The sequence below is a fragment of the Ricinus communis genome, chromosome 7 (assembly GCF_019578655.1).
Source record: "Ricinus communis isolate WT05 ecotype wild-type chromosome 7, ASM1957865v1, whole genome shotgun sequence".
NCBI classification, from domain to species: domain Eukaryota; kingdom Viridiplantae; phylum Streptophyta; class Magnoliopsida; order Malpighiales; family Euphorbiaceae; genus Ricinus; species Ricinus communis.
In genome coordinates, this window is record NC_063262.1 from 3,708,106 (window position 1) to 3,811,580 (window position 103,475).

General features: G+C 33.7%; 9 protein-coding genes and 2 pseudogenes across 12 annotated transcripts; 4 read left to right on the forward strand and 7 right to left on the reverse strand.

The window, feature by feature from the left end:
• Positions 1-10,437: 10,437 nt before the first annotated feature.
• On the reverse strand, positions 10,438-24,420 carry LOC8285603 (annotated as a pseudogene).
• Positions 24,421-24,780: 360 nt separating this feature from the next.
• On the reverse strand, positions 24,781-27,446 carry LOC125370664 (putative transcription factor bHLH041). The gene is made up of 5 exons (XM_048377030.1): positions 27,291-27,446; positions 26,286-26,584; positions 25,941-26,072; positions 25,654-25,827; positions 24,781-25,315 (listed from the first exon to the last, which is right to left on the reverse strand). Exons 1-5 carry the CDS (start codon positions 27,319-27,321, stop codon positions 24,995-24,997), a joined length of 957 nt encoding a protein of 318 aa, XP_048232987.1. The 5' UTR covers positions 27,322-27,446; the 3' UTR covers positions 24,781-24,994.
• Positions 27,447-28,916: 1,470 nt separating this feature from the next.
• On the reverse strand, positions 28,917-31,768 carry LOC8285607 (cytochrome P450 81Q32). The gene is made up of 2 exons (XM_002524895.4): positions 30,731-31,768; positions 28,917-29,658 (listed from the first exon to the last, which is right to left on the reverse strand). Exons 1-2 carry the CDS (start codon positions 31,619-31,621, stop codon positions 29,038-29,040), a joined length of 1,512 nt encoding a protein of 503 aa, XP_002524941.1. The 5' UTR covers positions 31,622-31,768; the 3' UTR covers positions 28,917-29,037.
• Positions 31,769-34,552: 2,784 nt separating this feature from the next.
• Positions 34,553-37,948, reverse strand: LOC8285608 (cytochrome P450 81Q32). Its single transcript, XM_015722826.3, has 2 exons — positions 36,998-37,948; positions 34,553-35,254 (listed from the first exon to the last, which is right to left on the reverse strand). The coding sequence occupies exons 1-2, from the start codon at positions 37,880-37,882 to the stop codon at positions 34,637-34,639; spliced, it is 1,503 nt and encodes a 500-aa protein (XP_015578312.2). The 5' UTR covers positions 37,883-37,948; the 3' UTR covers positions 34,553-34,636.
• A 9,763-nt stretch (positions 37,949-47,711) lies between these two features.
• Positions 47,712-54,938, forward strand: LOC8285610 (WD40 repeat-containing protein HOS15). Of its 4 annotated transcripts, none has more exons than XM_025158396.2 (14): positions 47,712-48,020; positions 48,456-48,596; positions 48,722-49,135; positions 50,499-50,593; positions 50,723-50,769; positions 51,606-51,756; positions 52,089-52,152; positions 52,384-52,542; positions 52,664-52,785; positions 53,267-53,341; positions 53,627-53,680; positions 53,770-53,843; positions 54,103-54,177; positions 54,406-54,938. In XM_025158396.2, the coding sequence occupies exons 1-14, from the start codon at positions 47,960-47,962 to the stop codon at positions 54,623-54,625; spliced, it is 1,752 nt and encodes a 583-aa protein (XP_025014164.1). In that variant the 5' UTR covers positions 47,712-47,959; the 3' UTR covers positions 54,626-54,938. The 4 variants fall into 4 exon arrangements, with proteins under 4 accessions (XP_025014164.1, XP_002524944.1, XP_048232389.1 ...); XM_002524898.4 differs by having other exon boundaries at positions 47,722-48,020; positions 48,456-48,601; positions 48,730-49,135; XM_048376432.1 differs by lacking the exon at positions 47,712-48,020 and having other exon boundaries at positions 48,460-48,601.
• A 343-nt stretch (positions 54,939-55,281) lies between these two features.
• Positions 55,282-57,430, reverse strand: LOC8285611 (pentatricopeptide repeat-containing protein ELI1, chloroplastic). The gene has a single exon (XM_015722802.3). The coding sequence runs from the start codon at positions 57,261-57,263 to the stop codon at positions 55,365-55,367; it is 1,899 nt and encodes a 632-aa protein (XP_015578288.1). The 5' UTR covers positions 57,264-57,430; the 3' UTR covers positions 55,282-55,364.
• Positions 57,431-65,596: 8,166 nt separating this feature from the next.
• Positions 65,597-66,697, forward strand: LOC8285612 (zinc finger protein 7). The gene has a single exon (XM_002524900.4). It carries the CDS (start codon positions 65,935-65,937, stop codon positions 66,556-66,558), a length of 624 nt encoding a protein of 207 aa, XP_002524946.1. The 5' UTR covers positions 65,597-65,934; the 3' UTR covers positions 66,559-66,697.
• Positions 66,698-76,735: 10,038 nt separating this feature from the next.
• LOC107261709 lies at positions 76,736-80,202 on the reverse strand (annotated as a pseudogene).
• Positions 80,203-84,913: 4,711 nt separating this feature from the next.
• On the forward strand, positions 84,914-87,288 carry LOC8285613 (probable indole-3-acetic acid-amido synthetase GH3.1). Its single transcript, XM_002524901.4, has 3 exons — positions 84,914-85,314; positions 85,443-85,544; positions 85,636-87,288. Exons 1-3 carry the CDS (start codon positions 84,995-84,997, stop codon positions 87,008-87,010), a joined length of 1,797 nt encoding a protein of 598 aa, XP_002524947.1. The 5' UTR covers positions 84,914-84,994; the 3' UTR covers positions 87,011-87,288.
• A 2,314-nt stretch (positions 87,289-89,602) lies between these two features.
• LOC8285614 (agamous-like MADS-box protein AGL104) lies at positions 89,603-92,915 on the reverse strand. The gene is made up of 11 exons (XM_015722813.2): positions 92,642-92,915; positions 92,303-92,356; positions 91,779-91,794; positions 91,613-91,680; positions 91,438-91,462; positions 91,287-91,348; positions 91,118-91,217; positions 90,987-91,031; positions 90,478-90,620; positions 90,047-90,269; positions 89,603-89,915 (listed from the first exon to the last, which is right to left on the reverse strand). The coding sequence occupies exons 1-11, from the start codon at positions 92,824-92,826 to the stop codon at positions 89,811-89,813; spliced, it is 1,026 nt and encodes a 341-aa protein (XP_015578299.1). The 5' UTR covers positions 92,827-92,915; the 3' UTR covers positions 89,603-89,810.
• A 3,548-nt stretch (positions 92,916-96,463) lies between these two features.
• LOC8285615 (E3 ubiquitin-protein ligase APD2) lies at positions 96,464-98,829 on the forward strand. The gene is made up of 5 exons (XM_002524903.4): positions 96,464-96,630; positions 97,166-97,302; positions 97,582-97,642; positions 97,737-98,064; positions 98,371-98,829. Exons 2-5 carry the CDS (start codon positions 97,213-97,215, stop codon positions 98,447-98,449), a joined length of 558 nt encoding a protein of 185 aa, XP_002524949.2. The 5' UTR covers positions 96,464-96,630; positions 97,166-97,212; the 3' UTR covers positions 98,450-98,829.
• Positions 98,830-103,475: the final 4,646 nt, after the last annotated feature.

A 103,475-nucleotide genomic window follows, 5' to 3' on the forward strand; every position in this document is an offset into this window, starting at 1 on the left:
AAGGGCTAGGTCTGTGGGAGACATTCCCATGTGTGTGGCTTTAGTAGGGTTAATGTCTTCATTAAGTTTGAAGAGGAGGCTGATATAGAATTGTGGATTTTTCCATAGAGGAAGAGGATGTTGAAAATGTGAATGAGATTCTGGACAGAACTGAAGGAATTTTTCTGTGTATGGTAAGAAAGGTGGAATAGTATCTGTCAGAGAAAACAGATTTGAAGTTTCAGTGTATGGCCGAAACTGTCTCTTGAACTTTATGCTAGTTGGAAGAATTTGGAGCTTTTGAACTTGATGATAAACATCAAAACCTATCAGGATATCCTTATTTGGAAGATCTGAACCAATGATGTGCGTCCATACAACGCAATCAGGAAAGAACTGTATTCCGATCTTCTGTCTTGTGATCAGAGTGGTTTTGAAGGTTTGATCATTGGCTGCCCTGAAGAACTGATCATGGGGCTTCCAATACTTTGATGGGAGAACCATTGGGTTCATCATGCTTCTTTGTGCTCCAGTGTCAAAGAAAGCTATTACTGGTACAGGCTTGGAGTATTTTGAAGATAGGATCTGTATGGGAATATATGGAACTGGAGGGGGTTTTGTAGTAATTTGAAAAGTTTCAGGAGGTGGGAAAGAAACAAAGAAAGAAGACAGTAGGGTTGGAGAGAGAGGATATTGTATTACATCTTCCAGAATATTCTCCCGATTTTCTTCATGTAGATCAATCATCAAGATAGGTATTTCACTATCGTCTGAGTCTGAAGAAGATTCTTGTGAGGACTCTGTGGAGTCTGAGAACTCCATTTCTAACCCAAATAAGCTTTCTGGGGTAAGATCCTCTTGTTCCGAAAGTGGAGATTCTATCTCCGCTTCAAAAGAGTCTGGAAGAGATAAAGACATGCTGACTTGTTGAATCATCTTTGCTGACTTTTCTGGATTCTTAGGACAATTTTTTGTATAGTGTCCCTTTCTTTTGCAGATGAAACATCTGTCAAACTTGTACCCTTGATTTTGTTTCTTACGGAAGTATTTGAATCTCTTTGGGTTCTTTTCCCTGAACTTCTTGTTGCTTCGCGTGTATTTCTGGAAATGATGTCCAGATTTCTTCTTATGATTTGAACATACGCAGTTGGCTGCTTTGCACTTAATCTTGAGGTGGTTTTTGTTGCAAGCCTTTTGGACTATCAAGTCCCTTTGAGATAACCTTTTGAATAACTCTTGTTGATCACACAGTCTCTTAATGGAAGAGAGTGTGAATTGCCAAATTTCGCCAAGTGTAATAGAGGTGACTGGTCTCTTTGTTGCTGCAATCATATTGTTGACCTCAGGTTGTATTTCATCTGGCAGAGAGGTGATGAAGGTATACTTTAGTGTATCGTCACCATCATGTCCTCTAATGACATAGTAGAGTTTGGACATAGCCGAATATTGCTTTTCCAGATCCTTCATTTTTAATGAACAGCATTTTCGATCAAAGAACTCTTGTTTCTGCTGTCTTATGACAAGGTCATAACTTCCAAGGAACTGGTTGTGGAGGATTGTTACTGCTGCTGATGGAGTCGGCAGAGTGACAAATTGAAGCCTAGTGTATTCAGGCTGAAACTGAAACCAATCTCTTAAGCTTCCGGTAAACCTTGTGACAAATTCGGCAAGGACTTTTTTGAGTATGGCCCCTTCAAGGGTCATCTGAAGATCAATCCATGCCAAGAATTCGGAAAGCTTGTCCTTCCATTTCGATGGTGGTAGGTCATCAAAAGTGAACTAAGGTCCTGTACTAGCTGGTTTTGACCTTGGGTTTGAAGCTCCAGTTGGAGCAAAGAATGACTGAGCATCCTCATCCTCAGGTTCCACTATTTCTGGACTGGGATCAGTAGCAGAAGTGTTCATGAGAATCTCAGTGATGTCTGCCATCTCTGAAGTATCTGAAGAGGATTCTGAATCATACGGACTGATGAGAGATTGCTCTAGAAGTTTGTCTTTAGAGGCTAGAGGAGGAGAGGTTTTCTTTTGCTGGGTTTCCGAGTTTTTTGGGTAAAGGTGAGAGAATGTGCCAAAGAGCTGATAAAGGGTTTCTTGTGGTTGTTTTGGTTGTGAAAGAAAAGGGAAAAAAGAAAAGTACGAAGGAGCAATAGCCGATGATGTGGAGGCTGCTGAAGTAAAGGATGGAATCATAGCAGACTGGTCTCTTCGAAGATCATGCTCAATTTGATCTATTTGTTTCTTCAGCCGTGTGATCTCCTTTTCTTTTTGTATGAAGGCGGGTGTAATGGGCTGAGGTACCCAAAGCTCTCTATCCAGAGCCTGATACTTTGTAGTAAGCGATGAATAAAGCTGGAGTACTTCTTGTGAGAAAGTATCCATCTTATGATCCAGCTTTTGAGCTAGGTGTAAAGCTTGGTCCAGTTTCCCATCTATCTTTTTTAGATAGGTATTTTGGACGATTGAGTTGGAGCTTTGCCAGTTTAGCACCTCTTCTGGTGGTGTCAGCGGCTCTAGTGATCCAGAGGGGGAAATCCTTGAAGGAAGGATTTCTGATCTCTTGTTCTCCGTTTTCCCCAAAGGAGGGAAATCCTCTGGTTGGAACATGTAGCACTCTTGAATTGCTGGTTGTACCGCTGATATGGAAGACAAAGATGAAGAACATCTAGAAATTCGTGGCGTTGTAACCAAAACCGTGGTTTCAAACCCTGTGGGAGCTGAGCTACTGCAGGTTTTGTTTTCCAGCCTATAAACTCTTAGATCATTCTGGATCTCTTTTCTGCAGGTTGCAGAAGGGGGTTTTCCATATTCGACCTTAAGTTGAGCCAATAGTACCTTGAATTCATCGTAAAAGATATCAATGACTGTTTTTCCTTCTTTTGCGAGGAACTGGATAGCCTCATCAAACATTGGGAATGGTGTTTTACTTGTCCGTTGCTTTTGGGAACCATTTGGATCCCGGTCATCCGGCTTTGATTTCCTTTCTGAACAAGGAGTGTCCGGTGACATGTTTCGAGGATTCTTTTCTGGATGCCGAAAGCAAGGTTCAGCAAAGTCTAAGTCCTCATCACAAGTGCATCCTAGGCGGCACATCTCTGGGGCAACATCCCAGACGAAGTGTCCTTTAACATGGGTGGCATAAATCTGGTTTCCAGAGGACTGGAATGAATGAATAGGGATATTTTCCCTTGGCCTTGATACTGGTTGTATCATGGATGCTTGAAAGATGGATGGAGCTGAAGAAGATTCCCCAGTCTTTGTGAAGATCGTTTTGACAATTCCATCTCTTTGATTGATAAAGAGAGGATTTGTAGCTTGAACAGGCTTAGATTGAGATGCCTGAAGCTTTTCATAGTTGGTGACCCACTCAGTCGGGATTAGCTTTTGAAGGTCTTCCTTTCCGGTATGCGGGGCACGGACAATAGTGGGGATCTGGCCAGAATCGGCCATGATGAACAACGCATCAGAAGAGGCTTGAAAGCCTGGGATCTGCAGGTTAAACGCATGATCCTGTAGTCTGTAGACTATCTGATGGTGTAGAGTTGCAGAGAGAGCGTTATCAATCTGATTCGCTCCTGTTATCTGGACTTGAACTTTTAATGCAGTGGAGAGATAAGGATCATTGAGGGATAAATTAAAGTTGGGGAAGAAGGTCAGGACCATACTTCCTGTGTTGAGTGCTGTGACGATCGTTCCGATCACTGCATGCTCATACTTGAGATATCTTGTGTCCAGTAACGACATACGGGCTGTGACTGGTAAACCCATCCTTCCATGATAGGATAGGACTAGTCTAACTGCTCCAAGATGGAGGTTTGTGTAACCCTGTTTTCTCCACTGTTCTATGAAGGAGGTTGGAATTTCGAGAGTCACATACTACTCCTGTGTTGTAGCAGTAAGAGAACACTGAGAAAGAGAAGAAGATTGGACATATTCTTTTACTGTAAGGGGTTGTTTATGGATAAGCTGGTTAAAGGTTTTTCTGACAAAGTTTTGTTTCTTGAAAATATTGTAAGGGTTCATAATAGGTACTAGGGTGTTTTCTATTTGAACATTTTCTGGTATATGGGAGATCTCTACAAGATGGTCTATCTTGTTAGATATGGTTTTCTTACATGAAGGAGAAAGTTGTAGAGCAGAAGTATGGGTAGTAATTTCTGTAGTCATGGTGTTTAGATTTCTCTTCTCTGTCACCAAGGCTCTGATACCAAGAGGAGCCGAGAGCTGTTCAATCTATAATCCTCATGCTGTAAACTCAAGGCAGATTGGCCAACTAGCACTGACAACAGCGTGAGCAGTAGCAGCCACTTAATCTCCACCTACTCTTTTACTTTTTTAATTAACCAACTTCTTATTGGGGTCAATATCGATATAGATGGAAAAACTCTTCGATGTAAAGGAAAAATCTTAGGATCAAATTTTGATCAATTTACTATAAAAAAAAAATTCTGAATACAATTACCAATCAAAAATATCTAAATCAACTCTTTAACTAAAACCATGTAATTCTCTATGATTATAGAAAAAAACTGGAAAATTAACTTTTCAAAGTATAATTGAATCTATACCCAATACTCCTTGATAATAATCTAACACAATAATTGATTCATAGAAAATTCTAGTCTAATTTCCTCACAATTTTGTGTTCCTCTCTCTCTATTTTTCACTCTCTCTCACGCGACTAACTTCTCTTCTATTTGTCGCGCAATCCCTAGGAGAAATGAGAGCATGAATTGGTTAAAAACAAATTGATAACTCTTCACGTGACTTCCTTATTATCCACGTGCTTGGTTTAATGAATTTGGACAAAGTGATGAATTGAACTTTTCCAATTCATTAACCAACTTGGACTGGACTTATATCATAAGCCCAACAATCTCCCCCTTCAGTCCATGGGAAGAATGTCTGCTTCTCATCAAATCAAGTAAAAGACAACCTTGCAATAGCACTGCAGAAATTATGCTTATCTCGAGTCACCGCCTTAGTCAACATGTCAACTGAATTCTTCTCGGTCTGAATTTTCTTCAACAAAAATTCATTCTCATTCATAGCATTATGAATCCAATGATACCTCACATCAATGTGTTTAGTACGACAATGAAATGTGGCATTCTTACTCAAATCAAGTGCACTCTAACTGTCACAATGAACCACATAACAATCCTGTTTCAAACCCAACTCAAGAAGAAATCTCTTCAACCATAGTAGTTCCTTGCCAGCTTCTGTAGCTGTAATATTCTTTGCCTCTGTTGTAGACAAGGCAACACACTTCTGTAGTTTTGGCTGCCATGAGATAGCTCTCCTTGCAAAAGTAAACACATATCCAGAAGTAGATTTCCTACTATCTAGATCACCTGCCATATCTGCATCTGTATATCTCTCTAGAATTAGTTCTAAACCACCAAAACATAAACACAATTTCAAGCTACCTCTCAAATATTGGAAGATCCACTTCACTACCTCCCAATGCTGTTTTCCTAGATTCACAAGAAACCTGCTAACAACACCAACTGCATGTGCTATATCTGGTCTGGTGCAAACCATTGCATACATCAAACTCCCCACTGCAGATGAGTAAGGAATAGCTGCCATCTTCTTCTTCTCTTCTTTACTAGAAGAACACTACTTCTTGCTAAGCTTAAAATGATTAGCCAAAGGAGTACTGACCAACTTTGTATCTCTCATATTAAATCTATCTAGAACCCACTCAACATAGCTCTGTTGTGACAGCCATATCTTCTTGGCTTTCCATTCACGAATAATCTGTATACCCAGAATTTGTTTTGCTTGGCCTAGATCCTTCATATCAAAAGCACTAAACAACTACTTCTTCAAGCTATTAATCACCTTAGCATCATGTCCAACTATCAACATATCATCTACATATAGCAAAAGGATAACAAACTTACCACCTGGTAGTTTTCTAAAATACACACAATGATCTGCCTCTGTCCTGGTGTACTCATGACTCATCATGAAAGAGTCAAGTTTCTTGTACCACTGTCTAGGAGCTTGCTTCAAGCCATACAAACTCTTCTTCAATCTGCAAACCATGTGTTCCTTTCCCTTCACTTCAAACCCCTCTGGTTGATCCATGTAGATTTCCTCCAAATCACCATGAAGGAATGCAGTCTTCACATCTAACTGCTCAATTTCAAGATCCATACTAGCTGTTAATCCGAGAATTAAATTGATAGAATTCATCTTCATAACAGGAGAAAAAATCTCACCAAAGTCAATTCCCTCAATCTGGTTGAAGCCCTTCACCACTAGTCTAGCTTTGTACTTCACTAACTTCTCACCATCTCTCTTGATTTTGAAAATCCACTTGTTATTCAAGGGTTTCTTACCCTGTGGAAGCTCCACTAACTCATAAGTGTTGTTCTTCTTCAAAGAACTCATCTCATCCTGCATTGCTCTCATCCAATGCCCTTTATCTGCATGAGTTACTGTTTTTTCAAAATTCTCCGGCTCCCCCTCTTCAGCAAGAGTAGCCCACTCTGAACTGGGCTAGTAGATGGAATCTGACCTCTAGGAGATCTCCTGGTCTCTACAACTAGAGGTGGAGGGGTTCGCTCCCCCTGCTCAACACCCTCTGCATTTCCACCAACATCATCAATCTGAACTGACTCGTTCTCCATCCCATGTTCATCAATCATCTCTCCTCCTATGGTATCATTAGTTAAAGGAGAAACTGGTGAAGGATTCCTTACAGTAATAGTGCTCGACTCCTTAGTTGAATCTAACTTTAGCATCTCATGCTCATGAAACACCACATCTCTTGATCTAACAATCTTCTTCTTTGTTGGATCCCATAGTCTATATCCAAACTCTCAATCTCCATATTCGATAAAAATACACGGAGTGGCCTTATCATCAAGTTTTTGTCTTTGCTCCTTAGGTACATGAACAAAGGCCTTACGACCAAACACCTTTAAGTGAGAGTAACTAACATCTTTCCCACTTCAAACTCTCTCAGGAATATCATACTCTAAAGGAGCTGACGGATATCGATTCAGCAAATAATAGGCAGTAAGAACAGCTTCACCCCAGAATGACTCAGGCAGATTAGCCATTCTAAGCAAACAAATAACCTTCTCCATAATGGTTCTGTTCATCCTCTCAGCTACACCATTGTGTTATGGGGTGCCAGGAACCGTCTTCTCATGTCTAATGCCATGATCTGCACAGTAGGATTCAAACTCCTTTGATGTGTATTCTCCACCATTATCACTACGAAGACACTTCAAAGAGCCACCTTTCTCTCTTTCCACCATGACATGGAACTTCTTGAAGCACTCAAACACCTGGTCTTTTGTTTTCAAAACAAACACCCACACCTTACGTGAAGTATCATCAATAAAAGTAACAAAATATCTATTACCACCATTACTCTGAACCTCTAAGGGACCACATACATCAGTATGCAGTAAATCAAGCACATTCTCTTTTCTCTTAGAAGTACTACTAAAAGAAACTCTATGTTTCTTCCCTAACAAACAAATATCACAAGGGTTTAAGCCGATACCTTTGGCAAAGGGAATGAGAGACTTCTTTGCCAATATCTATAACCCTTTATCACCAATATGAGCCAGTCTTCTACGCCACATGTCAGGCGAAGCATCATCTTCAGCTGCATTCAGCTCACCATCCAGCAATCTCATCTGAGTTCTCATAAGCCTGTTAGAAGGCTTACCTCTAGCAACAACCATAGAACCCTTAGACAGCCTCCATCTCAGACCACCAAAGTGACTGTGATAGCCATCATCCTCATCCAATGAATAAGTTGATAGCAAATTCAACCGCAAACCAGGAACATGTCAGACATTTCTCAATGTCAATGTAGACCCCAAATCAGTCTACACAACTACATTGCTGACTCCTACTATGTTGTTATAACTGGTATTCCCCATCTTCACTCTTCCAATTTTTCCTGACCTGTATGTAGAAAAAAAATCTCTCCTGGGAGTTGCATGAAAACATGCTCCTGAATCAACAACCCACTCAATATGAGGTTCTGAAACAACATTACACTCCTCTTCAAAAGTAAGACCAACCAGTTCGTTTTCTTTAAAAACAATAGCAGTTGTGCTCTCATCATCCGACTTCTTCTCATTCTTTTGTTCCTGCTTGAAGGCTTTGCAGTTTCTCTTGATATACCCCTCCTTACCATAGTGATAATAGGTGAATTTCCCACCTTTCAACTTGCCTCTGGATTTACCATGCTTCTTAAGTCCCCTACTTTTACTTTTGCCCCTGTTCTCTGTGACAAGAGCCTGTGAGTTGTCTAAACCCGAATCTTTCCGCCTAACTTCTTCGTTATGCATACTGTCCTTAACCATTTATAAAGTGACAAGGCCATTCAGAGCAGAATTACTAAGAGACACCACCAATGTTTTCAAACTATCTGGCAAAGAGCTCAAGAGAATAGAGCCTGCAATTCATCATCCAGTACTATCTTCATGCTGCCTAGCTGATTAAGCAAATCCTGGTACTCACTCAAATGAGCTGCTACAGATTGCCCATCTTTCAACTTCAAATTTACCAACCTCCTAATTGTAGAGGCTTTATTCTGAGCATTCTTCCTCTTATACATTATTTCCAATTTCTTCCACAGCACCTGTGCATCAACTTCACTGCTAATGTGAGGGTAGATACTGAATTCCACCCATTGCTGAATATTACCGACTGCTTTCCTGTGTAGTTTCTCCCATTCATCTTCAGTTTTACCTAAAGGAGCCTTAGCACCTAATTTAATAGGATCAAATAAATCTTTACAATACAAATAATCCGTCATCATCGACTTCCATATCGAATAATTTGTAGCTGAAAGTTTTATCATCGAACTAGCGGAAGAATCCATCTCAATTTACCCAACTATAGCAAAACCAAAAAAAGCCAATGTCAATATAGATGGAAAAGCCCTTCAGTGTAAAGGGAAAAACCACGGGCCAAACTCCGATCAATTTACTATCAAGAAAAACTCCGAGTACAATCACCAATCAAAAATACCCAAATTAACTCTCTAGCCAAAACCTTATAATTCTCTATAATTATAGATAAAAACTAGAGAATTAACTCTTCAAAGTATAATTGAATTTATACCCAATACTTCTTGATAATAGTCTAACACAATAATTGATTCATAGAAAATTTTAGTTTTCCCACAATTTTGTTTTCCTCTCTCTCACGCGGCTAACTTCTCTTATGTTTGTCGCGCAATCCCCAGGAGAAACGAGAGCATGAATTGGTTAAAAACAAATTAACAACTCTTCATATGACTTCCTTATTGTCCACGTGCTTGGTTTAATGAATTTGGACAAAGTGGTGAATTGAACTTTTCCAATTCATTAACCAACTTGGACTGAATTTATATCATAAGCCCTACACTTCTGGCAATAAGCTTTTCCAACATTTATATTGAAAAAATTAAAATTTAATGGAAAAGTTTAGTTGATATAAAAATTCATAGAATTCTGTTAAAAGAAGTGATTACTGAATGTGTCACATAAAGGTTTAGCTAGAATTTCTAATCAATCAGCTCCTAATTCATACGGACAACCATAATAATGATCCAAATTTAACTTCTGCAAATCCAGAATTTTCAGTACACAACATGATGCAATAAAGCTTCCAATATCGATCACTAGATTGTCCCCCTCTAAGAATCTTAAATTAGTCATAATACGTCAACTTTGGATAAATCAATTACACGATTATATTTTATGGTCCAATGATAAAAAAAAAAAAAAAAAATCTATGATTCTGGTAATCACGAGAAATCCATTTCAGAACTTTATAATCCCCGTATCACAAAAACTCAGGTCAGCCAAGCCAAGAAATGTGGTTCATCGACTGGCTATCAAGGTTCTCCCCTGAGAATTGATTGGAGGACTAGTATGTTAGGACAATTTGAGGATTGGTTTATCAAAATAATAGATTCTGCTGCTGATATAGATGTTCTGTCCTTTGTTATTGGTGTGGCCAGGGCTATTTGGTATACTAGAATAAAGCCATAACTAAAAACAGTGTTGCGGTGCACAAATGGAATTCAAGTTTATCAGTGATTTTAAATTTTGAAACTTAGCAAATAAGGACGGTCTACAACTGGCTAAAGATGCTGGGTTGCAACAGGTGATTATTGAAAGTGATTGCAAGTTAACTATAGAAGCTATTCTTTGATCAAAATCCCCAGGATTCTTATCATGCTTAAGATGCCATTATTAGTTTAGCAAAAGGCTCGCTTAGCTGTAAGTTCAGTTTTCTTCCCAGATCATGTAACCAGGCTGCTAATGCCCTTCTCAAGGATGTATAATCCATGAACTCCATACTGGGTTCAGGAAGTGCCTCAGGAAATCCTGGAAATCATATCTGCTGATATTTTGGACACTAATTTGGTCCGGTAACATTAATACTGAGCGAAGTGAACAATCTGTGCGCCATAACTATTATGAAACAAAATAAGTTCGATATTAGTTACGACTTCGTGTAAAATAAGAAATAAAATTTCGTTTCATCTGTAGTTGTAGAGGATTTGTATACTTTAAACATTCTGATTGCTTCCTATTTATTTCGAACTACTAGAAGTTCAAGTCTGCTTCATATTAGAAGCTTTGATGATGATATCACGAGCTTTGGACATGGCCACTAACGGCTCAGCCTTAGGCATGGCGAGTCCAGTCCCTTCTATCATATCAATCTCTATATCACTAACCCTCTTCCATTCAAAGCACTGAATCATAGACCCCAAAGCAAAGCCTACAACTCGATTGGCAAGGCCCATTCCAGGACAAGCCCTCCTGCCGAGACCGAATAGCATGAACCTGTAGTTGTAAGCCTGATCATCTTGACCTCCACATTCAAATCTTTCAGGCTTGAATTCCTCTGCATCATCCCATAGTTTAGGGTCTCTTTGTATAGCCCATGAATTAACAAATAATATTGTATTTTTTGGCACATTGTATCCTTCAAGCGTGCAGTCATTGTTTGAGAAATGTGGAAGAAGCAGTGGACCTACTGGATACAGTCGGACTGTCTCTGATATGATATTCTGAAGATAAGGTAATTTAGAAAGATCTAATTCATCCATCAAGGTTGCATTGCCAATTTGAATGTCCAGCTCATTTTTAGCCTTTTGTAGCACTTGGGGATTGTTTAGCAAATTAGCCATTGCCCATTCTATGGTCAGAGCTGATGATTCTGTGCCTCCAAATACGATATCCTGTAAATTGATAAACCAAAAAGAAAAAACTGCAATCTCAAACTATAATGCAACAAGTGCTTACATGGATGTTATAAAAAAATCTATATACTATCCACAGTTTTTTGTTTTGAAATTTAGTAGAGACTGAATAACTATCAGCATCACCTGCACTTCAATAGTTTTGTGAAATACCACTTAACGGATTAATTTTATACATTAATGATTAAATCCATTATTGTTTATATAACAAAAATAAAATAATTAATAAGTTTGAAATAAAAATATAAGCATTTTTAATAGTGTAAATTAATATAAAACAGATTAACATATTTATAAATATTTACCCTATTGATAGTATTTTTTTAGAATTTTTAATAATTATTTTAAATGATTACTGTATATTAGAAAACTGAAATGCTAATCAATTTAAATTAAATAATAACTGAATAAGTATGTCTTCAATTATTTATATTTTATTTAATTTTTTAAATTTTTTAATATTATGCTTAATTATTAAATAAAAAAATTATATTTAATACTATTTAATCTTTGAAGAAAATGGTTTAAGGGCTTGTAGTCTATGACAAGCCTCTTCTTTCCTCGAATCCTTTCAGACCTTTTTTCCACATAAAAGGCTTGGCAAGCCCATTGTGAAGTAGTGGGTTCAATTAGGCCTTGCTGTAACAATGTCAGGCATTCTGATCGGGCAAGGGCTAGGTCTGTGGGAGACATTCCCATGTGTGTGGCTTTAGTAGGGTTGATGTCTTCATTAAGTTTGAAGGGGGGGCTGATATAGAATTGTGGATTTTTCCACAGAGGAAGAGGATGTTGAAAATGTGAATGAGATTCGATGTAATCGGAAGGAATTTTTCCGTATGGTAGGAATGGAGGAATAGTATCCTCACGGAAAATAGATTTGAAGTTTCAGACAAACTGACTGTCTCTTGAACTTTATGCCAGTTGGAAGAATTTGGAGCTTTTGAGCTTGGTGATAAACATCAAACCCTATCAGGATATCCTTATTTGGAAGATCCGAACCAATGATGTGCGTCCATACAACGCAATCAGGAAAGAACTAAATTCCGATCTTCTGTCTTGTGATCAGAGTGGTTTTGAAGGTTTGACCATTGGCTGCTCTGAAGAACTGATCATGGGGCTTCCAATACTCTGATGGGAGAACCATTGGGTTCATCATGCTTCTTTGTGCCCCAGTGTCAAAGAAAGCTATGACTGGTACAAGCTTGGAGTATTTTGAGGATAGTATCTGTATGGGAATATATGGAACTGGAGGAGGTTTTTTAATAAATTGAAAAGTTTCAGGAGGTGGAGAAGAAACAAAGAAAGAAGACAGTAGGGTTGGAGAGAGAGGATATTGTATTACATCTTCAAGAATATTTTCCCGACTTTCTTCATGTAGATCAATCATTAAGATAGGTATTTCACTATCGTCTGAGTCTGAAGAAGATTCTTGTGAGGACTCTATGGAGTCTGAGAACTCCATTTCTAATCCAAATAACCTTTCTGGGGTAAGATCCTCTTGTTCCGAAAGTAGAGATTCTATCTCCGCTTCAAAAGAGTCTGGAAGAGATAAAGACATGTTGACTTGTTGAATCATCTTTGCTGACTTTTCTGGATTCCTAGGACAATTTTTGCATAGTGTCCTTTCTTTCGCGGATGAAACATCCGCCGGACTTGTACCATGATTCCGTTTCTTACGGAAGTATTTGAATCTCTTTGGGTTCTTTTCCCCGAACTTCTTGTTCTTCTAGCGTGTATTTCCGGAAATGATGTCCGGATTTCTTCTTATGGTTTGAGCGATACGGTCGCTTTGCACTTAATCTTGAGGTGGTTTTTGTTGCAAGCCTTTTGGACTATCAAGTCCCTTTGAGATAACCTTTTGAATAACTCCTGTTGGTCACACAGTCTCTTAATGGAAGAGAGTGTGAATTGCCAAATTTCGCCAAGTGTAATAGAGGTAACTGGTCTCTTTGTTGCCGCAATCATATTGTTGACCTCAGGTTGTATTTCATCCGGCAGAGAGGTGATGAAGGTGTACTTTAGTGTATCGTCACCATCATGTCCTCCAATGACATAGTAGAGTTTGGACATAGCCGAATAGTGCTTTTCCAGATCCTTCATTTTTAATGAACAGCATTTTCGATCAAAGAACTCTTATTTCTGCTGTCTTATGACAAGGTCATAACTCCCAAGGCCCGATTATGAAGGATTATTCTGCTGGCGATGGAGTTGGCGAGTGACAAATTGAAGCCTAGTGTATTCGTGCTAAGATCAAACCAATCTCTTAAGCTTCCTAGAACCTTGTGACAAATTCGGCAAGGACTTTTTTGAGTGTGGCCCCTTCAAGGGTCATCTGAAGATCAATCCATGCCAAGAATTCGGAAAGCTTGTCCTTCCATTTTGATGGTGGTAGGTCATCAAAAGTGAACCAAGGTCCTGTGCTAGCTGGTTTTGACCTTGGGTTTGGAGCTCCAGTGGGAGCAAAGAATAACGGAGCATCCTCATCTTCAGGTTCCACTATTTCTGGACTGGGATCAGTAGCAGAAGTGTTCATGAGAATCTCAGTGATGTCCGCCATCTCTGAATTATCTGAAGAGGATTCTGAATCATACGGACTGATGAGAGATTGCTCTAGAAGTTTGTCTTTAGAGGCTAGAGGAGGAGGGTTTTTCTTTGGCTGGGTTTCTGAGTTTTTTGGGTAAAGGTGAGAGAATGTGCCAAATGGCTGATAAAGGGTTTCTTGTGGTTGTTCTGGTTGTGAAAGAAAAGGGAAAGAAGAATAGTACGAAGGAGCAATAGCCGATGATGTGGAGGCTGCTGAAGTAAAGGATGGAATCATAGTAGACTGGTCTCTTCGTAGATCATGCTCAATTTGATCTATTTATTTCTTCAGCCGTGTGATCTCCTTTTCCTTTTGTATGAAAGCGGGTGTAATGGGCTGAGGTATCCGAAGCTCTCTATCCAGAGCCTGATACTTTGCTGTAAGCGATGAATAAAGTTGGAGTACTTCTTGTGAGAAAGTATCCAACGTATGATCCAGCTTTTGAGCCAGGTGTAAAGCTTGGTCCAGTTTCCCATCTATCTTTTTTAGATAGGTATTCTGGACGATCGAGTTGGAGGTTTGCCAGTTCAGCACCTCTTCTGGTGGTGTCAGCGGCTCTAGTGATCCAGAGGGAGAAATCCTTGAAGGAAGGATTTCTGATCTCTTGTTCTTTGTTTTCCCTAAAGGAGGAAAATCCTCTGGCTGGAACATGTAGCACTCTTAAATTGCTGGTTGTTCTGCTGATATGGAAGACAGAGATGAAGAACATCTAGAAGTTCGTGGTGTTGTAACCGAAACCGTGGTTTCAAACCCTGTGGGAGCTGAGCTCTTGCAGGTTTCATTTTCCAGCCTATAAACTCTTAGATCTTTCTGGATCTCTTTTCTGCAGGTTGCAGAAGGGGGTTTTCCGTATTCGACCTTAAGTTGAGCTAGAAATACCTTGAATTCATCGTAAGAGACATCAATGATTGTTTTTCCTTCTTTGGCAAAGAACTCAATTGCCTCATCGAACATTGGCAGAGGCTTTTTACTTTTCTTCTAGGAACCATCTGGATCCCGATCATCTGGCTTAGGATGAATTTCTGAACAAGAAGTATCCAGAGATATCTTCTTTGGGTTCTTCTTTGGATGCTGAAAACAGGGTTCAGCATAATCCATATCATCATTACACATGCATCCTGGCTTGCACATTTCTGGGGCTATATCCCAGACACAGTGTCCTCTGACTTGTGCAGCATAGATCTGATTGCTAGATGATTGAAAGGAGTGAATAGGGATCTTCTCCCTAGGCCGTGATACAGGTTGTATCATTGATGCTTGGAAAATTGATGGTGCTGAGGAAGATTCCTCAGTTCTTGTAAAGACTGTCTTAACAGTCCCATTCTTTTGCTGAATAAAGAGGGGATCTGTGGCTTGTACTGGTTTTGATTGAGATGCTTGAAGCTTCTCATAATTTGTTACCCACTCAATAGGAATTAGTTTCTGTAGATCTTCCTTTTCAAGCTGTCGAGGAGCTTGAACTATTGTAGGGGTTTGACCAGAATCAGCCATGATGTACAAAGCATCATATGAGGCTTGAAAGCCTGGGATCTGCAAGTTAAGTGCATGATCCTGCAATCGATAAACGATCTGATGGTGAAGAGTCGCTGAGAGAGCATTTTCAACTTGACTAGCTCCCGTGATCTGAACTTGTACTTTCAAGGCAGTGGATAGATAAGGATCACTCAGAGAGAGGTTAAAGTTTGGGAAGAAAGTCAAAACAACACTACCAGTGTTGAGTGTTGTGACTATTGTCCTAATCACTGCATGCTCGTACTTGAGATAACGAGTGTCCAGGAGCGACATACGTGCTGTAACAGGCAATCCCATCCTTCCATGATAGGAAAGGACAAGTCTCACGGCTCCAAGAAGGAGATGAGAGTAGCCTTGTTTCCGCTATTGTTCTATGAAAGAGGTGGGGATTTCTAGAGTAACATACTGCTCTTGAGAAGTAGCAGTAAGTGAACACTGAGAAAGTGAGGAAGATTGAACATATTCTTTTATGGTGAGGGGTTGTTTATGGATAAGCTAGTTAAAGGTTTTTCTGAAAAAGTTTTGTTTCTTGAAAATATTGTAAGGGTTCATAATGGGTACTAGGGTGTTTTCTATTTGAACATTTTCTGGTATATGGGAGATTTCTACAAGATGGTCTATCTTGTTAGATATGGTTTTCTTACATGAAGGAGAAAATTATAGAGCAGAGGTGTGGGTAGTAATCTCTGTAGTTATGGTGTTTAGATTTCTCTTCTCTGTTACCAAGGCCCAATACTATTCCAAATTTGACCTAAAGGCAGGCTTTTGGCAACTCGGTATACAGCCCACAGAAAGATACAAGACTGCATTTTGTATCCCTAATGCCCAATACCAATGGACTGTTATGCCCTTTGGGCTCAAGACGACCCCATCTCAATTCCAGAAGACCATGATTGAGATTTTTGGCCTATCCTTTACTCTTCTTTGATCTACATCGACGACATCCTACTATTCTCAGAAACAGCAGAGGACCACCACCAACTGTTACAACAGTTCCTTGCCATCATCCAGAAATATGGCATTATGCTGTCAGAAAAAAAGAGCACTATTGGCCAATGAGAAATTGAATTTCTCGGAATGCATTTCAAGAATGGCCAGTACACATATGGTCCCCACCTGACAAAGGAACTTGATGATTTTCCAGAAGAGAATCTATCGGTAAAACAAATTCAACAGTTCCTTGAAATCCTAAATTATGTTCGAGAGGCCATTCCACACCTGTCTAGTTACACGTGCCACCTCTCAAAGATGCTCAAGAAGAATCCTCCTCCATGGGGAGCGGAACAAACAACAGTTGTCAAAAAACTAAAAGAGCTGGCCCACAATCCGCCACCTGTTACAATCCCGTCAGTAGGAGAACTTATTCTCCAAACAGATGCATCTGACTATGCATAGGGGCCGTCCTTCTAGAAAAGCTCCACGACAAGGAACAATTATGTGGATATGTATCGGGTCAGTTTTCCTCTTCAGAAAAATATTATCACACGACCTACAAGGAAATTTTGGCGGTCAAGTACGGGATAAAAAAGTTTGAATTCTTCCTGATTGGACAGCACTTCCTGGTTCGGATGGATAACTCTTCCTTCCCAAAGATTCTTGAATCTAACCAGAAGACCTGGCCTGAGCCCCAACTATTGAGATTAAAGTCCTGGTTCAGCATGTATGATTTTAAGGTTGAGCATATAAAAGGGATAAGAAACCTAATCCCAGATTTCTTATCCAGATTTTCCAAACCTCAGAATCAGCCTATAGTACTTTTCACCTCTACGATAAATCTTCCCATAATCTTTATGGCTTCTTCATCTTCCAGAACCAACCTGCAACCTCCTTCACCTCCAGATCTTCCCAACAATCTCACAACCAAATAAGTCACTGACTTTGCCCGGAATATGATGTTTCATTATTTGGCAACTTTTCAACAGACCTTCTCACTTCCAATACAACCCAACTTCTTCTTTCCAGACTACCCTTGGTGTCTGATTTATCACTTATCTCCTGAACATGCAAAGCATGAAAGTGAGTTATGGTTCCTATGGTGCCTATCTACAGTCTGTTATCATGCTATAGAGGTGCCCGTTATGAATCTTTTACACTTCTTCAACAATGAAGCAAACTCGGGGTCATATCCATGGAAATTCCTTACCTGGTTTAAAACTCCATATCAATAGACAGGAGATCTCCTTAAGCTTATCCATGAGCATCGGTTATTCTCAGACAACATTTTCAAAGCCTCGGAATATCATGCTATTTTCATATTACACAGGCCCTATCTCCGACTAACAGAAGACACATATGCAACCCAGAATATCTGTTACCATTGGAGAACACTTAATAGTCCTCTACATCTTGCTTTGCCAGCAATCACAGAAGACCTAAAACGGGCCCTGCAATACAGAAATGAATCAAGGACGACTAATGTCTCAGCACCATTAGTATGCACATTCAATGGACATCAATCAACTGGACAATCCATTGAACGTTTCTGTAACCTTCTGACCCCACTGGATGATCCTACCTTAACCAGGGCACAGCAAGAAGCTCTCATGCAAGACTCCCAGCCAATGGATGATGACCAATATGACAATTTTTGAATTATTGTATTTTCTCCTACTAGAGTGAAAGATGAATCGTCCTTATTGTCTTATTAGCAGATTGTATTATTAGGTTCTTGTCCTATTATGCATGTGAATTACTTTTGTGTATTATTGTTGTAAGTGGAGTGCAAGTGGGATGTCCACTTGGTTATGAGTCGTAAGTGGAATGCATTATTAGGACCTTGTCCTATTATGCATGTGACTTACTTTTGTGAAGAAGAGTGAATTATAAATCATAAGTGGAATGCATTATTAGGACCTTGTCCTATTATGCATGTGAATTACTTTTGTGTATTATTGTTGTAAGTGGAGTGCAAGTGGGATGTCCACTTGGTCTCTTTTGTCTTCTTGTATCATTACTTCTCTCTATATAAGGAGAAGTCATTTTGAATAAAGAGGGCAAGTTCCCATTAAGCAATTTCTTACTCTTTGATATTTCTTACTCTCTCATGGCCTTCTAAACTCTTTCCCTCTCTTCTCCTCGATCCAATGGCAATGAACTAATAATTGCTACGATCTGTTTCTGGTATGATCCAAAAGGGCTAACTCGGCTCTAGAAATCCAAAAGAGCAGAAAGACCCCCATGGCGAGGTGCCTCTTTGTGGTCTTAGCTTGAGGATATTCACATGCCTTGAGTTTACAGCATGAGGATTATACCATGAACAGCTCTCGGCTTTATTTGGTATCAGAGCCTTGGTAACAGAGAAGAGAAATCTAAATACCATGACTACAGAGATTACTACCCACACCTCTGCTCTACAACTTTCTCCTTCATGTAAGAAAACCATATCTAACAAGATAGACCATCTTGTAGAAATCTCCCATATACCAGAAAATGTTCAAATAGAAAACACCCTAGTACCCATTATGAACCCTTACAATATTTTCAAGAAACAAAACTTTTTCAGAAAAACCTTTAACCAGCTTATCCATAAACAACCCCTCACCATAAAAGAATATGTTCAATCTTCCTCACTTTCTCGTTGTTCACTTCACCGCTACTTCTCAAGAGCGGTGATGTTACTCTAGAAATCCCCACCTCTTTCATAGAACAATGGCGGAAACAAGGCTACTCTCATCTCCATCTCGGAGCCGCGAGACTTGTCCTTTCCTATCATGGAAGGATGGGATTGCATTACATGACGTGTATGTCGCCTCGGACACTCGTTATCTCAAGTACGAGCATGCGTTGATTGGGACAATAGTCACAACACTCAATACTGGTAGTGTTGTTTTGACTTTCTTCCCAAACTTTAACCTCTCTCTGAGTGATCATTATCTATCCACTGCCTTGAAAGTACAAGTCCAGATCACGGGAGCTAGTCAAGTTGAAAATGCTCTCTCAGCGACTCTTCACCATCAGATCGTTTATCGATTGCAGGATCATGCACTTAACTTGCAAATCCCAGTCTTTCAAGCCTCATCTGATGCTTTGTACATCATGGCTGATTCTGGTCAAACCCCTACAATAGTTCAAGCTCTTCGACAGCTTGAAAAGGAAGATCTACATAAACTAATTCCTATTGAGTGGGTAACAAATTATGAGAAGCTTCAAGCATCTCAATCAAAACCAGAACAAGCCACAGATCCCCTCTTTATTCAGCAAAAGGATGGGACTGTTAAGACGGTCTTTACAAGAACTGAGGAATCTTCCTCAGCACCATCAATTTTCCAAGCATCAATGATACAACCTGTATCACGGCCTAGGGAGAAGATCCCTATTCATTCCTTTCAAGCATCTGGCAATCAGATCTATGCTGCACAAGTCAGAGGACACTTTGTCTGGGATGTAGCCCAAGAAATGTGCAAGCCAGGATGCATGTGTAATGATGATATGGATTATGCTGAACCCTGTTTTCAGCATCCAAAGAAGAACCCAAAGAAGATATCTCTGGATACTTCTTGTTCAGAAATTCATCCTAAGCCAGATGATCGGGATCCAGATGGTTCCCAGAAGAAAAGTAAAAAGCCTCTGCCAATGTTCGATGAGGCAATTGAGTTCCTTGCCAAAGAAGGAAAAACAGTCATTGATGTCTCTTACGATGAATTCAAGGTACTTCTGGCTCAACTTAAGGTCGAATACGGAAAACCCCCTTCTGCAACCTGCAGAAAAGAGAACCAGAAAGATCTAAGAGTTTATAAGCTGGAAAACGAAACCTGCAAGAGCTCAGCTCCCACAGGGTTTGAAACCACAGTTTCGGTTACAACGCCACGAACTTCTAGATGTTCTTCATCTCTGTCTTCCATATCAGCAGAACAACCAGCAATTCAAGAGTGCTACATGTTCCAGCCAAAGGATTTCCCTCCTTTAGGGAAAACAGAGAACAAGAGATCAGAAATCCTTCCTTCAAGGATTTCTCCCTCTGGATCACTAGAGCCGCTGACACCACCAGAAGAGATGCTGAACTGGCAAACCTCCAACTCGATCGTCGAGAATACCTATCTAAAAAAGATAGATGGGAAACTGGACCAAGCTTTACACCTGGCTCAAAAGCTGGATCATAAGTTGGATACTTTCTCACAAGAAGTACTCCAACTTTATTCATCGCTTACAGCAAAGTATCAGGCTCTGGATAGAGAGCTTCGGATACCTCAGCCCATTACACCCGCCTTCATACAAAAGGAAAAGGAGATCACACGGTTGAAGAAACAAATAGATCAAATTGAGCATGATCTACGAAGAGACCAGTCTACTATGATTCCATCCTTTACTTCAGCAGCCTCCACATCATCGGCTATTGCTCCTTTGTACTATTCTTCTTTCCCTTTTCTTTCACAACCAGAACAACCACAAGAAACCCTTTATCAGCCCTTTGGCACATTCTCTCACCTTTACCCAAAAAACTCAGAAACCCAGCCAAAGAAAACCCCTCCTCCTCTAGCCTCTAAAGACAAACTTCCAGAGCAATCTCTCATCAGTCTGTATGATTCAGAATCCTCTTCAGATAATTCAGAGATGGTGGACATCACTGAGATTCTCATGAACACTTCTGCTACTGATCCCAGTCCAGAAATAGTGGAACCTGAAGATGAGGATGCTCAGTCATTCTTTGCTCCCACTGGAGCTCCAAACCCAAGGTCAAAACCAGCTAGCACAGGACCTTGGTTCACTTTTGATGACCTACCACCATCAAAATGGAAGGACAAGCTTTCCGAATTCTTGGCATGGATTGATCTTCAGATGACCCTTGAAGGGGCCACACTCAAAAAAGTTCTTGCCGAATTTGTCACAAGGTTTATCGGAAGCTTAAGAGATTGGTTTCAGTCTCAGCCTGAATACACTAGGCTTCAATTTGTCACTCTGCCAACTCCATCAGCAGTAGTAACAATCCTCCATAACCAGTTCCTTGGGAGTTATGACCTTGTCATAAGACAGCAGAAATAAGAGTTCTTTGATCGAAAATGCTGTTCATTAAAAATGAAGGATCTGGAAAAGCACTATTCGGCTATGTCCAAACTCTACTATGTCATTGGAGGACATGATGGTGACGATACACTAAAGTACACCTTCATCACCTCTCTGCCGGATGAAATACAACCTGAGGTCAACAATATGATTGCGGCAACAAAAAAACCAGTTACCTCTATTACATTTGGCGAAATTTGGCAATTCACACTCTCTTTCATTAAGAGACTGTGTGACCAACAAGAGTTATTCAAAAGGTTATCTCAAAGGGACTTGATAGTCCAAAAGGCTTGCAACAAAAACCACCTCAAGATTAAGTGCAAAGCAGCCAACTGTGTCTGTTCAAACCATAAGAAGAAACCTGGACATCATTTCCAGAAATACACGCGCAGCAACAAGAAGTTCAAGGAAAAGAACCCAAAGAGATTCAAATACTTCCATAAGAAACGGAATCAAGGGTACAAGTCTGACAGATGTTTCATCTGCAAAAGAAAGGGACACTATGCAAAAAATTGTCCTAGGAATCTAGAAAAGTCAACACAGATGATTCAACAAGTCAGCATGTCTTTATCTCTTCTAGACTCTTTTGAAGCGGAGATAGAATCTCTACTTTCGGAACAAGAGGATCTTACCCCAGAAAGCTTATTTGGATTAGAAATTGAGTTCTCAGACTCCACAGAGTCCTCACAAGAATCTTCTTCAGATTCAGACGATAGTGAAATACTTATCTTAATTATTGATCTACATGAAGAAAGTCGGGAAAATATTCTTGAAGATGTAATACAATATCCTCTCTCTCCAATCATACTGTCTTCTTTCTTTGTTTCTTCTCCACCTCCTGAAACTTTTCAATTTATTACAAAACCTCCTCCAGTTCCATATATTTCCATACAGATACTATCCTCAAAATACTACAAGTCTGTACCAGTCATAGCTTTCTTTGACACTGGGGCACAAAGAAGCATGATGAACCCAATGGTTCTCCCATCAGAGTATTGGAAGCCCCATGATCAGTTCTTCAGAGCAGCCAATGGTCAAACCTTCAAAACCACTCTGATCACAAGACAGAAGATCGGAATTCAGTTCTTTCCTGATTGCGTTGTATGGACGCACATCATTGGTTCGGATCTTCCAAATAAGGATATCCTGATAGGGTTTGATGTTTATCACCAAGCTCAAAAGCTCCAAATTCTTCCAACTGGCATAAAGTTCAAGAGTTTACATAATCAAACTTCAAATCATTTCATGACAGATACTATTCCTCCATTCCTACCATACGGGGAAAAATTCCTTCGATTCGCGAATCTCATTCACATTTTCAACATCCTCTTCCTCTGTGGAAAAATCCACAATTCTATATCAGTCTCCCCTTCAAACTTAATGAAGATATCAACCCTACTAAAGCCACACACATGGGAATGTCTCCTGAGGCTAATTGAACCCACTTGATGGGTTTGCCAAGCCTTTTATGTGGAAAAAAGGTCTAAAAGAATTCGAGGAAAAAAGAGGCTTGTCATAGACTACAAGCCCTTAAACTTCTATTATTAGATTTATACATAATAAATTATTAATATTATTAATTATTATATTAAATTAATAAACAATCAAGTTAATTTAATTAATTAAAAAATTAATAATGTCGGCAGAACAGCCCATAAGTCCAAACCAAAGAAAAACATAAGATAAATAAAAGCCATCGGTACATGTCACCATGTGGTGTTAGCCTACAAAGATTGTACAACAGACATTAATGGTGGTCTATTCTTGTTATATCAAAAAGTCAGGCATCTTTTCACCCAAAAAAGGAGTTGGGCATCTTCTGTCTTTTTCTTGGAAGAAAAAAAGAAGCTTTGCAACCATCTCACTGGATTTAGTGATTTACATTATAGATACACATATAGTTACTTTCTATTAAAAAGAAATAACTTCATAGAAATGTTTTGAAAATACTCACATTTTATAACCATTAATTTGATCAAATGCTGGGAACTCTTATTGTTTAAAAGAAGAAAAAAAAAAGAACTTTTTATCATTTAATTTTGGCCCACAAATTTAGAAGTTCTAGTTTGGTCCCTTGACTTTATATGCTAAATGGTGGGAGAAAAGAAAGGGAAAGGGAAAAGGAAAAAGGATGAAGAAGGAAAATGCAAAAGCTAGGAAAGAGATGACGCTTACCAGTATAAGGCCCTTGATGATTTCATCTGAATAATATTCTGGCTCTGATTCTTGCAAAGAAAGAAGATGACTGATCATTGTTTTACTACCCTTATCACTATTTCTATGCCCGTCAATAAGAACTTGCAAAAAATCATCACATCTTTTACCAAGTTCCTTCACCTTCTTCAAATAACCCTGATAATCAATCCACTGTAAAATTGGCAAGAAATCTCCTGGATATGACGCTTCTGCATACTTAAAAATCTCCCTTATCATCTCCCTGAACTGCCTCGCCGTCCCTTCACCCTCGTTGCCGCCATACCTTTTTCCTGTCACCATACGCATAATTATATTAAATGTTAGCTCCGAGAGCATGGGTCTCAGCTCTACCTTAGCATAATCACTGAAAGAAACACGACAAAGTTTTGTTAAGAAGCTCTTGACTTCGTCTCTTCTTATGCCCAAAAACGAATGGAGGCGATTGGTTGAGAAGATTTCGAGAGCGCTTATACGGCGAATATTGCGCCAGTGATCACCATATGGGGCGGTTACGAGGGTGGTATGGTTTAGCTGAGGTATTTTCCCATGATTAAGGGAGGGCGATTGGCGAGAACAATATCATTTTTGGTGAAACATTCTTGAACTATTGATGGTGATGACACTACGATTGCTAGGTAGGATCCTAACTGTAGAGAAAAGATAGAACCGTACTTTTGAGAAAGAGAGTGGAGAGAACGATGAATAGGTTGCTTGAGAAGATGGAGATGGCCTAGAACAGGAACAGCAGGTGGGCTTGGTGGGAGCTTTCTGTGTCTTCTTTTATGCAAGCAAAGCTTGAAAGCAAGAAGGAGAAAGAAAACACAAGTTATGATGAGCAAGGTACCCTCTTCCATTGTTGAAATTCAAATGTAGTTTTGTGTTTTAAGTTTCTATAGTTTGATTATATGCGAAGGGAAAGTTGACCTTCATTAGAAAACCGCAACTTGCTCTGAGACTTTTGGGACATTATGGGGTTAATTTCATTCATAGTCCCTGAGCTTTGTTGTTCTTTTCATCAATATTCTTTAAACTTTAATTTGTCAAGTCACTCAACTTCAATTAGAAGTTCTTAATCACCTAATTTCAATTATAATTTTATAATAAAATCTTGAGAAACTTATGGTATTCATGCCATTCCTTTATTTTTTGAATTAATTATTACCGTTTAAAATTAAGGTAATAAAGCAGAAATCCTCGTCAGGAAAGTACGATTGTCATATGAATATAATATACAATTAAAAAAATTTCATAATACAATGAATAAAAAAAAAAATAAATAAACACAGAGATTAATAAATTTTGGCTATCAAATGACATTGTCTTCTATCAAAAAAAAAGAAATCCTACAATTTAAAAACCAAAGTTTAATGAGCAGATAAAGGTCCGAAGTGAACTGGTCTAAAGCTCACTTCACAGAAAACATCAATAAGAACTAGTCTGTGGTGAATTGAAAATTTGTGTATATTGTCAAAGGAAGGGTTGCCATCCTAAAAAAAGGAGGAATGTTGACGTTTGCGCTTGGTAGAGAAATGGCTCGAGCAAGATGCAACGCTGGCAACAGGAGAATCACCTGCAGCTCCTTTGGATGATTCTGAACTAGTGTGTTCTTCCTCGTAGCTTTGAGAGGAGATGGTAGTGGTTCGGCTGCCATTTAAGAACATACTTTTGTGAAAATTAGACAGACCATGTTCACCACCACTCTGCTCAGGCATGTAGGGAAAAAAGAACACATCGTTATCTGAAATTCCCTTATAAGACGTTAATCCATATGCAGCAACCCCTTCTGGCTGGTAACAACTTTGATGTTTCTGAGATGTTAGCCTAGAATTTAGTCCGATGATTGATTGCAGAGCCAATAGATTATAAATGATGAGACAATACAGCAACTTTTTTTGAATTAGAATTCCCAATCAACCTCATGATTACTCCTTTGTTAGAGTTAAGATTGAGGCTGTCCTCCTATAAAAAAACAAAATACAATAGCACTCTGTTGTTTCAAACTTGGGAGCACAATGCCAGTACCCCTGGACCACTGGATTAATCGCACTCAATTACCTATACATACATAAACGTGAAGTGCACATTTATACATATATTTGAATTGAAATTTTTTAATGCATTGCCTCATAACAGCAACTGGACATACCTTTGTTTGAGGAAGAAGCTTTGTCGACGAGGACTCACAGACATTTTCTGCAGCTTCATTGGCAGGCACAAGCTGTGACTCTAGTTGTTGGTTTTTCTGGCTAAGCTTGGCAACTAGATCTTGCAGAGAGGCCAAGTACTCCCTTGTTTGAGTTAGAATTGATACCTTATCTTTCTAATAAACAAAATCAAAATTTGACGAGTTTTAGATCAATGCATACATAAACTTCAATTGAGAAGCTCTATGTATCAGGCTCTGAATATTGCACAGTAGAAATTCTGTCATACATTGACTTTTGAAGGGAGAAGCTTTCTCAATTCTTGAAACCTTTCATTAATCATTTCGCGCCTTCGACGCTCTGATAAAATATGGTGGAATTGAGCCCTCGTGGCACTTTTTGCCAGCACATCTGTCCGCCTCTGTTGGATTTTAGAGCAGAGAGAAGTGGAGAAAGTGAGAATTCACACAGGTGCTGATAGAGTAAATCTTCACAAAGACTTCCAAGCCTTATATATACTGCTACATAAGGCTGAATCAGTACATTAAATTAAACCATACCCTCAACCACCCAGATGACAAAATGAGTTTTCTTACTTGAAAACAAAAGTTTCAACAGAGTCTCCATAGCTTACAGGTTGGAAGTTTTTATAATAAGCAATTGCTCGATTAAGCATGTTTTGCCTTTGTATCCCATTTTTCCTTGATGTTGTGGGGGTCAAACTCGGGGCAAAACACTTGAAAGCACTCTGCCTTTCTGAAATTACTTCTCTCTCCTGGCTTGTGAAATGGATGTTCTCTGTATGAGAAGACAGTAGCTTGGATTGCTGGTTTGAATTAGCAGTACTGGGTTTTGGTTGCAAAGGTTTGGTTGTGCATAGTACTGGTCGCAACGATGGACCCTCTTGAACTTTAGGTAACTGGGATGTGGAAACTGATGAACACATAGAAACGTGTATTTTAACAATTCTGCAAATAATAAAGAAAAAAAGATTTACTAATACTATTATTTTCATTAATTCCACTCTCTAGTCACATTTGCAATTTGATTCTTAATTTTGATAAAATAAATAAATAAACTTTTCCTATAATTCCAACATTTGAAGAAGAAATTGGAGCTAAAAAAACCATAATTTGGCCCATAATTATCAGCGAATGCTGGATATGATCTCATTTTCTGTAATTTCTTTATGGTAGTATATAAAAGACAAGAGTTATGTGTTCTTGCTGCCCTTTTTAATGTTTTGGATTAAGTCTTATTTATGAACTTTGCAGCTCTCTAAATTCACATCCGACGGAATTTAAAAGCTTGACAAAGAAGAGATGAAGAAAAGAAAGAAACAAACGAACTTCAAACATAATCTCTTTAAGTAATAAATTTCAAAGGGAGTAAAACTGACAAGACAACAGAATTGAATATCTATAAATGTTTATGTGAAATCTCCTGAATCCATTAACAAATTAATGTAAGTACAATTTTTCACATGGAGCTACAATCCAATCGCATAGATCAAACTAAATTTTAAAAATAGAAGAAAGAGATTTGATATTTTCTATAAACAATACTGATTATAATTATGATAATAAAAGGGTGAAATTTAGAGATATATTACAGTGGAAATAAGAGTATGAAGTCTAACCAGATTTTAGTTGAAGTTGTGAAGAAGTCATGATTTGTAATACAAATCCCCGGTGATCAGCTGTAATTCTGAAGAGAGGAAACTTGAAAAGTGTTCCCAAAGTTCTAAAACCAGGAGGGTGGTGCTTGGTAATAGCAACAAAGTCATAGTTGGTCCACTTTTTATTATTCTTAAGTTATTAAATAATATTTTTTTTCTTAAAAAGATAGAACTGGCATGCCCTACTGCATAGACTTCTGGGATTGACTTGAAACATTTTCATGGCTAAATGCTGTTCAGATTACTTTTCACTTGGGTCCCATCATGTCGGCGGAACAGTATTGGAATATTTAATTTCCACTAAATAATATAAATATAATATATTTTGTTCATAAGAGATTTAATATAAAAATATTTAATAAATTAATATATAATATAATAGCTATTAAAGACATTTAGCTATTTCATAAATATTTCTTTTACTATAAAGTAAAAGTTTATATATTTACATGCACAATTTGACCTTTAAAAAATCTAGAAGCTATGGTTTATAAATCATTAAATATTTAACTTTTTATTTTAATTAATAACCTATTGCCAATACTTAGTTTAATATGACTATTATCTTAGTTTAATATGACTATTATCTAATTATGTTTTTACTAAAATCTTATATTATTTATGAAAAAATATATTATTTTAATTGAATAAGTATTTATATATATATATATATTATATTAAATTATTTAATTGCACTATTTTAATGATTATTAAATAAAAATATTAAAATTAAATTTCTATATTGATAAATAAGAACTATGAAAAGTTAATATTTTAATTTTAATAATTTTCTTAAGATTTTATTACTTTTAATAGTAATTAAATTAAATTAAATAAAAATAAAAATTCTATATTTTTATGGAAAAACAATGAAGCAAAAAAATGTAAGAAAAGATGAATTTTTAAATTTCTATGATAAAATAAATAAAAATTAACATAAAATAATTAATAATAAATAAATATTAAAATATTTAAGTCATGTTGCCTTGAATTCCCTGGAAATAAAATAAGCGATAGGATCTTTTGACTTTAAAACATCTCAAAACATTTATTTACATAATGTGTAACTCTACTTTACAACAAGATATAACAATGTAACGCAATTCTATTCTGGAGACTTTGATATAATAAACAGTGTAGTATATATTAAAAATACCATTAACCACTTTGACCACCATATTAAATGAAACAATTATATTTTGCATTAAACAACTAATAAGATTATATTAAATAATTAATTTTTTATAATTAAAAGTTACATGTTAGCAAATAATTATGAAAAACTATCTTAATTTATAAAAAATAAAAAAATAGTGAATGTTTTTATAATTTAGCAATAAATTTCATAATTATAAGAAATTTAATATTTTTTATAAATTTATCATTTTTTTATATAAATCATAAAATTTCGTAATACCATATATATTTTTTTGTAAGTAATAAAACCTAACATGTGGACAATAACTTTTAGATATAAATTTGAATGGATAAAATTTAATAAATTTATAAATCAATGGTCTTTAAACTAAAATGAAATTATTTTGTTTTAAATAAAATAATAGTAGAACGAACTTGAAAGAGACTAACTTATTAGTTAATAGATTAGCTATATTTATATAAATTAGAATTAAAAACATTACATGTAACATCTAAAAATATCGTTTAAATACAATACAATACAACCAAATGCTCATAGCTGGTTCAGTGATTAAACAGGTTGAGATAGGATCTTGTTCATAATAGGGTGTGATCTGCACAAGGCCTCTAATGGCTCAGCCTTAGGCAGAGTAAGTCCTCTACCTTCTTTCACATCAACTTCGTCCTCACTAACCCTTTTCCACTCAAAGCATTGGATCAATGACCCCAAAGTCAAACTAATCACACGATGGGCTAAACCAGCCCCTGGACAAGACCTTCTTCCCAATCCGAATGGCAGCAGCTTAAAGCTTTCACTTTCTTCTCCATTATCAAATCTTTCAGGTTTGAAACTTAATGGCTCATCCCAAAGGGTAGGATCTCTATGTATAGCCCACGCATTTACCAATACCATTGTATCGCGCGGCACCTTGTATCCTCCAATGGTGCAATCTTCAGATGACACATGGGGAATTAGGAGCGGAGCCACTGGGTATAATCGAAGGGTTTCAAGGACTATATTTCGAAGGTATGGTAACCTGGAAAGATCAGGTTCATCTAGTAAGGAATCCCGGCCAACTTGGCTGTCTATTTCATCTTTTGCCTTCATTAATGTGCTTGGATGGTTTAGTAGGTTGGTCATTGCCCACTCTAGTGTTACTGCTGATGTGTCTGTTCCCGCAAATAGCAAGTTCTGTAAATTGTACTCATAAATTAGGGACACAAATACTTTTTGAACAAAAGACACTCTGTATGTTATAATAATTTTACTTTATTTTTACCAAACAAATTTACTTGGATAGTACTAAGATGAATGGAAAATCTATTAAGGAGTAATTTGATTTATATTCTTTATCTATAAGAATTGAAAAGAGATTTTGAATATAATATTTTGAGAGTTTTATTATCTTAATATAGGTAAAATAACAAATTGTATTATCTAATTTATTAATTTATTGAGTCTTGATGAATAATAAAATAAAAATTATATCTTTATATTTTTATATTTTAAAATAAACTCATAAAACTTAAAGATTTATGCTGTGTTTAGTCGAAATTTATAAAAAAATTTATTCTCTCTAATAAAAAATATGAAAAAAAAATAAAATTAAAATAATAAAACTAAAATAAATAATTTGATGTTATGAAATGCATCAACTTACTAACGTGAAATATATTTAAAAATTCTAACTATTTTATTATAATATAATTTAATTATAATTATTTCATATAAATTTAATTATATAAAATTTTAAATTAATTTTTACTTTGTTTAAAACACATAAATTTTAAATTTATAAACAAATTTTATAAATGAATTCAAACCAAATACTGCGTTATAGTTCAAAGTTATTTATCAAAACGTGCTTTAATGGTTTAACAGTGTGATTAGGTGGTGTAAAATCAAATTGAAACAAACCAAATCAAACGGATAAAAAATTAAGCTATTAAAATCATCTTAATTTCTTTTTAGAAAAAAAAAAAAAGCATGAGAGAGGATATCAATCCAAATTGGACGGTAGAGATATGATTGATTTATTAGGAAAACCAAAAATGATTCTAAGAGAAAATTAATTTTCGGATAAAAGTCAACCCATTATTTTTGTGATGTTGGGTTTACCCAGAGCAGAAGAAAGAGACGAGAAAAAGGAAGATTAAATTGCAGATGGGAATTGAATTTGTGTGGGCGACGACGTTTTAAACTGAAGAAGAAAGAGTCATTTACTTGCTTGAGTAAAAAAACAGAGTAGAGAAAGAAGACTTACAATCATAATCGATTTGATAATCTCATTCGTGTAGTACTCAGGTTCTGATTCTTGCGAAGAAAGAAGATGATCAATCAAAGTATTCATACTCTCTAAATTTTCTTTCTTGCTTCTATGTTCATCAATCAATTTTTGCAAGAATCCATCAGTCCTTTCGGCAAGCTTTTTCATCTTCTTCTCAAACATACCACCATCAATCCAATTCAGGATTGGCAAGAAATCCCTTGGATTTGAAGCTCCTGCATACTTCGTTATCTCGCCAATTAAATCCTTAAACTGTCTTGCCTCTTCGTCGTCACTCACATCTTCCCCGTGAAACCTCTTCCCTGCAATCATTCTCACTATAATATTAAACGTTAGATCTTTAAACATTGATTTCAACTCTACCTTTACAAAATCTTGAACCGAGTCCCGGGATAGTTTCAAGAGTAGTCTCTTGATTTCGTCTCTTCGGATGCCTAGAAACGTGTTTAGACGATTTGTTGAGAATATCTCAATGGACCCAATTCGACGGAGGTTCCGCCAGTGATCACCATAGGAGGACTGAGTCATGGTGGTGTTGTTATAGGCTACGTATTTGGCCACTAGTAATTTCGGACGGTTAGCTAAGATAATATCATTCTTGGTGAAGCATTCTTCGACGGCTGTTGGTGATGAGACAACAACTACCAGGCGGTAGCCAAATCGGAGGGAGAAGATTGGGCCGTATTTTTGAGCTAGAGTGAGGAAAGTGCGGTGCATGGGTGGTTTTAGTAGGTGGAGGTGACCGATGATTGGAAGTGCAGGTGGGCTTGGAGGGAGGTTACCTGGACATGTTCTTGATTGGTAAAATTTGAAAGCAAATAGGAGGATGAGAAGGGAAAGAAAAAAGTAAAGAATTGGGTCTTCCATGATGCTTGCCTTCTTGCTTATGGTGATTGAATTCTGAAGTGGATTTATGGAAAATCTTTTACCTGCACTGTTTTTTCTTTTTTAAAAAGAAAAGTTATCCAAACACAAGTTAATCTACTCTCTAGGTGCCCGGAAATTCTTGCATCGATCATAATTTGATAATCAAAAAACACATGTTATTATAGTATTCCACTTATTAATGATTAAAAACACATTAAATATTCAAAGTACTAGATTTATTAAATTTACAAACATGATAAATATAAATAGTGTATTCAAATTTTATAAATTAAATTTAATAAATTATTTTATAAATAATATTTTATAAGAATACAAATTAAATACTTAACTTTCAATCTAATAACTGATTGTCATGAAAAAGCTATATTCTAAAATAATTTCATCTTAAATATAATTTTTCTAATATAAGATATGATTTCTTTTAATAACTTCTAAAAAGAATTTTATATTTAGTAACTTCGAAATTCTCAAATTTATTGCTAATAATAAATACTAAAATCTCAAATGTTAATACTATTTTTAATTGAATTTATTTTATTTATAAATAAAATAAATCATATTTTTTGTATGTTAAATAATAACTGTAGAATCTACTTTAATAAAACTAATATAGTATTGAAATAATTTATAATTAAGAAAAAAATTAAGAAAGATAGAAGATATATGAGAGAAATAAAATAATACTAATGTAAAATTTATTTGATAATTCTAGTTATTTTATTAAAATTTAATTTATTTTTAATAAAATATATATTGTAATGAGTTAGAATTCTACCTGGACTTTTCATCTTAATTAAATATATAAATTTAAAATTTAAAAATAAATTCTACAAAATTATTTATTTCAATCACATACAATATAAGAAAAAGATAATTTATAAATAATCAGCATTTTTCTTCTACATATTTTTCCTAATAATTAATAATTATAAAATTTTATCAATAATAAAATTATTAATCATCCAATGAGAAACGAATGACCTAAATCTCTAGCCATCAAGCCAAAGTGCAGGGATACAAATACAAAACTGAAGGCTTCATTATTTGATAAAATTTAGAGGTGATTGACATTCATTTAAGAACAATGTTAAAAATAATAACTCATTATATAAATAATCCTTTGTGGGTAATGATATCACTTTGGTCGCTTCTATTTTTTATTTTATAAATATTACAATACTGCTATAAATATAATCAGCTACTATTATATTAATTATTCTTATTGATAAATACTAATAAATAATACATTACTCATTTATTGATACTTATATAGTGTTTAGTTAAAATTCATAAAATTTATGAAATTTATTTATAAATTTAAGAATTTTATATTTTAAATAAAGTAAAAATTAATTTAGTATTCTATATAATTAAATTTTTATAAAATTATTTATAGCTAAATTAAATTCTAATAAAATAGGTATAAATTCTATTTTAATAATTTAATATATTTTATAACACTAAATATCTTTTTATATTTTATTTTATTTTTTTTCATGCTATTTTTTAAATAAAATGAATTTCTTATTAATTTCAACTAAAGTGTAAGCCAATAATTAATTATCATAAGAGTTGGGATATAAGGTAAAAACAAAAAGCCTAAACTAATAAGAGTTTTTCTTAAATTAATGCAATTCTTTCTTATATTTTTATTAAAATTATTTTCGTAAGCAATTTGTTCCCTTAAAAATACCAATTCAAAATCTTGATTGCGAAAGGTTAACTAATGACTCGGTTGCTCTCTATACTTATCAAGTGTGACTTATTGATTTATGAAAAGATTTAATACAAGACCACTCCACCTAATATTTTTTAAGGATGGTGATCAAGATTTTGAGGGTAATCTATTTTTTAATTGATAAAAATAAAGATAATATATGTTATTTTAAACTAATAAAGATAATATATGTTATGGCACATCACATGAATTTGTGTTTGATAAAAAAAAAAAAAAAAGGAAATAAGAAAGAGACATGAATTAAGAAAACAGGCAAAGCAAAGGTATGGTTTTTCAATGTGGACTAAACACTTTTCATAAGACCAACTTTTTAATTGTAGATTTTGTGGCTTTAATTATATGGAAAAATGTTTTTCTAATTCACATCTATAAGGAAGTATTTAATTTTTTTTTCAGATAATAATGGGAAAAATCCTAAAAGAATAAAGAGAAGGATAAGAGAGGGAAAAAGTATTTAAATCATGAAAAATTTTGTGAAATTAAATAGAAAGAATCTCACAAGTTCAGATTTTATATTAAAATTCTATCAAATTGGATAGAGTATGGTTGAAGTTACCAATTACAAGAATTTAAGGAAATAAAAATCTCAGAAATTATTATTTATACTAAATGCATAAGATATAATTTATAAAATTTATTTATATCAAACATAATCTAAATGGTTTTTATGTGATAAATTATTTATAGATTAAAATCTCTAAATTGGTGAAATCAATAAGATTAATTAAATAAAGTCGAGTTATAGATTAGGCTGGCATCACGCTGTCAATTGATGTTTTGAAAATGAAAGCAAGACTACTCCATTCCTTTAAGCTATAAATATGGGTAACGTTCAACCCTCAAAATACTTATTACCTTTGCCTCCATTGATTACTAATTTGACCGTCAGAGTGATTGTTCAGGTATTACACCTAGGGAATCATAGTCTAGTCTGTTGTTTTGCAAGTATAAGCAGCAAGAGCAGCTCGTCCTGAGATCGGTGTGCGGATCTGTAATTTCTGATTTGTATCAATTATAAATCAGATCCAAGTAAAATTTTCCCTGGACTAAGACCCGGCTCCTTAAAAATAGGCACGCAAAAATGGACATATAAGGTACCACCAGAGTTCGTGCACGTGATCGAAAGGTTAGCATCATTTAGCATAGATAAAGCATACAAAACATCATGGAAGTACTGTAAATAAATAGGTTGATATATAAGAGTTCTTACAGTACCAAGGCTGAAACACAAAGTACATAAATTACAACAGGAAGTACTAAGCATGTTTAGGGAGAATGTTTTTCATGATTGGGCGTGCTTTGCACATTGCCTCTAGTGGTTCAGCCTTAGGCAAGGTAACCCCTTTACCTTCTGCCATGTCAACTTCTTCCCCACTCACCCTTTCCCATTCAAAGCATTGTATAAGCGAACCCAAAGCCAACCCCACCACTCTTTGAGCTAGGCCAGCTCCAGGACATGATCTTCTACCCAACCCAAATGGCATTAGCATGTGAGCCTCTGTTTCCCTGCTATTATATCTCTCAGGTTTAAAGCTTGTAGCGTCGTCCCATAGCGTAGGATCTCTATGTATGGCCCATGCATTTACTAGTAATATTGTGCCACGTGGGACATTGTATCCTCCGACAGTACAATCATCAGATGACATGTGGGGAACTAAGAGTGGAGCTGCTGGGTATAGCCGAAGTGTCTCAGAAATAATGTTTTGAAGATGAGGTAATCTGGAAAGATCAGGTTCATCTAATAAGCATTCTTGGCCAACTTGATTGTCTATTTCATCTTTAGCCTTTCTCAGTGTGCTTGGATGGTTGAGGAGATTAGACATTGCCCACTCTAGTGTAATTGCTGACGTGTCCGTTCCAGCAAAGAGCATGTTCTGTATAAGACAATGAATCAATAGTGATTGATTAGATATGTATCAGTATAACATAATAATAAAGGTTATACAAATTATTCATCTAATGAACTATTAGAACGAAGATAATAACTATCAGACAATTATCAAAATAAATTGTAAAAATCAGTCCTTGTCAGTGCACATGCGACCCAACATGAACATTGAGACAGTAATTTTGTATGTAATGGCTTTAATAATAGTCAGTAGCGATCGTAACGCCGCTCGTGATTAAAAAGTGCCAAATCCATATTGACAGGCACAACTATCATAATGTTGATTGATGCCTCGGCCATGTCTGTGCATAAGTCCATCCACACGAGCAGTGATTATATGTTCTTATCCCTCATTAAAATTAATATAAATAAAATAAAATATCATTTCATTAAATGAGTTTTTTTAATATCATGATGAAAGATGTCCATATAATAATATCTATATGGAGACAGACCCACTAACATTATCCAGCTTCTGTTCCTTTTTCGTGGTTTAAGTTGTGCGTGTCCAAATTGTGGCATGCAATAGCCCACATGTCAATGTGCATAGCATGATCAGGAGGAAGCTAATTTGCTTGGAGGTTACTCCAAGATGTAAACCCTTTTTTTTTTTTTTTTTTTAATAATAGTAACGTGGGGTCCACCATGTGGAGGGACCGCCAACAGGTTTTTCATCAATAATGTCTATCCACATATTCCTTTAGATTGCGATCTTAATGCTTCCTATACTGTCGTGATAATGAATCTAATTTCCCGTGTCTTATATGAATTAATAATTTCATATAAACATTAATAAAGGAAAGAATAATATAAAGAAACATATAAATCTACCCACTAACAAAAGAAGAATTACTCCTATATTTTTCAGTCAAAACTATTCGCTTCTTTTACATATTAATTTTACATTGACGTAAATAAAAGAAAAAGGAAAAAATAAAAAGCTATATTGATAAGAACAATTGGTAAATTAATTATAAAAAAATAAAAGAACAATTGGTATAGGTATGTTTTCTTTTCTACATCAGGACAACATAAATAGCATCACGAACTCTTTAGAATTAACTTGAACTATTCGCTTTTCTTTTTTTCTTTAAATTAAAAATATCTATAGGACAGAACAACATTAGTTATATTATTAAATCTCTTTCAGTGTATAGGCAGTAACCTCTCAGTAATATTGGTTGATGTGAAAGATAGACTGGAACATGAAACTTGAAAACATAAAATTACTTAACGTGAAAGTCCTATTTTTTACTTATGGAGTCTTCTGTTCCTACATATATATAGTTGCTGGGAAACAATATGTTTCTTTCTTTACATTATTCATTCAAATTAAAAGTTTGGAGTAAATTTAAGAAATTTTTTTAGAAATATTTTATAATCAATAAAAAAAATATTATTTTTATTGTATAAAATTATTTTAAGAAATATTTATTTTTAATTTTTAAAAAATATGGCGCGGTTATTCTTCAGTTATTTTTGGTTATTTTTTTATTTTCTTAGTTATTTATCGAGAAATATTCAAAAACTAAAGAACAACATCAAATACTGAATTTAAAAAAAAAATAAAGAAACTGTATCTTTGATATTTAAAAATAAAGAAAATTTACACAGTATTTTTTTATAGAAAAAATATATAGTTACTTCTATTATTTCTTCTAAATGTACAAAATAACTATATATAAAGAGAAAATGACAGAGATAAAAGAAGAAGTGACAGCACACTAACCTGTGTAAGCCCTTTTATAATCTCATCAGTGTAATACTCAGGTTCTGATTCTTGCAAAGAAAGAAGATGATCAATCATAGTATTCGTACTCTCTAGATTTTCCTTCTTGCTTCTATGTTCATCGATCAAAGCTTGGAAGAATTTATCAGTCCTTTTTGAGAGTCCAATAATTCTCTTCTTAAACCCACCACCATCAATCCAATTCAAGATTGGCAGGAAATCCCCTGGATTTGTTGCTCCTCCATACGTTACAGCTTCCTTCATTAACTGCGTAAACTGTCTTGCCTCTTCTTTATCACTTACATCATCTCCATAATATCTCTTCCCTGCAACCATTCTTATCATTATACTGAACGTTAGTTCTTGGAATTTTGATTTTAGCTCTACCTTTGAAAAATCTTGGAGCGAGTTATTAGCAAGGTTAACAAGTAGTTTCTTGATTTCGTCCTTCCGAATGCTTAGTAACTTGCTGAGACGATGAGTTGAGAAGATCTCAATAGTGCCAATACGGCGAAGGTTGCGCCAGTGGTCGCCATAGGGTGACTGAGCCAAGGTGGTGTAGTTATAAGATATGAATTTGCCAACGAGCAATCTTGGACGGTTGGCAAAAACTTTGTCATTTTTTGTGAAGCATTCTTCGGCGGCGGAGGATGAAGAGACGATAACTACAGGGCGAGAACCGAATTGAAGGAACATGATTGGGCCATATTTTTGAGATAGATGATAGAAAGCACGGTGCATTGGGGGTTTTAGAAGATGGAGATGGCCGACAATTGGAAGGGCCGGTGGGCTAGGAGGGAGATTTTTGTGGCGTATTCTTGATAGGTAAAATCTTAGGGCAAAAAGCAGGATAAGAAAAGAGAGGAAAAAACATAACACTTCCATGATTGCTTTACTTGGTGGAGCTTTGAGTAGTTATCCTCCCAGCATGAGAAAGGACATGGGTTTATATAAGATGAAACGAGGGAAAATGACAATATTCTTATTAATGATGGACCAATTTTGTGCATAAAATATACAATCATGTACAATATTTTGTATATTTTTACAATTATTGTTATTATTAAATAGAAAAATGATTAATAACTCATTCCTGAAAAAATAGGAATACATCTTCGCCCATGATTAAAATAAATAAATAAAAATCTTTATTTATAAAAAAGCCATTAAACATCTATTATATTTTTCTACTCAATTATACTCTAAAATCTTCATTTATACTCTAAAACTTTTTTAGAACAATTCAATTAAACTCCTAATTATTTACATTATTAATAATAAGATCTACTTAACTAAAAATTAAGTCCAATAACTCTAATTCTTATTTATTTCTATTTTAATAAATAAAAAATAAAAAATATGTAAACTATAATATATAAGCTAAGAATAATTTTATTTTCTCTTTTTCTTTTTACTTCTTCAACAAACTCAAATATAAAATAGAAATAAAATAAATAAAAAAATATATGAAAAATACTATGGCAACGCTTTTACACTTAAAATACTGTAGTATTTTATAATAAAAAATATATTATATTTAAAATTTTATATTTTTAATATTTTATAAATTAATATTTTATAATTTTTATAATTTAATATTAGTACAATATTTAATTTTTAGTAATAAAATTATTTTTTATATTTTATATTAAATAAAATTAATATATTATTTTAATTTTATTATAAATAAAATAAAATAATTTTCTAAAATAAAATAATAATACTTTTAAAAGTGTCTTAATAATTAATATGTTAGTAACCTATTCAAAAGATCTTATTATTAAAATTGAGTATTATATTAAATATTATATTATAAAAATTTAAAAATATTTATAAATTTATAATAAAATTAAATCATATATGATTTAAATAAATAAATAAATAAGGTCAAACAATTCTTCACTACCATCATCAACTTCTAGTCACCCTAACCATCGTTATTAACAACAACAAAATGGCAAGAAAAAACTGTAGCATCGGCAGCAATATCAGCCACGTTTTTACCTGCAAACTCCTCTTTGTTCACCGCTCGTTCAACTTCTCCCACTCCCACTGCCAGCAACAACGATAAGAAGTATGTTTATGTTCATCTCCTCAAAAGACCACACTTTATTTACTCTCTGCTGCCTCTTTTCTTTTTCAACAGAGATATTTGGGTAGCAATGGCGATGGTGAGAACAACTACATTTTTATTTGTTCGTCAGTTTGGGTGGTTATGGAGTGACGAAAGCGTTTTGGTTTATTTGGAGTTGATTTCGGGGCTTATTTGTGGTGGTGGTTTAACAGTGGTCTCACGAATCAATTGAGGTGTTTTTCTTTTTAAAAAGAGGAATATTATGTTGTTGATTTCTATTTATTTATTTATTTTAAAATTCCTTAAGTGATTTTAATTGATTTAATTTAAAATTCTTACTGTTAACTGAAGATCATTATAATATTATTGGTTTATATTTTAAGTAATTCGACTATTAATAAAAATTATAATTTTATCTGTAATTTAGATTTAATTATATTTTAAAATCTAATTAAAATTAGAAAAATATTAAATATTTTACTGATTTTCTTAAATAGTTAAAGAATTTTTCTTTAGTTTTTTCACTAAAATAAGAATAAATACAATAAAAGAATAGTATAAAAATGAAAAATTCACTAGGATAGCAAAAAATTCAACCACCATAACTAACCTCTTCTGTTTATAACTCATTAAGCAGTGGATTTTAGATGTATTATATTTAATTAACTACAGTAAATAACTAATAACACAAACATTTTAAATTAAAGATAAAAGAATTAAATATATATGTAATCATTCTTGTATTATTTAAATATTACTTATTGAATAATATTCAACAATTAAATGAAATAATAAAATGGGAGTGAGCATGTCCCTCCCTTAAAAAGTAAGTCACGTGGGATTGATGAAAATTGCCATATTTTCTAGAAGCTAACAGGGATGGCCCATACATAGTTATTATCTCCCCACATTCTGAGTGTTCTTAGAATATGGAATACGTCACTGAATACGCATATATACAATCAAACAAGGTTCTCTTGGATAATGCGGCAAGAGATGCCTGTGTTTCCATCTGTATATATATATGGGCTGCTGTTGCTGTTATTGAAAAGACAGCATTTAAAGTACTAACACTCAACTGAAGAGCATGTGTTGAAGAAGTTGTCTGCTACCCTATAGCCATAGGTATCTACAAAAAAGACATGAATCATTCAGAAAACACCTCAACATCCGGTGCATTCTGTTCAACCTCCACACTTGCTTCTTACGGATATACCATTTAGGGCTGAACGAGATACTAAATCGTATCCTAAAATTTAACAAAAATAATTGGACTTTTCTTAAACCGAATCATATTAATATAGAGAGTTGTACCGAACTAATAAACTGAGCTGCACTCGATTTTAATATATATATATATATAGTAAGTCGAACAAATTAAATCTAAACATATAATATATTGTTTTACTGTATAATTATTGACGACAAATATATAATATATCATTTTACTAATTTTAATGTTTTTATTTTTTAGAAGAAATATGGATAATGCATTAATGGAGATTAATGAGTATATTTTAATATAAAAAATGACGGAACAGTAGATTGCAATTCTACGAACGAAACAATCCACTTAATAGCATTAAAACGCATATCGACTTTACATGTATCTTTTGATGATTCTAGTTGTTTGAATATCTGATAGAGGAAGCAGTAACGCTTCTATAATGGAGGATCATAAAACTTTTATCAAATGGGAACTCAATACTCTAATAATGGATGATCATAAATTTTATAAAAAATATACTAATATTTATTTATTACAACTAATTATTATAAAATAGAAAAAACACCATTACTAATATAACAATAATTGACAGTAAACCAAGTTACCTTATATTATTTCTTATCTATTACAGAAGTGAGCTTCTTTCCAATCTTGAAAATGACAATAGAAATTTGAAGATTTTTCATTTTTATTTAACAAGATAATAATATTACTTAACTTAAATCATTTGCATCAATTTAAAAATATATAGAAAAATTTTAATTAAATATGAATCAACCATTAAAAAAATCTCTAACCATCTCTTCTTTCTCTTATTTTTTTGTTTCACCTAATTTCAACATCCAAAATTCCATGATAGCTAAAGGTCCTCATTACTCATATCTTCTTTGCCTTTGACTCTCTACTTTTTATTTAAAGAATAAAGAGTGCATTGGAATATCATTTTATGATATTACTTTTGAAAATAAAGAGTTTGATATACATAAAAAGAATTAAAGACAAAAAGGATATTGAAAATGCTCTAAGATTTCCTATACACTATCCAAATTTGATGAGCTTGATTATTTATTAAATTTGACGAGCTTGATTAAAAATAGGGCAAAGAGGATTAATATTCTATTGACAATAAGTCTCAAAGTATAGAGGAGGAATCTGTTGCGGAAACCATTTTCAAATATTTTTGATAAGCTTATTACCTTCTCCTTTTGTTAATTTTTCTTTTTATGGACTTATCAATTCTATATTGGAATTGCCCAGGGGCACCATCTCTAGGCTTTTTTTTTTATCATTTTGTGATATTGTCCAGAACTATAAATCGAATATTGTGGCTTTATTTAAGCCTCGAATAAGTGGCTTGAAAGGTGATTGCTTTATTGAGAAATATGGTTTTGCTAATTCTTTTCATGTGGAGGTTGTAGGATAAACTAGTGGGATTTGGATTTTATGTAAAGATGGCTTGTTGGTAGAGATGCTTAAGTTCCACAAAGAGTATGTGCATTTGAAAGTTGGAGATAATCAAGGTTTTTGTTCTCACTTTACAGCTATTTATGCAAGTCTTGTCCATTCTTTAAGAGATATCTTATGGCATGAGCTTTACCAGTTGGCAAGAGATTGTAATGAGCCATGGATGTTAGCAAGGGACTTTGATGTTTTCTTATATACTTCGAAAAAGAAAGGAGGTTTTTGAGTCGGAGTGGGTTAATTAGAGCTTCCTGAACTAGTTCAATACATGCAGTCTACTAGATTTAGGTTATTAGGGTGTGAAGTATACTTGGGCAAGAGGTAGAATCAGAGAAAAAATGGATAGAACTATTTGTAATAATGAGTAGGGTTTGAAATTCTCTGAAGCATTAGTCCTTAACCTCCCTCGGTTGAATTCTAATCACTCTCCTACCTTAATCAGGTATGGCACTCCTTCTGGCAATAATAATGGTACTCGCCCTTTTTGATTCATGGATTCTTGGTTATTGCATGACAGGTTTCAGAAATTTGTTATGGATAATTGGAAAAATTATGTGGATTAGAATACTGCTATGAAAATCTTCATAGATAGGAATTTTAATGTTTTTGGTAATATTTTTCATATAAAATGTAAACTACTAACAAGACTAAGAGGAATCCAAAGGGCGTTGGAGAGTTTTAATTCTAGAAATCTTCTTGAATTGGAATTGCAATTAAAGGAGTTAGAGGAGGTCTTATCTTTTGAAGAATTGTTATGGCATCAAAAGTCTCACATAGATTGGATCTCTTGGGATGATAGAAATACTAGCTATTACCACCAAAAGACTATTCATAAGCATCAGTGAAATAGAATTATTTTCTTAAAAGGAGATGGAGGAGAGTGGGTGGAGGACTCTATCATTTTAAAATGGATGGCTATTTAATTTTAATAAAGAGCTTTACTCTAATAAGGATAAGGTGTTTGTTCCTTACCCTCTCAAAGAATGTTTTTCGGTGCTCAATCATTCGGATTTGGGAGGTTTACAAATTAGTATTGTCAACTATCCCATTTTTTTAATGCAAACATCCATGTTACCAAAGGTAATTTGTCACAAGGTAGAGCAAGTTTGTAGATCCTTTCTTTGGGGGACCATAGATGAGAAGAGGAGGTTTATTCTTATTGATTGGTAGAGTGTCTATAGCCCTCGTAAAATTGATGGCTATGAATAACACATTTATTATGAAGCTGAATTGAAATTTAATTTGAAATCAAGATCAGTCGTGGGTTTGAGGTTTGTAAAATAAGTACGGATTCAATGTTACCGAGAATTATTGTTCATTCATTTCAAAATATGGTTCTCCTTTATGGAATGCTATGGGTAAAGTCTGGAACATCAGGCTACAAGGCCTACAATGGTGTGTCAATGATGGTAGGATGGTATGGTTTTGGACTGACATGTGGCTGGATAAGGGTCTTTCTTTAATGAACTATGCTTGTGCAGAAATCCCAGCTACTCAAATTTCAAATGTTGTTCGGGATTATGTCATTAATGTTGGCTTTTGGGATTGGAATAATTTTTCCCATCTTTTACCACACCATGTCCTTCTAACCATTGCTGTTTTCTTTCCTCCAAATTATAATTTGGGTGGTGATGTAGTGTTTTGGAGTAAGGCTCCTTCAAGTAGTTTCATTACCAGTTCAACTTACTAGATGTGCATGCAGCCTTAATGGAAAAGTAGAAAGTGGGATGTCACCTGGAAGTGGAATGGACCACAGAAAATTAGAATGTTTTTACGGTTATGTTTAAAGCGGTGTCTGCTTACTAATTCTAAAAGGAGTAGGAGACACCTTCATAATGATTACTGATGTGTTAGATGTGGTCATTAATTGGAGGATGTGGTTCATTTTTCAAGAGACTGATCGGCTTTAAATAGGATATGGTTTAGCCTTGTTCAATTAGTTTTTTTCTCAGTTCCCTTTGAAGGTTGGTTTCTCGGTAATCTGATAAATGAATGGGACATTGATAGTCCAGTAAATTGTTCTTATTGCTTTGGAGTGACTTGCTGAGGTTTATGGAGACCAAGGAACTCTTTTATTTTTGGTAACACACACCAAAGAAAGGAGGTTACAGTACAACAGATTCTTGCTTCTTCTCAGAAAATTGAGAGAGCTGATATTATGAATAGGGATCTTAATCATAACACCATAGGTAGGACTCCAGTTTCGTTGTGTTGGAATCCTCCTCCACCGGATTTTTTCAAGCTAAATACTGATGGTGCGGTTCATCAATCGTGTTGGCATGAATATGTTGGGGGCCTGATCAAAGATACTAACGACAAGTGGGTGGCATGTTTATCCATGAATATTGGCTTATGTTCCATAACTTTTGCAGAGCTATGGGGAGGATATCAAGGTCTCATGCTTGCGGATAGTTTAGGTATCACCAATCTGATGGTTGAGGTGGATAGTATGACTGTTGTTTGTCTACTCTCTCATTCACATGGTTGGATCAAATTTACATGCTCCAGTCATCTTGGCTATTAGACAACTTTTGTAGGAGAAGACGTCAACTACCGTCAAGCATGTATATAGAGAAACTAATCACATTGTTGATAGACTAGCGGCCTTTGCCGTTAGTCTGTCTTTTGGGGTTCATGCTTTTTAGCAAGCTCCATCAGAGTTGGTCCTATAACTTCAGCATGATATTATTGGAGTTAGCGATAATAGAAGAGTTCGTGTCTTTGTGTTCTAAGGATTAGCCTTTGCTTTGGTATAAAAAAAGACATGAAAAAGAAAGTAACATAATTACAATAAATATTTTGATATAATAAAAAATATTGACTTACTAATGTGGAATTTATTTGAAAATTCAATCTATTTTGTTAGAATTTAATTTAGTTATAACTAATTTTATACAAATTTGATTATATAGAATTTTAAATTAACGTTTCACTTCATTTAAATCATATAAACTTTAGATTTCGAAGTGAATTTCAACTAAATACAATATTAAAATTTGAATTAATTTCTTTTATACTATTCAAATCTCTAACTTGTATCTTAAAGATCTTTTTGTATTACTATAGGAGGATGTTAATTAGGGCTAAGCACGGATCGATCCAATTCGGTTATCTATAAATTACCAGTACCATACCAAATCTCGGTTCTTTTAAAGTTGAAGGTACCAATACCATACCAAATATAAAAGGATCCGCACCGTATTGTACCAATTTTTATGGTTAAATACAGTTCGATTAGGTGCTATTTTCGGTTCTAAAAAATTTTAAAACTACAACTTTAATCTCATCTTTAATAAAATATATTTAGAGAAAATATGATTATCAACCTAAAAAAAGTAGCATGAAAATCTGAATTAGAATTGCAATCACATTCTTGAACAATATGTTTTGTAATTCAGTCACTTATAAATATAATAATTCATTCAATGTTCAAATATAAACCATTAAAATATATGTTACTGCTAGCATAAAAATATTTTACACATGACAATTATTAAAATAAAATATTTTTCGTAGTTGCAGCCAACAATCTACTCAGCAAAAATAAAAGTAAAAAAGTAAAAAAAAAAAGGAAAAATACCCGAGACTGAGCAATGGCGGCACAATTATGGGAAGAGAGAGCGCTATAGAGGAATACGTCTACGCAAGCCAATTCTTGCTTCTGCATTTCTGCGAGCCAATTTTTTCCTTTTTCCTTTTGATTTTCTGTTTAAAAATTTGCCTTAGGGATTTTGTCTTTCTGAATTGATAATTGAGAGGTGCGGCGGTGTGTTCTAAATAGGAAGACGTCTACACAAGCCAATTTCTTCATTCTTCCTTTTCATTTTCTGCCCAGAAATTTGCCTTAAGAATTTTGTCTTTCTGAATTGTGAAATGGGAGGTGTGGCGGTGTGTTCAAATTGTTAGGTGCAGGCTTGTAGTATGTGGTAAGAAAAAGTATTAGGGTTAAGTTAGTGGATAGTAACTTATAAATTTAGTATTAGAGTAATGTATATTAGTATCAGTATGTTATATAATATATTAATATATAACTTATATTTTTTTTTATAGAGTATAAAGTATATTATAATATTATAGTTACTTTTAATATATAATATTTTTTCTTATTTCGATAATAATTTTTGAATTATATAAAATGATAAATATAAAATAATTTTTTTATAGAGTATAAAGTATTTTATAATTTTATAGTTATTTTTAATAAGTATTATTTATATAATATAAATAATTATTAATAAATATATGTAAAAAATTTGGTTCTACAGTTTAGTCCGGATTAGTACAAGATGAATCGGTTCTGGTACGGTTATGATACGGTTTTTACTAAAGAATCAGTACCATACTGTAATAGTAAAAAAACTCGGATTATTTCAATTCGGTTATAAAAAATTTCGGTTATTTCAGTTATGGTATCTTTCGGTACAGTTATTCAGTTCGGGCGGAAATCACCGAGATTCATGCTCAACCCTAATATTAATGAAACAACCTTAATAGTTAAAACAGAAGAATAAATTTTATGTTACACTATTTTCTTTATAAACTTTTATCTACTTATGCATTTTTTTTTATAAAATTTTTGTTTGTAATGTTTTATTGTTTACAAAATTTTCTATTTTTTTTTTAAATTAATGCGTTATTATCAAACTAGCCAAGTGAGATAAAATTATCATTTTATTTTGTAGTTGTGCTTAGTATCAGTTAATTAAATGAATTTACATATATTTATTGCATTTAGTGTAATTTGAAGACAATTAAGAAGTGCGTTTTAAAAAATATCAAACTTATACTAATAATATATCAAAATACAGCTAAATATACATGAAGATGAAATTAAAAAAAAAACTAAATAAGTCATCTAAGGGTGCCAACAAAGATAATAGTTTTATATTTTTAGCAACTATTTGGATTTTATAACAATAAATAGGTGAATATAGATAAAGATGATACTGTCGTGACTTTGTTAAAAAAAATGATACTAAAAGAATATAAAAAGGATACCAAAAAAATGCCATAATATAGTTAAAAAATAACCTGTATAAATAAATTTTTTAATAGTATAGACCATACAAATTTTTTTGGAAAAATAATAAAAATACTCAAAATTTTTGAAAAAATAATAAAAGTAATAAAAAATACAGTGTAAATTTTCTCATTTTTACTGTGTGAAAATATCAAAAATACAGTTTTTTTAAACTTTTTTTTTTCCAAAAATACTATATTGGTTGTTTTTTAATTTGTTTGGTAAAACAACCCAAGAAAAATAAAAAAAATTAAGAAAACTGAAAAATCGTATTTTTAAAATAAAAGGCAGTATTTTTGAAAGAAAAAAGTTTGCACGATAAAAATAATATTTTTTGTTAATTTTAGAATATTTCTGAAAGGTTTCCAATAGTTTTAAGAAAAATAATAAAATTATCTATATTTTTTAATAAAAATATGGTGTAATTTCTTTTATATGGAAATATCAAAATAACTTTTTTTTTTAAAAAATACGATTTTCATTTTTCTTTTGTTTAGTTGTCTTTTGATAAAACAACCGAAGAGAAATACAAAATAATTATACCATATCTTTGAAAAGAATTAAAAAAATAATATTTTTATAAAATTTATATAATAAAAATAATATTTCAGAATATTTGTGAAATTTTTTTAAAAGTTTATACCGTACAAATAAAATGTTATAGCACATTTCCGACGTATGTAAAAACCCAAAAAACAAAAAGAATTGATAACAAATTCAAAGTAAAAGATTTTCTGCAATTAAAGCCTTTATTCTTATAGATTTATAGGGTTCACATACAATGAGATCTTCTTGAGGTATTGCACATGGACGTCCTCATTGCAGGCCCAGTATCAAGCCCAAGGGCTACTCCATCTCCGACACTACGGTAAAATTAACGTAAGACCATTTCAACTTAAATTAGAAAACGTTTCATACAAATTTGAAAAAACGTTTGAAAATAAATAAAATAAATAATAGAAAACCTTTCCTTTTTCTAACTTAAAAAAAAAAAACAAACAATACGGTTTTCAGTTGGAGAGGCTGAGCCTTTGCCTCTGCACACCTAAGTTTCTCTACCATAAAACCCCCACTTTATCCGGCAACGCTTCGAATTATTACTTTCTTTCTCTATTTTCCTGTCTCTACACAGTAAAATTGTCCAAAAGATTCAAATTTCCGGCCGGTGAATTTTCAGTAATGACTACAATAACCTCCTCCGAATTGAATTATCTCGTTTTCCGTTACCTTCAAGAGTCAGGTCAGTTAAATCTCCGCTGCTTTGTTAAAGTTTATGCTTTCTCTTTCTGTTTGTCATTTTTTTTTTCTTTTGTAAAAAAGAATCTTTACATGGATAAAGGCTAGGGTTTTGTTGTATGTTATGGCTTTACATGTTGTTAATTGTAACTTATAGAGTTGTTTTGTTAGTATTGCTGCAGAAAAGAGCTACCCTTTGTAGATCTGTAAGCTTTGATTTGTTAGTTAGGTCCTCCCTTTTAAGTGAGTATTTTAGTTTGAATTGTATTGAATTAGTTTCTCTGGAGCGTCTTAGTTTAATATAGACGCTTTTCAGTGGCCAAATACTTCATTCTAATTTTTTAATTTTATGGTGATCGATGCAAATGTTATAATTTATATATATGAGAGAAAGTTTTAGCTTTTAACGTTTTACGTTATGTTTTATATTCCTTTTCAGGTTTTACACATTCAGCTTTTGCTTTAGGATATGAGGCAGGTATTAACAAATGTACTATAGATGGGAATATGGTTCCACCTGGTGCGCTTATTACATTTGTACAAAAGGGGATTCAGTACTTGGAGATGGAAGCTAATTTGAGTAATGTTAGCATGCATAAACCTTTTTTTTTTTTTTTCGATTGCTCAAATTCATATATTGCCTGTTATATATGTTTTGCTATTTTGTGGCCCTTGGGTGTTGTGCTGATCGATGTTTGCTTTAAGCTTGCCAGAGTGATGCAGATGTGGATGAAGATTTTTCATTCTTGCAACCTTTGGATCTTATAACTAAAGATGTATATGAATTACGGCAAATGATAAAAGATAAGAAAAAAAATCTGCATAAGGACAGAGAAAAAGAAAAAGAAAAAGATAAAAATAAAGATAAAGAATTTGAAAGGGAGCATGAAAGAGAACGCACGCGAATAAGAGAAAAGGAAAGGCAAGAAAGGGAGAAGGAAAGCGAAAAGGACAGAGAGAGGGTAGAAAAGGATAAGGAACGAGAAAAGCAGCACGAGGATAATACTGATAGAGAAACAGTTGCTGATCAAGCAGATAAGAATAATGTCAAACATGAAAATATCAAACATGAAAACGTTAAGCATGAAAATGTCAAACATGAAGAAAATGGAACTGGAGGTAAGTTTAGTTCCATGTTTAAATTTTTTAATTTGTTTTCCATGCTAGTGAGATTTGAAATTTCTGTGAGACTGTAGTAACTGCATCAACTTATAACATTGTAGTGTTAGTTTTCACAGTTGCTCCAGTATAAGGAACTTCTCTTAAATTACTTCTATACATGACTTGGTAGATGGGTCGACCTGATTATAGGTGTAATAATCTGAAGTTATGTGTTTTCATGATCTTTGAGCGATGAGGCTCAGCGTCATAGGCAGGACCGAGTTATGAAAATCAAGTAATGGTACTGTATTGCTGAAGCCAGAAGTTATAAAACAGATAACAGAGGCAAAAGTATTGGTGAACAACATTGATGAAAATTTATGATTTGTTCATCATAGTTTTAGAAGAGGACACTTTTATGAACTTGGGAGTAAAGTTGGAGAAATCAGCACGCAAGCAATTTTATAAACTAAATGGCACTGCCACTGTTGAATAATTTTATTCATATTTCAGTGTTCAATCTTGATTGGAAATGCTAAGGATGATTCTTTTTCTAATTTATTTTTTCAACTATTTGCTTTCTTTACAAATTTTTATATTGATATATGTATAGATTTGGGTGTATAAAAGTACAGTCAAAGGCTCAAATAATTTATGCTAAAGGGGTTAACTGCCAACAGGATGAGGGTAGTTTAATCTCCAACAGCATGCTCCACTCTAGGAGGACTTCTGTATTGTTCACTTTGCTCGTATAAAGACACATCAATGGACATTTTTGTTAGCAGATGCATTAACATTGTCTATGCCAAAATGTTTGATGCAAGATTTGATTTAAGAGACTAACAGGAATCTAAATGCTACTTAGCAACTGATTGTAAAACTTTTTTAAGTTTCTAAAAAAAGAGCACTTGTCATTTGCGTTTAACTTTTTGGAGTTTCTCATTTATCAGCTTTTTGGATCTAGGCTGCATAAAACCATGTTATTTAGAGGCAGTATTCGTGCGGAGCTTTTATGTGATGAATGCCTTAGTGGAATTCTATTTCATAGCTTTCCTCTGCATTCGGATATTTCTGGTTTTCCCTTATCGTCTACTGCTTTAGCCCTTGAGACTGGAGGCTTATGCAATAGATATGTAGTAGTACTGGAAGAGTCGTCCAAAGTGTTGGTTGCTAATTATTTGTGCATTAAACACATGCTTTTAACAAAATCGTGCACCTCTTCCGACTTGCATGCCAACCTATTGTGATTTGTCATTGCAAAGCTGTAGAGAACGGAGAAGTTCAAGTTGTCTATTGAAATGTTCCTGAGCATTTTGTAAAATGGGACAGCATTCTCCCTCTCTTTCTGTCTGAATGCTAAAGAAAATGGTTTCTTGTATAGGACCGGAACCAATGGATGTCTCCGTGACATCAACATCTCAGGCATGCGAAATTCCTAGTTCTGATGTGATGATTTTGGAGGGACATACATCAGAGGTTTGAGCATTGTCCTGTTCTCATGCCTAGTTTTCAAATATTTTGATGTTTGAATGTTCTTACTTCTTACTAATTTTCAGCTAGTTGTATTTACTAACATTTGTTAGTTTTCCTTGCTTTGCCCTTCAGGTTTGTGCTTGTGCCTGGAGTCCTACAGGATCACTTCTTGCATCTGGGTAAGTATTTTCTTTTCTTTATCAGGATTGTCCCCTTGAGGATGGACATCTACCTGCATCTAATGACTATAGGGCAGTGCTTTTTGCGTTTTGATCTTTACTTCCCTTGTATGGTCTGCTTTATAAGATTATCCATTATGTCATTTTACTAGCACTGATTACACTGAGATTTTGATCTTTATATATGTAATAACAAATGTTTTTGAATTTTTTTATTTGAAATAAAACTGTCATAGACTGAGCATTAGACTAGAAATTGATTTGATTACAGTGTCCTAAACAATGTATATAAATTCTGCCAAAATAATGGAACTGAAGTTAATTAATTTTGTCAAACTTGAAACAATTTGGCAAACCATTCATATTAATGAGACATTAAGTCAAATTCCTGTAGCATCTGCATATTGTATAATATGAAACCTAGAGACTGAATTGAAGTTAACCTCCTCTCCATGGATCAAATTAGTACATAATATCTACATCTGACATGTTATGTGTGCTCAGCTTTGCTAAAAGGTTATTTATTTCCTGGTTCAGTTATGTTATGAGTTGCCTTTTCTTCTGCAATGATGAAAGTTATGACCATATCTAGATTATTTGTCTGGCTGTCTCATGACTCTACACTGACTGGCCTAACACTGGTTAATGGCTTTCTTTATAGTAAGATTTTCTGTTCCATGAGAAAGGATTGACAACTGGGATGAATGTATCCGTAAGACTAGATTGTTTGTGGTATCTCCATGATTGCATTCTTCTATCATAACAAAGTCTTAGGTCCCTTTTTTTCTTTTTTCTTTTTTATGTGCAAGTTTCACTCTCTTTTCCTTAATTTCTAGGTCTGGAGATTCTACAGCACGTATTTGGGCAATAGCCGAAGGGACCTCTAGATCTGGTGTACAAAATGGTCCCTTAAATGTGCTGGTATTGAAGCATGTAAAGGGAAGAACAAACGAGAAGAGCAAAGATGTTACAACACTGGATTGGAATGTGAGTTTTCCAGTTTTTGTGGCACTACTGTTAGTTACAAATGGTATGATGAACATTGCATGATGTTGACAAGGTCCAATTGTCAATGAACCTTTCCCATTAGTGACTACTTTTATAACCTTTATACAAAGTACCTGTTTATACACTGAATTTCCATTGGCAAGTTATGTTACTTTTTGTAACCTTAACACTATTAGCTTCAACCTTTTATGGTAAGTTCATGCATTCAGTTTTTCAGTATTCAAGTTTTGCAGATGTAAGAAAATTACTTCTGATGCTAAATTGGCTCAGTTTCTTTTACCTTTAATGACATTCATTTCTTCATTGTGTAGGGTGAGGGAACCTTACTTGCAACGGGATCATATGATGGGCAAGCAAGAATTTGGAATACAAGCGGTAAGCTTTTATAGTTATATGTTTCGTGGCCCTCTGTTTCTTCTGCAACAATAGGTTTAATGTATAATAATAAACAACAAATGAAGCTTGATACTGTCGTAGTTATGTGGTCTGTTACTGCTTTGTTTATGAAGCCATACAGCTCTGGTTGGTAGATGGCCATAATTTTGTTTCTAACTGTGATGCTGTTCTTTAACATTCACCTCATGCTGGAACTCTTGCATCTTCCAGGTGAATTAAAAACTACATTGAGTAAACACAAAGGACCTATATTTTCTCTGAAGTGGAACAAGAAGGGAGATTTTCTTCTTACTGGTAGCTGTGACAAAACTGCTATAGTGTGGGATGTGAAAACTGAGGAATGGAAACAACAGTTTGAGTTTCATTCAGGTTTTATTTTGCACTGAACCTGAAAAATGATTTGCCTTTCTTTACACTGCAGATGTTAATAATGTTGGAATTCTAACCAGTCATAGATGGAATTTAAGGGGCATATCTTTTTGTATTTTAGGTCCTATACTTGACGTTGACTGGCGCAATAATACTTCATTTGCAACAAGCTCAACAGACAATATGATATACGTCTGCAGAGTTGGAGATAACCGCCCTGTCAAAACTTTTGCTGGGCATCAGGTTTGTTTTTGCGTTCAACTGCATATTGATCTAATCATGGTGTTTGTAGTATAAATCATATCTTAAGTGGTCGACTGTGACCATTTAGCAAATGGCAGCATGCAATGGGTCAGGTTCTGATGGGACTTGAATTGCCTGCTGAACTTCGCTTTGATATAATATTTCAAACGTGCAACCTAAACCATGTTATGATTGGTCGGTTGAACAAGCCTGCAATCTGGTAAGATGATAAATCTAAAAGAGTTTTGTGCTTTGGAATATTGAATTGACTTCGCACCAGTCTGGTTGACTTCAGATTGGCAGGCTCGGAGGCTATCTGATGTGCAATCAGGTTGTGATGGTTTTGTAAAGTCGAAAACCATAATCTGATGAGTCATGTCGCCCATAACTGTTATATAAGTGGTGTTCAGATTGGTACCAAATTTTGGCGACTGTCGGATTACACTGCTTTTGGGGGGTTAATATTTGTGCTCTTTTTCAGGGTGAGGTTAATTGTGTCAAGTGGGATCCCACAGGCTCATTGCTTGCATCATGCTCTGACGATATCAGTGCTAAGGTTATGTATGCTGCCTTTTTCTTAATTTGTGAAGTTGTATTGCTTTTCTAGTTTTGGCTTTGTACCTATTTGTTACTTGTGAATATGTCTGTAGTCTATGGCTTTTGGAAGTCAGTTGGATATCATTTTTTTCCCTTTTTCAGTTTGTTTCTAGTAAGAATTAGACTGACTTAGTCTATATGCTTTCCAGAAGTCCTGTTTAAGTTGACTGGAATTTGTTTTCAGTTTATTACTTGCTAGTTTTCTGTTATGTTGGTTAGCAACTCATGGAAATTCTTATTATAGATATGGAGTATGAAGCAAGACAAATATGTTCATGATTTGAGAGAACATTCCAAGGTAGTAGCTGAGTTTTTTCTCTGCCATTTTTTGCCTGAATATGTAGGATCTACTGGATTGTAACTAAAAATATGGAATTGTCTTTGTAGGAAATTTACACCATCAGATGGAGCCCCACTGGGCCTGGTACAAACAATCCTAACCAACAGTTAGTGCTGGCCAGGTAATTTGCTGCTTTGATGAACTAATATATAATTTGTACCAAATTGGCTTGGTGCTATGTATCTTAGATATCAAAGTAGTAGTTGGAGTTGCCCTTGAGCTTGAAACCAGCCATATCATTGAGTGATCAGTGCTTTTGCTTTTTTTTTTTTTTTCAGGATAATCATTTTATCCCAAGTTAAAGATATTATGGAGCAGTTGAAATTTTTCAACTTATATTGTGTTTTATCTGAGTTTCTACTGTTCCATTTTCTATACAGTGCATCATTTGACTCCACGGTGAAGTTATGGGATGTGGAACTTGGGAAACTTCTCTGCACTTTGAGCGGACACAGGTACGTTACTTACCCTTCATTCCCTATTGGGTGAGGCGGAAAGATTTAAGTTGGGTAATTTTGAGGAGGCACTTCCTGGCTATGCCAGTATGCCTAGCAAAATGGAGATTGTAATGTTCTCTTTTGAAGGACCTTATGTGGTGGACCATCTTTTGAATTGCTGCTGTCCATTTTTTGTGGTTCTTCGTGAGTGTTTATATTGACAAGCATCTTCTATTATACTTCCAGAGATCCTGTGTATTCTGTTGCATTTAGCCCAAACGGAGAGTATCTTGCTAGTGGATCTCTTGATAGGTCTATCAATATCTGGTCTTTGAAGGAGGTTAAGATCGTGAAAACATACACTGGCCAGGGGGGGATATTTGAAGTTTGTTGGAACAAGGAAGGTGACAAAATCGCTGCTTGCTTTGCCAACAATACAGTGTGTGTGTTGGATTTGAGAATGTAAGTACTGGCAATGGTGTCCATGGTCTGAGGATTGCTCTAAAACATTGTGCGAGCATTCTGTTTAGCTGATCATCAGTTGCATATCGTAGTCTTTCTTTAATGTAGATGGCAAAGTGCATCTTTGGTTGGGCAGATTTTTGTCTTTTTCCCATTTCCTATAGTTGTAGGTATTACTAATTCTAGTATCTACTTGCTTGTCAGCTAGGGATCTGCTTTGTATTATATGGATCAGTGACAGATTATGTACAGATTATTCTCATTGGATCCATAACTTAAGGTCCTTTATTAAGTCTTTGCCCTAGTTGAGCCTAGAATTCAAGCTTGCACTTTTACACAGGCATGTGAAAATCTAAAGTGAAAATATTACCGCTGTAAGGATCCGATAGTGGATGATGAGAATTTCGATTTTTCTGTGATCCTTGCAATTGCATTGCCTGGGAACTGTTTTTACCCACCTGACCGCTGAACCCAGTTGCACACATAAATTCTTGATATTTAATAGTTTAAATTTCTCCTGCAGCCTGTGACAAAACAGTACTTACTTTTTTTAATTTTAATTTCATTTTAGTAACACCATTATTCAGAGAGAAACCCTACTACTAACTACGATGGTATTATACTAACACAACTTTTTAACTTAACATAAAAATATTAAAGTTATGTGAAGTCCAACACCACCATCGCATTTTTGAGTAATAATTCTATCGTACAACAGTTACAAGAATTCACAAATTTACAGTTCACCAGTAGTCCCCGCATGAACAAGAACCATCAACAAAATGGTGGAAACGGTTCCGGTCCCTCATTACAATCTTACGACCAGTAATCTTTGAGATCAACTTGGTCACTGCATGGCAATCTGAACAAACTCGAAGATTCTTTACTATCTTAATAGGGGATCCTGGCTTAGTGCTGATAAGCCCGAAAGCAATAGCAAGTTTTTCACTGTGAACTTTAAGGTTCTGCTCCTTTTGTGCATCTCCTAGATCATGTAGAACAATATCTGTCTGAGGGGTATAACCATGTGCCCTGAGCCAACTGTCTATCTCCTCTAACATCAAATATATCTCTTTAGTCTTTGGATGTCTCAAGTCTCCAGCTAAGAACTCATGTACCTTGTTACCAATTTCAATTGAGGAACAGCCAGGCTCCTTTTCTATCCCACTCTCTTTTAGCAAGGTCCTCATCCTCGCAACACCTTCCCAATTACCGGTGGCGGCATATATGTTAGAAAGGAGAACATAAGTCCCTGAATTTTCAAGATTCTGGCTAATAAGAAACTCTGCAATTTCCTCTCCCAGAGTTAGGTTACTGTGGAGCCTACAAGCCCCAAGCAAAGTTCCCCATAAGATTGGATCCGGGTTAATATCCATATTCTTAACAAGCTCATATGCTTCTTTCAAATGTCCAGCACGACCAAGAAGATTAACCATACATCCATAATGCTCAATCTTTGGTTCAATCCCGTACTCATTTTTCATTAAATGGAAAAGCTCCCTTCCTTCACTAACCAAACCAGCATGACCACAAGCACTCAAAACGCCAATGAAGGTTATATCTGTAGGTTGGTACCCAAGCCCACACATCTCATTGAATAACTGCAAAGCATCTTGACTGAATCCATGCGTGGCATATCCAGTAACCATCGAATTCCAAACAACAACATCCTTGTACTTGATCCTCTCAAAAACCAACCTTGCATCCTCCAAATTCCCACATTTGCTGTACATATCTATCAAAGCACTACCCACATGAGCATTAATCTCAATCCCATTATTCTGAATATAAGAATGAACCCACCTCCCTGATTCTAAAGCGCCAATTTGTCCACAAGCAGAAAGAACAGCCAATACAGTCACTTCACTAGGCCTTACTCTATCCTTCAACATTTGCCTAAAAAGCACCAAACCCTCATTAGCCAATCCATGTTGCACATACCCATCAATCATCACATTCCAACAAACTAAATCCCTATCTTCTAATCCATCAAATAAGACTCTCGCCTCTTTAACCATCCCATGTTTCGCGAAACAAGTAATCATTGCAGTCGACGAAACTAAACTCTTCTCAGGAATTTCATCAAACAGATTCCGTGCAGATACAAAATCTCCTCCTCTTGCATAAACGTCTACAAGACAAGTTCTCACATACAAATCCGAATCAAGCCCAAATTTTATCGCTTGAGCATGTATTATTTGTGCAAATTCTAGCGGGCAAGACTTTAAAATTGACGAGAAAGTAAACGCATTTGGAGTAACTTTTTGTGTTAGCATTTGAGCATAAAAGAGAAGGGCTTGGTAATGGAGCTTGTGGAAAGTATGAGCATGAATAATTGAGGTATAAAAGAAAACGTTTGGGTTTTGGGTTTGGTTAAAAAGAGTAAGAGAGTGGTTTAGGTGACCCAGAGAAGAGTAAGAGCGTTGAAGCTTGAAACTGAGAATTGGGTGGTGATGGAGATTGTGGCGGTATAGAAAGGCGTGGATCTGGTGAAGGTTATTTATAGACTTGGATTTATCTATTATAATCGCAAGTTTTTCTGCTGATGGGGGTTGAACATTGGTGATGGAGCGGCTTGTTTTGGTGTTTGATTGCAGTGGTAGCAGCGGTGGTGGACTGGGAAAGAACGCGGCCGAGGACATGATAGATACTGCTATTTTTACTCAAAATTTGTCTGCATTCTTTTGCCGCCTCCCTGTTTTACTTTCTTTTTTGGCGCATGGATAACTTGGGAAACAATTTTTGTATCTTTAAAGAAAATGCACCGGGTAAAAATAAAATAAAAAAATATTACACTTTAAATAGGGGCGATTCTAACCACTAGCAACTAACCCTATCTTATAGTATTTAATGTCTCTTAGTTTATAAATGTACTATTAGTGTCTTAGTTATTTGGGTATTCAATTTTTATGTTACCATTGCACAAACTTGCTAGTGCAATTTTGTTGTCTTACTGGAGGATGGTCAGATCTGTGTATGACAATGTTTACTTCATTAGTCTTAATTCTATTGGCATCTGTCGACCGAGGGAAACGGGTAACAGAGGAGAATAGTTGCTTGTTCTAGCAGTAGAGATACAAAAAAGTCTCGATTGAGCTGGGTCTCTACCATAATGTATGGAAGCTTTAAGGTTATTGAGCGATGGATTGGTGCTGCTGCTTTCTTTTCTTTCCAATGCTTTGAGAATCTGTATTTATGGAGCTTAAATGTGGAAACTTTGCAAATTACAGGAACTAGCTTATGGTCCGGTATTCTGATAGTGCTTTATTGCTTTTGGTGGATCCACTAGTTTTTCTTATGCCGCCCTATATGGCGGTGCTGATGGGGAAGAAGAAATGAATTTTTGGGAGAATGAATGAAGTAATACGGAAACATGGCATTAATTTTCACGATTTTGCAGGCCTGAGTCGAGTTCCTCTTCGGCTTTAAGCTAGGTCCGCAACAAATTGAGCAAAAATTAAAACTAATACATCTAATCTAGGACAACAACGAAGGGCTAAACTCTAACTTACAATAAACATAAATGAATTATTATATATAGTTATTGAATTTCAGTTCAATCAATACTAAAATAACTAAAACTAGTTATTTGATTAATTGGAATTTAACACTTATGAATTATTAATATATAGCAGCATTCTTTAGCAATACGAGATCTCTAAGAATTTTCCTAAAATGCAAATGAGATTTGACTCATTTATAATTTAAAATTGATATACCAATCTAGATAGAAAGCAAAAAAAAAAAAAAAAAATTGGATTAGACTCTGATACAAAATTAAAAATATAATTAATCAATTAACTAATATGTGAAATATATATAGAACTCACTGATAAAATTAAACTCTAATCAATACCAAAATAATTAGAATTAACCACTTAATTGGTACAACTTTATCACTTATAAGTTCTTATATTTAGTATTGTTTAACAATATGACATCTTCTAATTCCAGCTAAAGTAAGAAAATCCATTCCCTACTTGGTGCTTGAATTTTCCATGGGTGTTTTGTTTGATATCCATGAAATCTCCATTTCATCCTTAAAAAGGAGTTTTCTTTTTCACTTGGACATTGTCTTATTAGTAGAGAAATTGTTAGTTGCATCACCAAAAACATAGAAAATAAAAGTTAATGTTTGAATTATTCGAGAGATTCTCGAGTGAGGAAAGAGCATAAAAGCTTTAGTAATCAATCAGTTGGAAGAAGAGAATGGTGAGTAAAGCCATAACAACAATTTAGAAAAAAATTAAGAGATAGGCAAAATAAGAAAAAGAGCAAAAATCGTGCGGAATTAGATATTCTTTGAAATAATGGGGTCCGTTATATTTGGTCATATTATTATTATTGTTTATTTTGGTAAACGGTTGACTAACAGCACTCCGATTTGAGGGTGCTCAATAGCAATTTACATAAATAAATAATAATTAAGAGTTTGGAATGAAAAGAAAAAAGTAAAGTTTGGGAGGTGGTATATATATTGACCTAGAGATTAGGAGGTTAAAAAAAACATTATGTAAGAAAGTGGCATTTTAAATTTCCATTTCTATCAAATTATATTTACTGAAAACTAACATAAATTACAAAAATAAACTTTAAAAGCATCCATAAAAATGCAAAACACTCTAAATGATTGTTAAGATTGTGGTTCTTTTTCTTCTCTTTCCATTTCAAGTCGAATGGCAAGACCGATATCTTAAGTTTAAATCTCGTTTCTGCACTAGATGAGATTTTGTTTTTATAGTGCGTTTAAGAAAATAAATGTTTGTAGTATAATTTAACTTAATTTTTATTTATTTAGCAACTGCGTAAGGATAATTTATGTTATGTCTATATTATATATATGTTTATTTGAATGAATTAGTAGTACGATTTGCATTAATGACAAATATCTATTGACAAACTAATAAATATTATGCCATAAATGATGAATGTTTATATCAATCATAATTTTTTTTTAACATATATCAAAAAAAAATTTTTAATAAATAATTAATATTTTTATTTGAGAATATTCATGAACATTATTATATATACAAACAATGAATATTGCAATATTAGATAATAAATATTAATATTAATATTGATGAATAATACATAAAAAAAATGAACATGAACATTAATCATAATGAATATTAAGTTTATAGATAATGAATATTTCAATACAAAAAAATTGATTATTATAAAATATGAACATTATACATATAGAAAGTGAATATTTTAGTACATGTAAATAAACAAAATAATTTAATATGTATATGGTCTAATAAAAATTTTTGGACATGTGTTACTATATTCTGACATATATAATTTTTAATTTTGACAAGTGTATTTACTGTTGACATGTGAAATTTAAGTTTATGCATAATTTTTAATATTATATTAAATTTTTATAATAATTTAAAAATTTTAAAAATAATAAAAAAGCAGGAACAAAAATTCTCGCATATTTTATTAGCGGTTGTTGTTAGTATGTTAAATGACTATTTAGAATGTAATTTACCATTAAATATATTTTATCTTATTATATTATATTTGATGATACAAATTAATAAAAATAACTTATAATAATTTAAAATATTATAATTAATTTTTTAGCTCAATTGTATTTATTATTAAAATATTTATAAAAGTCATTTTAAAAGTAGAAATCTAAATCTAAATTCTATAAATAGAATTTTTAATTTCAAATACTATAATTATAAATATTATAATCATTTAACTATTAGAAACAATTTTAAAATAAATAATTATTTATTATAAAATATAAAAATATAATTATGTGAGATAATTTATAATAAATTATTATTAATATGTTTTAATAAAGATAATAGTATCCAAATAAACAAAAAAAATCAAATAACCTATCAGCTGATAAGAAAAAAATCCTAAAATAGAGCTGATACAATCAGGAGTTGATTGGAACTATATCAGAAACAACTATCAGCTGCATCAAACCTATGAACCAAATACTCTCTTAATATTTTTTCTAATTAATTTTTCCTAATTTTTCATTTTATGATTGTCAAATGTATAAGTAAGTAAAACGTTGAACAAATTTTATTTGATAAGAAAATAAATTTATCATATATATGTATAGTCAAAACTAAAAAAAATAATGATTTTCTTGACAGGATTGAAAATTTCTTTGTTCCATTATTCATAAAGTTAACATTAAACCATTTGTTTAAATATAAATTTTTTTTTACAAGGAAACACTTTTTAAAAAACACTGCTGAAGGGTGCTTTATTTTTTTTTTAAAGTAAAGTAAAGTTAAAATTAAGGTAGAGTTAAAAAGATTTCAAAAAATAAAATAAAATTAAAGTTATAAGACAAGGAAAAAAATAATAAAAAAAAACAACAAATAAATGGATTATCATATTTCATATAGAAAAATGAATATCTAGTCCAAGAGCTTTTCACAGTTGGTTTGAGATTTTAATATAGTGTAAGAGAAATCGCACGGCGCTGATCACTGATCCCTGAGGGGCTAGCATGAATTCCAAAGCCATATTGGTGAATGCAGATCATGCTGCTATCTTCTTACTCCTTACAGTTTTCTATTTATTGTTTATGGAGTCATATTTTACTTTTCTCTATTAATGCATGTACAGACTGCTATCAGCAATGTCACATTTCATTATGTGTTGACTTGTTTTTCTTTCTATCTTGCTCTTTACTGGTCAAGCTAATAATCAATGGCTGAACAGTCCTTCAGGAAAGTAGAATATCATAGAAAAAAATATTGCTTCATGAAGTCTATCTTTGGGCACTTGAATGGCAACTGATTGGTCCTAGGAGACGTATTATCAGTAGGACCAACTGTATTTAACCCCTAGCCGACCATAGCATGATTACACCTTTACATATATAGTTTCAGAATTATTCATTTGTAATCCAATGCTTTGCTAGTTTCTCTAGGTTCTACAGTAGGTCTTTGGTTGGAATTGGCTTTTTTTAATTATTAAAACTGATTGAATTTGTGAGAGTCAGATTGAAGTTGCTTTCTGAATACAGTAAGCCATGTCAGTGTAAGACGTGCCATTACATTTGGAATTGGCAGAATATGGTGTTCAACCTTTATGCAAATGCACATAAAAGTGCTATATGCTTATGCACATGCTGGTGTTAATACTATTCCAGGCACTGTACCCCACATTGCTTGAACCTTGATATTTGTTTGTCTGCAGTTCTTACCATAACCACAGGCTTCCCTGGCTGAATCCTATTCTGCATAGTTGGGAATTAGGAAGCAAAGAATTTCCTGTTCATCTTAGGCCTCTCAGTTTTGGAATATCAAAAAAAAGATGCCTTTGATTGTCATATAAGCTGATTCTAACATATTCTATTTAGCTCAAGGATATAAACCTTGACAAAGGGTTTGTTCTTTGTAACATAGGAATGCAATTTCAGATGTTTCTTTTTTTAGTTTTTTCACATCTAAAAGACAATTCATGTATAAGGACTAAACGGAGGCTCATTTACCGGTATACTTGACATATAGTTGGGTCCAATAATTAGTATAGCATCTGCTAATTCTGTTACTGCATCGAAACATTCGCTTTACACGCCTATTATTGTGTATTGATCAAACCTAAAAACCCCTTTTCCGTCCCTTTTACAGAAACAGCAGCAGAAGAGCATACTCCGGAGAATGTCCCTGTAAGGAACCAGATCCATGGCCACAAGGACGACAAGAACAGCGATACTGTTGGGTTATTTTTCGTGGCGATAAAACTCACGTGCAACTCTCAATATTCTCCTGCAACAAACAATCAATTCAACAGAAGCATCACGAAGAATATGTCAGAATAATGCAGCCAAGATCGTATCGGAGGTTTTCTTTCTTAGTCGAACACCACAATAAGAGCCATATAACTTAAAAACTGCTTTTGGGCCAAGCTTTTTTTAAAGTTGTGCATTATTAGTGTTCAGGAAATGATGGGTTTGCATCATCTTAGCTCACTGAAGAGCAACTTGAGAAGCATATGATCTTCTTTCCCACCTTTTTGCCTATGATGGGTAAAGGCATAAAATCCTTATGTCCTCTCAGAGTCGGCACTTTCATGGCAGGCATCCGTAATCGCTTCTTGTTTTGATCTTTATCAACATATGCTTTAATCCTGATGCCTTGATAAGGTGATAGCTCTTGGAAGGTTCATGTTAGCCGATCAAGTTCCATATTATTCCTTCTCCAGTTTAAAAGCATATGGACTTTTTCCCTGTATGTTGGTCTTTTTGTGCATTCTTGTTCCTTCTCGGGGAAAAGAGAAGAAATTTTGGAAATAGAAAGCAAGTTACTTTCCTGACCAAAGATACATGCGTACTTGGTCATGGAAGATATCACTTAATTATTAAAAAAATTTTAAAAAATAATATGTGATATTAACTTAATTATTTGAAAAAATTAAAACATAACATATAGAAAAAAAATTATTGATTATATATTGGAAAAGTAGGTTGATGATGACTGTTATTTTGCTGTACATATTTTGCCAGACAATAGGCTGCCTAGCATTTTCATGAAATTGAGTTACCAATCATTATAAAATTTGAATTTCCCGGCTTCTATATATAAATTTAGATAAATAGTTTTTTTTAAGTAGATATCTCTTTAATAATTCATTTTCGGAAATAAATCATAATTTTTTTGTGTATCTTAATTTGTTATTAAAATGTAAACTACCCAAGATTTTAATATCACAATTCTATATTTTTAATGTATTACAATCTTAAGAGTGGTAAAATATTATTTTAAAAATTTTATACAGCTGCATATTTAAAAATCAAATTTAAAATTTTCTTTTTAACTTAAAAAAGACCCTTACATGCTTTTAGATACATGGCAATTTTATTGTAAATAAACTTTTAAATATGTTATTTTGTTAGTGATATTTTGTATCAAGGGATTTATAAAAGGGTCGGAGGAGCTTCATCTTTCGGCTTCCGCCCTCCAAGTTCCTTAACTAAAGCAATAAGACCAAGAATTATTTATTTATTTTTCAAAGTATTGAATGATATATATTTATAGAATTTTATTCTTAAATGATAAATATTTTTTTTAGAAGAATTCTATAAGTAGAGAGAGAGCCAATGGTTGGCGTAATTATTAATGATCAACGAAAATTCAAAATCACCAAAAGTAATTGTAATACTTCAATTTTTTTCTTTAATTAAAATAATTATCTAGTGATATAATTAGTTAAAATTTATAAAAATTATGTAGAAATTAAAAATTTATGTATTTTGAATTATTCTATATAATTAAATTTGTAAAAATTAATTATAGATAAATTAAATTTTAATAAATTTTATATTATTTTTAAATAAATTTAATATTAATAAATTTAATATATTTATAATATTAATTTTATTATTATTATTATTTTTTGAATAAATTAAATTTTTTAATAAGTTTCAATCACACGTAAACTGAATTCATTAGTTTCTGGAAATGCATCCAATACAGAAAAACTGAAAAATAATTTCCACTAAACAATTACGATTCCTACTAATTTGGCTTATACTTTGATACTGTTTGATAAGACAAGTCTAATTGTTCAAGATCCGACTCAGCATTCCAACACCACAATTATTTTATCTCAAAGAACCTTCAGCATCATCAAAGCCACTTTCATTACACAACTCCGTGGGCAAGCTGGTGGGAAGAGATAATATGAATCATATATATATATATATAAAGAACTTTCAGCATCTATTGGGTTTCTTTTTTTTTTTTTTTTCTTTCACATTTTATATACTTAATTATTAGAACAGCAAAGATTCTGAGAATAAGCACAAGTGGTTCTGAATGCTCTCCTCCTACTGTACATATACACTGCCCACTACATGGAGACACCCACATAGATCTTCTTTGATTTTTGGATCAAAACCCAATTAGAAATGGACAACCCACCTCTCTCCATTCTGTTGTTTTTTTATCCCCATTATTATCACTTTGTTGGGTCCCTCCAGCCCTTAAAATAGTGGGTTTTGTTTATTTAATAATGAAATAAGGTTAATAATAATAATAATAATAATAATAATAATAATAATAATAATGGGATCCCCACTTCATTATCTTCTTCTTCTTCTTCTAAGGAAGTTTAACATTTGACCAACTTTCTTGTTTGGATGCTATGCTAGTAGTAGTCCACAGCTGAAAAAGTAAATGCCCTGTCTTGACACTACCTTTATTACTACTGCTGTTGGTAACACAGGATGTGGAAAGTACAGGAGATAAGAGTTGAGAAAGTTATGCCTGCCCATGTCTCTGACAACACTGTCCACTTATGCTTCAATCTGTACTTAGCCTCGTTTTTAATAGACTTATTTATAACTATTATCATAGATATCATATCAGCTTTCTAGGGCAGGCCAAACTTAGCCAGTCGTTCATATTGGCCTCTCTATTGAATAAACCTAATCTTCTGCGACACTAATATGTTTTGCTTTTTCTCTTCAAAGCACAATGACATTCAAAAGCAGTGGTCCAAGTTTGGAGGGTCATGCCTGGCTGGGCGGTTGAAAGCCACAGGATACGGCAATTGGCACAGCAGCATGTTCCATTCATTACTAATCAAATCACTGTACATAAAATAATTTCATTTAGATTATTAAAGAAAAGGAGATCTCATTGAATTGGAATAGATTCTAGGACACTGAAAAATATACAGCATTTATAATACCTAAATCTAGAAATTAAGAACAGATTTAACAATAAACAGAGTACCTTCTAAGAATTATTGGCAAAATTTATTTAGATCATCAAATGTAATGGTCTATAAATGAAAATTTCCTAAATTCTTAAAACCGAAATATCACATTAAAGAATCAACAATAGAACAAAGAGACATGGAAATATAAATCATGATTTGACAAGTGATAACATTATAGACAATTAAGCTTCTGTTTTATATCAGTGTCAAGAGGATCATGTTTCATAATGGTGCAAGAGATGATAAAAAAGTTGAAAACGATGAGTCAGGGATCCTAAGCTTTGATACAAACCAAACTCTATTAGTTGACATAAGCATTTGCCCCCTTTAAATAAGTAAGCATCCATTGATGTGGGATCCCCATATAAAATTTATTATATTACCCAGAATACAAAATAAATAATAAAAATTAATAGTATCCTCTTCCATTATCATTTTGCTTTCTCACACCTCTCTTCTTGTCCATTAACTTCCCCTCTTTTCTTTCACTCTCTTATTTATATAAGAGTACCAGGCACCAACAATACCCTTTACCCACTATATCACAAAGTTCCCATAAATTACTTTTGTCTTGCAACTTCAAAGTTCAGCTGTGCCATGACCTTTCAAAGGGAAGAACAAGAAACAGCAGAGATATCCTCACTCAATAGTCACGATGCTGAATCAAAACCTACCAACATCGATCACAGAGGAAGTGATGTAGATGATAACATAAAAGAATGGTTAAGTCTAGGACTTAGCAGACGTGATCCTGTCAGCACTGCGACTGGGGACTGTGAGCCTGAATCATCATCATCGAAACCGGCTACTTCTGCTGCTGCTGCCAGTACCAAGAAGGTGTTCTCATGCAATTTTTGCATGAGAAAATTTTATAGCTCACAAGCATTAGGCGGTCACCAAAATGCACACAAGAGAGAAAGAGGAGCTGCTAAGAGGTTCCAATCTCATAGAATGATGATGGCAAGTCCTGTAGGGTTCCCTTTCAATCCTTTATCAGTTAGATCGCTCGGCGTTCAAGCTCATTCGCTTGTACACAAACCTAGCAGAGATGGGTCTAATTCAGTAGCTCGATTCAGCAACGCAAACACAGGTTTTGGCTTAGCATGGACACCATTTATGCTTGAAGAAGCAATGGACTTCGTCTGGCCAGGAAGCTTTCGTGTGGATAGAGAACAAGCAGCTTCAGATTTGCATAAGCTTGACTTGAATCTTAGCTTGTAATTATGCAAATTTTTCTTTTTCTCTTTCCTTTATAATTTTTTTTTTTTCCTAATATTCCCTTTTTCTAATATTAATATATCATCTATGTAATATGTTAGATGTGAACACTCATGAAATAAAAGATACTAATTTTAGTGTATGCTTATGCAATAATTCCAATTAACTAAAGTAGAGTGTCCTTTCAAGATTTAAAAACCCATTTATTGGCGTTTAGTGCAAGTGATCATATTCTGCCTTTACAATTCTTACTCTTTACTAACAAATGCGTCCCTTCGTAAAATTCCCATCTGCTGAACTGTTAGCCCACTGCTGATTATAAAATTGGCATTAACCCTTCATTATTGATCATAATTATTTCACAATTAATATTTTTAATTGCCTGATTAGGCTCCAACTAGTACTTAAATTCAAGGCTTCCGTTAAAGCTAAGCTAATTAGTGCGAATATCTCTTTTCTTTACTTTTTTTTTCTTAAGAAAAAAAAAAAGGGTTGAGCTTGGGAAAAGTTATTATTTACATAATGGAGAATATTCTTCAAAAAAACTTGCCTAAGCAGATAAGGATCAAGAAAAGGACTGAGAAAAGAAGTAAATGCTCAACTCCCGGAAACAACTTCTGCTTATGTTAAATAGGAAGCACTAATAGAAACTTGAAGCTTGAGCATCAGCTAAATTTGCGCCATTTTCCATTTGCTCAATCAGTCAAATCATTTAGTAAGTAGAAGGGCCCAAAGGGCATTACACGTTGTGGTGGACCGACGGTCCAATTTTGATCTCTATAAAGTGTGATTAAACTCCAAATAATTATCATTTCCTTATATCTTGATTCTCACAAATAATATTGGACATGCGGTTCAAAATATTTATAATGGACATATTGCAATTTGAGGTGGCTAACTTTAGTTTTGAGCCTAGCCCAAGCATTTCTACCAAAAAGTAATTGCTGGATATGCATATGTCATGGACCACATTTGAAGGGCCTTCCACTTTGTACTTCTTCCAAACTCAACGAAGGGCTCGATTGATAATTGGACTCATTAAAGTTTCAAGTCTAGTCTAGATTACAGGATGGATTGTTTTTCTTGCTGTTTTTTCTTTTTAAAGATAATTGGAACCAAAAATTCCATAATTAAAATTATTTAAAAAATATTTAAAATAATATAATATTCTCACTCCAAAACCGAATCATTCGATATTATCCAAGACTGAACTATAGAACTAATATTATATGTATTTTTATTAATCATTTTGATATGGAAACTGGGCGCTATGGGAGACCATTAGGCCTATTAGAACATATCTAATCTGTCATTATGTCTAAAGTTCCATCAAAGTCTAGTACTGTTAGTGATTTTATTAAAACAGAAACTGAAAATTGAGTAATTCTACGAAAACAAATTGAAGATTAATAATGAATTCGGTGACCATAAATTTAGTTGTGCCTACAATTTTAGATTTTTGGCAAATGAAAATGGCTTCAAGTAATATGATGAAAATAACCTATTCACATAGAATATAGGGCAGTAAGGCTAAGGCAAGATTACCAAAGAAATAGCTAAGGTTCACATGAAATGTTCTTATTGTTTGACAAACATTATTTTGACCCAAGGATCGTTTATGCATGAATGACGACCCACCTCATGGTTTACTTTGGCTTACATTTTAATCATTGCTTTAATGAAAATATCAATCACAATTGCTTTTTCTTTTTCCCTTGTAATAAAGTTAGACCTAACTAATTTTATTGATTTAGGCATAACTACATTTTAAGTAATATAAAATTTGTTTAATGCACATATCATCTTTTATAATCTTCTGTCTGAATCTACACGTGAGGAGATTATCTGGTCGGCCTAAACAAGAAATTCTAGCCATGTGATCGATGAATGCTTTAATACTTTTATATATACCAACTATCCATCCAATTCCATCTTTGTGTTTGTCAAAAGCTACTTGTTAAATTAATGTGGATGTTGCTAGTCTCCTTCTAGGTCTCATTTAACATTTATTTTTGTTACTTTTAAAAATAATATAAATAAAATAATTGAGACGAACTCGCATGAAAAGATCACCCCGTGCAAGTATGGGTTCGCCATATTCTGATCGTTTTAACAGGACTCTCCATATTCTAATCTTTTTCATGATCTATAGATCAATCGTATTTAGAGTTGATCTCAAGAGTTAAAAGTTCACTCCAACACAACTTAGTTTGCTATAAGCATAGACGAGTTGTTGATATCGTTGTTATTTAATGATTGATGGAAACTCTACTAGGTGATAAGTCTTATCTCTTATAAGGAAGGAGATATATTCTAAGTAAACTACTCTACTTCCACATCTATAAATGTGGGTAATGCACAACAGTAGAAAGGAAACGCTATTACAACCCTTTAGTACTTATATAATTTGTCTTCACCAAATACTAACTTGATCGGGTTTCTTAAATACCACGCCTGGAACCATAATTTACATATGAATCGGTGTTTTCTAGTTTGGATCAATAATCAATAAAAACTTACACTTAAATTAGCATGCAAACTTGGTATTAGAGTTTATAGGCTTTCTTGATAATATTTAGTGTCAAAAAGAGTTGATATTATTAAAGTGTTATTGACTATAGGGATAAGTTTCTTGACATAGAGGCTAAAATGAAATGTTTTCACAGCATTAACGGATCAACCTCATGATATATATATATCCTAATTTGAAAACAATTATAATTTTTAGCATTTGTAGCAAAACCTCATGATTTTCATTTTTAGAATGCTCAACTGCTACCAATTTGTAATAACTCTATTTCAAAACTTTTCACTGATAGTTTTATATTTTTGAAAATAAATTGTCTTAATTGTCTTTCTAAGAATTATAATCAGTAACATCTTTTTAAAAACAATCAATATGGTAAAAAGAATTGAATAATATTAATATAGTTAACCACTTTGATGTAATTAACTTTTTCAAATTATAATATAAGATTTAGACCAGGCTAAAGATTCGATTGAACCAGAACCAACTCAAAATCGACTCAATCAAATCTTAAAATTGAGTCTAGTCAATTACAACACTCTAATACTAAATTATATGAGAGATTCACTAGTTTTAGGGTTTTTTTTTTTTTTTTTTTTGTGGATTCAAGAAATTTCTAAAAGGCCATTTTATCCTGAATTCTTTTTTCTAAATTTAGCACATTTAATTTAGAGTTGCTTCAATTCAAAGTCAAATTTACCTAAAGACGTCGTATAATTTGGTTTCTAGTTGTTATAGTTGATTTGCTTCTTAAGCGTTTGATTTCTAGCCGTGAATTAAACCATCTATGAATTGATCAGTGCATTGTTCATCCTTTAAGTGAACCATGAACCAACAATTCTGGTCTCATTCATGGGGGATTGGAACCCTTAGCTAAGTCTAAAAAAATATCCTTTGTTCATCTTAAAAGAGAATGAGGAATGATTATTTCTCATTGATAACAGAATAATTTTTATGAATCAAACACTAAGAATGAAAATCACTTGCTCTTATTCTTATTATTGCACTATCTTTTTTCCGAAACTAAATGACTCATCAATTGATTTTAGTATAATTAAAAAATCATAATCGAATCACAAAGTAATAACGGTCAATGCAATTTAATTGACTAGTATATTTATTTAGAGAAAACGTGTCTTCATCGTCTACAACTTGTAATAGTAATAAATGAGCTAAGATATTTAAAAAAAATTAACAAAAGAAAAGATAATTCTTCTTTTCATTTCTAATATTTAAGAGAAATTCTATGTTGAAATTTGAATCTTAATACATGATTTAATTAAATTATCAATTACTTGTACTTTGGACAGTCGATACAGTTGTTAATTCCGTAATGAAATCAAACACTTCCTGAGTTCAATTGTCAACAACAAACATGGCAATGTTAATAGGAGGAAAAGATCTTAGAAATTGAGTCATAAGTATATATAAAAAATAAATATAGTAAGCATGCACAATGATTTAACATGATAAGAAAAGACTTTAAATAAATCCAATGTCAAATTAAATTCATCATATAGTTCAGAGTTGACGATTGAATTATGTAATATAAAATAAAATAATTTCACATTTAGTTTCCCATACTCAACATTTTATGATGAGTACAAAAGTGACCTAAATATTTTGACTACGTATCCCATATACAATGCATTTGTCTTGGCATTTCTTTCCCATCCTCGGCCTTGAATAAGACAGTGCATGTTGTCTTGGCTTAAGGCATGCAGGAATAGAGCCAAAGGCAGAGATAATCAAAGATCATTTTGTTCTATATCTTACCAAAAATAAGCAAGCAGATATGCATTTAAACTTTAGCTATTTATAGAAATGTCACTCTGGCTATTAACCAGGACATAACTGTGATTCATCCTCCCAGTGTAAAGTCAATATCTGATGCAAATAATTGTATTCCAGCTCTATCCAATTAGCTAGATACCAATGCCGGCTGATTGGAAGATTTTCTGATTGCTATCCCCGGAAGTATTCTCAATTAACAGATAGGAAAATCTTCATCAACATGTATAATGTTCTTTCAAAATTTCTGTTTTCTGATGTGACATAATAGTTTGCCATCCAACTAAATTGAAGTTGCATTAATCCTATATCATTGTAAAGTCCAATGTATTGCCGACAGTATTATGTCAGTCAAATCATGAAAATGTGGAACTATATATAAAATTTTAAACTGTGATGCTCCAAATATATATAGTTCCCTGTAGCTATTGTACTCTCCTCTATTATTAGTGCACATTGTAGAAATCATGTGTCAATATCTTTAAACATTTCAGCACCTCAGTGAATTAGTTGTGCAGGTTTCATCAACTTTTAAATCAGACGCAGAATTCAAACCCTAGCTAGCTAGAGCAACTGAAAAGAAGAAGGCATATATTTAAATCAAATGAAACATTATGAACCATATATATTAAATGTTTGTACGTTATCTATAATGGCTTCTACTGTATGTGCTTAGAATTTTCTTGCAAGCTGTTTTTTGACCTACCTAGACTTTATTCTAACAATGAACAGAGAAGTTAGGAGTATAGAAAGAAAATAAAGGAGCAAGAAATGGACAGGCAATTGGAGAAGATAAAGACTACGATACATGAACTGGTCGAACGCACGATATACACATTGTGTAGACAGAAAAGTAGACCCTTGAATAAAAGGACAAATTCTGAAAATAATCTTTGCTCTATGAACATTTAGATAAAATATTTCCAACGATTTATTAGCTCTTGCTCTTGTTCGACTAGAAATGGTAAATATACAAATGGTGCAGTTGATCTCCAAAAGAAAGAGACTGAAGGGAATATTATGCTTTAGATAGAAATTAGAAAAAGTGTTCAAAGATGATCAAATAATTTACATACCCAAAAGACCACCTTCAATGAATATGAATATATCAAGAATCATGTGTGAAAAGGAAGCAAGAAAGGAAGACTGAAAAAGATTGATCCATTGGCACAAGAGACCATATCAATTACTTCGAGTGCGAGGCAATAAAAAGTAAAAGTTTGTTGCAGTTTGCTGTGTTTCCTACCCTTTATGGTTTGTCTTTTGACAGACTCCTGAAGTGGGCACATTGGTTGTACCCTTTGCATATTTAGGCTGTTTCAGAAATTTGTGCATATATGTTATAATCTCTTCTTATTATTTGCAGATTATGTCAGTCAAGGTTATTAATTGATAAGATTGTCTTTTGACGCAAATATAAAAGATAACACTCAGCAGACATAATTTCTTAGCTTCCAGTACTCTAATTAAGTTAATGATGTTCACATGTAAGATTATGGACTTCTTGCTATAATTTATAATATGCGGTATATTTTTATTATATATGGCTTTTTCATAAATTTGTATATAAATACTACGTACTGACCAATTGTGACTAAGAATTAATTAATATAAAAATGACATATTGTAAAATATATAGTGTGTCATAATTGTAATAAAAAGTTCATAATCCTACTTGCATATGCGATTTACCTACGAATTTCTGCTCTAATTAGAGTTGAAACTCACAAGTTTACAGTCCTAGAACCCCTATATAATACCACTATAAGTCATTTATTGTGTATTGTACTTTAAATAACAGTGGTAAGTTAAATATATATAGTACTTAAACCCCTGCTCCCAAAGCCCCCAAAAGTTAAAGGCCGCTTCGGTCATGCCAAAAAGGATTCAAGATTAGGGTAAGCCAAAGAATTTTAGGGAATAAATGGTCTGACTTATACCAATATTCATGCACAAAAGGGTGCAAAAACAAGGGATTTGCCGGGGGACTTTATTATTACAGCAGAGAAATTCTATACTGAACCCATATAAGGCCAAATCACCTTATTAGCTGCTGCTCAAGAATTAATGGGTCCAGCTAGGGAACTGAATTTCAAAGAAGCAATATATATATATATATATATATCCGTTCAAGCTATAGAGACATGGTGCGCTTGTGTAACAACTTACTTATGTGATCACCTATGACCCACAAGTAGCATGTGGAATGATCTTCATGTTTTGTTTGACCCAGTCGTGATGAAGATCATGGTGATGATGATCAAGATCATCGATACGTACATTACAAAAATATCTGTGCAGCTTTTACTATGCAATGGACTGACAAAACTTGAATGGCTTAATGGCAGATTAGGAAAAACATCGAAGAGCGAAGTACTAAGGTCAGTTTCTACCTTGTGTGCCTAACTCAGGACCACATTTGATTGCTAGGGCAACCAAATCTGCTTACCTTTATTATTATAAGTAGCTCTTTGCTAACCCAAATCTCAAATAAGGGCCCATTGTTTTCCTTTTGTTTTCTCCTTGTGAACATTATATGGGGCTGTTTATAACTATCGGTTGCATATTATTTTATAGAGAATTAGCAAAAATGATATTTAGAAGCAAAAAATTACTAATGCTACCTCACTATTTATTAAGAAAAAAAAAATGAAAAAATTAAGTATCCCAATGCATTAAAAAAATATCTGTATTTTTGACATCATAGTCAAAGGATATTACCATCTATTTAAATGTTTTAACACTATTACATGTGGTATTAAGTATACCTAATTTTTGATATATAAAAATATATCTTTAAGCTTTAATTATTTGATCGGTTAAATATTTTTAATAGAGGTGTTATAATGATTAATAACTAAAATTTAGAAGCGGTTTAAGAAGTTATAAATATAAAATTTATATTATTTATTAGATTAAATTAAAAATAAAGTATTAAAGTGATTAAATGATAGGGTAATTTTATTCATACAAGTAGTGCATATAATGCCAAAAGGATTAAGCAAACTGGAAATTAACTACTGCTTCTTTGTTGCCATTGACTTGCAAATTCAAAGCACATTTTTCTTGAGATCACCAAACACTGCAAGGAACTTTGTGGTGAAAAAAAGAAAAGAAAAGAAGAATAACAAGTTAATTCTACCAAACAACTTGGCCATGTTTCCTTGCCTGCAATCAAAATGTAAAAGTCAATTACGTAAAGCATCAAGCAGTGTGCAGTTGATTCTTTTGTTGCTACATTTCGTAACAAAATATTAGTCAAGACTCAAGTGGTAGAGAGATGAGGAAGTTCTTAGCCTTTAACCCAATTCCTATAGGGTAAATTTTCAAAAGAAACTTCCATGTGGATTAGCCTCAGAGATTGATTATGGATTATTCTATTAATTAGTCACTCTCACAACAAACCTGCATGCTTAAGCAACAAATTTATATATATATATATATATATATATATAGGGGGAGATTTAGCTTAGCCTTTTTCACATCTTAAATCCCATTTTTCTTAAGGTGGTAGTTGGGTTGTCATCTATGTCTATAATAGCTTTTTTGTTTCTGTATACTGACTAATCATATGACATAGGTAACAAGAATTAATGATTTGATTAAATTAATGTATTAATCTTAATTTCGATTTGTCCAAATATTTCTGCTATGCATGGAGACTGTTTCCTAAATCTAATGCTGTCGACCGGTTGACATTTTATACGACAAAACTTAATGATGATTATACTTTATTTTAATTAGCTCTGCTGCTCCTAATTACCTTATCAATGGAATCAGCATAAATTTTTATACCATCAAAACTTCATGTTTTTCTTCATTAGTTTCCTTGGCATGTGAAGCAACAAATTATTAAAATCTTTTCTTTTTTTTCCTTTTGGCCCACTTTTAGTATTTGACAGCTACTGAATAACAAAGTAAAAGATTGATGATTTGTTATTGATAATATCCAAAGGGATCAACATCTAGTGTCTTTATAAATGATATTAATTAATTAATTGATTCCTACATCCTAAAGTTGAAAGCAATAGGAAAGCATTGCAGAGTGTCACGTGAGTTTTGTTTTATCTCCAAAACTTTGCCCACGTGCGGCCTAGCTTGCTTGATTTCCCCGAAAGTCAAGATAGCTAGTCAGCCTACCCTTGATTGCCAAACCCGGCAGAATGATAGCAAATACGCTAGCGGAAGTAAATTCATGAAAGTGGCACAAAGAGACGCAAGAGTTGTGGAAGTGTATACTTGTATTGATTAATTCACACTAAAGCTACTTACAATGAGCACACTTTCTCTCTCTACAAGCTCTCTTCCTTCCTATCTCTTCACCTCTTACAAATGGTACAAGGAAGGGGTATTTATAGCATTTTTCCCCCTGTCCGCCAACATGGTCGTGTTCCTGGCCGTGTTGGGAACACGGTCTGGGGTAATTGGCCGTGTTACCTACTGTGGCCGTGTTACCCAAAGCTTCTAGGTCTTTCGCATTTGTATTCAACCAACACGGGCGTGTCCTTAGGCGTGTTGATTAACACGGGCAGTGTTGGTCAACACGGGCAGTGTTGAAATCCAACACGGCCGTGTTATGCAGCCTTCCCTTGCTAGCTGCGAGGCGGGGCGTGACATTCTCCCCCACTCAATCTGGCAACGCCCCCGTTGCCTGCTCCTCGTAAGCTTTAATTTTCTCCTCAAATTGCCACAAGTCGCGAATTGGCTCCCAGCTTGCCTCACTCTCGGGGAGTCCCTTCCACTTGACTAGAAACTCCGTCATAGGAGGTTGATTGGACTGTGGCACCTTACGGTGGGAGATGATGTAGTCCACTTCTTTGTCATACTGAGCCCGCACATTCAAAGGAGCTCTCGTAGACTTGCCTCGGCTTGGGTCATCATGATCCTCCTTGTAGGGCTTCAACAGGCTTACGTGGAAAACAGGATGGATCTTGATGCCTTGGGGAAGTTCAACCTTGTACGCCACCTTTCCCACTCGTTTAATAATGGGGAAAGGCCCATCATACCTTCTTCGGAGCCCCCAAATGAAGTCCGTCGGCTTTCCCATGCAGGGTATAGCTTGACGAGCACTTTATCCCTTCTTGAAACTCCATTGGTCTCCTCTTCCTGTCCGCCCCACTTCTTCATCCGGCTTAGATGCCTTTTCCAAGTAGGCTCGTGCGACATCGGCTGCTCCTTCCATTCCTTCGCGAAGCTTAAAGGCGGGTGGACCGCTTGACCGATCTAGGGCAAGAGTGCTCGGCGTGTAGGGTTGTTGGCCCGTAACTATCTCAAACGGACTCTTGCCGGTAGACTCACTCCTTTGCAAGTTATAAGAGAATTGGGCAACATCAAGCAACTTCGCCCAATCTCGTTGATTGGCACTCACGTAGTACCTCGGATAAAGTTCCGAAGTGCATTGATCCTCTCTGTTTGCCCATCCGTCCGGGGGTGCATACTCGTAGAGAACACGAGGTCGGTGCTAATAAATGACTCCGTCCAAAACCGACCCGTGAAGCGAGTGTCCCGATCGCTCACTATGGATTTTGGCACAACCCAATATTTTACCACATGTTTCATAAACAGGCGGGCAGCTTCTTCGGCGGTGACGGCCTTTGGAGCTGGAATGAAGATGCCGTATTTAGAGAACCGATCCACCACCACAAAGATCCATGCACATCCTTCTGACAAAGGAAGCCCCACAATAAAATCCATGGAGACACTCTCCCATGGTCTCTCAGGAATAGAAAGTGGCTCTAGTAAACCACCCGGGGCTTGTTGCTCCATCTTGTCCTGTTGGCACACAAGACAAGTCCTCACATAGGTCTCCACATCCTCCCTCATGCGAGGCCAATAGTAGGCATTCTCCACAAGCGCCATTGTTCATTGAATGCCGGGATGACCTGCCCACTTGCTGTCGTGGCACTCTTTAAGAATTTCCTTCCTTAGATTATCATGGAGCGGCACATATAATCTCCTTCTTTTTGTGTAAAGCAAGTCTTCTTCCAGCCAAAACCTTCGAGTCTTACCTTCTCGAATAAGAGCAAAGAAGTTCTTGGCCATCGGATCATGCTTTAGCCCCTCCTTGATGCGCTCCGCCAAGTTGCATGCAGGACGGCTTATTTCGGCTAGCTCCCCCTTCCTGCTTAGGGCATCGGCAACAAGGTTTGCTCTTCCTGGCTTGTACTCCATGACATAGTCAAATTCCGCAAGGAAGTCTTGCCACCTAGCTTGTTTTGGTGTGAGCTTCTTTTGTGTTTGAAATTAGCTAGTGGCGACGTTGTCGGTTTTGACAACAAACTTGCTCCCGAGCAAGTCGTGCCTCCAAGTCCGCAAGCAATGGACTATCGCGGTCATCTCTTTTTCTTACACCGTATACCTCCTTTCGGTGTCATTCAATTTCCGGCTTTCAAAGGCTATCGGATGCCCCACCTGCATAAGTACTCCACCAATAGCAAAATCAGAAGCATCCGTGTGGATCTCGAACGCCTTTGTATAGTCGGGGAGTGCTAAGACCGGCTCCTCCATAATCGCCTTCTTTAGTCCTTCGAAGGCTTCTCGGCACTTCATAGACCAGTCCTAGGCACGACCCTTCTTTAGTAAATCCGTTAAGGGAGTGGCAATGGAAGAATAACCCTTAATGAACCTCCGGTAGTAGTTTACTAATCCAAGGAAAGACCTCAACTTCGTCACCTTGGCCGGCGGCTCCCACTCCTGGATGGCCTTCACCTTTGAACCGTCCATCCTCAACTTCCCATTGCCAACGACATGCCCAAGGAACGCCACTTCTCGTTGGGCAAACAAGCATTTCTCCCTTTTAACATAGAGCTCGTTAACCCGCAAGGCTTTGAACACTAGCCTTAAATGCTCTACGTGCTCCTCCAGCGTGTTGCTGTACACAACAATATCATCTAGATAAACAACAACAAATTGATCAAGGTAAGGAGCAAGTACCTTGTTCATCAACGTGCAGAATGTGGCCGGCGCATTTGTAAGGCCAAAAGGCACGACAAGGAATTCGTACGATCCATATCTCGTCACGCACGCCGTCTTTGGCTTATGTCCTTCGGAGATGCGTACCTGATAGTACCCGGACCGTAGATCCAACTTGGTAAACTACTTAGCACCACCAAGTTGATCAAAGATGTCCGCAATGTTAGGAATCAGGTACTTATTCTTGATTGTAATCTTGTTCAGCGCTCGGTAGTCAATGCATAACCGAAGGGACCCATCATGCTTCTTCTGGAACAACACCGGCGCACCATACGGAGCTTTGGACGGCCTTATATAGCCTGCATCAAGCAGCTCCTTAAGTTGCCTCCTTAATTCCTCCAGCTCAGGAGGCGCCATACGGTAGGGGGCAAAGGCGGGTGGTTTGGCTCCCGATTCCAGCTCAATCTCGTGGTCCACTTCTCGGCGTGGAGGAAGCTTCTTCGGCAGCTCTGGCGGCATAACATCTCTAAACTCATCTAGTACGCCTCGGATAGGGCTTGTAAGTGTAGCCTCACCAGCATGGGTACCTTCTTCCATTTTAGGGGTTGCTAGGAAGGTTGGTTCCTTCCTTTTTACCCCTTTTGAGAGCTGTATGGCCGACACCATCTTATCTTGACTTAACTCCCTTTTTATCGGCACAACACAAGGTTGGCCATTCTCCATTATGCACATGGTGTTGGTGTAAGGAACCAAGAATGCCTTCACCATGTCGAGGAAGTCCATACCAAGATAAAACCGTTGATCAACAATAGGAGCAATTGTGATATCGACCTTACCTTGCCATTGGCCTATTCGGATGTTAGTTCCTCTCGCAACGCCAATGATAGGTAATCTCTTTGCGTTCACCCCTTTAATGAAGCCCTTTTCCTTCTTGTAAGGCAGCTTAATAGAGTCAGCCACCTCTTTCGCCATGTATACCATGTCAGCTCCAGTGTCCACCATGGCTTGAATACTCCTGCCTCCGATATTGGTCTCCACGTACATTAGTCCACGAGGCTTTTGCTCCACTTTGGCTTGGATAGCATTGAGAAGTCGAAGGGAAGCAAGTCTTCGCTCTTCTTCTTGCCTTTCCTCTTCGGTGATCACTAGCGCTCCAAGCTTTCCTCGCTTTGGACAATCATATGCCCGATGAGGTCCGTCGCATATGAAGCAGGCAAGCTTTCTCGGGGAAGAACTACGCCTGTCTTCCTTCTTCCACTTGCCCTTATCCTTGTATGAAGCCTTGCCATCCTTGGTGGAAGATTTTCCCCTATCTCCACCACCTTTGTCACCTCCTTCGTATTTCTTTACTTTTGGTTTAAACGAGTCCTTCCTCTTCAACTCTATCAAGGACTCGGCAACCGCCATCGCGGTGGCAAGGTCCTGCACACCTCGCCTTTCTAGCTCCAACTGAGCCCACCGAGATAACCCATCAATGAAGGCATGAAAAGCTTCCTTCTCCCCCAAATCGGGAATCTCCAACATCAATTCGGAGAATTCCTTCACATATTCCCGAATATGACCATCTCTATGTTGGAGACGTTGAAGCTTTGACCTCGCCTCCTTCTCGGCATTGTCGGGACAGAATTGCTTCTTAAGCTCTCGAACAAAATCTTCCCAAGTATTAATGGTGCAGAGGCCCTTTTTCACATCCTCGCACCTCCGTCTCCACCAGACGGTAGCAATATCACACAAGTAGAGAGATACGGACTTTACCTTAGTGGTGTCGTCCACGATGCCCACTGCCTCAAAGTATCCCTCCAAGTTCCACAGGAAGTTGTCGATCTCCCTCGCATTCCTCGCCCCACCGTAGGCTTTTGGTTTAGGAGCATCGACCTTGTGGACCGTCGCTGCTTGCGCTCCCCCACTCTTTGCCAACGCGGTCTTGCACAAATTAAGCTCTACCTCGAGCTTATCGACCTTCTCTAGGCATTGGACAAGCAACTTCTTGAGAGCCTCATTGTCCCTTGATAAATTGTCGGCGAGAACATTCAAGGCACCTTGCATCTCCTCGCGAAGCTCTCCGTCGTCCCCCTTGGACTCTAGCTTCTCGATGCGTAGGTCCATGTCTTCAATTTTATCCCCCCAATCGGACATGGTAGTCTCCACCCTGACTAGCCTTTCCTCCATCGCGCCAATCACGTCGCGGGACTTATCCCTCCGGCCCTTTCCGCTATCCTTTCCTCCTTCCCTTGGAGTAGGAGGAGCGGTAGAAGTAGATTGCTCACCAACCTTGGCCATTATCTCGTGCAAGAATTCTCCCAAAGAATTTATCCGCGCTATACTTCCAACTGTGGCGTGATACCAATCTGCTCTGTCTCGAACTTGGCTTTGTCTCGAACCTGCTCTGATACCAACTGTCACGTGAGTTTTATTTTATCTCCAAAACTTTGCCCACGTGCGGCCTAGCTTGCTTGATTTCCCCGAAAGTCAAGATAGCTAGTCAGCCTACCCTTGATTGCCAAACCCGGCAGAATGATAGCAAATACGCTAGCGGAAGTAAATTCACGAAAGTGGCACAAAGAGACGCAAGAGTTGTGGAAGTGTATACTTGTATTGATTAATTCACACTAAAGCTACTTACAATGAGCACACTTTCTCTCTCTACAAGCTCTCTTCCTTCCTATCTCTTCACCTCTTACAAATGGTACAAGGAAGGGGTATTTATAGCATTTTTTCCCCTGTCCGCCAACATGGCCGTGTTCCTGGCCGTGTTGGAAACACGGTCTGGGGTAATTGGCCATGTTACCTACTGTGGCCGTGTTACCCGAAGCTTCTAGGTCCTTCGCATTTGTATTCAACCAACACGGGCGTGTCCTTGGGCGTGTTGATTAACACGGGCAGTGTTGAAATCCAACATGGCCGTGTTATGCAGCCTTCCCTTGCTAGCTGCGAGGCGGGGCGTGACAAGAGGCACTGGCTTCTATTGGAAATGAAGGTCTCATTAGCGTTTAATAAGATTATGGCATGCTATTAAACTGGTTTATTCTTTTAGATAGCAGTAACACCGCTACTTCAGTAGCTATTAAAGAATTCCACTTAGCACGCATCCTACATTAAGTATGCATCTGTCTTTCTTTGATACCCTTAATAATTCAGTGCTAGCTAGAGATATCAATCGTCAGCAGATTCAACTCTGATAAATTCAATGGAAGGGTAACATCAAATTCTTTTACACTTCATAATAAAATTATATCAAATTTTACTGGTGAATTTTCAGCACACTAGAGAGTAAATTACATAGAAGATCATCAAGAAAGATATTAAATTTGAAATTGTAATTTATTAATTACTAAAACTTTAATTTTAATGATTAAAAATATTTAAAGTATATTTCTTCTCTGATTTTACATTATCAATAACACATGTAAAATAACAGTTTATATCATTAAATCTAGTCTACAATTGAATATTTAAATATTATTATAAATCCTAAATCTAATTTACTCTCTTTGTTTTTTATTTCCTCTTGCTTTCAGGTAAAGTTACAGTTTTTTTTTCCTACAAACACAGTACAATTAAAAAAATAAGAAAAAAAAGAGTAAATTAATTTGAGGTACAACAATGCTTATATATTCTTTTTTAAATGCTAATTTTCTAGTTGTACTGAAAAAGTACGCCTTATTATTAATATTAAAATTAAAATTAAAATCAATAACTATTTAATTATAAATCAAAAATTTGATATATTTATATTATAAAATATAAAATTTGGTATCGATTCATATAATTTACTTGTGCTGAAGAAATTTATCAATATATTATTAAAATCTATATTTTATAGCTATTTAGTGACAAATTAAAAGTGATCTAATAACTTTTTGCTATAAACATGTAATTTACCCTGGAACGGAAACTCTGATTGATTATAGTTAGTGCTTTAATAATTACATTGGCTATCAAAATTGTTAAAATAACATTTTGTTACCCACTTCCTTTCTCCGATCATTGATGATTATCCTATTTGATTTAGGTATAGGAAGCATATACAAAAGAAGATTGGGAGTTTTCCGGTATTGCCATCTTTATATAATTGCTAGAGTGAGGCCACTGCTATACCTAACCTTAAAATGAACCAACACCAACATATGACTTGATAAAGTTAGCTTCTTTCAATTTGAGAAAGCAAATAATTTTGACAAGAAAAACTCCATAAAAGAAAGATCTAATCAATCTCTTTATGGCTTTAACTTTCTCATAAATAATCAGATTGAAATTATTAATTATTTTTTTAAAGAAAAAAAGAGTAAACTACTGGAGTGGGAGGTTATATATACAGAATATTACAGATGCAAAAGAAAGGGCAAACTTGAAAAGAATAGCAAAATGACAGAGTTTTACACTAAAAGGAACCCAACAGCTTTATGGTTTATGTGCATTTAAGGTTGGCAACTGAGGGATAAACAGTACATTTTGATGCTTTTGTAGGGATTTTGCTATCAGAAATAACACACACCCAAGTTTCCACCAACATTTTCTCTTCTAATTTTGTTTTACTGTTTCCTCAATTCTGGACACCAACACAAAACTTGCAATAATCATTATTAGTAGTAGTAGTAGTAGTAATGTTACTTGACTAATCAGGCAATGGCAGCCAAATGCAGCAAGGATAAATCATAGCTAGGTAATGAAATGGTTTCTTCAAATTCAGACTTGAAATTACAGATCAATAACCTTAAGAATTAAATTTAAATGATGTTAATTTGCCTACCAGTGCTAATCTTAATAATTTTGCACCTATTTTCTTGTCTTTCTTTCTTTCTGAGATGCTGGAGTATTTAACATTAATCAGTTGTTAGCGATATAAAAATCCAGCAGAACTCGAAGTTCCAAATACTTTTATCTATGTAAATGATAATCACTTTTCTATCTCAAATAGTTTTATAAATAAGAGTTGTATTGGGAAAGAAAGATATACAATCCAATACCAATGATCTGCTTGGCAAGGTTTTTATATTAAGAATTCTTTTATCAAACTTGCATGTGGATTGAGCTATCCTCATTTCAACAGAAAAATTCTAATGAAGAATTTGCAAGCATCATAAAACCCAATTTGTTGGATCCAATTATGAATCATGATGGGTCTCAATCTAGCTTCTTAAATTATTAAGTCTTAATTAGTTAATTAATCTGCATTTCCCTTAGGATTCCTTCAATGTCAATGTTAAGGCCACCATTAGCAACCTTATCACCCACATAATTTAATCCAAAATTCTCTGTCATTATAATCAATATAATTATTCTAATCATTCCCAAAAGGATGGTGAAGAAAACAATGGCATTTAGAAATACATATTTAACTTTCCATGAATCAAAAAACAATGCAAAAAGCTCATCCCTATATCACCTAACCCTTATCACCATCACATACAAAATTAAAATCTCTAACACAAAAACTACATATATTACATTAAATTAATATAATGTCCCTATCCATGTGATTACTGCAGTACCTCATAAGAAAAAGCTTTCCTTTTCTTTTCCCATTAATTATTGGTAATTAATTATACATATATGATTACTATTACTAACGACTAATGCCATTAGCCCAATAAGAATTTTTGCTAGCATGACAAACACTCTTTAGGTCTGGTTCTTTTAAAGCCTCTAGGTGGGTATTCGATTTCTTCAACTTGTCAGAAATAACATATAGTTTATTATGACATTAATTATTTTTTATAAAAAGAATGAATTTTAAATTACCCATAATAATAAAACTAATTCTAAAATAATTCTTCTGTTTTCTCAGTTTACACCCATTCATCCACATATACACACAACATAAGCCTTAAATATGAATATGGGATAAAATGGAAAGTGATTACAATATTTTGTTTTTGGATTGAGTCAGAAAAGGGAAAATTCTATCGTGCTCACATTTTATGAGGCATTTTATTTTCAATATTTCAAATTGTTCAAGGTTCGTTTTCATCTACTCAATCTATATATGGATTTTGATTACATTTATTTGTCATTATTTTGGGCTTAATTACAAATAAATTTTCTATTTTTTATTTATTTTCAAATTTATTTTTCTTTTATTAGCAATGTACTATAGCATTCATTTTAATTTTAATTTCTGACAAATTATCGGCTAAAATTTACTAATGTGGTCAAAATTTGCTAACTAGGGGAGCGAATGGGATTAGATACTCCAATAGTCCTAGCCGTAAACGATGGATACTGGGCGCAATAGCATGGGTGTTTTGTATCCATTGAGCATCTCTAAATGTTTTAGTTGTATTTGATATTTTAGATATTTAAAGCTTAAAATGCTTTTGACCATTCTTTTAATTATTCTATTTGAACTATTTCTTTGTTATCACTAAACTAATAGCTATGTGAATAAGAATTTTAACTATAATTCATCAAACACTAAAATTAAAATTAAATTCAAAATATGTTTTTTAAAAAATTAAAATAATTAAAAATTACTTGCTAAATTTTAAAAAGAAGTAGAGAAAGTAATAAATAAATAATAAAAAATAATATCAACAAAAAGATCAAGCTAAATATTAAGTCATTAGTCTATTAATTCACACGATAATATTAGAAATACAATAATTAAATTAAGCTAAATAAAAATATATATTGTGATTAATAAAAATGAGATGTATTTTTTCTTTTTCTTTTTCTTTGTTGGGAAAGATTTGAAATACCAAAACACAACACGCAAATTTAATAAAAAGGAGGCAGGAAATTGGCCGTCTATATAAGCAAGGAAGAAGAAATGGACTTGGTAAATAAGCCGGCAGCCATCGCTATCTGAGACCAACAAACTTACCACATAGGTGCCGCGTGGTCCGCCTGACGCTTAGGTTGAGACAATCCCGAGCTGACATGGCAGGACATGTGGACCCGACTGTGTCGGGTCTTATTGAGCAAAAGGTACGTGTTGTGGACCCCCACATGTCCTCTGGTCACCCAACCAACCTCTGAAGACAAATAATATATTTATTTTAATTACCCTAATGTAAATCCATAACACTCTCTTCCAAACACATCCTTATTGGTCCCTCCTTGTCCACGTGGAAACTATACCCAGTTTTGCCCTATATATACACCCACTCTTCTTGGTGAGATATTCACTGCTAGCCATCGAGTACATTTTTTATTTTTTTTTTTCCTGTGAAACTCTTTAGCTCTCTCGATTCCACGTTCTTGATTATAATGGCTGTTGATTCTGGTCTTTCATCACCGCTGGGTCCTCCTGCATGTGAAAAAGATGCTAAAGCTCTTCAATTTATTGAAGAAATGACAAGAAATATAGACTCAGTGCAAGAAAAGGTTCTTGCAGAGATACTCAGCAGAAATGCAGAGACTGAATATCTAGAAAGATTCCAGCTTAATGGAGCTACTGATCGCGATGCATTCAAGTCCAAAGTTCCAGTCGTTACTTATGAAGATCTCCAACCTGAGATTCAACGTATTGCTAATGGTGACCGCTCTAACATCTTTTCTTCACACCCTATTTCTGAGTTTCTCACTAGGTAATAATTATTGGGTTTTCCTCGTTTTCATCGTTCGTTATATTTTCTTTTGGAGAATTTTTTTCTTAAAAAACAAAAGTGGGTTTCTTGAAAGAAAGTTTAATATGGAAATTTATGCTTGCCTGCAGCTCTGGAACTTCTGCTGGTGAGAGAAAACTGATGCCAACAATTCATGAAGAGTTAGACCGTCGCACGTTATTATACAGTCTTCTTATGCCTGTCATGAATCTGTAAGTAGTATAGATATACCATCCTTTGATATTTGTTTGGGTTAGAAACAATAAGTTTGACAAGTTTTCTTTTACTTTGTGTTGCTTGCAGCTATGTGCCTGGTTTGGACAAAGGAAAGGGTCTGTATTTCTTGTTTGTGAAGGCTGAAACAAAGACACCTGGAGGGCTCGTGGCACGTCCAGTACTCACAAGCTACTACAAAAGTGAGCACTTCAAGAACAGGCCATTTGATCCTTACAACGTCTACACTAGCCCAAACGAGACTATTCTCTGCCCTGATTCTTTTCAAAGCATGTATAGTCAAATGCTCTGTGGACTAATTATGCGAGAAGAGGTGCTTAGAGTTGGTGCAGTTTTTGCCTCTGGACTTCTTAGAGCCATTCGGTTTCTTCAAATCAATTGCAAGCATCTAGCAGAAGATATCTCCACTGGTACCTTAAACCCTAAAATTTCTGACCCTTCAATAAGGGAATGCATGGCCAAAATCTTGAAACCTAACCCAGAACTCGCTGAGTTTATTACAAAGGAATGCTCAGAAGAGAACTGGGAAGGTATTATAACAAGAATTTGGCCTAATACAAAGTATCTAGATGTCATTGTTACAGGTGCCATGGCTCAATATATACCAACTCTTGAGTATTACAGCAATGGTTTGCCTATGGCTTGCACCATGTATGCTTCTTCTGAATGCTACTTTGGTGTAAATCTTAACCCAATGGTGAAACCATCTGATGTTTCTTATACAATCATGCCAAACATGGCTTACTTTGAGTTCTTGCCGCATGAGTCATCATCCTCAGCTCTCTCTCGCGACTCACCTCCACGTCTAGTGGATCTTGCTGACGTAGAAGTTGGTAAAGAGTATGAACTTGTTATTACTACTTACGCCGGTCTGAACCGGTACAGAGTCGGAGACATTCTTCGCGTCACAGGTTTTCATAACGCAGCTCCACAGTTTCGATTCATAAGGAGAAAGAATGTGCTGTTGAGCATTGATTCAGATAAAACTGATGAATCTGAACTTCAAAAGGCGATAGAAAATGCTTCTTTACTGTTACGTGAGTTCAATACCAGTGTTGTGGAATACACTAGCTATGGAGATACGAAAACAATCCCTGGTCATTATGTGATATACTGGGAATTGCTTATTAAGGACCCATCAAACTCGCCAACCGAGCAAGTGTTGAACCAATGCTGTTTAGCCATGGAAGAGTCACTTAACTCGGTTTACAGACAAGGCCGAGTTGCGGATAGCTCGATTGGTCCATTAGAGATAAGGGTGGTGAAAAATGGTACTTTTGAAGAGTTGATGGATTATGCAATTTCAAGAGGGGCATCAATTAATCAGTATAAGGTACCAAGATGTGTCAGTTTCACTCCCATTATGGAACTGTTAGACTCAAGAGTTGTGTCTAAACATTTCAGCCCATCTCTGCCGCAGTGGACCCCAGAACGACGCCGTTGAAGTCTGCATGGCGGCAACGGCAAGATATATAATAGAGCAGCAAGAAAGCAACCACTCTCTACATATGTCTCTTTTCTTTTTCTTGAAATTTAGCTTTTAAAAGTCTCTTTTTCTTTTCTTCTTTCTAAGAAATTTGCAGTGTGTTTGTGTAATAAGTTCATATAATCTGTACTGCGCATGATGTAATTGTCCATTTGATGTTTGTTTGTCCATTTGGAATCCTTTTGTTACATATATATATATATATATATATATATATATATGCTTCTTCTGTCTCATCTCTTTTCCTTTTCTTTCTTTGTATTTTAAAAGCAATTCAGCTTTCTTTTTCCTTAAAGTTTCTTTAAAGTGTAAGAATTATACAGCCATTGTTCTCTCGATACTGAGGAAGGTGGGCAGGAGGTTTTATAATTAATTAGTTAGTAGATGAAAATTTTGTTTCATAAGTTATTTTCAAGTGTTTATTAATTAAATAGTTAATATAATATATAGGCTTTATATGCATGGATTTTAGTGCACGTGCTAGATATTCTTCTGGGTATAGCTAAAGTTATTATAAACACACATATATATATAATATTACGGGAGAGAGATAGATTGTGATTACTAGGTTTCTATTTAGAGTGTATATATTTGGAAGCATGTAAGTGGTGATTTAGTGAACGGACGTGCATATTGAGATATATACATTTGATATAAGTGGGTAAGCATATTCAATCGTGGTAACATATAATCACTAATTAGATTATTTCTTTCATACCATTTATTATAATTTCAGTCACCTTTTCTTATTATATTTAAAATAATTTTATCCATTTCAAATATTTTACTTATGTATATAATTAACATTAAATGAATGATAAATAATTATATATTAGTCATTTAATGTCAAAAATATTCACATAAATATGTTATTTATCTTTTTTTCGGGTATAAAAATTACTAATAATAATTTTAACTGGGTTCTTACAAATTATTGAAAAGTTAAAAAAATGAAGCAGAGATTGTTTGTTGAATTTTCGATTTCTGAAAACTGAGAAAGGGAAGCATAGGTGACAGGTCACTGAATAAGTTGCAGACCTTACGCATTATTACTGTTATGATTTTTTGTACTTTAGCCAGACAATGTCCTGATAGGGTACATGTACCTTTTTTTGTTTTTCTTATTATCTATCTCCCTTTTCCCTTTTAACTTAATACATCAGTAATTGCATTAATTTACAAATGAAAATACTTTTATTTGTTATTTTACACCGATTTTACTATATTATACTTTTGTAAAAGTATCTTATTAATTAAAATATAATTTCAAAATAATATCATAGAAACCTCATTAACCAAATTTAACCTATCAGGTCAAATATAATAAAAAGATAGTTTCTTTTCTTTTTATCTGTCTCAAATTATAATTCAAATTTTTTTTCAAATTGGTAGTTTAGTAAATAATTATTATTTTAATTATTTAGCACAAATATCATCCCTTGCAATTGATATTCACACTTTATACTTTGAACCTTTTTAACATCACTTTATACTTTGAATTGGTAAGAGTATTTTAGGGAAATGGTGATAAAAGTTAATTACATTAATTAAAGAATTTTATATTTCTTGCATATAAATAACAAAGGAGTATCATTTTAGAGCGGGATAGTAATAAATAAATCAACCAATACTTATTCAGGATTAATACTACATTATTATATGATTGATTTTGTTTATTGTAGAAAAGAATTATATTTTTCTACAGATTTTCTATCGCTCTTGTTTAATTAAGCGACTTCTTACTAATTAATCAGGTTATTATTTCTTGATGACAGAAATTATGTTTTGGTTTTGAGGATGGGGTCCAACCTTAGCTTCATGACCGTATTATTCAAAATTATTTAATTCTTAAAACATTTGTTCAGATCTCATTAAATTCAAAAAGGAAAGAGCAAATTTAAAGAGTATATTGATAATGTATCTGTGATAAAAATAGTGTTAAGATAGGAATTAAAAGAACAGAATCAACATTATCATTGAGATTATAACTAAGGATCTAGTCAATTATTCAGAAACCACAATGAAATATTCATCATGTTCTGGAAAAAACCAAAAGCTAAAAAGCATACCCTTTTGCTTTGCCAACACTAATTACCACCAATCTTCAAAAATCAAATGAAGCTTCCTGGAAATATCTTACTAATATATCTCTGCTTTTTAGATTCACTTACTAGAACATACATCCCCCATTAATTAACATCATTAGGCCGGTTGAGCAAATCTTAGCAATGATATACTTTAAATTCTACTTTTATTTAACTTTACATAATTACAATTTATTAATACTCTTTATCTTAATTATAAATTTGAAAAAATAAAAATACAATAGTAATATGATGGATGCGTCTCATTTGATTTCATTATAATGAAGAGTAAAATTTAGAAAATGGTAAACTAAAATCTTAAAATGTGATCCTTTTTTATAATTAAATTATAAAAATTGCAAATTTAAGTATCACTAAAAAAGTATTGAAGTTTTATAGATTAAAAGTTATATAAGTAGAAGATTAGTTTCATTCTTGGTCCGGGCCTCCAATTAAGCAATCCATATAATAACAAAACTTAGCCTTCATAATAATCCTTAGGTCTAAACACAAAACTGATAAAGTTTTCAAATCCCAGCCAAAAATCAAGAAAGAAACATACAAAAGTGTGTTCATCAAAGACAAACCATTTTTTCAAATTGTTCTTAAATATTGTTCAGCAACTTTAACCATTGAGATTCTTTTGTCCGTCTCATGTGGACACTCTTTTAGAATCAAAATGGAGAAGGGCTGTCTTTGTTAGTTTGCTGTGAAAAAGCACTGTGGCAGCCTATAGCTGCATTGCCTGCTTGGTTTTGAACAGCCTTTGCAGCAGTTCCCTAACTCAAAAAAAAAAAAAAAAACAATACAAAACAACAACAACAACAATAATATAAGAAATATGTTACTGATGTAATTTTTATTAACTACTGAGTGCAAGATTTTAAGTACTAGCTTAAGTGTATAGTACCTGTTCTGTGGTGCTATTCATTCTCGGAGGTAAGTTCATATTAATATATTCTCCAGCCTGAGACATGTAGGCACCATTACCAAATTGTTCCAGCTGAGGCTGGGGCATGCAACAATACATAGTTGGCTCATTATTTTGGACATATTGAGCAGGGAAACTATATCCATGTACAAGTGTTGATAGTGGGGGTTGTAGCATTCCAGGGACAGTTTGTGCTTGATTGCTGCAGTAAAAAACAGATATACAGTGTACCAGTTTGAGTCAAGTCCAAATTCAAAATATTTACTATGTGTTCGTTATATAAAAATACATAGACAGAGAGTGATTAAATTAGGGTTCATCTTTTGGGAAGCTCTATTGCCTGTTAAGAAGAAAAAAATATCCAAATATAGTGTAGACATGTTAATATACAGAGGGTAATAGTTAGGCACCTGAAAGGTTGGAATCCGGTAGGTCCGGCTATGTCCATCCATGGGGGTCTGGGATCAATCTTTGGAGACACATCTGGGTTATAGCTGGAACTTCCCATCACAAACCCAGTACTGGGGCTTATGGTGGTTGGATAAAATCCTCCCTAGATGCCATAGGAAAGCAAATAAAATTTATTTAGCCCTATAAAACTAAGTCCTTTTGATAAGGTATTTAAATTTTTTTTAGAAAAGAAAGAAAATGAAAATAAATCATGGGTAATTTTTAAATATTTCATGGACTTATTAAAATTTTATAAATTAGCTTAATACTGTGATTTTTTTAATTAAAATTATAATATCAAATGATACATTTTATATTAATAAACGGATCAAACCTGTTAAACCATAAACCGTTTATTAATCCAAGTCGACCTTTCTAGTTTTAAAAGCACATATAGAATTTATAAATATATGTGGATAAGAAGTATCAAATCTTCTTATGGAATTTATAACTAGCAGCTTCTACTAACCTCTGAAGGTGATAGATTAATGCCCCGATTAGATTCCAACATTTGCTGCATAATCACAGGAGGCAGTAATTGATTAATTATGAGGATTATAAGGAATAATTCAGAAAGTAAATATAGCTGAAGATCCATGCCTTGCGAATTTGGACATGATTCAAAATCTCTTCCAATATATGCTCATGGCTTTCAGCTTCACCCAATGTTTTGATGCTACTTGAACTTCTTAAAATATAGCTGAAATTTGACAAAGTGTGACTTAAATGGATTCATATATTAGAAAGGGAAATTAATGTTACTTCCTACCTTATTTGTTTCTCGACATCTTCCAATTCAGCACCGACTAGACGCATTTCATTTTCATGGTCCTGTAATCCAATAACATGATAGCTAATTAAATTTAATGTATTTGATTTAATTTTTATGAGAAACTTCTTAGAACAAGTTATTCATATACCTCAATTGGATATCTGAATTCGTTACTGAAAGTATTCAGGTCAAAACAAAAAAAAAAGAAAAAAGAAATGGATTGTTAATATAGTAACATTACCATATAATGCACTAAACAAGTGATTAATTATCACTCAATTAACAAATTAGTAAGTGAAGTAAAAATAGAGAAGAGAACAAACCCAGCTGTGACTAATTGATGGTAAATATTTGCTTCAAGACTCATTTGATTGATCACTCGCCCAATAAACTGCGGAATAATTAGAAATTTTCATTTTCAAGTAATAATTTTTTAATTAATTGAAACTCTAAATTAAGATTTAGTATTGAATGATTTTTGAGAATTACCTCTTCATTTTGCAGCCTTTGCAACAGAATTTTGGAGACAAAAGTAGGGGGAAAATGGCATATAATAAACATCAGTACTGATTAATGAAAAAGGAATTGGTAACAAAAAAATTAAAAAAGAAACAACTGTTTCTTCATCTAAACTTCTGTCAATCATAGCCAAAAGATTTGGTAATCAAACTCCAAGACAAAAGAAACTATATTTGAACAAATTCTGATCATCTTTCCTATTGCAGTTTAAATTTCTGTCATGGCTGCTCGGATCTCTCAATCATTTTCACTACTTGAAAATGACTTTGACACTAAAACATAATGTTTATATGTACAATTCCTCCAAAGATTATCAATCTAACGAAACATGACGGGAGTGATTAGTTTCATCTTGAGCAAAAGATCAATTTAAATAGCAAAATGTCATAGGAAATTGAAATGCTTCTTGATTGGTATATGGGGTATGATATATGACTTAAGGTATTTATACACGTGCTGTTTTTTCTCAATTTAATAAATTATAATTCTCATACCGTCCACGTTGCTGATCAGGGAGATCAATGTAATGCCTAAGAATTTGTTCCAACCTATAAATCCAAAAGAAGAAAAACCAACAGTAATAGAAGTGAGCAAAACTAAAGTTTGTAAACAAAAAACAAATGCACTTAAAAGGCATTTATAAACAGGAAAAGAAAAGGAATAAGAAGAGATTCTAGTCCAACATCAGAAATCTATCATCAATCAAGAAAATACATTCTAGGAAGTGATTTCTTTGAAGAAAATCGTAGCAAGTACATTTTAATAAACCCAAAATTTGGCACATTTCTGTCCATCAAATAAATAAACCATGAATGAGAAGTGAGTTTTGATACCTTTTCTTTCCCTCATAGAGAAAGAGTTTCCCAGCAGGAGAGAAAATGAGTAGAGCAATCTCAATATCACACAGGGTAGAAAGTTCATAAGCTTTCTTGATAATCCCACTTTTCCTTTTGGAAAAAGTGATATGTCTGTAAGTAGGATTCTCAATTTTCTTTAGCTGTATTTTCGATCTTCCCATTTCTTTTTTCCCTCTTCTTTGCTAGCTCCAAAGAGGTGTTCCCTTTTTATCTTGTATCCCTTGCTTTGCACCAGCACACAAACAAAGTTTCGCCTTTTCCTTTATGGGTCCACTTTATGCCAATCAATCTCTTTACCCTTTTTCTCTCCCTTTCTAAAGTTTTGAAAAAAAATTCCCTTTTTTGAAATTATGCATGAACCATTATGTCTCAATTTACCTTGCTAATCTACATAATTAAGTAGATACTTTATTAAAAGTGCTCTTACAGATACTGTTTAACAATGGCTAAAATGTCAGTTTGGCCCTTGAGTTTAGAGTCTAGCTTCCATTTAATCGAATTAAGTTTAACATAATTTAATTCTATATCTAATAAGAATAAAATTTATAACTGAATAATATTACCAAAAATTATATAAGATTATAATTTTACAAAATTAAAGAAATTTTACATTTCAACAATAATTTATTATAGTTTTTAATAAAAATAATAAGTTAATAATCTTTTCAGTTTTAGACTCTATTTAAATCTGGGTCTAATGAGAACACTAGAATAATAGGCAATTGGTCGAGGGTTGTTCAATTATCGGATCACATACACATATATATACATATACACATATATATACATATATATATATATATATATATATATATATATATATATATATATATAATTTAATATGCCAAGGTTTATTTAAATTTAAATTTATTATTTATCTAATTTGTATAATGCTGATTAATTTTTATAAATAATAGATTATCATAATTGATAATTATTAATTTTTATTAGACATTAGGATCAAACTATATGAAATTAAATAATTATGCTCTAACTCAATTTACACATATTTTTATAGAATTTGATATCTCAGTATAGTTTAAGGATCAAATTGAATTTTTTTATAAATTAAATAGTTTCATTATAATTCCTTTTTCCAAACTATTATAATAGGGGAGGAGGAGAGGTTGGCCTCAACCACCCCGGGGCATTACTGTCTGATGGTTAATACTTTAATTAGGATGAATTTGACCACTTTTAGTAAGTTACTAGATAAGTTAACTGGAAAATTAAAATATGAGATATTTGGGCATTGACTTCATATTCTGGAGGCAAATTGACATTTTAGTCATTTACTAATTCATTTTTCATAAGCATATATACATACAAAATCAACATATAATATAAGGAAAATAAAATCTGATACTTAATTCGAAATGGCAATTCAATCGCCGTGTTTACTTTGAGATCTTACATAATATGCAATGACAGAGTATCTAATTTTGGATGTGTTTGGAATTATTATTAGCTGTTGGAAAATATATATTTAAATTTTTTTATTTTAATATATAGTTTTTTTTTTATAAAATGTCTTTCTCAAACCTATTTTGAAAAAAAGTATCAATTCACCGATTTTTTCACAAAAATAACTTTTAAAAATTTAAAAAATAATATAAAATTAAAATTAAAATGAAAAAACACCTTCCAAAAATTTCCTTTCCCAACCTCAAGGCCAAACACATAATTTAATAGAAGGGTTACTACTACTAGAGAAAACTAAAGTCAATTGGGATGTTGTAATCAAATGTGCTTTTTAGAGAAATCATTAAGTGTGTCAGACTTACATATTACACACCCATTATCAATAAGCCATATAGCACCCACCACCATGATTAATGCAAACTGGTGGCTGTAGTTCTGGGTCAGGCTTAGTTGGGAATAATTCTCTCAAGGCAGAATTTGGGCACCATGGTTTTAAGCCTGCCCACAGTAATTAAGTAATGATGAGAAGGGAATAATTGCTTTTGGTATTAGTAAATAAGTCCCAAAGTGAGCAACTGAACTTTATATCCGTACTTGCAGTCAATTTAATGCTCAGGATCTGGGTTTGACCTCTCTTTCATTCAATACTTCAAACTGGGTGGACCTTCTTACCCCCTTTGGAGAAATATGCCAAAGTGGGAAAAAGAAGAAGAAGAAAAAGAGCACAAGTTTTGCATTTGCTGGTGGCTATCTGCAAGGCTATTGAGGAGTGGGTCAAATTTGGAGAGAGTGAGAAAAAAGACAGGCAAGAAGAGGACATTTAGTTGGGGCTAGGCTTGCTATTTTCGTAACAATTGGACTCAGGACTATGGGGCTTTGGCAGGGAAGGAATCATACTTTTGGGCTAGGCAAAGGCCACAGCTTTCCAATGGAAGCATGAAATCTCATTTCAGTCTCATGGCTAGCTTAAGCTAGAAGGAAGCTGCCACAAATTTGCAATTATATACTCTTATATGAAACTAGAAAATCATGCGCCACGGATTTATATAAACCTAATTTATTATGAAATAGCAATAATTATATTAATTTATAAATTTTAAAAGTAGGATTTTTACACATGTATAATAAAGGAACCTTAATTTTTTCAAAAGAAAATTAAACCAAAAACAACAATAATATGAAAAGAGTAAAATAGAGGAAGAAGGGTAAAAATAAAAATTAAAACCAATAACTAAAGTGAAAAGAGCAAAACAAAGGAAGAAGAACTGCAGCAAGGCAAAATGGCACCATTTTCTCACACACATCACCTACACGTGTAAAGCAAAAGGCACAAATTGAACAACACATTTGATGATACTTACAGTAAAAGAAATGACACATGCTGTGGTTGAAATTACAAGCGGAGGGAAGACCACAAAAATAATTTAAAGGAGGGAATAAACAATAGTGAAATTAGAAGTAAGACATGTCATACGGTGTCGTTTTCGACCCCGGTGAAGAGCAAGAGAACACTAAATTAGTATTTACAATCGTGCAAAATGACAAAATTATCTTTCAAATTGATTTCGTTGGTACTGTTCATCCGCATAAGGGGTATACATTGTATTAATATTGATTTGAAAAGAAAGTATGTAACTAAATTTGAGTTATGCATGTACTTTTATATGAATTTAGTCCTACCGTATGGGAGTAGCAAAACGTTCGCAAATATTTTTTATGATTCCTGACTTTAATGTTAGATAAAAACATATATTTCTAAACAGTGCTTCTAATAGAGATTCAATAATTTTAATTGATTTGAAGACCACTTTAAGAATGAACGTCAGAGTTAAAACCTCATCACTTCAAATATGTGACAATTTCATTAGTTGCTTGATAAAATCAAAGCTGATTCTTCACCACCATGCAAGCCACAAATGGATCCATTCTCTTTCATAGAAAGTTTACATCATTGCTGTCCTTAGTGCTACCATCCTTAGTATTGATTCATTCAAGTCGGAAAAACTTAGAGGAGGGAATTGGGGATTTGGGTTTGAGGGTTTGAATTTGAGTCCGGGGGATGTTTTTGCCAGATTTCAAGTGATACTGAAACTTAATACAACCTACCTAACATTCCTCTAGAACCAAGCCCAATTTCCTAAGCTTCCCAACTAATAATTGCCAATTGACCCCATCAAGCATTGACCACTTTTATCCTAGTACCGAATACCTAAATTAAGAATCATTGTCAATCTACCATTCAACTTTTGTACAACATACTTGTTCTTTGGAAGACGCCCGACCAAACCATCAAACTATAGTAGTTTGGTGATAGCCAACAACAGCTACCTTTCCAATAATAAGCTATCGCATTTAGTCAAGTGCATGTTTCTTATGTCTTGTCTATATGACAGTGAATTGTTCTTTCACTACAACAGGAATCATTGCAATGTGGAATTCCTGGCAGTGAGTGTGCCTTTTGCTCTCTGGATGAGCTTGTCTGGTAATGAAAGGAGCTGGATTTGAGCTTCCAAGATTAAACTTCAGGAATCTAAGTCTCTGAGGTAATGTGGAGGCTCCATTCTTTTCCATTAAACATATCCAATTCTTTTTATCTATCACTTCCTTTTCCCATATTCTGTTTCCCTGTTTTCAAGTTCAAGCAATAGAAATTTTTGAATCCATGAATGTTTGTTTGTTATGTATTGATAACTAATAAACACATTTCAATAGTTAGAGAGGCAAAAATTTGAATGTATAATGTGTAACATTTTTTAGTACCAAAAATTTATGATCAAAACACTAAATCTTGAAAAAAAGTTAGTGTAACAGAAAACACCCCTCTCAGAAGCAAAAGCAGAATCTCTAATTTTAAGCTTCTGCCAATTCATATTGGTAAAACTTCTTCTTCTTCTTCTTCTTCTTCTTCTTCTTCTTTTAAAGTGTGGGAGACATTTTTATATTATTATTCTTATTTTGGAGTACTAAAAAGAGGAATTTTATTTGGAATGAAGTTTGAGTTTTGACATTTCTTTTTCATTTTAAGTATATTACTCTCACTTTATAATTCTCCATTAATTTCATATCTCAATTCTGCAGTGATAAGAGAACAAAAATAGAGAGGAGGCCCGGCAATCAAAGAAGCAATGTGCTCTATAATAGGCGGATCAGATCCATTTAAGATCCGCCCCACAAAATCTAATACGCACAATTTAACTACAACAGCTAGTAATACAGTAAGTGTATATCTATTTGAATAATGCTACATAGCCCTGTTTAATTTGTCTCAATTTTTATTCACACGATGTGGCATATAATGTTTTTATAAAATTATCATCTTGTTAATCGAAAAAACAATCTTAAAACATTTATGACAGTTTTATAAAAGTATTATATGTCATATCAGATAAGTAAGAATTGAGACAAATGAAGATGATTTCTATTCATATTCCATCATAAATGAAATATGAAATTAATTATATAATAATAGTATATTTTTCTTGGTGTGTTTTCAGGATGATTGGTGCGCCACATTTTCACTTTTCACTCGATTAATTGCTTATACTTCAATTTTAGGCAAGTCCAATAACCACTATCACTATCAGTATACTCGATTTACTTTAAGCTAGTAATTAACAAGAAAAGAAATATATATGTCTGAATCGTGCAGCTGTGATTGCGCTTGTTATTTTCCTAGTTTTGAAATATGTTACGGACCTCGATGATGAGAACACCCTATTAGACATAGAGGAGGAAGCAAGAGGTAGTGAGGCAAACCCTTTAAGGGCAGCTGGAAATAAGGCAATGGAGTTTAGCTATGGAACATGCAGCAACACAGATTCAGAAGAATCAGGATATTGCAGCAGTAGCACCAGCAGCAGTAATTTCTCGACAGAATTGTATGATGGCAAAGTATGTGTGATATGCTACGATGAGGAGCGGAACTGTTTCTTTGTTCCCTGTGGTCACTGTGCTACATGCTACGTTTGTGCTCGGAGGTATGTGTTTATAGCAAAATTCTTACCTCATCTAATTTAGGTGTATATTTTTATTTATATATTAAATTAATAAATAATTGATATATATTTATTAGTTTTTAAATAGTTTAACATATATTAATTATATAACACATATCACTTTTTTATTTATTGCGATGTATACTTTATATGTAAATAAAAATTTCGCGTGCATATAATCATAGGGAGCACTATGTTCATTTTTTTTTTTTTCATTTTCGATTTGTTGTGTTTATTGCAAGATATGCTATGCTGAAATTCGATGGGTAAATTTGCATAATTTGGCAGGATTTTTGATGGGGAAAACAAGGTCTGTCCAGTATGCCGGAGATTCATTGGAAAAGTTAGGAAGCTCTTTGCCCTGTAGGATTTAATCATTTGGCTTTTCGTTTCCTTTTTTTTTTTTTTTTTTTTTTCTTTCTGCTCCTTTTTCAATAATCCATTTTTGCTGTAAAGAGAATTTGTGTATTTGAAAAGAGAAATAATTTTTTATTTTTTATTTGGCCCATTATGTGTGTAACAAAGGGTCAATTCAGCTGGGTTACAAAAGGCCTTAGAAACTCATTGCATCCCAATTTGAAGAGGCTAGAAACAGAACTAAATGAAACTGAGCACCATTATCTTTTTCTTTTTTTGGTGTTCTTTGGTATTAATTGTTCAAAACCAAGCTTCTGTTGTTGTTTCAAACTGTAAATAATCTAAAGAGGACAGCCTCTTTTATGTTATAAAACTTCCCTAAGTTCCAAACATGTGCATTTTAATGTGAGAAGAAATAGTAATGTGACTTGTATGTTAATTTACAAAGTATGTTACAATTATTTCACATTCGACTTGACTCCTCTAAAGAATTCATTTCTTTTATAAATGAATCGTCTTTTATAATATATTTGATATACATAATTTATTTAAAAGATCGATTTTATAGAAACAAAGAAAAAGAATAAATTAATAATAGAAGGAAGAAAGATATAAGAAAAAAAAAATATATTTAAATTAAAGAGTATCAAATTTGATAGAATTTAGTTTAGTTATTTTTAATTTTAAAAATTAATAAAATAAGATCTACTATAAATTTATAAATGAAGATCCATAAAAAGAAACTAATAGAATTTATTTATATCAAACAAAATGTAAAATGGTTTATATTTTCAGATTTTTAGTTGTAATATAATTTTTCAAAAACGATTTTTATTGTATCCAAAATAAAAATTGCATAGTATTAAATTTAAAAATAATGATATAGGATAAACATTAAAATAGAATTTACAAATACTATTTACATGTAATACTTGAACAAAGTTTATATTTAAAAGGACATTCTATACATAATAAAAGTGAAATGAGATGAGCTTTAAAAATAATCAAAAGGGATAACAATCATGGACTCAATGTAGTAAAAGAAATGGTCCTGAAAATAAATTAAGACTTTCAGAAAGAAAAGATGAATTCGTAACTTGCAAGGATGAACAATCTTTTAATCTGATATTAAATAAAAAGAATGAAAAACAATAATAATAAAAGAAACTGCAAAAGGCAAGGAAAAAGGAGATGGTTTTCCCAAATGATAATGATAAATGTTAGTAGTAAGTCTGTAAGATTCATGCCATCCTTTTCTTTTTATTTTTTATTAGAATCATGCCTTTAAAGAAAAAAAGAAGAGAGTCATGCCTTCTTTAAGCACACTTGATAGATGACTGGTCCCCAACCCAACTCTTGTTTTGTGGTGGCTAAAGGACTTATGCAGGAGATTTTTATTTTTTATTCATATTTTATGGTTTATTAAAAGCAATACAGATGTGATTGTGAAGGAAGGCAGACAGTATCCTTTGATGCATTTTTCTTCTATCACGGCACTGAAAAGCGAAACATTATTTGTTGGATTGAAGAAATTCATGAATAGAATTGCCTAAATTAGTCCAGTCCACACATAATTTGTCTTTCATTAAGAAAAAATTAACAAGGTTTTAGTTAGTAGATGGATAGAGTTTAGATCTCTTATTTACTAACGATCGTGACGCCTAATAATGCCAATGTCTCCCCATTTCATTTTCATCATAATGTCTCACCTATCACCCCATTTCTATGATCTAGTTTGTGTTTTTTTCTTTTTCTTATTTACTTACTATATGTTGCGTGTGAATATTAAGATTAAATACTATTTATTTCTGTAATTTAGTTTAATATATAAATATTTAAATTCTTTTAAGTTTTAATAAAACTAATTATTATCTCATCTTGTATTAATCGAATAACTATATTGATAATTTAAAATTATAATTTAATTTTTAAATTTATTATTAAATATCAAATTCGTTCATAATTAATTGAGTAAATTTATTATTTTAGTTAGACACTAAAATTAATTTGTGCTAAAAATAATATTTTATTTTAATTTAATAATATAATTAATTTTAAATGAGTTTGATGTTTGCTAATAAATTTAAAAATTAAATTGTAATATTAAATTATCAGTTCAGCCATTCGCCTAACACGTAAGGAATAGTAATTAAAGCTAAAAAAATATAAAAATTAAATTATATATTATACCAAATCTCATGATAAATAATATTTAACTCTAAATTCTAATAATTGTTTTGTAATTGTTCACATAGAGAAAATAGTAAAATAACTATCAAACTTAAAATAAAAGATTACTTTTAATGCAATAAACTGATATGTACTAAAAATATCAAAATATTGTTTATGAAATGTATATGATTGATTAATTATGTATTTAATATTTTAATATAAAATTATTTTTATGAGATGGTTGGTGGATTCGAAAATAGCAGCCCCTTTCATGCTATCTCTTCTCATTTATCCAATTATTAGGGGGTGACGTCGGAAGGGAAAAAGTCTTCCTACAAGCATGCTGCCTACTCCAAATTTACGTTTCTTTTTCTTTTCTATGGCTTTTCATTTCCAAGTTGGTCAAAACTGATGTTGCTCAAACTCGTTATTATAATTAATTAGAATGATTATGAAGTTAAACAGCATTATCCATTTTGAAAGTCTTCTTGTACGACCTTCTTGTAAACAGCGGCAATGGCAGTGGCAGTGCAATAAATAAATTTAAAGTTCTAGATTTTATAATCAAATTAAATTTTAATATACATGTTAGTTTTATCAATTTAAATTAACAGTATAATTATAGACAAACTTTTAAAACACAAGACACTTTAAATTAGTTATCAACATCAACACTTTTATAATAATATAAATTTTTTAATTTTTTAATAGAAAATTTTCTTCCTATTTAGATTATAAAAAATACAAATTTTTTTTATTTAAAGTTTTAAATGAGTAAACTTTCTTTTAAAAGTTATCTAATTTTAATAAACAGACCAAGTTAAAATCAGAGCCTATTAGGCCAAATTAGATGGTCTAATTCTATTTAAAGGAAAAATCTAACTCTAATATATTTAAAATAGAATAAAAAACTAGAATTCTGCCAAATACCCAAGCTAGGAGGGGCCATCGCTCCCCCCTTCTCCACCGTTGCCTATAAAGCTATTTCTGAAAAAGAAAAGTAAAAAGAAATTTATTTATAATTTTTAAAGATTTTTAAAACTTAAAATAAAAATGTTTCTGAATTCTAAATATATATATATAATTAAATATAAAAATAATCGTAAATAGAGAAAAAATTTATTAGGGGAATTCAACTAACAGTATAAATTTCAAAAGATTTTTTAATTTTAGAAATAAGTGTATTTAGAACTCAATTCATAATACCTCACCTTAAATATTATATAATTTATTTAGTTTGTATAATATGTTAATTTTTCAGTTTGATAGTTTTGATCAATTTTACTGTTAAATTAAAATAAAAAAATAAAAATATTATTTAATATCTATAATAAAAATAAAAGTACTAATTAATTACTATTTTCTAAAGAATTTATACTACACTAGTCGGTTTTTAATTTGTTTAATTATATTAGTCTCATTATAGTATGTAATTTATAATTATTAGTAAGAATATAACATATATTGTAAATAATATTATTTTATATAAACTATAAATAGATATTCTTAATAGAGAACGTCTAGTAGTAGCAGTAGTATATATATATAGTCAAGAGTGGCCAAGTAGGCAGCCTCACTTACTCAGAATATCGTGCGCGAACACACGTGCAAACATGCGAATCGGAGATTTGGAATGGCCGTACCTGTCAAAAATTCTGATAAATAATAGTAAAAAGAAAACCTGTCAGGAAGGCCTATCGAAAATAGAATAAAGGAATAGTAAAAGAGGACACACAGCGCCCCGTGCAATCACGAGCCAAACACAAGAAAAGCATCAGCTAACTCGTTGCGGTTAACCCATACAGGTACACATGGCAACACCTAACTTGTCTTTCCTCGCTCCTTTTCCTCTGTGTCCAGTCACCCACTTGTAACCCCATCTCACAGTTGAAGCCACGTCGTTTTGCCACATCGATCGACTTAGCTTTCGAAAAGATGAAGCAGAGTTTGGTGGACACGAAGACACTCAACACTCAACACACACCACACATGGAAGAAACGCACTTAGATTTTTTTTTTTTTCTTTTATTTGGGGTGGGGTCCATATTAAGGAAATACTCAGAGGATTAGATTAAAATCGGACATTTAATGACAACGTTACAGAAATGAGCAAGTCATTGATGTCGAAAATTCTTCATTCCAAGACGGTGACTTGTTTTATTTAGGTTTTCAAATTTTAGGTCACGGATTGCGCAACTCGAGACATGTGTGCATGGAGTTTTTAGATTTGTCTCCCTCTCTTCTCTCTTCATGAATGCTGCTAATTGATACTCGCAATATTAATTTTTGTTGCATGTTTGTTGATCATTAAAAATAAAGAAGCAATAATTTGGTGTATGGTTCTTTACTTGACAAATGATTGATCGATTGCATCTCTCTAAACAAATTAATCTTTTTTTAATATATTATATTAAAAAATAGTTAATAATTCTCAAGTGATTGCATTAAAATTTTTATTTTTTATTTTTTATGATCATATATGAATGATTTATATTACGATAAATTTTTCATATAAATTTAATGTTTTTTTTATTTTATAGATAAATAGTTGAAAAGCTAATACATATTTTAAGTATTTTATATTTAAACTATAAGAGAGGAATATATATTTTAAATTTTATAATTAATTTATATTAAATTATAAGGTATCCTGTAACTATTTCTTTTCTATTTTTTCCTTGAATTTCAATTTTCCTTAACATTCTATAGTAACAAAAAAAAAAAGAAGAAATTTAATGAAGATTTTTTATGATCTTTTACTATATAAATCTAAATTAAATATGTTAATAATTCTTTTTGTTAATAATAATAAAATATGACCCAAATTTTATGAATTACTTTATTTGAAATTAATTAAATATTAG

Coding starts and splice junctions, on each gene's coding strand:
- LOC125370664 (XM_048377030.1), bottom strand. CDS start 27,321: ATGACTTCTTCACAACTTCAACTAAAATCTG. Junction 26,073..26,285: donor ATTATAAAAACTTCCAACCT/GTAAGCTATGGA, acceptor AAAATCCAACAG/AGGCGGACAGATGTGCTGGC. Junction 25,316..25,653: donor AGCTTCTTCCTCAAACAAAG/GTATGTCCAGTT, acceptor CTAACATCTCAG/AAACATCAAAGTTGTTACCA.
- LOC8285607 (XM_002524895.4), bottom strand. CDS start 31,621: ATGGAAGACCCAATTCTTTACTTTTTTCTTTCCCTTCTCATCCTCCTA. Junction 29,659..30,730: donor TTATCAAATCGATTATGATT/GTAAGTCTTCTT, acceptor TACAATTTACAG/AACTTGCTATTTGCGGGAAC.
- LOC8285608 (XM_015722826.3), bottom strand. CDS start 37,882: ATGGAAGTGTTATGTTTTTTCCTCTCTTTTCTTATCCTGCTTTTTGCC. Junction 35,255..36,997: donor TTATAAAAGGGCTTACACAG/GTTAGTGTGCTG, acceptor TGTCTTATACAG/AACATGCTCTTTGCTGGAAC.
- LOC8285610 (XM_025158396.2), top strand. CDS start 47,960: ATGACTACAATAACCTCCTCCGAATTGAATTATCTCGTTTTCCGTTAC. Junction 50,770..51,605: donor GGATCACTTCTTGCATCTGG/GTAAGTATTTTC, acceptor CTTAATTTCTAG/GTCTGGAGATTCTACAGCAC. Junction 52,786..53,266: donor AAACTTTTGCTGGGCATCAG/GTTTGTTTTTGC, acceptor GCTCTTTTTCAG/GGTGAGGTTAATTGTGTCAA.
- LOC8285611 (XM_015722802.3), bottom strand. CDS start 57,263: ATGTCCTCGGCCGCGTTCTTTCCCAGTCCACCACCGCTGCTACCACTG.
- LOC8285612 (XM_002524900.4), top strand. CDS start 65,935: ATGACCTTTCAAAGGGAAGAACAAGAAACAGCAGAGATATCCTCACTC.
- LOC8285613 (XM_002524901.4), top strand. CDS start 84,995: ATGGCTGTTGATTCTGGTCTTTCATCACCGCTGGGTCCTCCTGCATGT. Junction 85,315..85,442: donor ATTTCTGAGTTTCTCACTAG/GTAATAATTATT, acceptor GCTTGCCTGCAG/CTCTGGAACTTCTGCTGGTG. Junction 85,545..85,635: donor CTTATGCCTGTCATGAATCT/GTAAGTAGTATA, acceptor TGTTGCTTGCAG/CTATGTGCCTGGTTTGGACA.
- LOC8285614 (XM_015722813.2), bottom strand. CDS start 92,826: ATGGGAAGATCGAAAATACAGCTAAAGAAAATTGAGAATCCTACTTAC. Junction 91,463..91,612: donor CATCAATTAGTCACAGCTGG/GTTTGTTCTCTT, acceptor GAATACTTTCAG/TAACGAATTCAGATATCCAA. Junction 89,916..90,046: donor TGAATAGCACCACAGAACAG/GTACTATACACT, acceptor TTTTTGAGTTAG/GGAACTGCTGCAAAGGCTGT.
- LOC8285615 (XM_002524903.4), top strand. CDS start 97,213: ATGTGCTCTATAATAGGCGGATCAGATCCATTTAAGATCCGCCCCACA. Junction 97,303..97,581: donor CTACAACAGCTAGTAATACA/GTAAGTGTATAT, acceptor GTGTGTTTTCAG/GATGATTGGTGCGCCACATT. Junction 98,065..98,370: donor TGCTACGTTTGTGCTCGGAG/GTATGTGTTTAT, acceptor ATAATTTGGCAG/GATTTTTGATGGGGAAAACA.